This window comes from Phascolarctos cinereus, unplaced genomic scaffold (genome assembly GCF_003287225.1).
Source record: "Phascolarctos cinereus isolate Bilbo 61053 unplaced genomic scaffold, phaCin_HiC Scaffold_5;HRSCAF=322, whole genome shotgun sequence".
Taxonomy (NCBI): Eukaryota; Metazoa; Chordata; class Mammalia; order Diprotodontia; family Phascolarctidae; genus Phascolarctos; species Phascolarctos cinereus.
The window spans coordinates 20,395,654-20,508,924 of NW_027555958.1; the positions used below are offsets into that span (position 1 = coordinate 20,395,654).

At 47.9% G+C, this 113,271-nt stretch overlaps 5 protein-coding genes and 1 non-coding gene across 10 annotated transcripts in view; 3 read left to right on the top strand and 3 right to left on the bottom strand.

Annotated features, from left to right (window-relative positions):
- Positions 1 to 1,725, bottom strand: part of TBL2 (transducin beta like 2) — a 5,896-nt gene extending 4,171 nt beyond the window's left edge. The window contains exon 1 of one of the 3 annotated variants that reach the window (XM_021005679.2): positions 1,399 to 1,725. In XM_021005679.2, coding sequence (XP_020861338.2) covers positions 1,399 to 1,519 — 121 coding nt within the window. In that variant the 5' untranslated portion in view covers positions 1,520 to 1,725. Of the gene's footprint in view, positions 1 to 384; positions 1,199 to 1,398 lie in introns of those variants that run through there. The other 2 variants (XM_078154711.1, XM_078154712.1) reach the window with 2 other exon arrangements.
- Positions 1,726 to 17,127: 15,402 nt separating this feature from the next.
- Positions 17,128 to 77,721, bottom strand: MLXIPL (MLX interacting protein like). 3 transcript variants are annotated; one of them, XM_078154714.1, is made up of 17 exons: positions 77,618 to 77,721; positions 38,945 to 39,051; positions 34,543 to 34,625; positions 34,168 to 34,257; positions 33,746 to 33,790; positions 33,193 to 33,394; positions 31,699 to 31,779; positions 25,919 to 26,079; positions 22,690 to 23,185; positions 22,218 to 22,285; positions 21,965 to 22,112; positions 21,398 to 21,513; positions 21,185 to 21,304; positions 20,143 to 20,270; positions 19,881 to 20,004; positions 18,949 to 19,078; positions 17,128 to 18,594 (listed from the first exon to the last, which is right to left on the bottom strand). In XM_078154714.1, exons 4-17 carry the CDS (start codon positions 34,207 to 34,209, stop codon positions 18,476 to 18,478), a joined length of 1,980 nt encoding a protein of 659 aa, XP_078010840.1. In that variant the 5' UTR covers positions 34,210 to 34,257; positions 34,543 to 34,625; positions 38,945 to 39,051; positions 77,618 to 77,721; the 3' UTR covers positions 17,128 to 18,475. The 3 variants fall into 3 exon arrangements, with proteins under 3 accessions (XP_078010840.1, XP_020861328.1, XP_020861329.1); XM_021005669.2 differs by lacking the exon at positions 77,618 to 77,721 and adding an exon at positions 49,107 to 49,457; XM_021005670.2 differs by lacking the exons at positions 31,699 to 31,779; positions 77,618 to 77,721 and adding an exon at positions 49,107 to 49,457.
- A 5,617-nt stretch (positions 77,722 to 83,338) lies between these two features.
- Positions 83,339 to 92,408, top strand: VPS37D (VPS37D subunit of ESCRT-I). The gene is given in 6 exon segments (XM_021005867.2): positions 83,339 to 83,536; positions 87,389 to 87,560; positions 88,843 to 88,925; positions 90,113 to 90,250; positions 90,253 to 90,426; positions 90,428 to 92,408. Coding segments are annotated over 6 exon segments (801 nt in total). The 5' UTR covers positions 83,339 to 83,395; the 3' UTR covers positions 90,521 to 92,408.
- Positions 92,409 to 94,373: 1,965 nt separating this feature from the next.
- LOC110221216 (dnaJ homolog subfamily C member 30, mitochondrial) lies at positions 94,374 to 100,045 on the bottom strand. Its single transcript, XM_078154715.1, is given in 4 exon segments — positions 94,374 to 95,005; positions 95,938 to 99,805; positions 99,807 to 99,893; positions 99,896 to 100,045. Coding segments are annotated over 3 exon segments (921 nt in total). The 3' UTR covers positions 94,374 to 95,005; positions 95,938 to 99,121.
- Positions 99,803 to 108,301, top strand: BUD23 (BUD23 rRNA methyltransferase and ribosome maturation factor). Its single transcript, XM_021005626.2, has 12 exons — positions 99,803 to 100,091; positions 100,179 to 100,216; positions 101,570 to 101,665; positions 101,756 to 101,838; positions 101,937 to 102,033; positions 103,029 to 103,125; positions 103,255 to 103,305; positions 104,402 to 104,487; positions 104,717 to 104,762; positions 105,182 to 105,243; positions 107,244 to 107,333; positions 107,777 to 108,301. The coding sequence occupies exons 1-12, from the start codon at positions 100,044 to 100,046 to the stop codon at positions 108,048 to 108,050; spliced, it is 1,068 nt and encodes a 355-aa protein (XP_020861285.1). The 5' UTR covers positions 99,803 to 100,043; the 3' UTR covers positions 108,051 to 108,301.
- On the top strand, positions 105,802 to 105,933 carry LOC144458128 (small Cajal body-specific RNA 20). The gene has a single exon (XR_013487680.1).
- Positions 108,302 to 113,271: the final 4,970 nt, after the last annotated feature.

A 113,271-nucleotide genomic window follows, 5' to 3' on the forward strand; every position in this document is an offset into this window, starting at 1 on the left:
AGCACTGGGCTTGGAGTCAAGAAGACTGAGTTCAAATCCAGCCTCAGACACCTACTAGCTGTAGGATCCTGGGCAAGTCACTTCACCCAATGTGCCTCAGTTTCCCCATCTGTAAAATGAGCTGGAAAAAGAAATGGCAAACCACTCCAGCGTCTTTGCCAATAAAAGCCCAAACGGGATCACCAAGAGTTGACCACCACTAAAAATAATCAGTCACCAGCAAGCAAGCTCAGCTCCCGTGCAGGACACTCGTATCCCCCCACCTCTCAGAATCCCTAGTACCCTTCAAAATCCCACTCCAGCGGCCCGGCGGCGGGATGCTTCTTTTCCCTCAATTGCCCCAGAGCGCTTGTGCTCAGTTGGGAAGCGCATGAGAAGACTTACAAGAACTGATGCGACGGGAAGCAAGCAGACACAGGAAAACAACACACACGGCGACGACAAAGGGAAAAACAGCAAGGAAGCGGCTGGAGCTAAACGCTGCCAAATGACTCGGCCGGAGCACCGGCGTGAGGCCCCTCCCCGCTTCTGGAGGCAGGGGGCAGCGGGTGTGGGGGGCTCACACACACAGGGTCGGCCTCTGTCGGTCTGTGGATCTTTTCTGCTTCCTCTTTAAAAACTCCTTATTAAAAGAAGACTCTTTGGGACGTGGGGGGAGGAACGCTGTAGGAAGTTTATGTGACGTAAAAACAAAACATCGCCAACGGTGTTATTTTAAAACACACCACCACGTGTGCCGGCCACTGCCCACCACACGCTCTCCGTCTTGGCCTGCCTCTAGGAGTCTCTATTTTCTCCCGAGGGCCCCCTGCAGCAGCAGGCTTACCCCGGCCTACCAGGCCTCTGAGTAAAGCACCAGAAACACGTTGGAATGTAAGCTCCCTGAGGGCAGGGGGCGCTTTGGCCCCAGGGCAGAGCACTGAGCGTTTCCAAATAACTTTTTCATGCACTGGTTGATCGATCTCGTCCACAGGGGCTGGTCAGACGTTAACCTTATCTTACAGCTAGGGAAACTGAGGCCCGGCAAGTTAGAGGCAGAGTTGGGTTCCTTTGAGAGGAACTAAGTTTCCTCGAGGGGGAGGGGAAAGCCCTGTCGGCCCCGCTCCCCCTCCCCCCCACAGCCGGGTGCCACGTGTCTTTCCAGGCTCCTTCCCGTCTCGGCGGTCTTCGGCGTCGCCCCACCCGCACAGAGAATTCCTGTCCCTTCCCGGCACCCGTAGCTTCTTCCGGTCTCCGCTTTCTCCCCTCCCCCCACTTCCGGCACTCGTAGCTTCGCCCAACCAACACCCCCCTCGCCCCTCACGGCACCCGTAGCCTCCGCGCACAGCTCGTGAGATCCTCGACAGCGACACTTAGGCCGCGCCGTCGGTTAAACCTCCTCGGAATTCCGGCGCTTACCGTCCAGGGGGTCGCCGCACTTCTGGTTCCAGCGTCTCCGGCCCTGCGCTGCGAGCACCACTATCAGCAGGGCCAACAAAGCGAACAGCAGCAACACCACCAGCAGCTCCGTCGCCTCCATCTTCCCGTTGCTGCTGCCACCTCGATGGGGGGGAGGGGGAGGGTCGTGGCGGCGCGGCCGGGGCGGGGCCGGGCGCGGGCACGAGCACGCCCGCCGCGGGGCCGCGCTCGTCGGTTGCAGCAGGGCGCAGGCGCGGGACCATATCAGGGGCTGAGCGGACTGGACGTCAGCCTGTGGGGGCGGGGAAGGGCGCCGTGTGCGGGGAAACTGAGGCTTGGAAGAGGACCTGACCATTGTCTAAACTCAAGTCCCCTGAGTGCTCGGGCGTTTCCCTTTAGGGCGGTGTGACCTTGAGCCAGTCACTGTCCTACTTTAAGTCGGGCGTTACATGCTTAATCGCCCGCTGGGTGCCAGTCGCTGTGCTAAGCGCTGGGGACACAAAAGAAGGCCAAAAGACACCTCTCCCCCCCCCCCCGTGACCCTGTGACCTTGGATAAGACCCTCCACCTTCTCTCAAACAAAGGTGGCCCGGAAGATCAGCAGTCTTTCCCCTCTTCCCCCCCCAGCTTTTCAGTCAAGGCCCGGGGCCACAAATGGGGAGCTGTACATGGTAGGCGCTTAATCAGTGCTTACTGAGTGAGAGTCCAGCTCTCCGTGACCCTATGTGGGCTTGGCAGAGATACTGAAGAGGCTTGCCATTTCCTTCTCCAGCTCATTTTACATATAAGGAAACTGAGGCCAGCAGGGTGAAGTGACCTACCTAGGGTTACACAGCTAGTGTCTGAGGTAGAATTTGAACTCGGGTCTTCCTGACTCCCCACCCGAAGCCCTGTGCACTATGGCGCCCCCTAGCAGCCCCTGTCCGTGCTTGTCAGTCAGGAAAAATTTAATGGGTTAAGAATTGTTGTCCAGATTGGGAGTAGGGCCGAGGGCCTGGGATTAGGCATGCCCCCATAGGCTGAAGTAGACAGTGACGTGGTAAAGACTAATTGCAGGCTAACATTGAACTGGCACAGCCGACTGGTCCAGTTTGTCTGTGGGAAATTGAAGTTTTTTTTAAAAAAAATTACTATTTCTGTAACAAAGAACTGTCTTTTTGTCTTATTATTTGCATTTAGGCAGCAAAACAACGGATGATAAACCGAGCCTTGCAGTAAATCTAATATATTCCACATCCTTGGGCTCCCACCTCTCTGGAGAAGGGAAGGCAGTTATTTTCTTAATTCTGATGGGCTGAGTTTGATGATCACAGTTAGGAAATGTTCAGTTTCGTTTTTCTGGAGGGGGAGGGAGAGTGTCTTCCAGTTTTCAGTGCTGTAGTGATTGTTTATATTGTTTTCCTTTTTATGCTTATTTCTCTCAGTTCACAGATGTTTTCCCAGGCTTCTCAGAATTCTTATATGTTTTTTCTAATAATAATAATACTCTATTACATTTCTGTATCACAGTTTATTCAGCCATTTTTCCATCCACGAGGCCTGTCTTCCCAAACATATTTTGGGGACATGATTGCTAATCATGGAACCAGACAGTTGCTAAAGTAGTGATGTTGGGGATCATTCAAAGGGCAATGGAGAGGGGTGTGGTGGGCATGAATAGGCTGCAACACATTGGAATTCAGTAATTACATGGGAGAAACGGTGGAAAGGATATCATCCCATAAATGTACGATCAAAAAAGGCGGACTGGTTGTATGGCAAGGCAATTACATGCTCCACTGGCATCTTGGCAAGTTGGGTGTGCCACACCTTCCTGGAAAGCAGGAAGCGTGAGTGGCAAGGAGGGCTTCGAGTCTGCATTGTTGCAAGGAATGCGCAAATGGAGGTGGCTAAAGATCCGTTGGAGCGTGGATATGGAGGGAGAAGTACTCATCCCAGCAATGATACCTTAAGAAAACATTGGAGCCTTTGCATGGAGTCTAGAGGAAGAATCTGCCTTTTTTTAAATCTCGCACTGTCCAAGGGAAAGGGGGCTCTAGTGAACAATAGCATTTTCCCGCTAAGTGGAGAATTGTGATTGACCAGGATGCTCCAGCCAAGGAGGAAATATCTTTTAAGCCCGGGTAGTTGTTTAGTCGTTTCAGTTGTGTCCGACTCTGTGACACCATTTGAGATTATCTTGGCAGAGATACTGGAGTGGTTTGCCATTTTGTTCTCTAGTTTATTTTACAGATGAGGAAACTGAGCCAAACAGGGTTAAGTGATTTGCTGAGGGTCACACGGCTAGTAAGTACTTGAGGTTATATTTGAACTCAGGTCTTCCTGACTCCAGGCTTTGTGTTCTATCCACTGTGCCAACTAGCTGCCCCATACAACTCTCCTACATGGTAGTGTGGAAAAAGCTTTGGCCTTGGGATTAGAAAGACCTGGGTTCAAGTCTTACCTTTGACACTTTTGCTTGTAACACTGTAGACTATACATTTCACCTCCTGAGCTTCAGTTTCCTCATTTGCAAGGTGGAGAAATTATGTCTGCAGTAATCCGTCTCCTGTGCAGTTAGGTGGTGCAGTGGATAGAGCACCCAGCCCAGAGTCAGGAAGATCTGAGTTCAGATGTGGCCTCAAACTAACTGTGTGATCCTGGGCAAGTCATTTAACCTTGTTTACCTCAGTTTCCTCATCTGTAAAATGAGCTTGGAGAAGGAAATAGCAAACCACTCCAGCATCACTGCCAAGAAAACCCCAAATGGGGTCACAGAGAGTTGGACACAACTGAACAACATATTATGTCATGATTTGCTGGGACAGTGAGATAATATGTAAAGCTTGTTAAACATACACACACACACACACACACACACACACAAATTTTCAAGTGCTGTATCAATATTAGCCTTTCTATGTTAGCAAAGAAAATTTGGGGTCTGTAATACCAAAAGTGATCATTATACCTCATCTGTATATGGGACTTTGAGGTTTACAAAGTGCTTTCCTCACAACAGACCTGTGAGGTAGGTAATGTATTGTCCCCATTTTAGAAGTAAGCAGAGACTTGGAGAGTTTATGTGGCTTGCACTTTGTCCTACAAGTTGTACTGGTGTCCTTAGAGACCCACCCACTGGAGCCATTGGATTTAAAGTTGGTTGGGCCTTTAGGGGCCGTTCAAAAATCCAGTCTTTTCATTTTATAGCTAAAGAAAGGCCCAAGGGACAGCTAGGTAGCATAGTGGACAGAGTACTGGCCTTGGAGTCAAGAGGACCTGAGTTCAAATCCAGCCTCAGACACAATGCTTACTAGCTGTGTGACCCTGGGCAAGTCACTTAACCCCATTGCCTAGTGAAAAAATAAAAGGTCCAGAAGCTAAATACCTTGGCCAAGATTATGTAGTAAGTGGAAGAGCCATAATTGGGGAAGTCAAAGGACCCAGATTCAAATCCTGCTTCTGTTGATGACTGTGACTTTGAACAAATCACCATCTCCCTGGGCCTCTGTTTCCTGTTCTGTAAAATGAGGTTGGATTAGATGGCTTCTGAGATCTCTCTCCCATCGCTGGATCAGTGATTCTATATGCATATGGAAGGATTTATGGTCATTCTAGCTGGATCTATGATACTAATGTCCTATCTGAGCTTTCTCCCATTATAAATAAATTGGCCATCTGGTTCATTATGCTGTCGTGGGTATAATTAGCATGAGAGAATTGCTTATTGTAGAGTTACCCCTCTACAACGGATGAAACTAGTTTTCTGAAGCTTCAGTATTGAGAACCAGATCCAAAGGGGCCCTGTACATGTCTGTTAGGTCCAGTCTGAGTTGCCAATTTCTTTTAGGCTCCACCTTTGGCTGTCTGTGATGTGTCTCCTCCATAAGAAACCCATCAATAATAGTATAATCGGGGAGGCCGTTGTTTCATTGGCTGATCCAGGGGAAGAAGGGCACCCCCACCACCTTCACTGATCTTCTGAAGCTTCAAGAGCCCTGCTTAAACCTCATGGCATGCAGAAAACAAAAATGGCAAGTTTCTGCATTAAGGCTTGGAAACCAATCCAAAGGGCTTTTATTTGACGTGTAGTGAACAATATGGAAACATTCTGAAGTTAAGAGTGGAGTCTGTCTGTTCCAAGATATCGTGACCTTTCAGAACCAGGCTGATCAAATACTGCCGTGAGTCACCTACACGTGCTTCCAAGGATGGACCCTCTTTTTCCACTTCCTCATCGTATTCACTTTAATATGGTAGTTCCAATGTTCCCCCTGCTTGTCTGTGTCTCTTTCTGAACTTTCTTCTGTGTGTTTTTAAATTGTTCATTCTATTTTTTTCCATCACTATTACTACCCCTCCCATTTTCTCCTTAATTCTCCCTTGCCTCCCTGCATCTGCCCTCAGAAGGCCTGCCTTGTACCCTTGTAGCAGAAGTACAGTCAAACAAGACAAATTTATGTTGCAATGATTGTGTTTGAAAATGCATGCTTCATTCTGCATCTGTCTAACCGCTCTCCAAGAGGTGAGAAGCATGCTTCATCATCAGTCTTGAGAAGCAAAAAGGAATAAGGCTGATGATTTCTGTGGGTTTATTTTATATCTTGCTACTTTCCTGAAATTGTCAGTTGTAATACTTTTTTTGGTATATGGTATGAGATGTTGATCTAAGTCTAATTTTTCCCAGATTGCTTTCCAATTTTCCCAGCAGCTTTTGTCAAATAGAGAGTTCTTATGAGCCTAGTGGTTTGTGTTCCTGGGTTTATTGAACACTAACTATGCTATTGTATTCAATTACTTCTGGGTCTTGTGTACCTAATCTGTTCCACTGGCCAACTTTTCTAATTTTAACCAGGACCATTTTGATCATTTGATCTTTTGTAGTGTGCTTTGAGATTTGGTTCTGCTATGCCCCCTTCCTTCCCACTTTTTTCATTATTCCTTTGAGATTCTTTACCTTTTGTTTCTCAAAATGAATTTTGTTATAGTTTTGTCTAGTTCTATAAAGGAATCTTTTTGTAATTTGGTATAACAATGAATCTATAAATTAATTTGAGTAGTATTGTCATTTTAATTGTATTAGTATGGCCCGACCACGAGCAATTAATTCTCCAATTAAGTCTTCCTTTATTTCTGCAGTGGTTTTTTTTTTTTTTAGTTAGGCAGTGGGGTTAAGTGACTTGACCAGTGTCCCACAGCTAGTAAGTGTTATGTGTCTGAGGCCGGATTTGAATTCAGGTCCTCCTGAATCCAAGGCTGGTGCTCTATCCACTGCGTCACCTAGCTGCCCCACAGTATTTTTAAAAAATCCTATAATTCTTGTTTCTTTCTGCTGTTTAAAAAATTTTTAATTTAATTCTTCAATTAACATACTTTTTTTTCTTCCTACTACTTGCTTTGAAAAGTAACAAATATGCATAGTCAAGCAGAGTTTATCATGGGTCCTCGGGAATCATGGTTGGTCATTCCATTGATCCGAATTCTTAAGTCTTTCAAAATTGTCTTTATAATGTTGTTGCTAATAGCAGTTAGCATTTATATACTGCTTTAAGGTTTACAAAGCACTTCATAAATATTATTTCATTTCATCCTCACAACCCTGTAAGGTAGGTACTCTTGTTATCCCTATTTTGCAGATGAGGAAATTGAGGCTGAGAGGATAAGTGACTTGTTCAAGGCCAGCTAGTAGGGTCTAAGGTGAGATTTTTCTTTCTGATTTCAATTCTAGCCTTCTATCCATGCATCGCTGAGCTGCCCCTAAAAAATTATATAAATTGTTCTCTTGGTTCTGCCTACTTAACTCTGCATCAGTTCATATAGGTCTCCCCAGGTTTCTCTGAAACTGCCCCTTTTGTCATTTCTTAGAATATGTTAGTATTCTATCACATTGCATACCACGATTTGTTCAGCCATTACCAATTGATGGGCTTTTCTTTAGGTTTTATTTATTTTTTTTCTGCTGGGTTTCTTGGTAATGTACAGAAAGGCTAATGACTTTTTTGTGAGTTTATTTTTATACCGTGCTACTTTACTAACGTTAAGTGTTTCTGTTTCCTAGAAATTGAAGCATTATTTTTCTAAGAAAATCATTATATCCTCTGCAAAAGCTACAGTTTTGTTTATTCTTTGCCTATGCTTTTCTCCTCAGTTTTTTTTCTTGTCTTATTGCTATAGCTGGCATTTCTAGAAACCTGTATAGAATAATAATGTGATAATAGATTATCTCACTTTGCCCAGATCTCACTGGAGTGGTCTCTGGTGTTTCTTCATTATAAATGATGGTTGCTCTTGGTTTGAGACAGACACTATTCACCCTGTTAAGAGAAGGTCAGGTGGTTGTACTTTTTAGTGTTGGTCACATAAAAGAAGAAAATATTCTCTCAAAATATTTTTCAGCATCTATTGATATAATCACTGATTAAAATAAAATATTTTTTAAAATTTAAATTATTTATGTGATCTATTATGTTTATGGTTTTCCATAACCATATGGTTTAACATTGAAGCAACCCTGCATTTCTGGTATTAGCCCAATCTGGTCATAATGTAACCTTTTTAATATGTTATCGTAACTTCTTTGCTAAAATTGTATTCAGTATTTTTGCATTGATATTGATCTATTGTTTTCTTTCCCTGACTTATGTCCTCCTGGTTTAGGAATCAGGACCATATTTGTCTCAAAGAAAGAATTCAATAAGATACCATATTTGCCTATTTTTGCAAACAATTTGTGTAAAATTGAAAAAGTTAATTATTCTTTCACTGATAGATTCACTCATCAATCAATCTTGTCTTTTTTTTTTCTCCTTTGGGAATTCATTTATGGGAGTTTAATTTCTTTTTCTAAAACTATTGTTTAAAAATCAGATCTATTCATTTTTTTTATATATTCATTCATTTCACTTAAGTTATTTTTGTTGGCATATAATTGGACAAACAGTTCTAATAACTTTCTTTTTCGTTCATTTTTCACATTGGCAATGTGGTTTTCTACTTTTAAAAAATCAAAGGAGTTAATCATGTATCTGTTTTACAAGTTTTTTTAAAACTCCTAGTTGCATTTATTTCAGTAGGGTTTTTGTTTTACTATTTTATTTCTCTTTTGATTTTCAGAATTTTTTTGTGTGTTTAGATAGTTTTTTTGATTGTTACTTTTCTAGTAATTTATTTGCATATCCAATTCACTGATTTGTTTGTTCTTTCATTATTGAAAGTATGTAGAAAGACATAATTTTACCTAAGCACTACTTTGACTAAATCCCATAAATCTTGGTATGAAATCTTGCTGTTATCATTTTATGAAATTATGTATTGTTTCTGTGATTTTTTTTCTTTGATTCATCAATTTCTTAAGATTAAATTATTTGGTCTTTAAATTTTGATACTTTCTTATGAGGCCTTTTATAGATTATAATTTTTATTTGATTATGGTTAGTAAAGGATAGATTCAATATTATTGCTTTGGGCATTTATTATATGCCTAACAAAGGGTCAGGTTTGTTTGTTCTCGTAAAGGTTTCACGCACAGCTGATACACATACATATATGTACCTATAGTCTGTTCTGTTCCTCTTTACTGATCACTGGAAGTTTATCATATCCAACTTCTATAATGCTATTCTGGCCCTTAACTTATTTCTTATTTATATTTTTGTTAGATTTGTCTAGATCTAAAAGGGGTACATAACTTTTATAATGGAGCAACTAACTGGCTCAGTGGATAGAGTCTATCCGGACTGGATTATAGTGCATAGACTCATCTTCCTGGGTTCAGATCTGGCTTCAGACACTTACTAGCTTTGTGACCCTGGGCAAGTCACTTAACCCTGTTTTCCTCAGTTTCCTCATCTGTAAAATGAACTGGAGAAGGAAATGGCAAACCACTCTAATATTTCTGCCAAGAAAACCCAAATGGAGTCACACATGCCTGAACAACAAAAACTTTTATAATATTGCTGTCTTTCTCCTTGTAATTCTATTAACTTTTTCTTCAAGTAATAATAACAACAGTAGCTGACATTTATATAGTGCTTACTATGTGCTAGGAGCTTTACATTTATTATACCTTTTGATCCTTGTAAACAACCTTAGGAAGTAGGTGGTATAATTATTCCCATTTTACAGATGAGGAAACTGAGGGAGGCAGAGGCTAAGTGACTTTCCCAGGGCCATCCAGCTAGTGTCTGAGGCCAGATTTGAATCTGTCTTCTGACTCCAGGCCCTGTGCTCTGTGCACCGTGGCTCCTCCTAGCTGCCTCACATACTTAGGTGCTATGCCGTTTGGTACAGATATATTATGTATTGATATTTCATTATCTAATGACAGTGAACATAATGTGATGTCCTTGCTTATCTCTTTTAGACGTATCTGTTTTTTACTGTTGCTTTGTCTGAGATCATGATTGCTGCCCCTGCTTTCTTTTTGGAGTTTTCCTGAAACACAATAAAATCTACTCTAGTCCTTCACTTCAGCTCTGTCACTGTGTTTCTTTCTGACCCATTCTGTCACCTTCCTGTGTTTCTTCAGGGAGTGTGGCCGAGTGCTGCTGCCTCTGCCTGTTCACATGGGGTGAGAAGTGGCATAGACCTTGGCCTCTGTCTCCATCCCTGCCTTCCTTTTCAGTCTTCCCACGGTCTGATCTCTAGTGGGTTCTGGTCTTCACTGATGTTCTCTTTTACTTTGTGTGACCTTTAAATGGGAGTTGGTTCTATCCTCTGCTGAGATGTTGGACAACAGATTGGTCCTGGGCCTCCTACACAGCCCTCCCAGAACTTAGCCGTCGCACAACATGGCTGTTACTGTGTACAACGTTCTCTTGGTTCTGCTCACTTCACTCGGCATCAGTCCATACAAGTCTTTCCAGGTTGTTCTGAAGTCAGCCTGTTCATCATTTCTTAGAGCACAATAGTATTCCATTACATTCATATACCACAACTTGCTCAGCCACTCCCCAATCGATGGGCATCCTCTCAATTTCCAGTTCTTTGCCACCACAAAAAGAGCCGCTATGAATATTTTTGTACATGTGGGTCCTTTTCCCATTTGTTTGATCTCTTTGGGATACAGCCCTAGAAGTGCTGTTGCTGGGCCAAAGGGTATGCACATTTATATAGCTCTTTGGGCATCGTTCCCAATTGCTCTCCAAAATGGTTGGATCATTTCACAACTCCACCAACAATGTATTAGCGTTCCAATTTTCCCACATCTTCTCCAACATTTATCATTTTCTTGTTTGTCATCTTGGCCAATCTGATTGGTGTGATGTGGTACCTCAGAGTTGTTTTGATTTAAAGCCTTAGCGTTTAACAAGATAGAACTCCCCAAAGTAATAAACACGTTTACAAAATGCTTTTCTTCTGTATCTGCTTCAAGGTCCGTCTGAATTCTGCTACTTCTCAATTCAGTTTTATCACCAATATTGAATTTTGTTATTTTTGCTATCTTAGTGGGTGTTAAATGGGATCTTAAGGTTATCTGGATTTGCATTTATGTAATTATTAAGGATTTTCATAATTTTTTTATCTGATTGTTCCCACTTTGTATTTGCTCTTTCATAAATCATCTATTCATGGCCTTTGCCCTTTGCTCCATTTAGGAATGTATATTATAGTCATTATAGATAGGCATCACTTCCTTATAGGTTCTGAATGTCAGATCTTTGACTGATGCATGTAATGCAAGCATTTCTCCCTAAACCTTTCTTTTATTTCAGAAATATTGCTTCTTGTGCAAAAAACCTTTCATTTTTTACTTTTTCAAGTTAAAAAAATTTAAAACTTTTTATCTTTGTGTAGCCTGTGGACCTGGATGCCTCAGATTCTGAGTTTTCAAGGATCAAGGCAGCTGAGTGATACAGTGGATAGAGTGCTGTTCCTAGAGTCAAGAAGTCCTGAGTTCAAATTCACCCTCAGACATTAGCTTTTTGACCTTGGGAAAGTCACTTAACCTCTGCTTTAGTTTCCTCAACTGAAAAATAGAGATAATATTAGCATATACCTTCCAGGGTTGCTGTGAGGATCAAATGAGATAATATTTGTGAAGCATTTAGCAGAGTGCCTGGCACATAGTATGTGCTGTATAAATGCTAGCTATGATGGTGATGATGATGATATCAGTGTCTGATCTCGGAGATCTCTCCTCAGAAGTTGGTATCTTTGGTTTGACTAGTTATTTCCTCACAGAGTTTTCTGTGAAGTCTTCTCATTGTATAGCTTATGTCTAGGTTTCCACAAATGTGGGTAACAGAGACCCCACTGCCTATATAGAGTATTTGAGGTAACAAATGCATATCTGATGGAGGGCTGCCTTTATTTACCCCAGAGAAAATGCAGACAGTTCAAAGGACTCACAGGAGTGCACAAACAAATACAGAAGATACATGAAGCTCTCATAGTAGCTCTACTTGGAGGAGAACTGAAGTTGGGGTTGCCAATGGGCCAATAACCTGATATTCTAGTAAAGTCCTTCTTTTTCATTGGAACCTTTATACTCCCTGTCAGATTTCTTGTAATGCTCCCCTGAGGTTTAGACTCCCTCTTGGAAGGTAAATATACTTTGGAGCTGCTGGACAGGAACCATTAAACCTGCAGCGTCCAAATCATCCATGATAATAGTGGGAGGCAAAGTAAAGGTCTTCTGATTCTCCACGCAGTGGCTTTCAGGACCTTACTGCTCCTCTACCTTTGGGGCAACATGGGCCATCTTCTCTCTCCAAGAGGAATATTGCTTAGAAACTCTCTACTCTTTCCCTTGATGACTGGTTTTCTGAACCCTTGAACTTCCAGCAACCCAAGGCTGGTACTGCTAAGAAATACTTCTCTGCCAGAAGGCTACATTCTGGGATTTTGTTCCCTAGGAAATGTAAAGTATACACGGGAGTCTTGGGTTCAGGAACATTTTCCATGACCATGTGGATGAAGACAGGTGGCTTTCAGGTGCTTTTCCAGGATATTTCACCACTGTCCTGGGTCCTGTCATCTCTTAGGCTGGGATGTCCACTCTCTGGGACCCTCCTTGGGAACTGAATGGATGAGAAAGCTGTGGGCAAGTACATGTAACTTCCATTGGCTTCTGGCTCAAGACAACCATTCACAGTCCCTGGGGGGATAAGGAAGAAACCTCTGTGTCCCCACTCCCCAAACCCACCATGCTGAACTATGGTCTGTGCCAACAGGGAGTACCAGCTCCTTGGTTCTGTTCTCCGTAGGGTCCTGGCTAATGAAGTCATCTTTAGGGTAGCCACAGTTGCTAAAATCAGTGCTCTAAGAAGTGCCAAGAGACTCATCCAAGCCAACCAACTAATGTCAAGGCAGCCCCATTTCCTGAGACTTGATAAAGTGTCTTTGTCCTTTAAACAAATTGTCAGCAGAGATGGCTAAAGATGATTTACAAATTCCCAGACAAAAGCTCAAGTCTTGTAAGATCATGGAGTTGGAGTTGACTGGGATAGTCCCCCCCCCCTTACATTTTAAAAACAATTGGAAAAGAACCTGATGTTGGGAAAGAGGGAAGGCGAAAGGAAAATGGGCAGCAGAGGGTGAGATGGATAGATGTCATGGAAACAATGGACATGAACTTGGACAGACTGCAGGAGATAGTGGAGGACGGAAGAGCCTGGTGTGCTATTGTCTACGGGATCATGAAAAGGCAGACACAACTGAAATCTTTCTTTTTTGTGTCACCTATATTTCCTAATATATCCCTCTTCTCTTCCTTCCCAGAAAGCCATCTCTTGTGTAACTCCTATACACAGGCTGTTGTTCTCATTATACTTACAACAAAGAATAAAAGGGGAACCCCCCCCAAAACAGAGTTCAGCCAAAATGAACCAGTGCATCACCGAAGCCTGTCATTTTATGCAGTGTCCTACAGTTATTGTCTCTTACCTCAAATGAGATGTTTGTAAAACAAAACGCTTGGCATAGTGCCCGGCACACAGTATTCTCTTCTTGCTCCTTTCCCTCTCTCCCCTTCCTGTCACCTGTACAAAGAAGGGCAGAGGTGAATTCTCTTTGCTCTACCTTGGGGCCGAGCTTGGCCATTAGAGTTTCAGTTTCAGTGATTTTGTTGTTTTAGTCTGTATTACTGTAGTTATTGTGCATGGTGTTTTCCTGGTTCGGCCACCCACTCTGCATCATTCTTAGGAGATAAAAGTTACCTTAGAAGCAGTCTTGTGTCACCCCCTCATTTTACAAATGAGAAAGTTGAGGCCTAGAGAGGTTAAATGAGTTGCCCAAGGTCATGCTGGTATCAAGTGGCAGAGCTGGGATTCGAACCTCGATCCTTAGGTATCAAATGCAGCCTCCATCCCATCGTACTGCCCTGCTTAGCATGCTCCATCTTTCTTTTCTTTTTCAGCACTCAGTAGTTGTGGGTTGAATGTAGGCTCTTTGAGAGTAGGGATTGTTTCATTCTTTGTATCCCTAGGGCACACAGTAGGAATTTCATGAATATGTGCTTGTTGGTTGACTGGATGCTGTAGATAATGGGAATAATAACCTTGTAAGGGTTGTTGGGATGCTAGTATAGTGTCAGCCTTAAAAAACTATTGAAATATGAGCTCTCAGTTGGCTTATCAGTGGGTAACAGGCTTGGCTGGGAGGAAGAACATCCCTTTGGCTAGCCTGGTTACAAAGACTTTCATTCTCTGTTGCCAATTCCCAGAGCCGGCATTGATCCTATATCTCCTCTAGTAGAGATGCGGGGGCAGAAGCTGAACTGGGAACTTTCATGGTCCTAGCAGTCAGCAGACCAGGCACTGGGAATAGGGTCAGGGTTCCCAGATAGAATCATGTCCATCCTTTGTCTTCTTCCTTCTGTACTCAGGCTTTACCAAGTGGAGCCACCCCTTTCCTTCAGAAGGGCTCCCTCCAAGGACAGACAGCAAGTTCTGAGGGAGGAACCCTGAAAGCAAGCAGGGCGACTTTCACTTCCTTCTACTCTGCCCTTCTAGGGAAGCTGGCATTTCCCTCACCCACAGGCAACTTGACTGGGGCAGTAGACAGTTGTTGATTGGTTTTGGGCAGAGGAGCAGTGATTATAAAACTGGTGCTTCGCCAAAATTATTCTGGCAGGGGTGCACAGGTGGAATGGAAAGGGAGGTACTAAAGGTGGGAAGATTGCTTAGGAAGCTGCTGCAGTGGCCCAGGTATGATGTGATAGGAGTCCGTACGACGCTGGTGGCCATGGAAATGAGGGCACCCCCAAACAGACATGTTGAGGACAGAACAATGTCTGATTGGATGTTGAAAAGGTAACTGAAAGCCAAGTTAAGGGAGAGGATAAAAAAGGAATCCAGTAAATTCAAATAACTTGACCCAGAACACTATCTCAGGGTGCCAAAAAAAAAAACACCCTTGGAAATGTGATTGCTGAACCGATGTCTGATCATTGGACATTGTGGCATAGTGGATGGGGAACTGGATTTAGAATCAGAAAAACTTGAGTTTAAATCTCATCCTAATCACTTAGTCGCTGAGAAAGTCACAGCCTCTCAGCCTCAGTTTTCTCATCTATAAAATGGGGAAGATAACATCTAACTGCAGGGTTATTTTGAATATCAATGAGATATGACATGCAAACCTGCATTTTGTTTTTGTTCAGTTGTGTCCAACTCTTCATGACCTCATTTGGGGTTTTCTTGGCAAAGATGCTGGATTGGTTTGCCATTTCCTTCTGCAGCTCATTTTATAGATGAGGAAACTGAGGCCAACAGGGTGAAGTGACTTGCCCAGGGTCACACAGCTAGTAAGTTTCTGAGGCTGGATTTGAACATAGGAAGATGAGTCTTCCTTCCTCCAGGCCTGGCACTCTATCCACTGTTCCACCCAGTTGCCCTACATACACATCAGGTATTTTGATCTATGAAAAATTGTGGGAAAGAGGGTAGGTGCTACAGAACTGGACATAGATGAATGTTGTCCTGATTTTTAAAAAAGAGAAGTGGATTCTTCAGACTCCAGGCCAGTAAGACTGACTTTGTTCTCTGGCAAAATTCTAGAATTTATTATTAAGGAGTTAGGTGGTGAGTACAAAGGAAGAAAAAGAGGCAATTATGACAACTTATTTGTTGAGAATAAGTAACGTCAGCAAAACTTTATCTGATGATTTTTTGGGGACAGTATGATCACACAAATATAGGGGGAGGATGTCATAAATGCCGTATACCAGATTTCAGTAAGGCATTTGGCAGTTTCCAAGAAATTCACGTGGACAAGAGATTGGGATTTACTGACCCAGAGTAGCAAGGAATGGATCCCTAGCAAACTTATGGGACCTGACCACGGTCCTGTTCTGTTCAACATTTTTACCGACCACTTGGATGCAGGTATAAATGATATGGTTATCAAATTTGCAGATGACAAAATCTGCAGATCTGATGCTTGTGTGTGTGTGTGTATGACTAATATAAAGTATAGAAGAACAGGCTTAGTAATAGGAAGCCACTGTAGGTATGTGATAACAGGAGAAGTGTGATGAAAACTGCCCAGTGGCAAGTGTAATCTTGTAGTGAGCAGAATACACCCCCTTCTGCTCTCCCCATCTCAGGATTCCCAGACTTACTTGACATTTCAGAAACCATTCTTTATCTTAGCCTTTCCAGTTTGATAGAACCTTTCCTACCATTATAACTTTGACTTTCCCAGAAATCCACCTCCTCCTTCCCTGCTACATTGTCACCATGGGAAACTTTTGCCCTGGGACTCTCTTCTCCTTACTTATTTCACCCTGAGATCACCGTTTAACACAGGACCTCCTCTTGCCCCTACCCCTGCCCCCATAGCCCATCCATTCCCAGCACTGCTATATGTGTCTTTTCCCATTAGAATGTAAGGTCCTTGAAGGCAGGGACTATCTTGTTTACACGTATTTGTATCCCTAGCGCTTAGTATACTGCCTGGCACATAGCATGTCCTTAAAAATGTGCTACCTATCTATCCATCTTTGTATCTCTTCATCTATCTGTCCATCTACCTACCTAGGCATCCATCCATCTATGCCAGATCTTGTTTCAGTTTGCTGACATGGTACACAGAGAAAGTTAGGGTAAAATGATTCTGTAAAGTTCTGAAGAATCAGAAAACTGGTAAACATCCCAGAGGACAGATAATGAAACATGCCTACTCCTTCAGAGTGATGTGCTGGGTTATTCCTGGGACAGGCTATTACATAAGTTGTCAGACGTGGTTACTGTATCAATGTTTTTGCTTGTGTTTTTTTTTTCCTTGTCAAGAGATAAGATCATCACCCAAGAGCCGGAAGAGATCTTAGAGGGCATTTAGTCCAACTCTCTGACTTTACAGATGAGGAAACTGAGGCCTAGTGAGATTAGGTGACTTGCTCAAAGTACTTGTTGACTGTCCAGCTAGTGCCTAAGGCAGGATTTGCACCCATTTCTTCCTGACTCTAGGTCCAGTGCTTGCTTGATCTGCCTACTAGGTCATACCAACTTCCCTAAAAAGAAAAACCGGCAGCTGCTAGAGTATCCAGGCAGTCTTACAAGGCCAGACCTGACCCTGCTTTACTTCAGAGAGCAGACGAGGGTGGGGTTCAGTCTAGGGAAAAGGCTGAAATAACTAGGATGTAAAGACAAAAGGCACGCACCATGAGGGTGTATTTAAATTAAAATAAAAAAATAGATTTTGTGGGAAGACAAAAGGTTCCTGAAAGCTGGGGTGCAGCCAGCCTCAACCTTGGGGAATCAGAGCCTTCACTTGACCCACTATTGAACAGGAGGAGGCTGAGCGAGGTCTTGGCAGATTCTCTCTCTTTTTTTATTTGACAAGAATTCTCAGAAAATCCACACACACCAGAAAGATGCCTGCTGCTCTTCTGGTGACCAGCAGCCTCGTCTGGGCCACGCTATCCTGGTTTTGTCTCCCCAGCCCAATCCTCCTGGCATGACGCTCCTGGCCTTTGGCCGCAGGGAGCAGTGAGTCCATTGATGATGACTGCCTGGTAGGCAGCGGGGGAGGCCCCTGTGACCTTAGCTGGGGAGGTGTCTCTCCTGGACACGAAGAGATGGTCTCACTTTAGATTTAGAGAACCAGAGGGGAGGGCACAAGGAAAGAAGGAAGTCCTTGTCCATCCGGGGATTGGAGGCCTGACTGGAGTAGGAGGGGAGTGAAGGGAAGAGCGTGTGTGAGTTTTAGATGACCCTCTATACCTAGTCCTCACTCCTCCTTTTGGAGCCCTGGGGACCCTCCCCAAGTCCATGCCCTTCTTCCTGTTTTTTGCTTCTCCCAAACTCCCTCAGCTCCCAACTTAGATAACTGCACCTAGGATATCATCTAATCCAGCATCCTCATTTTACAGCAGAAGAAACTGAGGCCAGCGAATTCAGAGCAGAACTGTGATGGAACCCACGGTGTCTGACTTGAAGTCCTGTGTTTTTCCCCTGGCATAGGACTGTGCTTCAGAGGTAAAATGAGGGAGTAACCTTTGCCTTCCCATCATTCACCTTTCCATTGGCCCTACTTGGAGTAGAGATGGGGAGAGGGAGATGGTAGTTTGCGGTGGCCAGGGCTCCCTCCAGCTTTCTAGCCTGGGGAGGCAGGGACCATTCAGCTGCTTGGTGGCAACTAAAGGCTCGTGATGCCAGATTCCCCACCTCCCTACCCCCCAATACAAATAAATCTTCACCTCTCTTCCTGGGATGATTCCCATTTAGGGGCTGAAATGAGGTATGGGGGTGGTGAGGGGTGGGAAAAAGGGGGAGAGTGAGGGGAGAACAGTGAGACATACTAAAGACACCTTGGCGGGATGCCCACTTGTAATTTTTGCATGGCTGGTGGCCATTGTATCATGGATACAATACCTACCATAGTGGGATGGGGAACATGAGGCCAGACAAGGGGTCTGGTTATCTCGGTGCTTCCTGTCCCCCAAAACCCTCTTTCTCCCTGGGGTCTGCTTCCCCCTGTCAAGGCTGGAGCAGCTATTATGTTATGATCCTGGGTATACCTGCCCCACCCTCTGACAGAAGGATTCTGGATCCCACACCCAGATGAGAAGCACTGGGGTGGGGTGGGGGGAAATCCCAAGCTGTTGAGGGTGGAGGTGTACAGCGTAGGTCATGCCGGGCTAGTTGCTAGGCCCCTAGGAGGGGTTACTGAGGCTGCCCTCTGTGACAGCTCGAGCAGCCTGCTCAGGGACACTGGCGGGGTCGGTCAGGATGCAAGTAGAGGTGCTCAGCTGGCGGAGGGAGCTCAGGATCGCTGGTAAGAGAGGGAGACAGCCACCCATGAGATCATTTGTACCCATCCTGCCTGTGGGGGTGGGAGGAGGAGTAGGGCTGGGTGTGGGGAGTAGAAAGGGGGGGGGATTCTGGGCCATTGGTTTGTGTCAGAAATAGGTAGGCATTGGATTTCTTAAGACCAAGGGTCTTGAGTCCTGAAATCTTGCCCTCCACCGTGCCCCCTTTACCCCACTGATGGAGTAAAGAGCTATGACAAATGGAGGGTTGTGAGCTATGCAGGGGAGTGTGGTAGGTGGGATGAAGGGAGTGGAAGCAGGGAGGAGGGAAGCCTGGCTGGCTGTCTGGCTGGCAGTGGTAGAGGAGGATGACATACTAGGGCGCAGGGCAGGCAGAGAACAGTACTGGTCCAGCCAGGCCAGGGAAGTCTGGCGTAAGCTGTGTAGGCTTGCTGTGGACACCATCCCGTTGAAGGACTCAAATAAAGGCCGGATAAGGATGCTGAACTGGCAGCCCAGTGGGTCAAGGAAGATGCAGCCTGGACAGGATTCCCTCTCTGTCTGTTTTCCCTCTAGCCTACTGTAAGCTAACAGACCCGGAATCTTGGACCTTCCTGTTCCTAGGCCTCTTAACCAGCTCTCTCCCCCTTTTGCTGAGAGTTGACCTGTGATCCTTTCCCATTATTAGGACCCACAGTCAAGGGTCCCCCAAGGACTGTCCCTGAAGAGAAATAGACAGGAAAGGGGGCCTCCCTCCCGCTTCAATTTCCTCATCTGTAAAATGGGGATGATGGTAGCATCTACCTCCCAGGGTTTTGTGAGGGCTAAATAAGATAACATAGAGGGTGACCCAAAAGTCTTAGAATAGTTTCAGGCTAACCTGCATTAAGACTTTTGGCTCACCCTGAAGGTTAAATGCTTAAGAAACCTTAAGGCATTATATAAGTGCTAGCTATTTTTGTTAGTCCCAGTACCTGGTGCATAGTAATTATTTGAGTCAACAAGTCAACATACACCTAGTAAACACCTAATATGTGCCAGGTACCATCCTAAGCAATGGAATAATTAATAAATAACTTAATAGATTAGGGGCAGAGTTAGGCTTCAAGTGACGCTGAAGGGTCAACGCCACCAAGAATGCCTGAGCCCCATGCCCCTCCGCATGCTTCTCCATGGGCCTTTGGATGAAGTCATCAGTTTGGACCAGTAATGACCAAGCATTCCTCCCCTCCATGTCCTGGAGGCTGGCTCTGGGCCATTTCCCTAGAGCCCTCTGGACAATGTGTTCTTTCTGCTTGGAGAAGGATACAACCCAGAATTTCCAGTTGTGCAGGGTACGAGCCCGGACGTAGTCATCAAACATGTCCCTCATCTGGTCAAAGCGCTGGTGAGTGATGGGCACGCCTGTGGCGGGCAGCTGCTGTTGGCAGAGGCTGCGGACCCCAAGGGAAGAGACAGGGTTAGGTCAGCACCCCAGGGCATCTGGCTGGGCATGGGGGCATCTTCATGACCTACCCCACCCTTCCCAGCTTCCCTCTCCGTCCCTGCCAATGAGCTGCCAGTCTCCCTACTTGATGGCAGTATTGAGCTCTTCGATCTGGTCCCGTAGGTGCTGGGCCTCCTCCTGCATGGCCACCCGCTCCTGCTGCAGCATCACAATGTATTCTGCTGTCTTCTGCAGAGTTGTGGCCTTGCTCACCTGGGGGATGGGGCCGGAGGAAAAGGCAATTGGGGTAACTCCTAGGATCATGGGGAATCCCTGGGGAGGAGGTTCACCTCTCCTCGGTGCAATAAGATAAACATTTATTAAGCACATGTTGTGTGCAAGGTACTCTGCTGGCATTGGGCATACAAAAATTCAAGATGCCCATCTCTGCCTTCATGGAATTTTTCATTGGTTGGCATGGGGGAAGTGATATGTATACAACTATGATTCCAATTAGAAATTCAACAGGTGCACAGCAAAGATTAAAGATGCCTGTAGTTTGAAGGAAGGAAGGATGGATGGAAGAAAGGAAGGATGGAAGGAAGGAAGAATGGATGGATGGAAGGAAGGACAGATGGACGGATGGAAGGATGGATGGACAGATGGAAGGAAGGAAAGATGGATGGATGGATGGAAGGAAGGATGGATGGATGGAAGGATGGATAGAAGGAAGGATGGAAGGAAGGAAGGATGGATGGATGGAAGGAAGGGTGGATGGATGTATGGAAGGAAGGATGGATGGATGGAAGGAAGGAAGGATGGATGGATGGATGGATGGATGGGAGATGGGAGGCACAGAGGCAGGGACAACAGCTAGGAGGCTATTACAGTAGGCCAGCTTAGAGATAATAAAGATTTCCACTAGGATCACAGCAACACCAGTGCTAAGTGTGGGAGAGGTATGAGCAGCATTTGGGAAGGAGAAACAATCAGGCATGGCAGCAGATTAGAAGCAGAATGGTAAGATGGAAAGAAATCTGGTTCTGGCATTAGAGGATCTGGGTTCTAGTCTCACCACCTCTGACACTTACTCCCTGTGTGACCCTGAATAGATCATTTCCCTAGGCCACCATTTCCTCCTTGGGGTGTCCAGGTTGGGCACTACCCGCTGTGGGGGCCTCACTCACCTTAAGGCTGGGCTGGGCACTGAGTGTGCTCACCAGCCCATGCAGAGTGTCAAATCCCAGTTTGATGTTGAAACGTCGCTTCTGCTCCGCTGAGATATGAGTGATGCGCCGGTTCTCCATCTGTAGGAGATGAGCCAGGGCTGATGGGAGAGTGTCTGGAGGGAGGAGGCCTGGGGAGGGGAGGGGGCAGGCAGAAGAGGGAGGAAGGCCCACCTTGTTGTTGTCTGGGCGTCCTCTGACCAAAGTGGGCTGTGGGGGAGAGATCCGTGTCCCCAGCCCCGCTGGGCCAGGCATGGGGGGCAGCTCCCCAGACAGATGCCGCTCATTCCCTACCATGGAGACAGAAGACAGCCATGCTCAGAGTGTTCTTACAAGTCTCAGCATCTGGATGTAGACCCTTGTCTTGCCGCCCTTACAGCCCTCACTCTGTTGCTTCTTTCCATCCCCCTCTCCTTCATCCTTTCCTCACTACATCTGTGATTTCCCTGGCCCTCCCTGGCCACCACTTCCCTATATGCGCTGTTTCCCTCTTGTAATGTGAGCTCCTTGAGGGGAGGCCTGCCTTGCTTTTTCTATCTGGATCCCCAGCACTTAGTACACATAAATGCTTACTAAATGCTTTTTCTTTCATTCATTCATTCATTCATTCATTCATTCATTCATTCATTCATTCATTCATTCATTCATTCATTCATTCGTCCATTCAGTGATTCATTTATTCAGTAACCATACTTTTTCCTTCCCTTGGCACCAACCTCATCCCTTCCTACCCATCCTCACCAGATGCTGGAGGTGAAAGCCGCTCTGCTTTGGGTACCAGTAAGGGTCCGGGAGGAGCCAGTGTTACGGGGGTCAGGGTGGGCTGAGGCTGGGGCTGAGCCACAGTGGAGGAGTAGAAGGCACAGGGGAAGTCAGGAGGTCCTGGCTTCTGGAGGACAGATGAGGAGGAGGGAAGAGGCCCACTCCATGTGCTTGCATGGACTCTCCCCCTCTGTCTGGCTGGGCAGCCGGGCCCCCCAGTGGCCACTCTTACCGAGGATCCAGAAGGCCTGAGAGTGGTGCTCGAGGGGAGTGGTGCTTCCAGCATTTGTTCTGGTTTGGCTGAAGAGGAGGATGAGCAGCAAGGTGTGAGAGAGATCCAGGCCAGCCCCTGTCCAGGGCCTCCTCACTGCCCCCTGCCTCACCTGCCTTCACTCTCAGCAGGGTCCACTGGGCTTGACTCAGGGCAGCTTTCTCCACCCCAAGCAGCCAGAACTAACTCTTGGGGCCGCTCATCTCCCTCTTCCTTCTGCCCCTGATTGTCCCTCCCTCCCTGTAGCTCCTACTCCAGCTGAATCCTCCAGCCTCTTCCCTCTGCATCCCTTCAACAGCTCACTCAGGGCTCCCAAGTGGGGGTCCCTGCCCCTTCTAGCTCCTCCACTTTTCCAACTCCCTTTCCATCAACTTTACTTCTTACCCCCATCCCCTCCACTTCCTCCCTCTGATCTCTCCAGACCCCCCCTTACCAGCAGTAAGCAGCTGTGTGAGACAGGGGTTGGACCCCCCAGCTAAAGCTGGGGGGCTGGGCCTTCGAACCCGAGGGACTGGTGTTGGAGGCTTGCTTTTGAGCCGTGGGCGGGGCACGGCAAATTGGGGCCCACTGCAGGGCTCTGGGTATCCTGAAGGAAGGAGCTCCAGGGGGAAAGGGGAGGGGGAGGGGCCAGTGTTGGGGTGGGTGGGTGGGAAGTTTGTGGGGGTGGGGAGTGGGGAGACTGCTGAAGGGGGTGCTGTGTTAGGGAAAGGAAACCTGGGTGGGTATAGGGAATCCTCTTGCATCAGGAGAGGGGAAGGGGCCAGAGGGGAGAAGGGAGTAGAGGGACAGGGCTCCAGGCCCGGCACCTTGGTGGGAGTAGGGAAATGGAGTAGGGACTGGGGGGGTTTGGCCTTGGGGTCTTCTTGCAGGAGGAAGTCGGGGCTCAGGAAAGCAGGTGAGTCCAGGGGTCCAGAGCAGCTGCTCCGGGCCTGAAAGATGGACAGAAAGCTTAGTAGCTGACTGAGCCCTCTTCCACACAATCTCCTTCCACTCATGAGCAACTTTCCTGGAGAGCTCCATGCTGGGCACGATGAGGGGAAAGAAGAAGGAGGCACAATCCTGCCCTTTGGAAACCCCCAAGCTAATGACCTTCTGAGGGATGTCACTAATGGGGAGGACAACTGCAGTCTCTGGGAAGGGAAGGATGGATCCTATGGGACGAAGGAATGGTTAAAGTGCAAAGTGGGAAGGAGGTGGTGTCACTGGTCCTGAACACAGGCCAGAGAGGAAGGGATATGAAAGCACCAGGGTCAGGAGTGAACAAGAGCTCTACAGATGAGTAAACTGAGGCTAGAGTGAGCCAGGATCACAGGAGCACGGATGTAGAGATGGAATGGACCCCAGAGGCGGTCCTGTCCGACCCCTTCACACAGATGTGTAAACTGAGGCTAGAGTGACCCGGGATCACAGGAGCACAGATGTAGAGATGGAATGGACCCCAGAGGCCGTCCGGTCCGACCCCTTCACACAGATGTGTAAACTGAGGCTAGAGTGACCCGGGATCACAGGAGCACAGATGCAGGATGGAATGGACCCCAGAGGCCGTCTGGTCCGACCCCTTCACACAGATGGGTAAACTGAGGCTAGAGTGACCCGGGATCACAGGAGTATGGATGTAGAGATAGAATGGACCCCAGAGGCTGTCCGGTCCGACCCCTTCACACAGATGGGTAAACTGAGGCTAGAGTGACCCGGGATCACAGGAGTAGATGCAGATAGAATGGACCCCAGAGGCTGTCCGGTCCGACCCCTTCACACAGATGGGTAAACTGAGGCTAGAGTGACCCGGGATCACAGGAGCACAGATGCAGGATGGAATGGACCCCAGAGGCCGTCCGGTCTGACCCCTTCATTTTACAGAGGAGAAAAACAAGGCCCAGAGAGATGACATGATTTAGCCAGGATGGCCCAGTTAAGTGTCTGAGATGGGATTTGAACCTAGGCCTTGCTGACGGTAAGGCCAGCACCGTGTGACTCTCCAGTACACTTTGCTGCCCTGAGTTGACAGAATGTAGTTCTCTGAGAACGTTTCATTTTTGTCTTCATCCCCCCAGGACCTCACACCACGCCTGGCACATAGCAGGTGATTAATAAATGCTTGCTGACTGACTGACTGAGTCCCCTCCTTCGCATTACCACTGCCCTCACCCTTGCTGAGACCCTCATAACCCGCTGCCTGTCACGTAACCACTCCGAAACTTGTTTCTTATCCAGTCTCTTGTGTCCGAGGGAAGGGGCAAGAGGAACGTGCATTTATTAAGTGCTAAGTGTTAGACGTGAAAAAAAAAAGCACAAACAGTGGCTGCCCTCAAGAAGCTGACATTCCCAAGGGGGAGATGACATGTACACCTCTAAGTCTAGGGCAGATACGTACAGAGGAGCTGGAGGCAGAACCTTCAGTAGAAGGTGGGACTTGAGCCCAGTTTTTTTTTTTTGCCTAGGCAATGGGGTTAAGTGCTCAGGGTCAAGTGTCTGAGGCTGGATTTGAACTCAGGTCCTCCTGACTTGAGGGCCAATGCTCTATCCACTGTGCCATGTAGCTGCCCCTTGAGCTCAGTCTTGAAGGAAGCTGAGGATTCGGAGAGGGAGGGCGTTATAGGCGTAGGGGACAGCCACTGCAAAGCCATGGCGATGGGAGATAGAGCACGGTGTGTGAAGAACAGAGGGTCAGGTGGTGGCCCACATTCCTGCAGTGCTCCAAGCTTCAGTAGTCTGACATTCTAAGCCCTCTGCAGCCCACGTTTTCCTCCCTGTCAAGATTTGGCTCTGATTTCCTAGCTCTATGACCCTGGGCAAATCATTGATCCCCTCAGACCTCAGTATCCTCATCTGTAATATGGGAACAATGATCCCAGAACCACTGACCTAATAGGGTTGTGGTGAGAAAAGATGCTTTGTAAACAGCTGAGCACTCCACAATGGAGTGTGACTTCTGTTCCCCAGACATGCCTTGCTAATTCCAGCCTCCATAACCTTGCTCATACTTTCCCCACCTCCTGGAAGACCCTCCCTTCTTTAAATCTCTCCCTATCCATATCATGCCACCCTTTAAGGCTCAGTTCAAGTTCCACCACCACCAGGAAGCCTTCTGGGATTGCCCCAGCTTGCGAGGATGGTATTTGGCTTCCTCCAGCACTGTCTGGACCACACAGGTGACCTAGGGCCTGTCCTTGTAATACTGTATCTTATTTAATTGTTTCATATGATTGAGAATGTGGGGAAGTCTTTTCTTCTCAATCAGACTGTGAGCTCCTCAGGGCTGGAGCGTGTGTCTCCTCCTGGCTCCCCCATGGCCTAGCCAAGGATGGGGTTTGTAGGCTACATGAATAATAATCGATTAGAAGAGCAAACATTTCTATAGTGCTTCCTATGTGCCAGGCACTGTGCTAAGTGCTTTACAATTATGATCTCATCTGATCTTTACAACCACTCTGGGAGGGAGTCCTCACTTTACAGGTGGCTAAACTGAGGCAGACGGCAGTGAAGTGACTTGCCCAGGATCACATAGTTAGGAAGCGCCTGAGGCCAGATTTGAACTCAGATCTTACCTGACCCCACTGGGCCACTTAACTGAACGAACAAGTCTTGAGTAATAAGACATTAAAGACTGAGATGTTGTGGGGGGGGGCGTTGCTGGAGAGGAGGTGGGAACAAACACTCACCTGTAGGCGGCTACCCACGAGGAGGGGCACCCCTGGCAAGGTGGCTGGGGATTCTGGTGTCAGGAACCCGCCACTAAACAGAGGGTCAGCCATGGGGCTAAAGCTGGGGGGCTCTGGGAAGCTCACAGGTGTTGACGGGGGCCGGTGGTTGGTGAAGAAATCTGTAAATCAAAGGCAGGCCAGGCTGGTCAGTTCCCTCACAACTGAGGCCCGCTGTGGCCCTTCTCTTTCCCTGGCAACTTTCTCTGACACACTCCAAGCTAGCAGGCCTTAGAGAGGGAGAAGGGGTCTTGTTGCCCTCAATAAGCCAGTCAGGGTGAAGGTTTCTGGTGTGAGGGTGGGTGGCTGCATTTTTACAGTTGATTGTGAAACTGGGAGAGTTTCTGTCTCACTCATGGGGGAAGCAACCTTGGGGTGGGGTGGGCTGGGGTGGCCCAGGAGAAGGAGAGGGCTGAGATCCCAGGAAATGGCCCTCCCATGGGGTGCCCTGTTGCCCAGTCCATGACCCCCATTCCTGGGCAGGGTTCACCCATTCTGGTTAGGAGAGGGAAGGGAAGTGAGAGGTCGGAGAGAGGGGAGGCCATGAACTGGGCAGTGAGAATAAAGAAGAACAGGGAGGGGCAGGTCCTTGCTGGGTGGAGGGAGAGAAGGGGAGGAATGAGCCCAGGAAGGGGGCAGGGACAGCCCCAGCTTTAGATATGGGGGTTGTTTGTGTAAGCTGAAGGCTATTCTGGTTTTGGGAAGCAGCTGCCTGGGGCTTAACCACATCCCGAGGGCTTTCCGAAGCGCCTGCCGCCAACCGCCTGCCTGCCCTCTTCCCGGCACCTTTCTCCAGCCCTGACCCTGCTACTGGTACCCTGGCCCAATCCTGCAGTACTCTGTGGGTTGGGAGGCTGGGACCCTGGAGAAGGATCGAGGGAGAGAGAGAGAGGGAATGAGCCTCACGCTCCCTCTCCTCCCTGGAGGACAATGTGGGGGTGGGCTAGGCCCCTTCTCTTTGTATAAGGAGCCCCTCACCCCCAGGGAGGCACAGACAAGGAAGGAGTGACTGGGAATTTAGGGGTCATCAGGTCTACTGCTGTGTGTCTGAGCACATCTCCATAACTAGGGGTAGCCATATGTGTTTATGTCTATTGATTCCTTGTAGACAATGGGATGAAATTGGACCCCTGCCCTCCTCACCCAGAGCTGACTAAGCCCCCAAGGTGGGGAAGCAGAGACAAATGGCACCTGAATCCCACCCTTCCAAGCTTCCAGGAACCATGGTCCTAACTTTGCTCCTGAGGCTGTGACCTGAACTTCTGGTCAGCCTTGTTCTTTCTCTTCTATTCTCTCTTTTGACCCTGCCCCTCCTTAGAAGTGTTTGCCTCTGACTACCCCCTCCCCCAATCTGCCCTTCTCTCTATCATCTCCCTGCTCTCTTGTCCCCTTTCCTCCTATTTTCCTGTAGGGTAACATAGATTTCCCTACCCAATTGAGTGTGTATGTTATCCCCTCCTTAAGCCAAATCGGATGAGAATAAGATTCACTCATTCTCTTGTCCCTTCTCTTCTATACTCTTCTGCAAGGAGCTGTGGTATCCCAGGGTCAGACCAACCTCCACCTCTCATTCCAGGCCAGGATTAGGTAAAAGGATCTCAAAGCCTGAACAGGCCTGGATACATGAGCCTTCCAGGACTTTTCCCGGACACTCAGCAGTCCATCCTGCTCCAAGCCCCCATTTCTGCTGTTGAGGCTAAACTGAGAGAACTCCCATTCCCGACACTAAGCCCATCTCACTGCTGATCCCCAGCACCGAGTTGCCAATCCTTGGGCTGCACCTCTATCTCCATCCCAGTACAAAGCCCATCCCTAAAATGGAATCCTTACCCCTAACTTTGGAATGCCTCTTCCAAGCACTGATTCTCTTCTCCCTGACCCAATGAATCCCCAAGTCCCTGTCTCTGAGACCTCATCAGTGAGTGCCCTGATCGTAAGCCCCCATCTCTGTCCCCACCATAAGCCCCCATCCCTGACAGTCAAATCTCCATCTCCAGCAGCGGAGCATCATATATGACACTGAGCCCTCGTCCCAGGCAGTTTCTCCCCAGCACACACAGCACAGAGGCACCATCTAACTGTGCAGCATTAACTGCTGCAATCATTTCTCATCTGTCTCCCTGCCTCAAGCCTCTTCCCTCTAATCCAGCCTCCACACAACTGCCCAAGATGTTCCTAAAGCACAGATCAGACCACATGCCTTCCTCCTCAGGAAGCCCCCAGTAAAGGACGGATCCCCTCTGCCAGGCGTGCTGTCCCCAGCTTCAATTTCTGGCTTAGTTTCCCACATTCCTGATCCTCACCTCTAGGTTCTCGTCAAATCGGTGGACTTGCCGTCCCCGTGCGGAGGTCCTGGCCCTTTGCATTGGCTGGTCCCCCTTTCTTCCCTGCTGCCCCTTAGGACCCCTGGTTCCATTAGAGCCTCAGCTCAGAGCCTTCCCTCTCCCTGCATGAGGCTTGTTCTGATCTCCCCAGCTGTTAGTGCCTCCCCTGCCCTCCTTGACAAAATAACTTGGGGTTTACTTAGCTATCTACCCAGGAGAATAAAGCTCCTTGAGGGCAGGGAATCTTTCCTTTTTGTCTTGGCTCCCCAGTGCCTAGTATAGGGTTTGGTACACAGTAATAAATGCCTGTAGAATTTAATGAAATCCTTGACACCAGAGCCTCCTTTTCTGGCACTGAGCCCCCACCCTGACACTAAGCCTCAATCCTCAAGCCTGAGCTCCCTACTTCCAGCACTGAACCTCCAATATCCCCAGACACTGAACCATCCTCCCTGTCAGTGAGCCCTCATCTCCTCTGAGCCCCATCCCTGGACACTGAGCCCTTTTCCCCGTTAGTGAACACTCATCTCCTTCCCTGGATACCGAGCCTTCATCCCCTCCTCTGAGCCCCATCCCTGGACACTGAGCCCTTTTCCCCGTTAGTGAACACTCATCTCCTTCCCTGGATACCGAGCCCTCATCCCCTCCTCTGAGCCCCATCCCTGGACACTGAGCCCTTTTCCCCATTAGTGAACACTCATCTCCTTCCCTGGATACCGAGCCTTCATCCCCTCCTCTGAGCCCCATCCCTGGACACCAAGCCCTTTTCCCTGTTAGTGAACACTCATCTCCTTCCCTGGATACCGAGCCTTCATCCCCTCCTCTGAGCCCCATCCCTAGACACTGAGCCCTTTTCCCTGTTAGTGAACACTCATCTCCTTCCCTAGACACCGAGCCCTTTTCCCCGTTAGTGAACACTCACCTCCTTCCCTGGATACCGAGCCTTCATCCCCTCCTCTGAGCCCCATCCCTGGACACTGAGCCCTTTTCCCCGTTAGTGAACACTCATCTCCTTCCCTGGATACTGAGCCTTCATCCCTTCCTCTGAGCCCCATCCCTGGACACTGAGCCCTTTTCCCTGTTAGTGAACACTCATCTCCTTCCCTGGATACCGAGCCTTCATCCCCTCCTCTGAGCCCCATCCCTGGACACTGAGCCCTTTTCCCTGTTAGTGAATGCTCATCTCCTTCCCTGGACACTGAGCTATCCTCCCTGTCCCTAAGCCTTCATCTCTCTCATTAAGTCCCTTCTCCAACAATGAACCCACCTACCCAGATTAAGCCCCAAATGACTGTCATTTTGTTTACCATTCCAAAGGCAGAAACTGAAAACTGCTTTGAATTCAGGTAATGTGCAGGTCACCAAAGTCCCCAACACCATCCCTAGCCCAGTACCACCAGCGCCTTCAGCTTTGGGTACTTAACCAAGTCCAAGCCCCTATGGAGGCTGCCCCTAGCGTGACTTCACATGTCCTCAGTTCAGGCTCTTTTTGTCTGGCCTCCTCTCTCTAGTGGCCACCCAGGATTGAATGATCTCCCCTTCTTTCTCCTTACCTAGCATGACCAAAAGTCTGGACTACCACTATTTACAGGCTGTCTTTTCCTACCTGATGTTCGGGTGTCCATCCCCAGCCAGGGTTGTCCCCAAGCAGGGCCAGCCTGCTCCCCAAGCCCAGCCATGTCCACTTCTGCCTGAGGCAGCCACCTCCCCTCTCTCCATGGCTGGGCCAGGCAGGCATGGAGGCATGGGGTGGTTCCTCATTCCCAGGTCCCCATTGGCCTCTGTCTCTTGATTGGCAGACCTAAGAAACCTGTGGGGGAGCAGTGGGGGCACCAACCCCTATCTCAGCTCTCAAACCAGCCCCCTTCCCCTGTGCTGTGGACTCCAAGGAGCTGTAGCTCTGACTTGAGAGAGAGAGAGGGTTTTTCCATCTTAGATTTTAGACTAATTCCTCTCGTGTCCAAACTGTGCTCTCCTGTCTGAGCTCTACTGCCTTGCAACGGGCCCCAGTCTTGAGCACTAAGTCCCCGTCCAGGGCCCCTATCCCCACACTGAGCCCCCATTCCCAACTCTAAACCTTTATTTCTGACATTGAGTGTTTATCCCTGGCACTGAACCCCTCTCCCTAACACTGAGTGTCTATCCCTGGTACTGAAGCTTTATCTCTAGCACTGAACCATTCATGACATTGAGCTCTCACCCTCAGCACTACACTGCCCTGTCTGAAACTGGCTCCCTATCACTTGCAGTGAGCTGTATCTCCAGCCTTGGGCTCCCAGCCTTAACACAGAGCACCCCCATCCTCAGCCCTGAGTCCTCATCCTTGGCCCTGGGCCCTCAAGCTCATCCCTAGCACCAAACCCTCATCCTCAGCCCTGAGCCTTCATCCCTAGCACTGGGCCCCCATCCTCAGCCCTGAGCTGCCATCCTCAGCCCTAGTGCCAAACCCCCATCCTCAGCCCTGAGCCTTCATCCCTAGCACTGGGCCCCCATCCTCAGCCCTGAGCTGCTATCCTCAGCCCTAGTGCCAAACCCATCCTCAGCCCCAAGCCCTCATCCCTAGCACTGAGCCACCATCCTTGGCCCTGAGCTGCCATCTTCAGCCCTAGTGCCAAACCCCCATGCTCATCCCTAGCACCAAACCCTCATCCTCAGCCCTGAGCCTTCATCCCTAGTACTGGGCCCCTATCCTCAGCCCTGAGCTGCCATCCTCAGCCCTAGTGCCAAACCCCCATCCTCAGCCCTAGTACCAAACCCCATCCTCAGCCCTGAGCCTTCATCCCTAGCACTGGGCCCCCTCCTCAGCCCTGAGCTGCCATCCTCAGCCCTAGTGCCAAACCCCCATCCTCAGCCCTGAGCCTTCATCCCTAGCACTGGGCCCCATCCTCAGCCCTGAGCTGCCATCCTCAGCCCTAGTGCCAAACCCCCATCCTCAGCCCTGAGCCTTCATCCCTAGCACTGGGCCCCCATCCTCAGCCCTGAGCTGCCATCCTCAGCCCTAGTGCCAAACCCCTATCCTCAGCCCCGAGCCCTTATCCCTAGCACTGAGCCACCATCCTCGGCCCTGGCACTGGGCCCAACCCCAATACTCAGACCCCATACCTAACAATGAAGTCCTAGCCCATCCCTGACTCTAATTCCCTCCTTGACACTGAATTGTCCCTAGTACTGAACCTTCATCCCTTCCATTCCTTGCAGTGAGCCACACTGACTTGTCACACCTTCACTTGACAGGTCTGAAGCTTCTCTTTCACGAAGCCATTGGAGGCTCAGGAGAGATATATGCAGACACCTTTAGGGCCCCAACGAGGGCTCTTTGCTGCAGCCACAGTCATTCTTCAGGACATCCCCCTCCCCCATGGTGGCTCTGTGGTTCCCGGCCTCGGGCCTGGCTCCAGCTCTCCTGGCCCCCCTCACCTGAAATATCCATGAAGTCGTCCAGGCTGGGCTGCAGGGGGGTCAGGTCTGGTTGGATCATGTCAGCATTGCCAATGTAGGCTGGGGGGGGAGGGCGGAGGCAGTGTCAGGAGAGGCTGGAGGATGAATGGACTGCTAGGCCGTCCATGCCCACCTTCATACTCTCATGGCCTCGTGGAGGAGGGCTCCCCTAATCCCCTCCCAGGGTCCTTACAGAATCACAGAAGCCCAGGGCAAGAAGGGGCCTCAGAGGCCACCTAGTGTAAGCTACTGCTGACCAAGAATTCTCTCTCTAATGTCGTTCACCAGGGGTCGTCTGGTCTGCATGAAGACCACCAGGGAGGGAGGTCATGGGTTCCTCCTCATTAGCATCCTTCAGACATAGGAGTCTTGGTCAGGTATGAGTCAGACTAGGTGGCCTTTGAGACCCCTCCCACCACTGAGTGTGATCCCATGAGGCACCACCACCCTTGGAGGGGGGGCCCATTCACTCCCTTTTGGGCAGCTGGACAACAAGCTTACATCAGGCTCTTCTCTCCTGGTTCTGCCCTTTGGAGCTCAGCAGGACGAGCCCAGTTCTACCACCCTATCTTTCAAGACAGCTGGCATGTCATCCTCTCTTCCGGCCCCTGCTATGTCTTCACTATGCTAAACATCTTTCAGTTCTCCTTCAGTAACATCTCATCCCTTTCTGCAGTGGAGAGATTTTCCAATCTACTTCAGTGCCAGTCACTCCTAAATCCTCTGACCAGGGTCCCCTAGTCCTTCCAACTCCTCTCTGCCAAGGTCGCGTCTAGGGGACGGTTCCAGATTTTTTCCAATGAGGCTCTTCTTTCTCCTTCCTCCCAATGTCATTTTAGAGGTCATCTAATTCAACCCCCTCATTACAGATGAGGAAACTGAGGTATAGATACCCCAGTGTGGGATGACATCCAGCTGAGAGGCAGTCTACAGCAGAAAGAGCACTAGATTTGGAGTCTGGTGAGCTGGGTTCAAATCCTGGCTCTGCCACTCATTACTTGTGTGACTCTGGGCAGGTCACTGCAATGTCCTGGGCCTCAGTTTCCTCATCTGTAAAATGGGGGGGAGATTGGACTCAATGATCCCTTCCAGCTCTAGAGCTATGATCCTATAATCCAGAAGTGAAGTCACTTCCTTGCACTTCTGTCTTTATCTATAAAATGAGGGGATTGGACTGGGTGATTTCTGAGTTCTCTTCTAGCCCTACACCTGTGACCCTGTGCTGCTGAAGTCATACCTCTCTGTGCCTCAGTTTCCCCATCTGTAATATGAAGGGGTTGCATTATATGACCTCCAAAGTCTCTTCTAGCTCTACATCTGACATCCTATGATCTTGAAGTCACAACCTCTCTGTGCCTCAGTTTCCTCCTTAAAACGAGGCACTCCAATGGCCCTTTCAGATCTCCATGAGCCATCCCTCCCACTGGAGTCTTCCCCCTAATATTAGAAGCCGCTAGAGTATGGGCTTCTTACCATCATCAGGAGGCAGCTGGAGTGGGGCAGGACCGGGCTGGGTCATGGTGAAGAGAGTGTCGGAGATGTCGGACAGGAAGCAGTCGAGGTCGACGAGCTGCCGGCCCCCCGGCTCTTCTTCGGGCCCCCCCAGCAGCACCGGTACCACACTGGAGAAGAGCTGCTCGCACCATCGCTCTGGTGGCCTCCACCCCCCCTCCGCCTGGGGAGATGGGCACCGACCAGCAATCCAGCAGGACAGGGGATCACCCTGCGGTCTGCTCCCCCCATCACCCAACTCCTGCTTATAGGGGCAGCTCCTACCAGTGATCCTGCAGAGGTTGGTGGGGGAAGCTCCAGTGCATATACTTCTCCCCCCTCCAGCTGGGGAGATGGTGCCACCCAGCCAACTGGTGGGCCAAGGATCCCCCCACTTCCTACCCCTATGAGCCTTTTCTCTTCCCCTGCTTCTATCCCCTTGTGACACTGATTTTTTTTTTTAAATCACATTCCCTTCTCCCACATATAGTTTTTCATCTTCCTCCCTCTTCCCCAGCTCTTCCTTTGCACCTACCTGTCTAGGGGCGAAGAGGTCCCCTTCCCTGCTGGATTTTCGGAGCTACAGGGACACACAGAAGTTGGATTCCAGCACACAGCACCAAAACATCCCCTCCACCTTCCCACTGTCAGGAGCCCCTCTCCCCCAGGTCCCTGGCTCCCAGATGAGGACATGAGGGTACCACATAGCCACTAGGTGGTGCTGCAAGGCTGGCTGGAGAGAAAGGGATTTCCATCCCAGGAAGGGAAGGGTGGGGGCCCAAGAAGGGCTGGCAGGTCACTAGAGATATGGGGACAGTCTGGGGCTTCCGGCCCCATCCCTGACTCCTGGGAGTGTCTCATCCTGGAAAGGCTATTCTCTGAACACAGCTCTGGACCTGAGCTGGCTTCTGTGGGGAGCCTGGCCCTGGGGGTATGAACCCCGCCTTACACACTTACCCGCTTCTTGTAGTAAATTCGCCACTTGTGGTACTCTCGCATGACAACCTCAATCCTCCGCTTCCAATAATTTCCCTCCAGCACCACAGCCTGGGGAAGGGGAGCACAGGGCCCATGGGAAGGTCATGAAGGCACGAGGCAGGGAGATTCTAGGAGCACCTTCCCAGTTCTTCTCCCTTCCTCACCCTGAACCCTCCCAACTCTGTCCCTGACAACCCAGGGCCTTCTGCCCCAGTTAAGGCAGTCTACAGTCAGAGTGGCAGCAGAGGGAGGAAGACAGGGAGCTGGCCCCCCCAGTGAAAGTCCAGGGGCAGGTTATATCAATCACCCTTCAGAGGAGAGGTGGCTGATCTGGTGGGGGCGGATCTCGAATACCTCTGGTTTCCGGTGCTCATCAGCCTCAGACCCCTGCAGAGGGGTCACGAAACCACACACGGGGCTCTTCCTCCGCTGGACATCTAGGAAGAGGGTGGGCCAAGTCAGGCCACAGGGGACTCCTGCTCTCCCAGGCCTCAATGTCCCAGCTCCCTCCCTCCCCTTGACACTAGGGAGAGAGATTATGCTCCCCTGCCAGCACCCTGCTCATGATGACAGATGGATGCCATTAAGAACTACAGGATATACTCTTACCAATTGGTCCCAGGTCCAGCCCCAAGCTCACCTCCTCCAGGAAGGCACCCAGACTATACCCTCTATCTTTTCTTTCACAGCAAGGACTGCCTGTCCCCTTCATTTTGTAGAAAGCCCTGGATTCAAGTCCTGCCTCCAACACAGACTAGCTATGTAACACTGGGTAATCTTTTAGTATCCCCTGGTAACTGTAAGACTGTAAATTGCAAAGCCGATGCCAACATGTGCTGGTCAAAGGGCCTTCCTCTCTGGTAATTCCCTATAATACTAACTGAATCACAGATTCAATCAGAAACAAATTGTTCCACCTCGCTTATGAGCTATTTTTATGTTCATGTGTATGTGGGGGGGGGCGTGTTTCCAGCTGGAGGGGAAGCCACTCAAGGGCAGGGTCCGAGCCTCATGCTTCCTAGAGCTCCCTTAGCTGGGCCAGGGCCGTGCCCCAAAGGAGACTCAGCAGACACTCAGTTCTAGAAGCAGAAAGGACCTCGCTCTGAGGCTGTCTAGTCTGGGCTCTTCATTTTCTAGATTGGGGGACCGGAGCCCTTTGCCTGTGATTGCCCTAGATGACTCCCCAAGACAGAGCCTGTCAACCTGTGGTACGCATAGCCCCAGGACGTCTGAGGACCTTGCCAAGAAGGTAAAGGGAACACATGGGCACTAGACTGGCTGTAGATCAGTAGTGGGAAGTGCCCTGACTTGGCACTCAGAAGGTTCAAATTCCCCTTCTCATGCCCTGCAACTTGGGGCAGGTGCCTTACCCAGCCTGGGGTTCAGTTTCCTTGGATGTGAAATGAGGCGCTTGAATTAGCTGGTATCTGAGGTCCCCTCCAACTTTCCATGCCTAATCCTAGGTGTTGAGCCTGCAAGACAGGACCTTAGAGGCTAGACCCCCGACTCTAAGGCCAGCAACCAAGGTTTCACTGGAGGAGGGAGACAAGCCTTTGAGGATGCTGAGCCTGACCTCAGTTGGGCGAGGCCTCACCCACTGAGCTCCCAGGTATCAAGCTTGGAGGGAGGCCCAGGAGACAAACCACCCATCATTATCTGGGCTCCAGGGAAGGAATTAGCAAGAGAGCTGCACCCTCCTTCCTCCTCACACCTGGAAGACTTTGGGCAGTCCTTTCATCCTCATCCCCATCCTGGGAAAGACTCTCAGGGAACTGAAGAGGGTCCAGAGAGAGGGAGTTCAGAGGATGTGCAGGGGCAGGGAGACAATGGGGAAGGCTAGTCTAGAAGGACAAGAAGCCTTTCCCATGGCTCGGTCTCATGGGGCTAGTCTTATCTCCCAGGCTCCATTAAGGGCCTGTGTTTCCTACTTCTCCTCCTGCATCTCTATTGTCTGCCTCAGTTTTCTCATCTGTAAAATGGAGATAATACCATCTACCTCTCAGGGTTAAGGTGAGGAGAGAATGAATGAACACCTTAAAAGCCTGAAGGCATGACGCAAAGCTATTATTGGTGGAATGGAGCACAGGGAGGGGTCTTCACTAAAAACACTTGTTATTTTTGGAAAGAACATCAGATTCAGAGAGTTCAGACCTGGTTTCAGGGTCCTGACTCTGCCACTTACAGCTGTACCTCAGTTTCCTCAGCTGCAAAATGGCAATTGAATAGTACTCACTTTGGAAATTCTAATTCTTTAAAGACTAGTGGAGGCAGGCCCTCCACTAGTATAGATTGCAACCCTTCTATAACTTAGTTGACAGTGTTTAAGAATTGCCAAAGCAGAAAAATTCAGCACCTTTTGGCCTTTCTGGTGATGTGCGTCTCAACTGAGTTGGCTGATCCTGAGATGAGAGACAGAGCCTATCCTGAGGCCTCCCACACTGGCAGGTTCATAGATCTCTAGAGCTGTAAGGGACCTCAGAGTGCATCTAATCCAAGCTCTTCGTTTTATAGATGACGTAAGTGAGGACCACGAGAAAAAGTGATTTGCCCAAGGTCACACAGCCAGTAACCATCAGAGGCAGGGTGTGGACCTGGGTCCTCTGGCCCCAGAAGCCATGCTTTTCCTCTTGCACCACAGCCAAGTCTATGCTTGTCCTCCTCTGGCAGCACTTCTGGAAGCTGAGGTCCTTCTGCACCACCAACGAGGCAGCAGGGGTATGACCTAGCCAGCCAGAGAAGATTGTGAGCCCTTATGAAGGAGAGGTGGACTGGAATATGATCAAAGACCTCTGGTGTTTCCCCACGCGTAGAATGAGTGGATGGGACTAAATCAGAGGAGCCTACGTTCACCCCCTGATGTCATCTCGGGTTGAAGAGAGACCCCACCCACTTCCCACTTCCTTTAGCTAACTAAGGTGGTTGCAGCACTCTCAACGCTTGGACTCCTGTGGCGGCAGTCTGGGGAAGCTGAGGGACCCCTTCTCAGAGTCATGCTTTTACATGGACAAAATAAAATGCATAACAACTATATTGAAATACAGGGACCCGGATTTTTTTTTCTTTTTTTAGGCAATTGGGGTTATGTGACTCACCCAGGGTCACACAGCTAGTAAGTGTCAAGTGTTTGGCCTGAGGTTGGATATGAACTCAGGTCCTCTTGACTTCAGGGCTGCTCTGTCCACTGTGCCGCCTAACTACCCCTCAGATTTTTTTTTTAAGAACAAGTTCACATAGCCCTGTGTTAAGAACTCTTGCATTAGTTGACCTTTAACCTCCCTCTCAGCTCTATCATTCCAGGGCTCTTGGTCTATTGTATCACAAAGGGGTAGGAGCTCATAAGAATGCGGATCTGAAGCTAGAAGGGTCCTTAGAGATCATCAGGTCCAAACCTTCCATATTATAGATGAGGAGACTGAGGCCAAGACACGTGAAGTCACTGGCCCAGGGTCACACAGCTAGTAAGTATCTGAGCTGGGATTTGAATCCAAGTGTCCCTGACTTCAAGCCCAGTGTTCTAGCCTCTGAAGAGAAAGATGTGGCTTTGCTTCAAGTTTTATTTGGGGTTGTCTCATTTTAATCTTTGTAACCCCCCATAAAAATTTATCAAATGAAATATTTATAAAAAGTGGTAAGCACAGTGCTTGGTATACTTTTTTTCTTCCCAAAGCCTGGGATACAGTAGGTGCTAACGAAATGCTTGTTGATTGAAATCTTGCAGCTACAGCCGTGGCTGAAAGGAAGAAGACTTTCAGATGGTCCCGGGGACAGATGTGGGACCAGACTTGGGATTTCACTGATGCAGGGGACTCCAGGATGAGGAAGGTCCATTCACTAAGGCAGACCAGCATTTTCTCTGCTATCTGTTGCCTGGGGCACAGAGAATCGCTCCAGGTCACTGAGGCAATAAGTTCAAGGTGGAACTTGAAGCCAGGCCTTCTTGACTCTGAGGTCTTGGAGTGAGGCGGGGCGAAAATCAGGGGCTCATCCACCCCGAGAGAGGATAGGCTGAGTATATGAACATGTTCCAGCCACGAATGGACAAGCCTTGAATGACACATCCACCTTAGCTAGCTAAGGGCAGTTGGAAGTGGGCGAGGCCTTTCTTTAACCAGAAATGACACAAGGGAGTGACCTTGGGTTCCGTCAGACTGACTGACAAAACCTCGAGTTCAATGGACCGTGGATCTGACCCCAGGGATGCAGCTGGTGTTCTGAGCCAAGCACCCTTGCCATGCGGTAGGCAAGGCATCATATCCGGAGCGTCGGAGGGAGCAAGGTTTGAATCCTGGCTGCTGCTGCCCATCTGGGGGACCCTGGATGAGTTACCTCATCTCTTAGGTCCTCAGTCTCCTCTTGTATCAAAGAGGAGGCTGGACCGTCTCCTAGGATCAGAGCTGCCGCAGCACCAGCTCAACACCCTCAAGTTACAGATGAGGCAACTGAGGCCCAGTGAAGCCTGGTGTCACCCAGCTGAGTCCTAGCTGCCAGAATTCTAACATAACACGTCAGGGGTGGGATTTGACATCAAAGTCCCTCCTTCCTCCGAATCTCTGATCCTATGATCACCCAACTCCCCATCGACGGCCCAGCTCGGGGGAAGTCTCCCAGACTCCGGATGGAGAGATGTGTGTTGAACCTGAGAAGGCCATGACTGGGGGAGAAGCACAAAGCCTGGCATGGCTGAGGCGGGGAGCACGGCAAAGCGGAGGCCCCAGCCCAGCTCCCCGTAGCCCGCCGGCTGCCCATCCCCACTCACACTGGATGTACCAGGCCCTCCAGATTGCGTTGTTGAGGCGAATCTTGTCTCTGCAGAGCAGCTTCAGGCCTTTGAAGTTCTTCCACTTGGGAGACACCAGTTTCCCACTGTGAGGGGCAGAGCAGTCTGGGTCAGGGAGGCCTGAGGGACGTAAGCGAGGAAAGACAGCCCCTTCCCCCAGCACTGGTCACCACCTCCAGGGGTATTTCACATGGCCACCTCCAATCCTCATACAACAGCGGCAGGCAGTCACCTGGTATCTGGCAGGGGCCCCAAGTCCCCTGTGGCCACCTCCCCCACCTTCCCCATGTGCCTGTTGCCTTCTCTGAAATTCCCCTTTCACTTCTTTGAGTAAAGGCATAAAAAAATAAAAAAGTCCTCATTAAAGTACAAATTTCAGCTATGTTATGTGTGGGTTGATGGAAAGACCCCTGTAGTAGGAGTCGGGACCCTGGGATCCTGTCCTGGATTTACCAGTGATTCCCTGTGTGATCTTAGGGAAGTCACTTCCCCTGCTACTGCAATAGCCTGCTAACAGGGGGCTCTGCCTCAGGCCTCCTCTCACTCCAGTCTATCCTCCACCCAGCTGCTAAAGGGATTTTCCCTAAAGTATAATTTGGATCATGTCACTCCCCTGCTCAATAAACTCCAGGCCCCCTACTGCCATATATAAATGCCTTTCTTTGATATGCAACACTCTTCCCAGTTTGGCTTCCATCTACCTTCCCAGTCTCCTCACATTTGACTTTCTTGCCTTCCTTCTACAGTCCAGCCATGCTGGCCTATTTGTTATTTCTCCTACAGAATGCTCTGTCTCTCACCTCCCTGCCTTTGCTCTCGTCTGTTCTGCATTCCTGCCTCACACCTGCCTCACAGAATCCCCGGCTTTCCTTCTAGCCTCTGTTCAAGTACATTAAGACTTTCCTTCCTCCCACCAGCTACTCGTGTATCCCATTTCCCCAAACTACACTGTATTCATTTTGCATATTTTCTGTATCCCCAAAGATGTGTATGGGTTGTTTCCTCCACTAGAATGTAAGCTCCTTGAAGGCAGGGTCTGTTTGCCCTTTGTTTTAGTATCTCCAGTGCTTAGCATAGTACCTTGTACACAGTAAGGGCTTAATAAATGTTAATTGCTCTATTTCCCTCTCTGGACCTCAGTTTCCCTCTTCCATTTCTAACATTCACAGCTCTATAATTATACTATCTGAGAAACATGGTAACATCCATTAACACCCTAGCTGAAATTACTCTATAAGTCCCAACAGAGGCATGCAATGAGAAATGAGACATGTTGGGTTTGGCTGTGATGGGGGGAGTAAAGGACAGGGAAATAGAGGACAGGCACAGGGCAGGGAGAGGAGCCTTCTCCCATCCCTTCTCAGCAGCCTCTTTTCCCTCCCAGCATTCCTTAATCCTGGTTCCCTCCTGGTTTCCCCAGTTCCCCATACATCCCCTGTCCTGTGTACTGCTCCCACAGGCCTCACAACCTCTGCTGAGGAGATAGGCGCCTACACCCTGCCTTATCTGCACGGTTGCAGGGGGACTTTTGGAAGGACAAAAAGCCACCACAAGTGGAAAGCCAAAGTCACTGCCTATGGGGAGCTCTTGGCCTGCCATGGCTCTGTCTGCTCTCCCAGCTGGGTCTGGCTAGGCCCAATCCAGGTCCCTGAGTGGTGTCCAGCGGCTCAGGTCCCAGCTTTTCCTTGTGGAGTATCGTGAAATGAGGTACGGGGAGGGGAGTCACTGCTCGGGGGAAGAGTGCCCCCTCCTGTGATGATAACACCCTGAGATCAAACTTCATTTGCCCTATGCTAGTTACAGCCTGTTCCAGGAATATGCCCTGGGACAAGTTCAGGCCAGCCTGGCATCTGGGAGAATGGATACTGTCAATGATTATTTCTACTGCACAGGCCCCAAAGACCTCAGACTCACAGAAGGATCTCAGAGGTCCTTTTACAGGAGGGGAAACTGAGGCACGGGGCTATGAAGTGGCTTGCCTAGCTCACACAGCTGGGATGAGCTCAGGTCCTTTGACTCCTTCTGTCTCCTTCTGTCCTTCAGGGAGTCTGGTTGAACTCAGGCCTATTCCTTGCCTGGCTCAGCCTTGGGGCTTGGGAAGAAATTCAAAGATTTAGGTTGGTTTATCAGAAGGCTCTAGGACCAAAGCGTGCTCCCCCGCCCCTGCGTTTGTGTGAGGACTCGTGCTTCTCCGTGCTCCGTGGCTCTGTCCCTAGCTCTCCTGCAGTCCCTCTCCACCCCCATCTGTGCCTCCCCGTCTCCAGGTTGTGTATTTGCTCAGTAGCAGCTGGAGGGGGCTGGTCGGAGGCCCCGGGAGCGAGAGGCCTCATTGCTTTAACACAGTGTACATAATGCCAGGCACACGAACATCCTTCCTCTCCTGTCCCAGAAAAAAAACACCATCTGGAAAGGAAGAAGAAATGGAGGGGAGGGAGGGTGGGGCTTATATAGCCCCTTCAGCCCCCACACAAACTGAGCTGCTCTCCCCATCTGGAGCCTCAGGCCTGGAAGGGACCACGCCCCTCAGTTTTACCGACAAGGAAACTAGACCCAGAGTGGTTAAGTGACGTGCCCAGGATCACAGAGCAGAGGCAGGATTTGAACCCGGGTCTTCTGAGCTCCAAGTCTAGCACTCTAGACCCTGTGCCAGCTATCTCTGGCAGGCCAAGGAATGGGGCAAGGAGAAATGGACTGAGTCTGGAGGGGTTAGGCTAAAAGTTTTGAAAGGAATGGGAGCAGACTGCTAAGCCTTCAATGGCAAACACTTTAAAAGCCTAAGCAGGTGACGTGGATTGGGATGTGGAGCAGAGACTGGAGGCCCAGACAGGGCAGGGGCTTGATCAGTTACCTCAAAGCCACTCAATAAACCTACAGGCAAGAGCGAAGCCCTGCCCCCAAGCACTGACCGCCTTCCATTTTAAGATTCCTTGGATTCTGGAAAAACCATAGAGAAGTAGCAGCTGAAGGGGACTTTATAAAAGCAGCGGCTCTGGAGGCAGCTAGGTGGCGCTGTGGATAGAGCTCTGGCCTTGGAGTCAGGAGGACCTGAGTTCAAATCCAGCCTCAGACGCTTGACACTTACTAGCTCTGTGACCCTGGGCAAGTCACTTAACCCTTGCAAAACCAAAACAAAACTTCATAAAATAAATGCAACGGTGGGGTCTGCCAGCATATGGAGCACATCTGAAAGACTGGAGCCATCACACACTTGTGTTCTGTACAAGCTTATCGGTACCCCGACCTGGGGCAACTGATCACAGGAGATCTTTGTTTGAAATGATGAGTGGGGGCCTGTTTGCTTTCTCTCCTTCATTCTATTTTGTATCAATAATTGCAGATCCCTCATATCTTTTCCAGGCAGCTAAGTGGTACAATGGATAGAGCACTGGCCCAGAAGTCAGGAGGACTCGAGTCCAAATCTGGCCTCAGACACGGTAGCTATGTGACCCTGGGCAAGTCACTTTACCCTGTTTGCCTCAGTTTCCTCATCTGTCAAATGAACTGGAGAAGCAAATGGCAAATCACTGAAGTATCTCTGCCAAGAAAACCCCTGATGGGGGCATGGAGAGTCAGACATGGCTGACAACTCAAAACCAACATATCCTGGCATGCGCAGCTTGCTCCGTAATTAGTTCCTTTGTTCGGATATTTTATGCTCAGATATCCTGAGTATCGTTTGCTTTGATCATTCAGTTTTGACTTTTTATCTACATATGTCCTATTATCCAGTCTGAGTACAACCCACGGATTCATGGATGTGCCCGCCAGGCTGTGCAGAACAAGGTTTGGGGGTGGCTGGGAAGAAGCCCGCCCCTGGTATGGCCTAGGGATCACTGGGCATGGGGACACAGATCTGATATGGGGCTAACATGGGGACACACAGCTTAGCTGGTGGGGTGGCCATCCTTGGAGACAGCCAACATTTACTGAAACAAGTGATTTGGATGACTGATGTATATTTCCTCCTCTATTGACACTAATTGAGGCAGATGATAAAGGGGGAAGAAGGACCCACTCAGGGTCAATTTCAGGCTTGAAAAGTACAGCTTGGTTGAACCTGCCATCCAGTCCACTGTCAAACATCCTGGGGCCCAGCCCTACATGGCTGATGGGATAACACTTGAGGATCCGTCTGTCCTTTCTTCACTATCTCATTCAATGATTCAGCTCTTTAGGGGAGTGTGTCGAACAGTTACTTTTCCTAAACATGTGAAGAATTTGGTTACTTGGACCAATACAAGGTATGGAGGAAGAGGGGTAAGGAGCTAGAGCCTGAGATTGGGAGGCAGAATGCCTGGGTTTGCCCAGCTCTGTCAGCTTCTGTGTGGTCTGGAGAAAACCATGGAATTATAGAATCTTAGAGGTAGAAGGCGTTCAGTGTTCGTAATGCAGGCTCTCATCACCTCTAACCTGGATCATTGCAGAAGCCTCCTAACTGGCCTTCCTCCCTCCAGCCTCTTCCCTCTCCAATCCATTCTCCATGAGGCTTCCCTAAAGCACAGATCTAGGTAACATTCTTGCTCAGTAAACCCCACTGGCTCCCTATGGTCCCTAGGGTCAAACACACACTCCTCTGTGGGTCATTTAAAGTCCTTCATGACCTGGCTCCGGCCTACCTTTCCAGCCTCATTCTATATAACCCTTCATTCACTCTGCGGAGCAAAGCAGCCACATACGAGACATTCCATCGACCATCTTCACGCATTTGCCGAGGCCGTCCCCTCTGATTACAATGTTCTACCTCCTCATCCCCTCGGTTTACTTCAAAGATCAGGGTCACCTCTAACAGTAAGCCTTCTCTGATCTCTTCAAGGGCTAGTGCCTTACCCCCCCCCCCATTACCTGGTGCTTATCTGGTAAATTGTTCTTAATTAGAACACTATGAGAACATTAGAGCCTGTACTTGGATTTGCTCAGAGCTGACCTCATACACTTATTAGTTGTGTGATCCTGGGAAAGTCACTTAAATCTCTGAGTCTCAGTTTCCTCAGCTGTAATTTGAGGGGGTTGGATTTGACGGCTTCTAAATGACATTTTTGTATTTGTATTTGTTGCTATTCCACTTGTCTTTATTTTGTATACACCTATACTGGCATGTCATCTTTCCCTGTAGAATGTAAGCTCTCCAAGGGCAGGGATTATTTCATTTGTCTTTGTCTTCCCGATCCCTGGCACAGTGCCAGGCACATAGTAGATACTTAAAAAATGCTTGTTGACTGATTGGTGGATTCTCCCAGCCAGGGCGGGAGTCTTTTTTAAGGCATCCCTGCCAGACGGACATCCAACGTCTGCCTGAACACTTCTAGTGACCAGAGAGCTCACAGTATCAAAGATGCCCCGTCTGCCCAGTTCTGGGATAGTTCTGATTGTCAGAAAGCTCTTCCTCACAGTGAGGTTAAATCTTCCTCCCTGTAGCTTCTACTCTTGGTCCTAATTCTGCCCCCAGGCACAGAAGAGACTGACTCTAGCTCTTAGCCAGTTGCCCAGTCTCCATGCCCATGCCATGTCTCCATGATGCATCAGCTGAGCTGACCTCTTCTGTCTCCCAGCATGCCCTTCCCTCCTGCCACTCTCTATTTCTGCAATGCCCTTCTAATCCTGTTCAATTCCTTCCCAGCCTTTCCAACCTAACTCCAAAGCTACCTTCTCCATGTTGCCTCCCTGATATCTCTGGTCCATAATGACCTTCCCCTTCGATTGCACCTGGAAGTTGATTTTGCACAGCTCCGATGGGCATATGTACCATTGCAGTTTAGAATTCTTTTTGACTGTGTCTTCTCTACCTACTAGATGTTAAGCTCCATGAGGGCACAGACCAAGTCTTTGTCTTTTCTAAACTCTGTAGGTTCCTACAGAAGATTATCTGAACACACCAAGCACTTATAACCCTTCCCACAGAAAATACTCCGAACATGGCACACATTTAATAAACATTTCCTGAATGAATGACTGCCTTCTCCATTTGATAGCTCTTCTCAAACATCGCCCCTGGTCTACTCTTTCCTAGGCTAAACACTCTCAGTTCCAGCCCCCCTCATCATCCTGCCCATCTTCCTCTGGGTAGAGCAGCATCTTTGCTATTTTCTTCCCCAGAGGGCAGTCTCTCCAGGGGCAGTTAGGGTATTGCCAAGCACAGCTTAATATAATCCTGGACTTGGAGTCTGGAAGAGGTACTCCCTTCACTTTACCAGTTGTGTGACCACGTGCAATTAACAATTATACTCTCTGAGCCTGTTTTCTCATCCATAAAATGGGGTAATACTTGACACTGTAATAACTGTGTAACCTTAGGCAATTCATAACCACCCCCCCCAGCCTGTTTGTTATCTATAAAATGGAGATAACACCTGTAAAGAGGCAGCAGTGGTGAATGGATGAAGAAGTGGGCTTGAGGGGCAGCTAGGTGGCTCAGGAGATAGAGCTCCAGCCTTGGAGTAAGGGGGACCTGAGTTCAAATCCGGGCTCTGAGACACATGACACTTACTAGCTGTGTGACCCTGGGCAAGTCACTTAACCTCAATTGCCTCACCAAAAAGCAAAAAACAAACAAAAATGCCCCAAAAGAAGTGGGCTTGAGAAGACCTGGGTTCAAGCCTTGCCTCTGACACATAATGGCCACATAAGGACCCTAGCAAGTCAATCAACCTGCAGGCAACTTTCTCAGACTACAAGTTGCAGAGGAGGTGCTGGCAGACATTGGTAGGGGAAGCTTCCTCACCTGGGAGTTCTCTATAGCAATGAAATCACAGGGCCAGTCCCTATCCTGCAGTCTCTCCATCCCAGGCTCGGATGAAACCATATGGAAGGCCCCTCTGAAAACTCTGCAGCACCATTCAAATGCTTCTGCTTCTCTGGGTTTCAAATTCTTCCTCCAGGAAACTGCCATTATCCAGCCTGTGCTGATTCCTGAGCCTCTCCAGCATAGCGCTCACTGGATCTATTCCCCGTTCTCAACCCCCAGTACTACGCTGGCATTTTTGGCACTTATCACTTCCAGCTTCCTAGCACCTCCCTCCCCATCTTAGGCTAGGGAGAAGGAATACCAATAGATAATATTATTTATATAAAACTTCCAAGTTTGCAAAACACTTAAAATATGACCTTATTTGATACTTACAACAACTTTGTGAAAGCTGTAATTATCCCCATTTTATAGATGTGGAAACTGAGGCCAAGATCAGTCAAGGGACTTGCCCTGGGTCACACAGCTAGTAAATTCAGTCCTGACTCCAAACCCAGCACTGAACTTCCTATGCCAGGTATTCCTCCAACTAAGTCACTCAGTGCCATTTTCAATGTTCTCACACCTAGAATTAGCCAATTCTTCCTTCTAGCCCTCACACACTCCAATACACGAACACATATGTTTGGTTATGGATTACGCTCCCAACTGCTGACAGAGGGTGGGCCCAGGTTTAAGAGGTCCATCCCATGCCTTGCTCCTAGGCTTGCCAGCCTACCAGGTTGGGGGGACCCCCCCAGAGCTCATATCCCCCCCGGGAACAGTGATTATCTGGGGTCTGGAATCTGCGCACTTCCACCCTTGCAGGAGGCCAGCTCAACATTAGAAGACAGGACTCCTGGGTTCTTGTGACACTGCCTCTCTGGGCAGCTTGGACTATTTTTAGAGCACATGTGTTACCACGGGGGAGGGGAAGGAGAGGGGCTGAAGCCATTTGAGGGAGCTGGCTCGTAAAGGGGAAATCTCTTTGGGGGAAGGACAGGGCTCTTAGTGGTCAGTCCCAGAGTGAGACCCATCCCCCAGGCTTGGCCCACTGTCCACCTGTCCTCAAATCTGAAGGCAGGACAGGACATCAGGGGAGGAAAGGAAGGAGGAACAGCTCTGAGGCCACCTGAAGGACTCAAAGAAACTCATCCCCCACAGCCTCTGGACAACAACTTTGGCCCTGAATCATAGGGACTGAGGGGAACCTGGCTGAGTGTTTGTGGAATGCACCCTGCCCTCAGGATTTTCTCTTGGGAGGACCCAGGAGCAGTGGCCCCAGTGTCTGAAAGCCTCTCCTTATGATCTAACCTCTTGGAGACAGGACTGGCATTCCTCCCACAAGCCTGAGCCCTTTTTGGGGGGTGATGGTTAAGGGACAAGAAGGACCCTTACACCTTTTAGGGTGAGGCTACACTCAGGACCTGAGATGCCCTAGATTAAGTCCTGTGATCTGGGAGGAGGAGACCTGAGGTGGGAATTTGAACTTTCCACATTGGTCCTGGCCACCCAGCCGATCGGGTTGCAACATGACCTGGGCATCATGCCAACTCATGTGGGCCAAGGTTACCCACTGCTTGCCTGGCCAATAGAGTCCCAGCTTCTGGAACAAGGGCTCCAATCCCCCGGCTCATCAAGAAAGAGCCACCCCACCGCCCCCTTGCCATGTTCCCTCCTGCAACCAAAGGGAGGTAACTGTCCTCCCCCTGCCAGGACCCCTGGGAGTTTGAGGGCAGGGGGAAGGGCAGGCAGTGGACGCCAGCATTTCTCAGAAGGGGGGGAGGGAGGCAAAGAGATATTTGCATGGAGAGAGGATCAAGGTCAGCCTATCCCCCTTTCTCCTCTCCTATTCCCAGTTGATAATTTATCCCAATCCCTGCGTCGTTCTGTTCTTTGCTCTGGGAACTTTGCTCTGGAACATCCAGGGCACTTGGCCAGGAGGGGGCCAGGGAAAGGGGTTCCTATTCACCCCATGGAGTACATCTTGGAGCTTCCACATTTTGCATGTTCTCATCCTTTTTCAGTCAGCCCCCCCCAAAAAGCTCTCTTTGAGGCCCTAGATTGGAACCCCTCTGCTCCAAGCTCAGAAGCAGTGGAGAGACGATATGTCCAGGGACACCAAGCCTCCCTACTGGCCAGCTAAGCCCTCCCTCCAGACCTTGGCCTGGCCCAGACTGAGAAACCCAAGCGGGCTGCAGCGCCCCCCTGCTGGGACAGACGTACTGGGGGTAGCGCTGGCAGGAAGAAGAAATGGGGCCTCGAAGCCCTACCACCAGCTCCATCTAGGCCAAAGGAACCCCTACTCCCCCAGTTCCCAGGAGGTGAAATCGTGAATCGGGGGAGGTCTTCTGTGGAGTGAGGATCTTAGGGCATTCTGGGAGCAGAGGAAGTCCCTTCCACATACTAGGATGGGGGTGAGGGGTTTTCGGGTGAGGATGAGCCTGGAGGAACCAAGGTTGGTGCCACTTTACAGTGAGAGTGGAGGGGGAGGGGGAAGATTAAGGACTCGGGTTCCCGAGGGGAGAGGATGGTGGTTGTGGGGACCACATGAGGCCCTTAAAATCTCCGGGAGAGCAATGAGGGGTCCAGAGAGGAGATGGGGCAGGAGGCTGGGAATTCTGAGGAGGGGACTCAGGTGGGTCTGTCTAGGAGCCGGGGGTGAGGGGGTTGGGGGGGTTAGACAACCCCTGGGAGCCCCTTTCATAGTGGACATACCCTGTCCCGGGGCAGGGGGATGGTGAGGATTAGGGGGGAAATTTAGGGGACTTAGGGAAACGCAAGTTCTAGCGGGTTTTCCCCGAGGTGTTCAGGGACAGAGATCCCCGAAATGCGAGTCTGTAGGAAAGGTCCCGTGGCTATGTTCAGGGTATAGGGCAAGAGGGGAAAGGCCTGGGGAGGTGGGGTTCCATCGGGTCTGTCCCGATTCGTCGGGTCAGGAGGCAGCGCCCCCAGGATAGCAGGGGGAGAGGGACACTTGAAGCGGAAGGAGAGGGGCGCATCTCGAGGTGGGGTTAGGGTAGTGGCAGGGGAACCACAGTGCGTGTGTGGGGTATGGGGATGGCTGGGGGAAGGGGTGCTGGGTTTGGGGCGGGGCATGGAGGAGGCGCTCTGGCGTGTTTCTCCCCGAGGTGCCAGCGGAAGGCACCGAGGTGTCCGAGTGTGGGGGGGTCCTGGCTCACGCGAGGTTATGGGGGTAGCTCAGCGAAAGGGAGATGGGCTCTGGGGGAGTCTGCCGAGGTGCCCTGCATGGGGAGGGGTGGCCGCGGGTCCGAGAGGGAGGGGGGAACCTTAGGACAGGCGGGACAACCCAGCGAGGGTGCAGCGGGCTCTGGATGGGGGGGGGGTAGTGCCTCATTGCTCGGGCTAGGGGGCTTGCCACCTCGCGCCTGTCTGGGGTCCCTGCTCGTTTCAGCTCACCTGTAGGCCAGGCTCATGCACTCGAAGAGGCGAGTGAGCGTGGGGTCAATGCTGCGCGGCCCGAAGTCCTCGGGCCCCACGGGCCCCTCCTGGGTGCCACGCCGGGGCACCGCGTCTCTGTGTGGCGACGACACCATGAAGTGGCCGCTGTGGATAACCTGCGGCGAGCGGAGCAGCGAGGCGGCCCCCCGCCGAGGGCCCGGCCCCTCTGAGTCCGTGTCCGAGTCCGAGTCCGGCGCCGGCTCCGCACGGGGCCCGGGGAAACCCCCGGCCAACCCCGCTAGCGCCCCAGCCATCGCAGCTGTAGCTGCGGCCAGTCCGCCCCGCCCGCCACCGCCCGCTGCCTCCGGCGTCCGGCCCGCGCAGAGGGGCGCTCCTAATTAGCATGCCCCGCACCGCCCCAGCCAGGCCCCGCCCCCGGCCCCTGCCAAACTGCTGGGCCGGTGGGGGTGGGGCGAGGAGCTCATTAACATAATATATGCTCCAGGTGTGCTCCGAGCTTCTGGGCCCTCCCGGGGAGCTGGAGAGAAAGCGGGTCTAAGGAGCCTTGAGGGAGAGGGGAAAGCAGCAGAGAGGGAAGTCTCCCAAAAGTCCCCAAAGCTGAGCAACTCATGTTGGTATAGACTTACAACTCGTCCAGCTCCTTCATTTTACAGAGGAAGAAACTGAGGCCTCGAGAGGAGACATGACTTCTCCAAGGTCACTTGGGTCGACTCTTAGAGGGTGGTTGTGGATTTCAAATGTCAAGCGCTATATAAATAGGTGCTATTATAGCTGTCTTTCTGCCAAGACGCGCCATCTCTCGCCTCCAAGCCTTTGCACTGACCATCCCCGTGACTGGAATGAACTCTCTCTGTCTCTTAGAATCCTTGGTTTCTTTCAGGGCTCGGATCAAACCAAGCTTATACATGAAATCTTTCCCGTTCCCTTCAGCTCCGAGCTGTCTCCTTCTCAAAGATGTCTCTGTATCTATTTCGTATCCAATCATCTACTTAGGTTCATTTTGTTTCCCTAATAGAATTAGGGAGCTCCTGGGGAGGGAGCTTACAAGGGACTGTAGTGGTTTTTGTCTTTGTCCGCGTAGTTCCAGAAACACTGCAGGGACTGGGCTGGATCCCTCGATCTACGGCGATGGGTCTGGAACTTTTTGGTCTCCGGACTCCTTGACAACTCTTACAAAATCGAGGCCCCAAAGAGCTTTTGTTTCTGTAGGTTCTATTTATGGATATTTACATATCTTGGTACCATTGTGAAAATACCTTTCACTTCCAGTACCCCCTGAAAGGGTCCTGGGGACCTCTGGAGCATACTTTGAGAATCACAGGAATTCCTAGGTGGGGAAACTCCCTCTACCATTGCAATTGGCCATCCTCTCTACAATGTACAGTTTCAGAGTTGGAGTTCTTAAGCTGGGGTGTGTGAACTTTTAGAAATTATTTTGATAACTGTACTTCAATATAATTGGTTTCTTTTATGATCCTTTGTATTTTATTTTATCCATTTAAAAATGTGTTTCTTCTTAGAAGTACATAGGCTTCACCAGACTGTCGAAGGGGTGGAGCCTGCTCAGACAAGCTTGTGAGAGCAGATTGTCAAATTTTCTGAGTGACATTATGAAAAATGCTAGCCACATCCAGAGAAAGAACTACGGAGTCTGAATGCAGATGGAAGCAGACTATTTTCTCTTTTTTTTTTTCTTTCTTGCGGTTTTTCCCTTTTGTTCTGATTCTTCTTCCACAACGTGACTAATGTGGAAATGTGTTTAAATATGATTGTATGTGTACAGTCTATATCAGATTGCTTACCATCTTGGGAAGGAGGAAGGGGCAGGAGGGAGGGAGAAAAAATATTTGGAACTAAAAATCTTATAATAGTGAATGTTGAAATATGTATATACATATGTCATATATATATATACTATTTTTTTTTCCTGAGTGAGCATTACAGCTTGGAAATCAACAAACCCTACAAATTAGGGTTTGCTTTATTATTTTGTTGATTGTTGACTTAAGAAAGTGATGGAGAAAATATTAACTTGAAAATGTATTGTTTGGAGAGTTGGTTGTTAAACATTCACTGGCACAGCCTGGGGGCCATGGCACACAAAAAAGTCTAAGAAATCCTGTTGTAAAGAGTTGCCTGAAGCAATAAGAGATTTAGTGACTGGCCGGGGTTCACAGTACAGGTCCATGTCAGTGGCACACAGTAGGTGTTTAACAAATACTTGCCGATTGTGATTATTATTATGGAAGCAGCCCAGGCAGAATTCAAACCCAGGTCTCTAGACTCCAGCTCCAGTGTCCTTGCCACTACCCCTTCCCTGCCTGTAAGTCTGCTTTCCTAGAAGTCCCCCATTCTTGGGCAGGGGTAGGATGGGGGTGGGGGGAGGGAACGACTGAGGTTGCCAGTGATGGCTTTCAATGGAAAATAAAAGTGAAAAGACAAGCCTTAGGAACCTGCATGGCTAGAGGAGCCAGCCAGAGAGCTGCAGTGTTCTTCCACCCTCCCCGCCAAGATAATAAAAAGAAACAGAGGGAGGCCTCTGGTTTGTTGGGTGGACTCTGGAGAGAATTGAATGTATGGGATTAGCTTACATTTTAAATTAGAATAACGTCAGCTAGCATTTAGACAGTATGTTAAAGTTTTGTGAATGTTATCTCATTTGACCCTCACAACAGCCCAGTAGAGTAGGAACTATCATTATCCCCATTTTGTGGATGAAGAAATAGAGGTGCAGAAAAGTTAAGTAAAGTAGATGTTATTATTCCCATTTTACAGTTGAGGAAACTGAGGAAGACAGCAGTTGTGACTTGCTCAGGACATAAGTAAAAGCCAGTAAAAGGCAGGATTTGAATTCAGGTCTTCCTGTCTTCAACTCCCACATTCTATCCAGTGCCTCACCTGGCTGCATGCTTCCAAAGCATACATAGCTTTCCTCAATACAGTCCTAGGACATAGATAATGGATTGTTTTCTTCTCACAGATTCCACCAAGGCACTCAGAATTCAATTACAAAGCTATCGCGTGTACTGATATCTTGAGCTTTTAGAGGCTGTTTTCATATCTCAAGGGAAAGGACCTCACAAACTATGCAGGCCAGCCCCCTACATGCACATATAAGGAAATTTTATGTAAATAGCCATCATACCAGGCAGCACCAAGCAAAGCCATGGGGCAGGTGGTCCTCCTTCCCCGGACTATTATTCACTGTTCTGCTTTTAGCTGATTGACAGACCCTCACAGCTTCAGGGAGCTCCTCAGAGGGTTCTACCAGATTTTTGCCTGTGCTGTGCTGAGGGTGTGGTTACAGCCAAAGACTATAAGGGGAGGGAATGGGAGTGTAGCAATCCTAGGTTCCTACAGTTAGAATTGTAAGGGACCTTAGAGAGATCTGGTCTAATCCCCTTACTTTACAGATAACAAAAAAGCCCAGAAAGAATTGTCTTGAATTTGGAAGAATTCAGAAAAACTTTGGAAGACTTATATGAACTCCTGCCCTGCAAGGAAAAGCAGAACCAGATGAACTATATGATAAAGGAAAATAACATACAAAAATCATCTAGTTCTAACCCAAGGTCGCATAGAGGGTAGATAGAACAGCTGGGATTCTAACTCAGATCTTGTGTCTGTCAGAGCCCATTCACTCCAAGGGACAGAAAAGGGGCAGTTAATGAGAGAGAGAAGACAAAGGGCTGGAGGCATTTGAAGAGGGGTAGAAACTTCTTCTCCTTCTCCTTCTTCTTCTTCTTCTTCTCCTTCTTCTTCTTCTTTTCCTTCTTCTCCTTCTCCTTCTTCTTCTTCTTCTTCTTCTTCTTCTTCTTCTTCTCCTTCTTCTTCTCCTTCTTCTTCTTCTTCTTCTTCTCCTTCTCCTTCTCCTTCTTCTCCTTCTTCTTCTTCTCCTACTTCTTCTTCTTCTCCTTCTTCTTCTTCTTCTTCTTCTTCTTCTTCTTCTTCTTCTTCTCCTTCTTCTTCTTCTTCTTCTCCTTCTTCTTCTTCTTCTTCTTCTTCTTCTTCTTCTTCTTCTTTCTTCTGAGTTGGGGGACAATGGACTTGGATCACATGTCAGTTTGCCAAATTTTTTCCCCTCTTTTTTTATTCTTTATTAAGAAGAATGGTTCTTTAGGAGGAGGAGAGTGGAGGAATATATTGGGAAATAAAGGTGCTCTAAAACTGAAAGATATCAATAAAATTTCTAAGAAAAGGATTATAAAGATTTCCCTTGAAAGCAGTATAGAATTATATGACAAGAAATAAAAACTGTTTGTACCTTTAATCGCTTTGAAGGCAAAGACTTTTCTATCTTTGTACTCTGGCTCTTAGCACCTAGTAGACCTCAAACTACATTATAAAGCAGTAAGCATTCAAACCAGTTGGCACTGATAAAAAAAAATAGAAAAGTAGATCTATGGAGCAGCCTAGATGAAAGAGAATCAGAAAAAAATGAAACTCAATAACCCTGTGTTCAATAAACCTGAAAACACAAATTACTTAGGAAAAATAATTTCCTACTTACTATGAACTGCAGGGAAAATTAGAAAACAGTTTGGTAGAAATTAGGCTTAGACCAAGATCTGATACTATATTCCACAATAAATCCAGGACAGATAGATGATCTGAATATGAAAGAACAGCTCACGAAAAAATTAGAGGAGAAATAGATCCTATTTCATTCACAGGTCTGGGTAGGAGATGAATTCGCAACCAAACAAAAAATAGAGGCAATAATTACAAAGGTAAAGTAGATAATTTTGCTTATATGAAATTGAAAAACTTTTACACAAACAAAATTAATGCAACTAATATAGGAAGGGAAATGATTGACTGGAAAGAAATATTTGTATCAAATTTCTTAAATAGGGATAATTTTATATCTAAGATATATAGACACTAATAGAAATATAATACCAAAAGCTATTCTTCAATAGATAAAGAGTCAAAAGATTAAGGAAAAAAACCAATGCTGAGGTTTTACCAGTAAACTGGCAAAAATGGTAAAAGATAGGAGTAGTCAATGTTAGAGGAGTTGTGGAAAGACTGGGACCCTAGCTATGAGCTAATGGAACCCTTTTGGAAGGCACATAGTAAGCACTTCATAAATGCTTTTTCATTTAGTTTCATTATTCAGTCCTTCCTCCAACCTCCATTATAATGATTTCATTTCATTTGTGAGAGACAGCACATTGATAGAACAATGGACTGGAGTTTGACTCTTGCCTCAGATACATCCTAGCTGTTCAACCCTAGGTAAGGTATGTAACCTCTCTTGGTCTCAGTTTTCTCATCTGTAAAATGGGGGAAATGATTGTATCTACCACACAGGGTTGTTGTGAGACTAAATGAGATAATGAAGATCGTACACTCTGAGCAGGTGGGATTCATAACAGGAATGCAGGGATGGTTCAATATTAGCAAAAGTATCAGCATAATTGACAACATCAATAAGAAAATCAACTAAAATCAATAGATGCAGAAAAAGCTTTTGATAAAATATAATACTCATTCCTATTAAAAACTCTAGAAATTATAGGAATAAATGGCACTTTCCTTAAAATGATAAGTAGTATTTATCTAAAACCAACAACAACTATTATCTGTAATGGGAATAATTAAGAAGCCTTCCCAATAAGATCAAGGGTAAAATAAAGATGTCCGTTATTACCACTATCATTCAGTATTTTAATAGAAATGCTAGGTATAACAATAAGAGAAGAAAAAGAAATTAAAGGAATTAGAATAGGCAATGAGGAAACAAAACTATCACTCTTTGCAGATGACATGATGGTATAATTAGAGAATCCCAGAGAATCAACTGAAAATAGTTGAAATAATTAACAACTTTAGCGAAGTTGTAGGATATAAAATAAACCTGCATAAATCCCAGCATTTCTACACATTGCCAACAAAGTCCAGCAGGAAAATATTTACAGAGAAATTCCATTTAAAATAACTGCAGGGAATATAAAATACTTGGGAATGTACCTGCCAAGACAAACCCAGGAACTACGTGAACATAATTACAAAATACTTTTCACACAAATGAAGTGAAATCTAAACCACTGGAAAAATATTAATTGCTCATGGGTAGGCCAAGCCAGTATAATAAAAATGACAATTCTACCTAAATTAATCTGCTTATTCAGTGCCATAGCAATCAGATTACTAAAAAATTATTTCATAGAGTTAGAAGAAGTGATAACAAAATTCATCTGGAAAAACAAAAGGCCAAGAATATCAAGGGAATTAATGAAAATAAAAAAGGGAAGGATATTAGCTGTGCCAGATCTCAAACTGTATCATAAAGCAGTAATCATCAAAACAATCTGGTGTTGTTGAATTGTTTCAGACTCTTTGTGACTCCACTTAGGGTTTTCTTGGCAAAGATACTGGAGGGGTTTGCTATTTCCTTCTCCAGCTCATTTTACAGATGAGGAAACCGAGGCAAACAGGGTAAAGTGACTTGTCCATGGTCACATAGCTAAGTATGTGAGGCCAGATTTGAACTTACAAGGATGAGTCTTCCTCACTCCAGGCCCAACACTCTATCCACTATGCCACCTAGCTGCCAAAACAATTCCATTAAGAAACAGAGTGGTGGATCAGTGGAATAGACTAGGTACATAAGACATCATAGGAAATGATCACATGGACTTGTATTTGATAAACACAAAGATCCAAACTTTTGGGGCAAGAACTCACTATTTGACAAAAATTTCTGGGAAAACAGGAAAGCAATTTGGCAGAAACTAGGTATAAGCTAACACCTCTTGCTGTAAACCAAGGTAAGGTCAATAAAGGGTGTTACCACCAGCAAATTAGGGGAGTGTGGAATAGTTTAACTCTCGTATCTGTGAAGAACGGAATAATTTATGACCAAACAAGAGATAGAGAGCATTAAGGGATATAAAATGGATAATTTTAATTACATTCAATTAGAAAGGTTTTGTAGGATACTTTCAGAAAAACCTGGAAAGACATACATGAACTGATGCAAAGTGAGGTGAACAGAAGAACAGTGCGTACAGTAACAGCAACATTGTGCAATGACCAGCTGTGAATGACTTAGCAATTTCCAGCAATACAAAAATTCAAGACAATTCTGAAGGACCTCGGATGAAAAATGCTATCACCTTCACAGAAAGAACTGATGGGATTTGAATACCAATCAAATCATGCTGTGATTTTACTTTCTTTATTTTTTTTTGTTTTTGTTTTTTGGTCTGTTTTCCTTCACAACATGAATAATATGGAAATATGTTTTGCAAGACTATACATGTACAACTTATATAAAATTGCTTTCCTTCTCAATGATGGGGGAGGGAAGGTGAGAGAGAATTTGGAGCTCAAAGTTGTAAAAAATGAGGGTTAAAATTATTTATATATGTATTGTGAAAAATATTAAACTTTAAAAAATGAGATAATATATGGAAAGCCTTTTGCAAAATTTAAATTGCCGTATGAATGTTAACCATTCTTAGCTATTATCTGACCCTACTTCTGAATATGTAAACAAGAAGGTAAGAGAAAAGGGAAAAAAAAGATTTTATGCATTTCAAAATATTCATAATAGAACTTTTGGTGATAATAATGATCATACTAATAATTTTTTATAACTATGCTTTAAGACTTTCAAATTCTTTTACAAATATCTCAGAGGGGCAATGAGGTAGTGCAGTGAATAGAACACTGGCCCTGGAGTCAGGAGGACCTGCATTCAAATCCTACCTCAGATACTTGACACTAGCTGTGTGACCTTGGGCCAGTCACTTAACCCTGATTACCTTACCAAAAATTTTTTTTAAATTGCAAATATTATCTCCACTGATACTCACAACAACCTTGGTGCTATTATGATTCCATTTCACAGATGAGGAAACTGAGAAAAGACTTGCTCAGAGTCACAAAGCTATTAAGTACCTGAGTCAGGATTTGAACTCAGGTCTTCCTTATTTTGAATCTAACACTCCATCCACTGTGTCACCTACTTGACTCTGATAGCACCACACTGGAAAGAAAGTGGTTGCTCACTGGTGGGGAGATGACTGAATATATTGTGACCCAGGGCTGCGAAAAATTATGAATAGGAAGAATTCAGAGAAGCCTGGGAAGTCTTCTTGTTGATCAGTCACGTCTGACTCTTTGTGACCCCGTGGACTTGTCCACAGAGTTTTCTTGGCAAAGATGCTGGAGTGGTTTGCCATTTCCTTTTCCCTTGTACCCATTTTACAGATGAGATACTAAGGCAAATAAGGGTGAAGTGATTTGCCCAGAATCACATAGTTAATAAATGTCTGGGTTCACATTTGAACTCAGATCTTCCTTATTTCAGGTCCTGTGCAGCATCTACCGCACCATATAACTGTTCTTAGGAGGACAAGGATGATTTAATACAGAGCAAAGCAAGCTGAACCAGAGGAACAAGATAGACATAGATTGTAATAATGGAAATGAAAAAAAAATGCTCAAAAGTCAGCTGACCAAGGATATGAACAGGCAGTTTTCAGCAAAGAAATCAAAACTATTTATAGTCATGTTAAAATGCTCTAAATCACTATTGACTAGAGAAATGTAAAGTAAAACAACTCTGAGATACCACCTTACACCTATCAGATTAGTTAATATGACAAAAAAGGAAAATGACAAATGTTGGAGGAAAAACTGGACACTAATACCCTGTTGGTGGAGTTGTGAACTGATCCAGCCATTCCAGAGAGCAATTTGGAACTATGGCCAAAGGGCCATAAAAATGTGCATACCCTTTGACCCAGCAATAGTGCTTCTAGGGCTATATCCCAAAGAGAGCATACAAATGGGGAAAGGACCCACATGTACAAAAATACTGATAGCAGCTCTTTTTGTGGTGGCAAACAATTGGAAATGGAGGGGATGCTCACCAACTGGGGAATGGCTGAACAAGTATATGGTTGTGATGAAATACTACTATGCTATAAGAAATGACAAGCAGATGATTTTAGGAAAACCTGGAAAGACTTACATGAACCAATCCAGAACGAAGTGAGCAGAACCAGGAGAACATTGTACACAGAAAGAGCAATATTGTGTGATGAACCACTGTGAGTGACTTATCCTCAGCAATATGATTCTTTCTTCTTTCTCTCTTTCTTTCTCTCTTTCTTTCTCTCTTTCTCTCTTCCTTCCTTCCTTCCTTCCTTCCTTCCTTCCTTCCTTCCTTCCTTCCTTCCTTCCTTCCTTCCTTCCTTTCTCTTTCTTTCTTTCTTTCTTTCTTTCTTTCTTCTTTCTTTCTTTCTTTCTTTCTTTCTTTCTTTCTTCCTTTCTTTCTTTTCTTTCTTTTTCTTTCTTTCTTTCTTTCTTTCTTTCTTTCTTTCTTTCTTTCTTTCTTTTTTCTTCTTCTTCTTTCTTTCTTTTTTTTTTCTTTCTTTTTCTTTTTTCTTTCTTTCTTTCTTTCTTTCTTCTTTCTTTTTCTTTCTTTTTTTTCTTCCTCCCTCCCTCCCTCCCTCCCTCCCTCCCTCCCTCTCTCTCTCTCTCTCTCTCTCTCTCTCTCTCTCAGTTTTCATCCACAAAATTACTAACTATGGAAATGTTTTACTTTATTGCATGTGTATAACCTATCTCAGATTGCTTATTGTCTCAAAGAGGGGTTGGGGAGGAAGGGATAGAATTTGGAACTCAAAACTTTAAAGAATGAATATTTAAAACTGTTTTTACATGTAATTGGGTAAAAATAAAATATTATTTGATAAAAATTAAAAAAAACCCAAAAATAGACTGAAAAAAAAAAGGCAGCTGACCTCAGATTTAATGCACCAACCAATCTCCAGGGTACAATGAAACATATCAGAGGGGGGGGTTCAGGGTACAGAATGTCATATTCATTGTCATTCATAGTGCTTGTCTTGGCTGGGTTTTGCTTAAACATTTTTCTTTGTTATGAGGGAGCTTGGTGGTGGGAGAGTTAGTATATAAGGAAATGTTTGTGACATAAAAAACAAAAGGCATCAATAAAAGAATTTCACAACTATAGTTCCTAGCAGCAATCACGTGTCTAGAGCAGTGGTATCAAACTCAAAGAGAAATGGGGCCACTAAACTGTACATAAAGATCCCTGTGGACGAGGCTGCCTATTGACCTAGAAACCATATACTAACATTATCTATATTCTATTGTATTTTTATTTATTTTGTTAGATATTTTCCAATTGCATTTTAATCTGGTTTCTGCATCAGGAATGTTGTGGTCAGTATTTGTTTGACACCTGGTCTAAAGCTAAAAGGGAACTATCTGATCCAACCCCCTAACTTTACAGATAAGGAAACTGAGGCCAAGGGAGGTTAAGTGACTTGTCCAAGGTCACACAGCTAGTCAGCATTAGAGGTGGGATCATACTTTCATTTTGGAAAATGAACCAGTCGCCTTGGAAGTTTGTGGTGTCCCATGTTGTCTTTTTGCTGTTGTTCTCATTTGGGTGTTTAGATATTTTTTAATTTGTTGAGGAGTGTTTATAATGTAAGAGGAATGTCCCCCCTGAACTCTCCCTGTGTCACCACGTTTGGCCAGGTAGCTAGGGAAGAGGGAGGGATATGCCCCCAGACGACAATAATGTTGGAGGCTGCCCCCAAGCCCACAGCCCAAGAAAGCCTGAAATTTTTTTTCTTATCACTTTCTCCTTTTATATTTATGGAATGTCAGGATTAGATGGAGTTTCAGAGGCCTTCTAATCCTACACATTTGTTTTACAGATGAGAAAACTGAGTGAAATGATTCTGCCCCAGGTCAGACAAAGAATACCAAGGCAGGACCAGGATTGAGACTCTGGTCTTTTCACTCCAAAGTCAGTGTTCTTTCCTTTATACCCCATTTCTCAGGCTGCTGACTGGGATTTCAGGAGGAAACAATAAGAGAGATGCATGACTGGAGAAAGAAATGGACCCTCAAGTAAACAATGAGGGAGAGGAGAGCCTAGGATTCCACCCCTGGGGCAGAGACTTCAAGATTACACTCCCCCCACCCCCCGCCCAAGTGTGAGATCCAGAGACTTTAGGACACTATGAGACTGAGACTGGGAAGGCTGCTTCCCAGGAAGGAGTAGAATAGGACCAGCTGGAGGAGGAATTCATCTGCTTTGATGCCATGGGGCAACAGTACCTTGTTTGGTAGCATCCTAATTTAGTTATACTTGCTAACTAGTTTCTACATTGATGAAAACTTGAGAGAACTGTTAGAATGTGTATGTAACACATTTTACGATTACATAGCTTGCAAAATCGTTATTTTAAGTATTTGCACCCTTTAAATGTCATTGCCCTAGGTCAGAACCTCAGTTGCCCTGCTACAGTTACAGCTCTTGTAGGAAGGGAAAACTAGTCTAGTCACTTTCTCAGAAAAACAAACAAATAAAAAAAGGCATTACCTGCTAAAAAGATCCTCCTTCTCTCCCACCCTGGAGGCTTTTGGGGGCATTCCAGTTCTTCCTCCCAGGTTATAGTGACCCTTTTCTCTTGACTTCAGGTCTGATATTCTCCCTACTATACCATGCTGCCTCTCTATAGGTATCAGGAAGAAAGCAAAATCTACTATATAATTTGACTAAATTAAGCAAACACTTAAGCAGCAGCTAGGTGATGCAGTGAATAGGGCTCCACCCCTGAAGTCAGGAGAACCTGAGTTCAAATCCAGCCTCAAACACTTGACATTTACTAGCTACGTGACCTTAGGCAAGTCACTTAACCCCTATTGCCTGGTCCCCAAAACAAAACAAAAAAACACTCATTAAGCACCTACTATAATTAAGACACTGTGGAGGGCTCCAGAAATGTTGAGACAAAAAAGAAACATTCCTTGCAATCACGAAGCTTAAATTATACGATGACATTCATTCATTCAGCGACTATTGATTAAACACCAAGGTGCAGTGTGCTGACCTCAATGTCAGTTAAGTCTTACTCCAGATACTTACAGGCGATGTGTCTGTCTAACCCATCTGTGTCTCAGGAAACAGCTCACCAGGGCTATAAATTGCAATCATGCAATTTATATATATAATAGAGATCTATTTATATATAATATAGATCTACATTGGTAGAGGGAACTTTGTTGCTGGGAGTTTCCTGTCCTAATAAAGTCATAGTCTTGTTAAAAAACAAAAATATGCAGAGCATTGTATGAGATGATTAAAATACAAACAGAAGACTTCTGGGTCACATGAGCAACAAGATCGTGACTTAGACGTCTTCCCCAATCTCTATGACTTCTCAGACCTCTCCAAAACAGAAATTATGTGCCAAAGATAAAGCAACTTCAGCTGTCACTATGGCCTAGCACACCTGCAATCCAAAGGAAGATAAACAAAAACAATGCAATGGTAAAATACAAATATGAGTGAAATGGTCATGCAGCTTATTGGCTTGGACAGTAGTGAGCTTGAAAGTGGGGGTGTGGACTTGGCCCCAAAGCATGTATGACCAACCAATCAGGGTAGAAAGGTGGTTTTTATCTCACCCTGCCTAGACAGTCAATCACGGAGTGTGTCTCCAATAGAATCACACCTACCCTTAGCCCCCAACATATTCCATTCTTCTGTGGAAGGGCCTAAGTGCCACCCTTCTGCCCCATAGACCCCTTAGAGCAGTTATGATCTCATCAGAACCCAGCTAAGTGGAAGCGGTACAGATGCTATGAGGAAAATCACTCCCACCCTTCCTCCCACAGTGCAGGCATTCCCAGTCTCTCTTCCCAGACTACCTGTGGCTACAGCAGGCATCTTTGGCATGGTATGCTCTGAGCCCCAGGTGCCCCCAGGTGCCAGCAGCAGGTACCCTTGGCATGACGGGCTTCACAGGTCAGAGCTGGGCTCCTCCCCCCCCCCCTTGATGTTTGGTGAGATAGTGAGCCCTCCAGGAACAGGCAGACACCAGGAGTTGCATCTGCATTGTAGATCTATCACATTCTCCTTCCTCCTCCCCAACCCCAAACTAACCAATCTTACAAACTTTCCCATTGCTGTCTAGGGCACCACCACTGTCCCAGCTTGTGACTGTGGGGTCATCCTCAGATGTCATTCTCCTTTACCTCACATATTAAATCACTTGACAAGTCTGGCTTTTACCCACACAACACCTCTCCCATCTGTCCCTTCTTTATGAAGACACCCTTGTTCAGGCCCCCATTACCTGTCCCCTGGACTGTTACAACAGCCTCCTCATTTGTCTCTCTGCTTCAAGCTCATGACTGTTCCAGTCATCTTCCACACATCCCTAAGTGCAGGTCTGACTGTGTTACACCTCCCTCCTCAATAAACTCTGATGGCTTCCTATTGTTTCTAAGATGAAATATCATTTCATCTGGAGCTCATCCATTTCTAATTTCTCTCTGTGATGTTTGATGATGCCTATAACCACATGTAGGGGCAACTAGGAGGTACAATGGGTTAAGTGCCTGGCCTGGGATCAAGAAGACTCATTTTCTGGTGTTCAAATCTGGCCTTAAATATTTACTAGCTGCGTGATCCTGGGCAAGTCTTCTGACCCTGTTTGCCTCAGTTTCTTCATCTATAAAATGAGTTGGAGAAGGAAATGGCAAACCACTCCAGTATCTTTGCCAAGTAAACCCTAAATGGAGTCATGAAGAGTTGGACACTACTGAACTGAATCTGAACTGACTGAAACAATTATATGTAACTTATAAATAAGTATCTTTACTTATATTTTATATAAGCATTTACATTTCTATTTACTTACAAATAAGTAAATTTTGGGGTGCTCAGACATTTTTTACTGATAGAGGTAAGTGATCAAAAAACTTGGTAATCGTTGTTGGTGCATGAAGATAATGGAATGTTAGGAGGGTAAGAAACAATGACTATGGGGCAGCTAGGTGGTGCAGTGGATAGAGCACTGGCCCTGAAGTCAGGAGGATCTGAGTTCAAATCCAGCCTCAGACCAAACACTTGACACTTACTACCTGTGTGACCCTGGGCAAGTCACTTAACCCCAATTACTTAAAAAAAGAAAAGAAAAGAAAAAGAAACAATGACTATGAAGAATTCACAGAAGCCCTGGAAGACTTCTATCAACTGATACCAACTGAAATAAGCAGAATCAGGAAAACAGTATATACACAGTGACTATAACAATGTAAATGAAAAGAACAATACAATGAGCTTAAAACAATAAATAAACAATTAAAATAATAAATAAAATGAAAATAGTAAACATTCAGTGTAATGGCCATGACCAATTCAGACCTTGGAGAAGAGAGGAAAAAATGAACTTCCTTCTTTTCATTGGAGAGCTAGAGAACTGTGGGTGTGGAATGGGGAATATTTAGTTAGATTCAGTTGGTGGGTTATTTGGTTTTGCTGAATTGTTTGTTTATTTTTAAATGTCTCTTACAAGGAGAGGCTGGCTGGGTAGGAAAAGGGGATGCAAGAACAATAAATGTGTCTCCATATCTCTGTTCTGTCTTTGGACCCCAAGACTGAGCTGCACAAAGCAGGGAGGGTGAGGTCACCAGGTTGGGAACAGGGACATCTGGATTCCATTTGTGACTCTTATCATTGACTCATCTCATGGCCTTGGCCTTGAGACTGTGCAGTTTCTCCATTCTACTCTCTAGGACCATGCTTCCTGTTCCTCAGTGCCATGCTGAAGAAGGCTCTGGGATCATAGGATCACAGGTTTAGATCTGAGAGGGACTTTAGAGGTGATCTAGTTCAACCTACTCATTTGACAGATGAGGAAACTGAAGCCTGGAGAGGGGAATGAGTTGCCCAAGGTCACACAGAGCTGAGATTGAAACCCAGATCCTTTAAGCCCAAAGTCAACACTCTTCTCACTGTACCATGGAGTCATCTCATCTCTGGGGCACAAGCAGATCTATTCGAAGCTCTGCATTCCACTAAGGGAGAGGAGTGGGCAGGCAGTTTGAAGTGTTCTCAGCCATTCTAGGAGGATGAAAAGGCTCTGGCTCCCCTGATGAGGACCAGGAGGAGAGTCCAAAGTCTTGCAATTGACAGGCATCAGATGACAAAGTCAACTGTGGGTTTAAGCCTCTGATGTGGACAAGGCAGATCCTGCTTCATGTCACTGGTTGTCTCTTGATGTGGGTGTACGTGTAAACCCTGATGCTCCCTTATGCCTCTTTGTACTCCCTTTACTACAGGTCAACTGGATGACTTTTTACTCATACTTCCCTGTCATTGTAAAAAGGAAAGAGATACAGATTGGGAATTAGGAGACTTGGGTTCTAGACTTGGTTTTGCCACAAACTAGCGGGGTGGCCTTGGACAAGCCCCCTTTGTGGGCTACTCAGTTCCTCCTGTGTAAAGTGGGGGGGGGGATGCTAAATTTAATGACATTAAAAGTCCCTTTGAATGCCAGCATCTTATGGTTCTATTTTGTTTTCCACAAGGCAAGTAGCACAGATGGGTGTTTAAAGAATTCTTGATTGCTGTGAGAGGTGGGATGAAAGTCTCCCTCAGAAAAAGGGAAGTTGGAATGGTGGGGGCCTCAGCACTGTGGGAGTGGGAGGTCAAGTCACAAATAAGGGGGAAGGGAGAATAGGAAATCGTGCAGGAGGAAAGATGGCAGAATCACAGAATTCAGACCTGAAAGGTCAAGTATGGAAGGGAGCTCTAATCTTACCCCATCTTTACAACCTCCCTGATAAGGGATCTTCCTGCCTGCAGTTGAATACTTCTAGTGATAGGGAACCCAACAATTACCAAGATAGCCCATAGCTCAAATATGTTAGGAAGTTTAAGGTCCAAACAGGGGAAGTGACTCACACAAGGTTACTTGTCTAGTTAGCTAGCAAGAACTAAGAGCACATATCCCATATAAAGGGGCCCAAAAACCTCCAGAGACATTCTACCTAGAGCCAGAAATCTGTCAGAAACTTGTACCCGCTGCCCTCAGCTCTGCCTGTTTGTCCCTAGTAAAACAGGTTGAATCTCTCTTTCTCATGGCAGTCCTTCAAATCATTGAGGACACTCTTTGATGTCCTCAAATTCTTCTTCTTGAAGCTAAACATCCCCAGGTCCTTCAGGTGAAGCTCATAAGGTGTAATCTACAACCCCCTTGCCATCTTGGTCATTCTTCCCTGGACACTCTGGACTTTTCTGCCTCCTAAGATGTGGCTCCCAGAACCCCATAAATGCTTCAATGTGTTCTGACCAGAGCTGCAGACAGCAGAACCATGAATTCTCCAGTCATGTCCCTCTCTTAATGTAGCCCAAGATTACATTAGCTTTCTAGGCTGCCAGAAAACACTGTTTAATTCAAAAGATTCAATTCAACATATATTTACTGGTTGGATAAAATGACCTGTAAGGTCCCATCCATTTCCAGCATTCAATGATTCTATTCTGTCTCCCATGCAATCAACTAATTTTGAGCTTGTAATCCAATAAAACCCTCAGGTCTTTTTAACATGAGCAAGTCATGTTTCTCCCCATTTTGAAGTTGTGAAATTGATTTTTTGAACCCAAGGGTAGAATTTTCCATTGATCCTTATTCAGTACCACCTTTTTAAAAAAGTAAGTTAAAATTTTTTAATGAACAGAAATTTAATTTTCTCTTCCTCCTATGTCCTATTCCCAATTAAAAAAAAAAAGCTCTTGCAATAAATATATAGAGTTGGGGGAAGCTAGGTGGCGCAGTGGATGGAGCACCAGCCCTGGAGTTAAGAGGACCTGAGTTCAAAGCCAGCCTCAGACATGTAACACTTACTAGCTGTGTGATTCTGGGCAAGTCACTTAACCCCAATTGCCTCACCTAAATAGATATATAGTCAAGCAAAACAAAAGCTTGAACTGGCCATGTCTTCAAAATGAACATTTTATTCTGGGCCATCATTCCTTTGTCAGGAAGTGGGATAGCATGCTTTGTGATTAGTCCTTGGGAATCTTATTGAATTTTCAAGTCTTTCAAAGTTTTCCTATTCAGTACCATCTGATTAGATATGTCTCATAATTTTAATCTGTGGCAATCTCTTTGGACCCAGATTCTACTCATCAGCATGCTAGTAGTCTCTCCAAGTTTTGTGTCATCTGCAAATTTGACAACATAGGAGGTGGGACCTCCCAAGAGAGAAGTGATCTAAAGGTGCAGGGTGAAACATACTGTTTAGATGTGGCCTGTGCAGTAATACATGTTGTTAGACTATGCATATTTATTGCAGAGGTTTTGGTTTCTTTCTTTCTTTCTTTTTTCGGTAAGGAAGGAGATGAGAGATAAAATAAATTTTTGCCAATTTCAAATAATAAAATTAAGTTTTAAAAATTGGAGGCAGGATGGAGAGAGGAAGAAGAGTTGAAAAGGGAGAGATATGGAAAGAGAAGAATAGGAGAAGAAATAGAGAAATAGTGGGCAAGGAGGCAAAAAAGTGTTTGAAATATGTGAGCAAGAGAGATGAAGTTCGAAACGGGAGACAGTGCCCGGAAGGGATTGGAAGACCCAGTGGAAGCCTGAATGAGGGGCAGGTATGTGGAGAAGGTTGAAGACATTTGCCACATCTTGACTGGGAGGTGATGGATTGTAGATTCAGACATTTTCAGATAAGACCAATGTGGGGGTTTGCTTTGCTGAACTAAACTTATTAAGGAAGGGCTTTTATTTTCATTAGAGGGGTTGGGGTGATGGGAGGGACCCTAGTAATAGAGACGCCCCCTCAAAAGAAAAGAACATCGATGAGGAAAAAATGCAGAATCAGGCAAAAGGAAAATCAGAAGGGCAAATAGGGTAGTGTAGGTACTACCATGTTAAAGTTAATATATATCTTCTTCAAAACCCAAGTTGTAAGTAATAGAGGCTCACAGTTTCCTATGCAACCTTCATTTTCTGTTCTTTGTATATAGAAGTGTTTGTGTCTATCAAATTCATAACAGAAAAAAGAAGGTTGGTGAGAGAAAGCCATATGGATGAACTGAATGACTGACGTGGGCACTTGAGCTTATCATATAACTTGGCACCAAACCCTTTCGGGAAGACCTTAGGCTCTGCCCTTTTGCTCTTTTCCAAATCCCAGCTATGTGGGCCAATCAATCAATGAAAAGGTATTTCCAGAGAGCTGTTGTGCGTGCTCAGCCCTATGAGGATGTGAGAGAAGACCATTTTACAGTCTTGTGTTTGGGGACCAGACCTACACTTCAACCAAGAGAAGCAACAGTAGTCCATGTCTCAGAGAGCCCTGAACTGGGAGCCAGGAGACCTGAGTTCTGCTCCAAACTCAGCCATTAACCAGGTGAGAAGGGACCTGGGCGCGTCCCTTCTCTCTGGGCCCCAATCTCTTCCTCTATAAAATGAGAGGTGGAATCAAATTGGCAAGAATGAGAAGTAGAGGCAATTTGATTCTCAGCTGTAGGGGTGGTGGGAAGAGAGTTAGATGCCGTTGGTAAAGATGTGGTCCAACTCTTCTGGAAAACAGTTTGGAATTATGCAAAAAAGGTTACTAAACATCTCATATCCTTTGACGCAGAGATCCCAGTATTGGGTACATACCCCAGCAAGATTCAAAACAGAAGGAAGGTTTCTCATCCAGACATAGGCTCACAAGAAGAGGTAAAATTTTCATAGATGGGAAAAGGCAAGAGTCAACTACCGTAAGCAAGCTACTAAGGAGATGGAGTAGTGGATGAGAACATGAGAAAACCCATATAGCAATGAAGCCAATTTGAAAGAGGAGATGTCCAAAAAATTACAATTTTTATAATGATTATTATCACATATCACATAATATATAACGTAATTGTTGTTCAGTCATGTCCAACTTTTCTTTTCTTTTTTTTTTTTTAGAATGTCCAACTTTTCATGAGCCCTTGAACCATAGCATGCCAATGCTGTCCATGGCAAAGATACTGGAATGGTTTGCCATTCCCTTCTCCAAGTGGATTAAGGCAGGTAAAAGTTAAGTGACTTGCCCAGGGTCACACAGCTAGCAGGCATCTGAGGCTGAATTTGAACTGAGGTCTTCCTGACTCCAGACCCAGCATTTTATCCACTGAGCCACCTAGCTGCTTCCATATGATACAATGTATTATATAATAGAATTACTATTTTATAACAATATGATTATGATTGTGGTATAATTGATATGTAATAATGAGATAATAAAATATAAATAATTATAATAAAAAATAGAGTTTTCACCATTTAGCCAGTGATAGCAGAATAGGACCTAGGAAAGCTATGGGTCTCCAATATAGAATCAGCATTTAGATCTAGAAAGGCCCTTAGCAATCATTTACTATTAACATTTAAATTAAATTGAGTTCAGAATATGGTCATATTATAAACATGCTGATTCTACCTGTAGCTCCTAGATGCTACAGTGAGAATTATTGCTGTTCAAGTGGCCAGCACTCTAGCCTGGGAGTCAATCAATCTATCAGTAAGTGTTTGAGAAGTGCCTCCCTTCATCTTCCCTTTAGCTCCTGGCTACTTTCTGTACAGTTGCTGTTGCTATATCCTACAAACCAGACCATCAGAGGACCTGGCCCCATCCATTCCACCCTTTGCTTTAGAACCATAATCGATCAATAGAACCATTGTCTCTGGAAAAGATGAGACATTTGGACTACTTGAAGGCTCCATTCATCATCCCTAGCACTTTCCAGATCAAAATACCCTTCCCTGACCACTCCCTACTCCTCTTAGATATGTCATCTCCATTAGACTGCAAGTTCCTGAAGAATGGTGAGTTTCATTTTATATTTTTATCTCTAGCTTTTAACACATAACAATTAGTGAATGCTTTTTCTTTCATTCATTCGTTGATTCACTGACCTCCTATAATGATTTTGCACAGCTCTACCTCACTTAAATCCAATTCACTTGCAGGTCAAGACATTACCCTCCTGATATCATTGGTCTTCTTTGAGAAGGAAGGATGAACAACTAGGTGCCAAGCTGGGGACACAAGACAAGTGCCTTTAAAGTCTTCCATTCTATCAGATGGGAATCCTGGTTCTCCATCCTAGTTCCTTCACTGATATGCTTTATGCATAATCTTGTTTGGGTTATTTCTACCATGGGGCCTCAGTTTTCCTACCTTTCAGATGGGAAGGAAAGTGTCTGTTTCATAGTAATGTGGTGAGCATGGGACAATGTCAGTACATTCTGAGAGTGAAAGTGGGATCCTAAGGTCATAGAATTAGAAATGGGGGGTGGCCATTAGGTCCAACCCCTTCCTTTTAGAGAAGAAGAAATTGAAACACATAGGGGTTAAAGTGACTTGCTCAGGGTCACATAGTAAGGGTCTGAACTGGGATTTGAATGTAGGACTTCCTGAGGGCTCTTCTGTGTCTGGGTTTTTGACCTACATTTCAAAATGCCTTCACGGGCACTTGAATGTAAACTTTCTCCACATTTAGAAAACCATGGTCACCCTTTCTCTTTTCCTGTAGGCAGCTAGGTGGCCCAGTACATCTAGCACCGACCCTGGGAATCAAGAAGATGCGGATTCTACACTTACTAGCTGTGTGACCCTGGGCAAGTCACTTAACCCTGATTGCCTCACTAAAAAGCAAAAACAAAAAAAAAGTGCATTCAAATCCAGCCTCAGACCCTTCCTAGCTGTGTGACTCTGGGCAAATCAATTAAACCTCTCTGTGCCTCAGTTTCCTTCTCTGTAAAATACAGAGAATGACAGACAGTGCCTCCTTTGTGGGGTTGTGAAGATCAATGAGGTATTTGTAAAGTCTAGCTGTAGCAGCCCTGAAACATAGAAATGGATGGAGGAGCTGGACCACCTTCACCCACAACTTCAAGGGCAATGGATAGGATCATAGGACCACCAGTTTAAGCCCAGAAGGAACCTTAGAATTTCATTCCCACCTTCCAGCAGCACTAGATCACATTTCAACTGTAACTATAATTCCTTCCAGCTAAAAAAGGTCTAGAATAATTTCATTATCTCATCTTATCCTCGCAACAACCCTGTGCAAGTGATAAGATGGAGGTTATTTCTTCCATTTTACATACGGGGAAAACTGAGACCTAGAAAGGTGAAATGGCTTCCACCATTAGTGCTTTAATTCTTGACAACTGTCCTGCTTACAGGCTGTGTGATCTTGGGCAAGTCATTTCCCTTCCTTGGAGTTTCCATTTCATTGTCTGTAAAATGACACTTGGGTTAGCTAGCCAGTCTCTGAGGCCCCTTCCAGTTCTCGAGCTATGATCTTGGGACAGCTTCTGGATCTTTCTACCTCTTGTCGCAATGCAAATACCTCTTGAACTTTTGTGAGGATGATGACAGACACCACAGTCGAGATAGGGCAATGCAGTGGACAGTAAGTCAGCCTTAGAGGCAGAAAGACCTGGGTTCAGGTTCTGTCTCTTGAACACACTGGCTGTATGACCCTAACCAAGTTACTGACCTCAGTATTCCCTGCAGTTGTCTAAGACTCTTAAGCTCCAGAATAATGACCTGCACTAGTAGATGGAATTTTCCCACCCAGAGTTCCCTCAACCAAGGAAATCACAGGTTCAGTTTAAAAGCAAAAATGTCAACAAAAGGAGGGCAGATTGGGGGAAGGGATATTCAGAATGCATGCCTTCTTGGGGTGGGGGAGGAAGAGATGAGGAGAAAATTTGGAGCTCATAATCTTGTGGAAGTGAATGTTGAAAACTAAAATAAATAAATTAATTGAAAGGAGGGAAAATGACGACAGTGAAAGTCAGACGAGGGCTTTAGGGGGTGTAAATGTAGAAAGGGCACCAGCAGAGGAAGAGGGGTGGAAGGCAGGTGTGAGAAGAAACCAAAGATCAAGGACCAGCCCCTGGGGTCACCCACTGCCTTAGGCCCCAGGATCTGAGTGAGCAGAACTTGGTTATCAGCCACTGACAGTTTCTCTTGTAGATAAAACCCTTCTAGGATTCAAATGCTTGTCGGAGCTGGAAGGGTCCTCAGAATCCATCAATCTAGGCCAACCTCTTCATTTTAGGGAGGAGGAAACAGAAGCCCAGAGTAGGTAAGTGATTTTCCCCAAGGTCACATTGAGAGTAAGTGGCAGACCTGGGATTTGAACTCAGGTCCTCAGACTCCAAATCCTATGATCTTTTGCCTGTCCCACATCTTTGCTGTTGAGGGCAGCTAGGTGGCATAGTAGGTAGAGTGTCAGGCCTGGAGTCAGGAAGATTCATCTTTGTGGGCTCAAATCTGGCCTCACATACTTACTAGCTGTGTGACCCTGGGAAAGTCACTTAACCCTGTTTGCATCAGTTTCCTTATCCCATCAAACGAGCTGGAGAAGGAAATGGCAAACCACTCTAGCACTTCTGTCAAGAAAACCCAAAATGAGGTCACAAAGAGTTGGACAGGACTGAAACAATCCCAATCCTATAGTTTTTTGCCTGTCACACGTTGTCTTATTTCATTACCATTCCTTTTCCCCACAGGAGTGCCCAGGGCCCTCCCCTCCCCCATACTTTTTGATTAGAAAACACATATGTTTGCACATAGGCTTTAGTAACTCTATTGATATCATGGAAAAAATGGGAATGAGGAGATCCGGGTTCTGGTCTTAACACTAACACTGGTTTAGTTTGTCTGAGGCTTGTCAGGCAGCATGGAAAGAGCCCTGGGCTAGACTTAGAGGAGCTGGTTCTTATCTAGCCTCTGTTGTTAACTTGCTGAATGACCTTAGGCAAGTGACTTAATGTTTCTGGGCCTCAGGTTCCCCAAGTGTCAAATGAAGACAATGCTGCCTGCCCAGCTGTTCTAAAAGGAAGTGTATTGAAAGTCTACCAGGACAACAGATGGGAAATCTTGTGATATAGATGATCAGGGTCCTTACTTTGAGAGGCTGGGCCATGCTGAGCTGACTGGGCTGTTTGGTGTGAGGCAGGCAGATTCTTCATCTGGGTATGGTATGTACTCACTTACCTTTGAGGTCAGCTCAGGGAAATGTGTCACCTACCTACTCTGCTCTTATCAGTGGTACCTATTTAGGAAATGTTCTCTTCTGGATCCAGGGCCCCTACTCCAAAGTCAAGTGGGGATCCCTGGGGAAAAAGGGAGGACTGAGGAATGGTCAAAAGCTGGGCTGAAGTTCTGTCTCTAAAGCATGCTGGCTGTGTGATCCTGGGCGACTCACTGACCTTCTCAGCACTCCTAGAAACTGTGTAAGACTCTGGCTAATGACAGTTGTTGAACTTGTGGCTGTCAGCGTCTCATGATGTCCCTCTCTGTCACTTCCTCACTGTGTGACAGGTTCCTCCTTCCTTGACATTGGCAGAGTACTTAATACCCTCATTGGATCCTAGGTCCAGAAGGGGAAAGGACACCCCTTCATTTTAGAGATCAGGAACTGGAGACCCAGAGAGGTTAAGTCATTTGCCCAAGGTCACACAGGCAGTAAATGAGAGAGTTAGGATTTGAACTCATGTCCAGTGACTACAAGTTTGGCACTATTTCCAATGAGTCACAAGCAATAGTCCTTCCCTGTCATGCCTCCAGCTTAGGGATGCTATGATAATCACAGGTAAAATTGGAGGAGAAAGTGATTTGGAAAAATATAAAATGCTGTTTAGGTGTGTTAATGATGATAATGATTAACCTTGAATCATGGGTAGGCTACGCATGCCTCTGGGTTGAGGATGCAGGAATGAGAAGCCATAGCTTATTGAACTGTACATAGGCCAACTTATGACCCTCAATATCACCCTCCTCCTACTATCCTGAGGTCTGGGTCACCTCCAGATTGCTTGAGCCAGACACAGTTTCTAGTTCTTCCTTTCATTCCCATTGTCAGCTTGGGGAGGTCTGCAAGGCAGCAGCTGAGGGATGCCAACCTCTTTCTCATTCTGGCTTCAGATAGCACACAGAAGATGGGAGAAGTTGATCTCTTGGCCGGTTTTATAGGCTGGCTCAGGACAGAGTTGAGTTAGGATAGAGGCAGTTGACTGGTCTAGATGCGTGAGGTTCTGGTGTTCCTAGATGGGTTTTCCTGCATGTCTCTGGGTTCTGCAATGTTGTGCATGTTCCAGGAGAAGTCCTATTTTCCAGATCATGCTGGGAACTAGCTGCCCAAAGTTTGAGTACAAAGACACTTGAAAGGTTTGTTTGTGATGAATCTGGGTCATAAGATAAGCAGTAATTTCATCCTTGACACAACACCTTCTATGTCCTGCTCTGTTCTCTTGGGTGTGCCTCTGTGAGAGGTCATGGGACCCTGGCAGTCAGAGATCATTGGATCCTGGCAGTCAGAGGTCATGGGACCTTGGCAGTCAGGGGTCATACTACCCTTGTGGTCAAAGAGTTAAAGGATCACAGCCTGTAAGCTCTAAGAGACATTAGAGGCCATCTAGCCCAAACTGCACATTTTATAGATGAAGAAAATGAAGTCCAGAGTGGTCAAGTGACTTACCTAATGTCCCACAGGCAGTAAAGGGCAGTAGGGGTATATGTTGCCTCACCCTCATGCTTGCACATGCGTGTGATGAAGGCATTGGACTGCAAACACACACACACACACACACACACACACACACACACACACACACACACACACACCCACCCCTCTTCACCCTGGCTTTGAATTTCAGGCTTCTGAATAAATCTGTAAGAGCAAATGACATCACACTCCATAGAGTCCTGCCCTGGCTCTAAAGCTGGAAGGAACCTGATAGGTCATTGAGGCCAACCCCTTCATCTTTCAAATGCAGAAACAGCCCCGGAGAGGTTAGGTGACTGTGGGATCATAGGACTCATCCCTAGCCCTGGACACAGATTCAGCTTTATCCAATGACTGATTGTTGCCCATGGCTATTGACTGAGCCATTCTTCCTGATACAGACCAATCTCTATTGCTGGCCACAGAGTGACCCTGACTTCAGTCTAGTTGTTAATTCTGACCACTACTGAGTCTTCCATTCACTTGAATTTGTAAGCATTTATTAAACCCATACCATAGGGAGCTAGGTGGCAGAGTAACTGGAACCCCAAACTATCTTTAGATACTTTCTAGCCATGTGACCTTAACTGCTGTTTGCCTCAGTTTCCCTAACTGTAAAAGGGTGATAATAGCACTGTAGCTATTGTAATAATAGCACCTACCTCCTAGGGTTGTGGCAAGGATCAAATATGGTATTTATAAAGCACAGTGTCTGGCACACAGCAGGCACTATATAAATGTTGGCTATTTTAAAAATTAAAAAAAGTTTTTTTAGTTTTCAACATTCATTTTTATAAAATTTTGAGTTCCAAATTTTACTCTCCCTTTCTCCCCCCCCTACTCCTCCCCCTCCCCAAGATGGCATGCAATCTGATATAGGCTATACATGTACAATCATATTAAACCTATTCCCACATTAGTCATTTTGTGAAAGAAGAATCAGCACAAAAGGGAAAAACCATGAGAAAGAACCCCCCCCAAAAAAGGAATAAAGAAAAATAAAATAGTATGCTTTGATCTGCACCCAGACTCCATAGTTCTTTCTCTGGGTGTAGATAACATTTTCCTGCATGAGTCTTTCGGAATTGTCTTAGATCTAAATGCTAGCTATTATTATTAACTACTGTGTGCCAGGCACCGAGCGCAGTGCTGGGGATAAGGAAGGCAAAAATGAAATTATCCTTGCCTCAAGAAGCCTCTATTTTACATGGAATTAACAACAACAACAGTGTAATGATAAGAACTAGCATGTATATAATTTTTTAAGTTTTGCAAGGTGCTTTACAAATGTCTCATTTCATCCTCACTACAACCCTGGGAGGTAGGTGCTCTTATCATCCCCATTTTACAAATGAGGAAACTGAGGTTGACAGAGATTAAGTGATTTGCTCTGGATCATACAGCTAGTAAGTATCTGAGGGTAGATTTGAACTCAGGTCTTCCTCTCTCCAAGTCTAGTGCTCTATCCACTGTGCCTCCTTGCTCCCTCATATGTACATGTATTGGGGTCCACATAAAGTTATGGAGGCTGGAAATGGAATGCTATGGACAGGAAACAAGTGGGACAGCTTACCTAAACCTAAGTGGGGTTTTAACTAGTCTTGACCCCAGACCCAGACAAGTCCCTGATACTGACCATGACCCTAACTCTAGTCACAGACTAACCTCTATCACTGGTGACTTACTGATTCTTTTTTTTTAAATTTTTATTTTTAAATGATTTATTTATTTTTGGTTCTCAACATTCACTTCCATAAGGTTTTGAGTTTTAAATTTTTTCCCCCTTCCCTTCCTCTTCCCTCCACAAGACGGTGTATAATCTGATATAGGTGGCTTACTGATTCTTAATACTGGCTGTAGACCATACCTAACTCTGGCCACAGACAGTATTTGAGAGTATAAATGGTTTTATGCACCCCATCCCCACTAAGGAAAAACCTGCTCCAAGCCCACTCATGGCTACCTAGGGGGCAGGAGTGTCCTCTTTCTACCCAAGGGAAATCCAAGTGGCTCCTACCTGGCAATGTCAGGATATCTCAGCTGGATGGATAAAGGCATCAAAACTACAGGACAATAGGGAAATGATCCCCCAAAACAGAGTTTCACTGAGCAGTCTTCTGCATCTACCCTGTACAGGATCCTGCTCTGAGCATCATTCCTCTGCACATATGGAAGCAGAAAGGGCTTTTGAAGGTCAGCAGGCTGGGGTGAGGAAGGAAGGGGAAACAAAGGAAGGGTTTCAGAGCAGCCAAGGAAGAGCTTGAGTCACCTAGCCCCACCCAGTCCCATCCACACGTGGTACTACTGACATAAGAAACTCCTATTTCTTCCTTTTGTGGTCAAGCTGATGCTGGCCATACCCTCTGTCTCTGTTCTGTGGGACTCAGACTCAGGAATGGGCCATGTTACAGAGCTAGAGTGGAAAGAAGCTTGGAACCCAGTCGAATCCCCTTATTTTATTTATTTTTAAATTTTAATTTTTTAAAAATTCTGAACTTAAACACCAAAGAGAGAGAGAGCGAGAGAGCATTTCCGTATATACAACAGAACACAAAAAGAGGATTCTATAGGAAACCAGGAATCTCCATTTCATAACACTTGCTTTAAGAAAAAACTTTCAAAACTATCCTTCATGTCTAGACTTCCTTCTGAACTTCTTCTGTACATTTAAAAAAAAAGTTTCACTAGCTCCTTTTTTTTTGCATCACTATTGCCAATCCCCCTTCCCTCCTCTGATACCCCTCCCCACAATTAACAGACAGCAAGGAAAAAAAGCCAAACCAAACCCTTGTAACAATAAACATAGTCAATATGTCAAATGCTCACAGTGGCTGTGTCCAGAAAAGTATGCCTCTGCATCTTGTGTCTATCAGGCGGGTGACATGCCTCACCATAGGTTCTCCAGAAATGTCAACTGCCTCACTTTACAAATGAGCAAACTGGGGTCCAGAGGAAAGGGGAGGTGACTTAAGGTCACTTAAACAAATCACCCACTCAGTTGAGAATACCAGGACTCCCAGGGCTCCTAAATCTTAACCCAGACCCAGCCAGGGAGTTCTCTACTGAAAAGTAAGACGAGGTAAGACAATCCTTTTTAGGGGTGGTGGAGGTGGTAAGGAAAACTCACATTCAACTTTCCAGGCAACAAGAGTGACCAGGGCTGGTCTATTGACCAACAAGGAATCCTTTACCTTCACTTACCCCAGGTGAAAAGGGCTGGATTTCTTGAGGTCCACTTTCCTCCCCCTTCATTCTCCTTTCCCCCACCAATTTGGCTAGACACCTGGGTGTCAGGCTGCTTAGGCACACCATCCCTAAAACTCTCTCCCCCTAGAACAAGGAATCTTGTGCCCCCCAGCTCAGCTGTGCAGGAGCTGGGGAACTCTATTCTCCATTGTCAGAGCTCATACCTAGCATTAGTCACTTGGAGGCTGAGATTTCTCATGGAGAGGGAAACCTTAAGGGTGGGGGCCTCTCCTGGGTTCCTAGACCAGCCACCCCTAACCCAGGAGTCCTTTAACCCCATAAGCCCTTTCTGTGGTCCTAATTCTTAGACTTCTGTCTGAGCTTGGCTCATGAGAATTCAGTTAGCAAATGTAATAATAGACAAATGTAGATGTCTCTCACCCTCACCACCTCTGACTAACACACACACACACACACACACACACACACACACAGAGCACACATAATACATACATGCACATATATATATATACACGCATACATTCACAGATACACACACATACATACATACATATAAAAGTACATATGTATATATGGTGGACTCAGATTCTTGGGTTCTTACTTCTGTGCTTTCTTCCAAAAGCCTGAACTAGTCTGTACTAGGGGAGCTGAGGCTGAGTGTGGCCCATTGGCACTACAGGGACCAGGATTTTCTGTCCCTTGGCTCCCACTGGGGCTGGAGGACCACTCCCCCATGCCTATGTAACAGATGGCATGCCCCACAGGGGCAGTTCCTTGTGCCTGACAGCTCCTGGGCTCAGGTATAGACCAGACACAACAACACCAACGAGCCCAGAGTGGAAGTCACCTGGTGCTAGGCCCACTCCCCCTTCCTTCGTTGGCTACCTCCCCTTCCCTGCCACCTTTTCTTCACTTTCCTAACCCGAAGGCCTCTCACCTGGTTTGCTTGGGAATTGTGGGTGGTATGAGTGGCTGCTCCTCCACTTCCCCCTCCTGGGTGGGTGGCTCAGGATGCTCTGTCCCTCCTCTCTGTCCCGGCTGCCCAGGCCCACACTCTCCTCTGCTCAGGCACCAGAGGGCTCTATGTGTTGTTCTGCCTGAAGCTCAGAGCTTCAGTAGTTCCCAACGATCTGTCCCCTGGCTGCCTGTTGCCGGCCTCTTGAAGGTGTCCTTTGACCCTCTCTCTGGTGCCTCCTTCTCTCCTTAGCACGTGGGAGGCAGCGGATCAGTGGTGCAGCAGCCTGTGGGGCAGCCATGCCCAGGAGCAGGAGCTGGGCGCTGCTGCCAATCGCAGTCCGGGGTGCTTCTCGTGCCTCCTTATCTTTCACCTCACCCCCATCACCTGAGTTTCCAGGTGCCCGGCCCCTAAGCTTTGGGGCCCAGGAGGAGGGAAAAAGGAAGGAAACATTTGGGGTGTCCTACCAAATGAGTAGGGAAAGAGGGACATTGGGGCTTCTAGCCTCTCTCTCAGGTTGGTTACAGCCTGGGGAATTCTTGAGGCTCTAGCCTCTATCCCAGACACAGAGCCATTCTCTTCCACCCTGAGCCCATGTCCCTGGAAGTAAGCCCCAATACTGAAGTGCTATAACCACACTGAGCCTGTATTCCTAATTTTGAGTTCCCATCCTTGACAATGAGCATCCATCCATCCATCTGTCCATCCATCCATCCATTGAGACTTCTGTTCCCAGCAGGGAGCCCTTCTCCCATCTATAACTTAACTCCCCCCCACCCCCACCATTCTAAACACTGAGCCCAAATCCTTGACACTGAACCCTTATCCCTGATATAGGGCATCTATCCCTGAACCGAGCTTCTGTCCCCAGAACTGATCCATTCTCATCAACCAACAAATCAACCAGTACTTATTAAGAGCCCGCTTTGTGCCAACACTAAGCCACCATTCTTTTAAATACGTTTTCATTTATGTTTTGTTTTTCTGTCACATTCATTTCCCAGTATATCCCTCCCCTCCTCCACCCACAGGGCCATCCCTTATGCCAAAGAATAAAAAATAAAGAGGATTTAAAATTTATTTAAAAATAACCACTCAGCCAAACCAACCAGGACATCACCATTGCTGACAGAATGTGGGATCATGGGAACACAGCTTCAGAGCCCAAAGGGCCTTAGAGACCAGTTAGTCCAAACTTTTCACTTTACATAGGTGGGAACTGAAGCCTACCTAGAGAGGTTAACTCACTGGCCCAAGGCGTGTAGTGTTCCATACCCACAGTGTTTCACTTCTGCAAAGAAGGCAGGGAAGTTAAGCCCCTAAGCTGTAGGGTTTCACTGAGCATTGATTCCTGTTACTGAGCCCCTATCCCTGACGCAGAACACTCATCCCCGAACTGAACCTTCTGCCTCCAGCACTGACCCTTCCTCATCAGTTCTTTTCTCTCCAGCACTGACCCCTCATCCCCATCTGACACTAAACTCATTTACTCAACAGTAAGCCCTTGTTTCCAACATGCTCTCCACCCCCATCCCTGATACTGAGCTTCCATTATCCTTCTTACTAATGCTGACCCTTCATCCTACACATTGAAGGTGTTCTGCTGCCTAACATATGGCGACTTCTCACCTTTCTGGAGAACTATGGAGAGCTCAGGAGAAATGTTACAATCTTACAAATTACTGGCCCCAGTTTCTCCTGTCTTTTCTTGTACTCAGCTCTTAGCTGTGGCCACATTGGCCCAAGCCCCAACTCAGCTTTGTCCCTTTTTCTCTTTCCTAGGGCTGATGGCCAGTTAATACAGGGGTTTGGGTTGGTCTACTCTGCAGGAGGTTTCAGGGGTTCCATCTAGTCAGGGAGCTTTCTAGGTTGACTGAAGAGAGGAGACTGGGGCATGTTCTGCTGGGCTTTCCAAGAGTCCACTCATAGACCATGAGCTGAAAGGGCCTGCCGAGGCCTGCCAGTCCAATGGATCATTTTAGAGTCGAGGAAACAAGCCCAGAGAGAAGTGACTTCCTCTTGGTCACACAAACAGTAAACATCACAGTCAGGTTTTGAATCCATATCTTCTAACTCCAGAGCCCTACCTTTCTGTCATACTATGCTATCTCCCTCCTATACCATGGCTCATTTATTTTGCATTAAGAAACATTTTTAAAAGCATGTACTGTGAGCAGAACACATCCTAGACTTGGTACATCTATAAAGTTTTGATTAGACATAGTGCCTGCCCTAACTGGAGTTTAAGGTGTAAGGGAGAACAAGACACACACACACACAGACACACACACACACTTTGTAACACACATTAATTCCAGCTGTGTGACCCTGGTAAGTCACCTAACCCCAATTGCCTCAAACACACACACACACACACACACACTAATTACATACTAGGGATACTAGAAAGGCCCAAGGCAAGAGCTAGGTGTAAAGTCTGAGGAGTAGAGCCTTTCTATGAGCTCTCTTCTGACCTGGAGAGAGAATTGAGTTACCCTGAAGGGGCACGGGCTTGCAGTTGGGTAAGGGGGCTTTCTCCTGAAGAGGGTTAGGGTCTCCAATGTGAAAGGGCATCTAGTTCAGGGGTGGGGAACCTGTGGCCTCAGGGCCACATGTGGCCCTCTAGGTCCTTGGGTGCAGCCTTTTGACTGAGTCCAAGTTTTACAGAACAAATCCTTTTATTAAAGGGAATTGGTTCTATGAAGTTTGGATTCAGTCAAAGGGCAGCACTTAAGGACCTAGAGGGCTACATGTGGCCTGGAGGCTGCAGGTTCCCCATTCCTGCCTTAGGCTGTCTCAGGAGCTTCCTGAAGCACTTTCTGGAAATGATTCTGTTTAATTCAATCAACAAGCACCTATGTACCATTTACTATACTCAAAGCATTGTGTTGGGCTTATAAGCTAAATGGGTGTGTAGGGGGTATAGCTGTTCATCCTGTGTTTCAAAGACAGCCAATGACATCACAGGATGATGTCTTGACTTGCTTGTGAGTTGGATTTAAGTGAGACAAAGTTGGACTAAGTCATCAGCTTCTCTCTCCCAGAATCATTGAAGTCCAGTGGCAAGACAAAAGACAGGATGGCTGGTGATGGCAGCGGATGACCTTGGCATCTTCCATGTCTGATCAAGCTCTAAGTGCTCCACAGTGCCTGCTTCAGCTGCCTTTATGGCCATTGGAACAAATTGTTCCCATCCACTCATTTCACTGGGGAAAGTTTTCACATGCTTGGGGTAGATATCATGGGGACCATTACATAGGAAGTGATAGATGAAGGAAAAGATAGATGGGAGACTGGCAAAGCAGAGATGTAGACCAAATCTCAAGGAAGGAAGGAAGGAGAAAACAATTTTAGCCTAGGGGAATCTCATCCTTCCTCTAGACCAGGGTCAGTCAAGCAAGGACAGGGTTTGGGAGAGAAAAAAGAACATGGAAGAAGGGATGGAGACATGGAGAGGGAGGAAGAGACAAAGACATGGAAGAAGGATTTAAGAAGCTTCACTGGCTCTCTTTTGTCCTTAAAATAAAATAGTAATTCTTCTGTTTGGCTCTTAGAGCCCTTCACCATGGGGCTCTAGACTCTCCTTCCAAGCCAATCACCAGTATCATTCTCCTCAATGTCCTTATGCTCTCAACAACCTAGCCAACTGTTCTCCACCCACAACAACTTATCATGCCTGCAGTGCCTCCCCCCTCATTCTGCCTCCTAGAAATCCCAGCTTCCTTCAAGGTTCAGCTCAACGCCATCTCCTTCAAGATGTCCTTCCTGATTCTCCCAGTTGTTAACAACCACCTCTCTCTCCATTTACTGATTTTGTATTTATTCTGTATGTATCTGACTGTGAGTTGTGTTTCCCCAGCAGAAAATAAGCTCCTTAAGGCAGGGATACTTTGTATCCCCATTGCCTAATCCAGGGTCTGACACACAGTAATTGCTTAATCAAAGCTTTGTTGACTGATTGACCTAGAGACGAAAGGAGAGAGAGCAACAGGGACATGAGGGGGGAAACAGGGAAGGGGACAGAGACATAGAGAGATGGACAAGGACATGGAGGGTGGGGGATATGGATGATGGGGCCAGAGACATGGAAGAAGGAGCCAAAAGACATGGAGAGAGAGGAACAAGGGCGAGGACGTGGAGGGAAGAAAAGAGACAGAGGGGGAGGGGCAGGATCGTGGGGACAGAATCACATCCACACAAACCATGGAAAATCCATACCGATGACTGACCACTGTTTCCTGCCTAACCAGGGATTTCCTTATGTCGCCTCCTCCTTTTCCTCCTCTATCACCCTCATCTGAGCCACAATTGGTTGTGTTCTGTGCTGGATACTCACCACAGAAAATCACCCCCGTGCCTTTGACAGACACATGCAGAGACTGTCCATACACAGCAATGAACAATAGCTGAAGTACAGCCCTTTGGGGACAGGGAGTATTTCCATTACTTCCAAATTTAGGGGTGAGAGCAGCATTAATGTGGGAGCACACAGGTGCAGAGGGTGCCTTCTACTAAGCAGTCCTCTCCAGACTGGCTTTCTGAAGGGGGTGGTTACCTCCGGTTTTTGGGGGGTGTCCTTGTCTGGCTGGCTTCACTTCTTTTGATTTGTCTTTTGGGCAGCTAGGCGGCCCAGTGGATAAAGCGCTCAGGGAGACCTGAGTTCAAATCACCTACTAGGCACCTACTCTAGCAGAGTGACCCTGGGCAAGTCACTTAATCTCTTTGTTTCAGTTTCCTCAACCGTAAAATGAGGATAATAATAGGACCTACCTGCCAGGGTACTCCCAGTAAGATGACATTTGTAAGTGCCTGGTACATAATAGGTGCTTAATAAATACTTCCTTCCTTCTTTCCTTGTCTCTCACTTGATCTTTTGGGGTTCCTGTTTCTTTAAGGACATTTCCATACCTAGGCTGAAAAGTCTGCTGTATCCACCCATCAGACTGTGGGCTTCCAAGGGACCAGAGCTCGCTCTCTCCCTCTCTCTCTCTCTCTCTCTCTCTCTCTCTCTCTCTCTCTCTCTCTCTCTCTCTCTCTCTCTCTCTCTCCCCCACTCTCTCTGAGATCATAGTCCCCAGAGCAGAGCGCTTAGCACATAGTAGGTGCTTGATAAATACTAACTGGGACTCTGTCTTAACCCCGATTCAAAGTCTTCTAGAAAGGCCGACAGTCTCCCGCATCAGACCAGGACCAAGGGCTCCCCAGGGAAAGGCGCTCTGTTGTGTCTCTCTTCATTATCTTCTCCCCCCCTCCCCCCGGCCTCAGACTAGAGTTCTCAGGGCAGAAGGGACTGTCCCGGCGCTCAGAACATCCTAGGGCGTAGGGGCTCCCTGAGTGCAGGGACGGGTCTCAACCACTAGAGCAGAGGTTTCCTCAGCCAGGTCTGTGTCTCCTCTAACAGACCAGAGCTGCGTCTGTCCCAGCTGACCAGGCACCTTTCCTCAGTTTCCCTTTCAGTCTCCAGGCCAGGGGGTTGGTTCACTGAGACAGGAGGTTGTGAGCCTGGGTCGGGTCTGGATGCCGCTAGCCGGGCAGAGGCGACGTTGCCGAGGGACGGCTGGGCCTCGGCAGTTTGAGGCTGGGGCTGGGGGTTTTTGGGCCCCTGGGGTCGGGGCGGCCGGGGCGGCGGCTCCTTTAAGAGCGGCGGCAGCGCCCTCTGGCGGCCAGCCTGGGCTGCGGCCGATTCCCGCGGCCGATCCCGGAGCCGGAGCCGGAGCCGGGGCCGGGCCTGGGGGCGGCGGCGGCGGTGGCGGCGGCGGCATGTACCGGGCCCGGGCGGTGCGCGCGGGGCCGGACCCTGGGAGCCCGGGGAGCCGCTTTGGGATCCTCAGTACGGGCCAGCTCCGGGACCTGCTGCAGGACGAGCCCAAGCTGGACCGGATCGTGAGGCTCAGCAGGAAGGTGGGTAGGAGCGGTGTAGACGGGGCGGGCCGTGTAGACGCGGCCAGCCCCGCCCCGCCCCGCCCTGCTCCGCCTCTGGGCCCGGGGCGGGGAGGGAGGCGCCCTGGGACATGCCCCTGCCGGGGGTCCCCCCGGGGCTTGGAGCTTGGGGCTGGGGGGCCGGGGCCTGGCCGGAGCTCGGGGCTGGGGGAGGGGTCGCCGAGGAAGGAGGCACCGTGGTCTGGGGGGACCCACGGGGGCCGGCGGGCGGTGTGGCCGCGCCTAGTCGGGGCTCCCAGGCCGTGGGGGAGAGGACAGGTGTGCATCCATCCTTCCCTGGCCCGGGGGAGGGGCGGCTGGGCACTCGGCGGGGGGCCGGAGGGGGCCGAACGGGAAGGCCCCAGGAGTCTGTGGGGACAGGACGGGAGGGGCGGGGGGGCATTCTGTAGGTGACCGAAGGGGAGGGGCCGGGGTGCTCTATACGGCAACGCACGGAGGGGTGGGCATGCCCTATAGAGGACGGAAGGGAAGGGGCGTGTGTGTGTGTGTGTGTGTGTGTGTGTGTGTGTGTGTGTGTGCGCTGTAGGGAGCCAAAGGAGGAGGCGGTGTGTACATTAATGGGGGACAAAAGGGGAGGGGTGGATGGGTGGGTGTGCATTCTGAAGGGGACAGAAGGGGAGAACATTTCTTATGGAGGACAGAATGGAAGGTGTGTGTTCTATAGGAGGCTAAAGGAGGAGGGGATGCAATCTATAAGGAGCAGGAGAGGGGGTGGGTGTGCATTCTGCAGGGGGCAGAGGGAGGACATATTCTATAGCGGACTGGAGGAAAAGTGTATATGAGGGGGCTAGAAGAGAAAGAGGTGTGTGCATTCTGTGGGGGACCTAAAGTATGTGCATTTCGTAGAGTTCAGAGGGGATCTATTCCATAGGGGCCAGAAGGGATGGGTATGTGCCAGGAGAAAGAAAGGAGGATGTGTAGGATATAGGGAATGGCTAGAAGGCAGAAGGGAAGGGCTGTGTGCATTGCATAGAGGGTAAAGGGCAGGATTGTTTTGCATTCTATAGAAGGTATAAGTTGTCTATAGGAGTTAGAAGGAGAAGGTGTGCATTCTATGGGGATAGAAGGAAGGGTATATATAGCCTAAGAAAAACAGAATGGATTGGGGGTCTATATTCTATAGGAGTCAGACAGGCTTATGTTTTAGTGGGAAAGCTGGAGAAAGGTGTGTACATACATTCCAAAGAGGACAGCAGAAGAGGCTTGTATGGTCTGTGCGGGACAGAAGGAATATATACATACATATGGGTGTTCTTTAGTGTGATGCTGAAAAGGAGTGATGTATTCTACAGGGGGCAGAAGGGAAGGGGGTGTGTGCATTCTATGGGGAGTAAAAGGGAAGGGTATTGTAGTTTATAGGAGGCACAAAGTTAAAGCATTGTATCCTAACAGGCATGGAAAGGCATGGAGGAATAGAAGGGGAGGGGTGTGTATATCATAGGAGAATGAGTGCAGAGGAGATACATTTTTATCAAGGTTTGACACTAACTAACAATGTGGTGCTGGGCAAGTCACTTAAACTTCCAATTTCTTCACCTCTACCAGAGAGATAATACTACAGGGCTGCTGAGAGAAAATACTTTACAAAGCTTAGAGAAGCAAGTGGTTGTTATTAGGGTTTGAGAGAAGACAGGCATATGTCTAAGCCATGAAAGGACCTTAGAGTCCAACCCCCTCATTGAACAGATGAAGAAACTGAGGCAAAGGAAAGGGGAAAAGTTCAATATCACACAGGAAGTGAGCATCAGGGGTGGGATTTGAAACAGGTCTTCTGACTTCAGAACCTCTTTCTATATCATGCTCTTATGTATGGGGACAGAAAAAGGAAGGTCAGTGTGGGGACTGAGTGGATATACAGACACTTCAGCTATGAGTGAAAGAAATATAGAAGGTAGAGAGGACTGTCCTGTAGCATAAATAAAGTCTAGCAGATATCTCCATACCTTCCTGATGCAAAAGATCTCTCACTGTCAGTGATGGGAGGCATCCCCTCCTGCTGTGGGATTTGGAATCAAAGGATTTATTTTCAAATCCAGTCTCTTGGACAAGTTAACTTTACCTCTCTGGGGCTAATTTTCCTCATCTGCAAAATGAAGGGACTTGGTTAGATGAACTTTGAGAGCCCTTGCAATTCTAATGACACGATTCTTTTATTGCAGAGACAGGGGGTGGGAGGTGGTGGAATGGGGGGGTTGTCTCTGGGTGTGAAATATGGCACATCTGGTCATTTCTGTCTCTGGTGGTTTTGCTTTATTTCTTTGTTACAAGGGAAGGCTCATCTTGGGAGGTGGAGGTGGGAAGGGTATGTCTGGAAATGACTCCAGTATAAATACAAAGGGCATCAGTACAACAAACACAAAATCCCAAACAAACAATTCTGTGGTAAAAGTTTTAGTCCAGAGGCCCACCTAATTGGGCTCATCATCCCTAGCAAACCATAAAATCTCTGAGAGCTGCCGAGTTGTCCCATGGAAAGAGCAGAGGGAAGTGTGTAACAGAGGTCCCTAATGCGAAGTTGGGCATTGCTCCCTCTGACCTTTGACTTCAGCCTGGGCATTTTCCCAGCACTCAGTCTGGACACCTTTATGTTTGTTTTGTTGTTTAACTTCTCATTGCTTCAGGATTGTACCTTCCAGAACAGGTACTTTGAAAAGCCTCAGAAAACACAACATCCTGCCTGTAGTGCTTAATGACTCTAACTCTGCTACTGAGTACCTAGCTATGTGACCTTGGGGAAGTCCCCTTTTCTAGTCTTCAACTATGAGTGGAGGATGCTGGGTTCTGTCCCTGAGCTCTGAGGTCCTTTCAGCTTTAACGTTCATTGATGTTGATTGCCATCCTGCCCCTGACCCAAGGACAGGACTCTTACTGGAGGCAGAGAGTGTAGGAAGACCTGCCTGTTGTGGGCTGGGGCCCTAAAGGGCCTTCCCCACCCTCTGCCCACCCCCCATCTGAGCCATCTGTTGGAGCCCAGCACTTCCAGAAAGGGTGCCCCTTTCTCCCAACTATAGTGGGTGTGCATGTGAAACTGGATGAACTCTGGGGGTGTGGTGTTTGCTAAATCCTGACCTCAGAGGCCATCTAATTCAGTCCCTTCCTTTTATAGAGGAGAAAGCTGGGACCTGGAGAGGTAGAGTGACTTGTGTGAAGTCTCACAGGAAATGAAAATGATAGCTTATATTTATGTAATGCTTTGAGGTTTACAAAGCCCTTTTACACACATTATCCACACCTCAGCCCTGTGCAGTTCTCCCCATTTTGGGGGCAGGTCCCCACATTTTTAATGCAATTCTCCCCATTTTTTTTTATGAAAGAGAAGTTAAGTAATTTGCTCAGGGTCATACAATAGGTAAGTGAGGTGGGATTTGGGTCTTCCTGACCAAGTCAGGTGCTTTGTCCATTATGTCGTATCCAAAGCTATGTCTTAGGATCATAGATTTCTAGGAGGAAGAGATTTCAGAAATCCTCCAGCTCCAAACCTAGTGGTCTTCCACCTGTACCACATTTGGGGTCTCTGGTGCCTAGTGTCCGGTACATAGTGAACACCTAAGAAATGCTTTTTGACTAAGATTACATAGTGGCCAAAGCCAAATGAGAATATCATTTGTCTACTGACACCCAGAAGTGCACTATACATATGGCTGGGTTTGTCTCTTTCCATAGAATGAAAGCCTCTTGAGGGCAGGAACTATGGCTTCTCCTACCTTCTCTGAAGTATGTTGGAGAAGAGGGCTGAGCACACAGGAAAGGGCTACTTAATAAAAAAGGGGATAGATGGATGGATGGATGAATGGATCACTTCTGTCTCCCTAGTTCCAGGGCCTGCAGCTGGAGCGGGAGGCATGTCTGGCCTCCAATTACACCTTAGCCAAGGAGAACCTGGCCCTGCGACCTCGGCTGGAGATGGGCAAAGCTGCTTTGGCCATTAAGTACCAAGAGCTCCGGGAGCTGGTGGAGAGCTGCTGGGACAAACAGCAGAGGCTGGGTAAGTGTTGGCCATCAGTGTCCAAGGAACAGCCCCTAGCCTGTCTCTCACCAAAGATCCTCACTGCTGGCTGTCAGAGGCATCCCTTCCTGCCCCATTAAAGTCACTGATGGATTGGACAGTGAAGGTGGAGGCTTGGTCTGGTAACACACTGGCCCCTGTGAGCACATGAGGGATTAGCTTGGTGTCATTTTGGAAAGGTTGGAGCAAGGCCCCGAGAGGTTGGGCAGAATATTGGAGTGAGGTTGGGAAATGTCAAAGGGAGGCAGATGGAGGTAAAGGTCCAGAGCCTCAAGCCCCAAAGGCAAGGGCAGGGCTTCATGGGGACCCTGCATGTCCTGGGTGAAGTGAGAAAGGCTCTAATAGGGGAAGGGGAAGGATCCATCTTGGCCTTGGGTTGGCCTTGGGCCACTGGCTCTTCCTTTTCTTGTCTTCTTCCTGGCCTAAGGCCAAAGAGGAAGTCAGAGGGATGAGGGAGCACATCCCCAAAATGAAGGCTTTGGAAATGAAGTCACTCAGACTTCTAGCCCTGGCTTTTCAACACCCTCAAAATCCCCAAGTCAAGTCACAAAGCAGCAGCCCTCCTCCCATTCTTTAACTTACAAGAGGTAGGGTGGTATTGTATAGGCCTTGCAGCCAGGAAGATCCACATTCAAACCCTACCTCTGACCTGTGCTGGCTGCATGACCCTGGGCAAGTCACTTCACCTGTTGGTGTCCTAGGAAGTTCTCTGAGGTACAAAGAAGGTGCTAGCCTGCACTGGTAGCGGGAGGTTCATTTTTTGGGGGTTCCTATCCCAATTAAATCACAGCTCTAGTCCCCATCACTTAGAAACTAGATATTTGCCTCCTGACACTTATTAGAAGGGTTTGCAAAGTCGAAGAAATAACAATGACAATGATAATAATAATAATAATGACTAACATTTATATAGCATTTACAATATGCCAGGCACTGTGCTAAACAATCATTTGATTTTTTTTTTACCACAACTCTGAGAGATAGGTGCTTTTATTATCCCCATCTTACAGATGAGGAAACTGAGGCAAACATGATGAAGTGACTTGCCCAGGGTCACACAGCTGGTAAGTGTCTGAGGAAGGATTTGAACTCAGATCTTCCCAACTTTAAGCCCAGAGCTCTGTGCACTCTGGGGCTCTTTAGCTGCCCACTAGGCAAGGTGATGTGACTCCAGCAAGATGAGTTCTTGGGCTTAGGGCACCTTGGTTCCCCCTACAAGAAGGAAGGGAGGCTAGTTTGATTGTGTCCCTGTGGTCCCCAGAGGTGAATGTGCAACGCTGGAACCCACAGTGTGCCCTGAATGGGCTTCGGGCAGAGCTGGAGGAAGCTGAGCAGGAGGCTGAGGTGAGGAGGGGAGAAGGATTGCTTTTCCTTTTTCTTGCTATTATTTTAAAAATTTATCCTGTTTTACTGCTGTCTTTCACTTTTACATCACATCCATTTCCAAATATCTCCCTCCTCCTCCCCTGCTAGCTGAACTATCCCTTGTAGCAAAGATTAAAACATAATGGGGGGGAAAGTTTATCAAAACTGAAACCAACGGCTGTGTCTGACAGTGTATTCAGTATTCCATGCTCATAGTCCACCTACTTCTGCAAGGAAGGGAGGGTGGCGCATTTTTCTAAACTCTTCTTCTGGCCCAAGCTTGTTCCTCACAATTACACTGTGTTCCGTCATGTTTGGTTTTTGTGGACTTTTGGCTTGGGTTGTTATAGCCATTGTGTGTATTGTTTTTCAGATTCCACTGACTTCACTCTATCACTTCTGATAAATCTTCCTATGCTTCTCTGAAATATACCAGTCGTTATTTCTTATGATGCCACTCTTGATTTTGTTCATGTATCAGAATTGTTTAGCCCTCTAGGGAGTTGCTTTAGTGGGACCTGTGACAGAGGAGAAGGGGAGTGAGACCTTGATTCAGTGCTCCAATTATTCCAGGGTTCTCTCACTGTCCCCCTAGACATACTACTCATTCTCCCAACAACCATATTGTTAGTCTTCTAACATCTTCCCTGCTGCCATCTTCCCTCCTCTTTTCTCCTTATCCCAATTCTTCCAATCCTTCAAAGCCCTAGTCATGGCTTACCTCTTCTATGGAGCCTTCCTTGACTACTTCAGTCATCTCTCCACTCCCTTAGTGGCTACAACATTTACAGTTAGTGTTTGTGAGCCAACATTTAGCTGCCCTCCTATATGGGAGTCTCATCATGGAATCCCCAAAACCACCTAGTCCAAGCCCCTCCTTTTACACAACAGCCGCAGAGGTTAAGTGACTTGGTCCCTCAGGGGGGCAGTGGCAGAAGCTGGGACTGGTACCATCGTGTCATGACTGCCTACTACCCCCATGGTCTCCCCCGAAGGTATCAAGACTCTTCTGAATGCAGAAGGGACACAGTAATGGAGGGTATGAGGTGGGCCCTGTGCTGGGGGGCCAAGGTTGCCGATCTTTGCCCTCCCTTGATATTGCTTCTCAATTCTTCATCCTCCTTCCTCCTTCCCACAAAGCTCTCTCTTCTTCTCTTGTGCCCCAGGAGCAGATGGAGCAGCTGCTACTCGGGGAGCAGAGTCTAGAGGCCTTCCTGCCAGCCTTCCAGCGGGGCCGAGCCCTGGCCCATCTGCGTCGGACCCAGGCCGAGAAGCTTCAGGAGCTACTGCTAAAGCAGGAGCGGCCTCAGCCCCCACCCCACCCCCTCCACCCTCGCCCCCTCCTGCTGCAGCACCCACCAAACTTTTCCAGCTGCGCTACGCCTTGGCCCCTGCCACAGCAGCTCTGCTGCCCTCAGGGGTTGCCAGGGGCCTGCCTGCAGCACCCCGAAACCTCCCACCTCTGGACTCCCGCCCTGTCCTCCCCCCCAGTCCAGGGCTCCCCCCTGCGCCTGCTCGGCCAGGCCTCCTTGCTGAGCCCCCGGCCCCCGCAGTCAGAACCCCCCCATCGGTAGGGCTTAGAACGTGGCCCCCCTCTAGGAGGGCCCCCAGACAGACTTGATACCAGGCTCCTACCACCACCATCCTTGAGGAGTGAGGTGTTGGAGGGGCGGGCTCCCCTTCCCCCAGGACTCCAGCAAGGTCCCTGCCCCTGGAGGCAGAGCCCAGGAAAAGGGGCTCCAGGAAGATGAGACAGTGGGTAGGGCTGGGGGGGGCAGGGGACTTTGCCCCCCAGCTTTGAGGGAACTCTGCTATTTCTCTCTCCCTGGCTGGGGTGGGGGGAGGGTTTCAGGGCTGGCCAGAGCTTGCTTTTTCCCATGCCCCAAGAAGGGAGCATTCCCACATCTAGGCTTGCAGGGTGGGGGTGGGGGCATTTTCCACGATCCACCAGTAACCTGGGAAGGGGCCTTTCACTAGGCATGACGCCAGGGCAGCTGGAGATATCCTCAGATTTCTCCCTGGCCTCTTCCTTTCCTCCATCCCCTGGTTCTATTGGTGTAGCTGCCAGGAGGGCCTTCACCTAGGATGGCCAGGTAGCCCTTGGGACCACACGCTGTCCCCCTCCCCCCATAAACACATACATACACTCCAGGCCCTGGGCACCCCAGGCATGAAGGGGTGAGGGCATCGTGGCATTGGGGGGGAGGGGGCGCTTCTGTCCAGCAGCCAGAATGCCCGGCAATGAGAACGCTCTGTCCTTTTCTGTCTTGTCTCTTAGAATGGGACCCCCAAGAGGGCAGGGTCCTTGTCTTTGTGTGTTCTGTCTAGTGCCCTGCCCACCAGGCCCCTCAATAAATGTGATGGTGAAGATGACGATGAGGCCAGCCTACTGAACACTGCATGCTCAGTTCATTCCCACCTTCTCTGCTTGCACTGTCCTTCCCCTTCCTCTGTGCCTCACCAACTCTTACCTGCCCACCCTCCAGAGTCCTACCTCTGCCGTGAAGCCCACCAGGCAATAAAGTCTTTTTTTGTGTGCACCGCTTGCCCAGTTGGAAACAGAATGGAGAAGGTGTGTGTGCCAGCCTGGTCTTGGCCAAAATTTGCCAGCCGGGCTCGGGAGTGGAGCCCTCCCTTCCTTTGGCACCAGCCTGAGGGCTCCGTGGATGTCAGCACCTTGTTCCCTTGGGGCTGGCTTCCCTGGATCTGTTCCAGGCTGACCAGCTCTACCCATAATGACTATCTGCTGCTGAGAGTGTGGAGGTTGGCCCCCGGATTGGACCTTTGCTCTGGTCTTTGGCCATGTGGGGAGACAGGCCATAGCATTCGGAGCGTTAGAGCCGGAAGAGACCATTTAGACCAACCTCCTTATTTTACAGATGAGGAAACTGAGGCTGACAAATGAAGTGGCTTTCCAGGGTCACACAGTGGGAGATGGCAGAGCCCAGGCCCCCTGACTCCCCAATCCAGGACTCTTTTCACTGCATTCCTACTGCCTCTTTTTGGTATGTAGGTCGGACTCTTCCCAACATCAGCATCAAAGCCTGAGGCACGCCTAGAGGAGGACACTGAAGAAGTAGGGTGCTTGGACCAGGCCTCTGGCCAGTGCAGTGTTACAACTGAAAGGAATCAGGGATCACCTGATCTAGTGGTTTTTAACCTGGGTCTATGAGCTTGGGGTCTTCTTTTGGGACAGGGTCGCCCAGGCTGGGAGTGCAGGGACCACTCACGGGCAGGCCCAGCTCTCATCAGCACCACAGCCCTGCCCTGGGCCTTCCTCAGACCACCCAAGGTCTAGGGGCCAAACTCAGAGCAGACACCGACTTGACCCAGTTCACTGCAGCTCAGCACCTCTGAGCTCAACCCACCGACTGCCAGTCTTTGCCTCTCTAGTAGCAGGGATCATAAGCATGCCTCACCATGCCCAGCTGTGAACGTTAAAAACATTTTGTGATAACTTTATCTTGATGTCATTGGTTTCCTTTATAATCCTATGGATTTCATGCATTTAAAGCCATTCTGGGAAGGGGTCTGCAGGCTTCACCAGACTGCCAAGGGGGCCTATGACATAGAAGGAGTTCTAGTTCAGAGGGATGCGAGATTGAGAGAGAAGTGAATGACTTAAGGTCATCAGACAAAAAGAGGCAGAGTTGTGATTTGAACCCAGGTCTTCTGACTCTTTTGGGGTTAAGAGGCATGGGCAGGCCATGCATCCTACAGGACCCAGAGCATTGGCTGGAGGCAGGTAATTGAGATTGTAGGGTTCTGCATCAGCCTCTCCCCGAGGACCTCAAAGGACCATCTGGTGGGCTGGAAGCAGGTCGGGGGAGGAGGCCGTGATGTTCTCACCATGGGGACGGGCCCTTGGGAGGGGCCAATGGGCCTGCTAGGGAGAAATGTTGCCATGGCAACTGGAGGGCCCTTGAAAAGCTTCATCATAGAAGGGATTGTGTGCATGTGTGTGTGTGGGGTGACACTCGGTAGGTCACTCAGTGACCCTCTTGTACCAAATGGGCTGTGGCTTGCAGTTTCCTCTGGTGCTGGTGGAAGAGGCAAGGCTCACCACCCCAGCGGGCTCCCTCTGGGTAAGGAGGGAGAGAACCTTAGAGTAGGCTGGTTAATGAGAAACTTCATTAACTGAAGGCCCAGGATGTGACCCTGACTGGGTAGTAGAAGGGGGAGGGGAAGCAGGTGACTGGCAGGCAGCAGGCAAGCTGGGCTAGGAACAAAGGGAGTGTTGAGGATGTGATATCCAGGTCACACACACACACGCGTGCGCACACACGCACACAGGTACCTATGCACAATGAGGGATAATAAGGAAGTGCTTCATTGTTGCAGACCAAACCCCTTCCACCGGAGCAAACCCTTTCTGAATCAAGCTGCTAGCACTCGGAGGACTTGTAAGGTGGTCCACTCCAGCTAAGTCAGATCGTTCATAAATAAACCATGTCGCGGCATAGTGATCAAACTGCTTTGGCTCCTTGCTCAGACCTGGCTGGAGAAGAGATCTGTCCCTGTTCCACGAGGCAACCAGGACCACTTAATAGGCTTTTTCTTGCTTTAAGAAAATCTGAAAACTCTTTCCAGACGCAAAGGTATCAGTTAACTGATTCTTTGCTTTAACATGAGATCTAAGCAATGTATTCTTTTAATGGCCACTCTCTTCCCCAGTGCTGTTCTTTTAAAATGATACTAACATCAACCTTTCTGGAGTCCTTTTCTTGCATAAAATGAGGCATACTCGTGGCATTGAAAGAGACCACAGATCTGTTCCTCGCTTCCTCAAGAGGCTAATTTTTAACTATTCCACAACCTTGAAATGGGAACTGTGAGCAGAGACTGGAAGGGGGTGTGGCTCCCCTCCCAGTTTGTGATGGAGATGATGACATGGCAGCTTCAACCAAGTGACTTGGAGAGACTGTACCTGTCGACTTCCTGGACGAGGTCCCATCACAGAAAGCCTCAGATGGCACTGTCCTCATATGGTCTGGGATGCTGGGGCATCGTTAGGTATTGGGCTTGGCATGCTCTTGCACACAGGTAGGGCAAAATGAAAGCAGTGTGTGACTGAATCAAGATGACGATGGATGCAACATGGTGAGTCTAGATGTGGCTGCTTCTGTACAGTTTCCACTTTCTTGGACCCCAGAAGGAATTGTGGAGCCCCTGAATGTTCCCATTCTCCTAGATCAGAAGGAATTCCTTAGGCCAAGGCCTTGGAAAAACCTCTCTTGTGGTTAGGGGTGAGGCAGCTGAAGCTGCCTGATTTTTTTTTCAGGTCTAAGCTCTACCCTATTCAGTGGTACCCACCCAAATAGGGCCAGGAGGATGGGGCAGGGGAGACAAGAATGAGTTTGGTTAAAAAAAAAAAGCTGGGTAGCCCTCCTCCTCCCAAACTTAATCAATTCAGCTGTACTCTTTCAATCAATTAACAAGTATTTATTAAGTGCCTTAGTGCCAGGAAGTGTGCAACACACTATGGACACAAATACAGAAATGAGACAGAAACGAGAGTCAAGAAATACACAGCCTGAAAGACGGGGAGGGAGAAGAGAATCCTTGAACCCACATCTTCTAGGGCTTTAAACTTCATCAATCATTCCCTCTCCCTTCCATCTTTCAATATTAGTGTATCACTCCTTCCAATAATAACAGGTCACATTTATATAACACATTATGGTTTAGAATTTTTTTTCATCACCCCCTTGAGAAGTAGCATTGGCAATATTATCCCCATTGGACAGGATCAAAAGAAGACCCAGCAAGGTTGCAAGGTTGGCTGAACTGCTCAAAGGCACACAGCACTGTAGCTGGGGCTCAAAACCAGGGCTTGGGATGCTTGGTCTCGAGGTGCTGTGGCTGAAGAATTTGGCATCTTTTGGCTTACATGAATAACCTCTCTGAACGTGGCTAGGCTGGTCCTGGGACAGGATACAGGCCTATACTTGAAGCCTTTCTGTCTTGGCAGGCAGAAGTCGCCAGAGTTGTTTATGGTCTGCTGGCATCTCCTCCATGCCAGGCTGAGACACTGGAGGACAGCATTAGTGGAGAAGGGTCTGGAACATAAACATTTAATTGAATTAAAATGTATTACTGGTCAGTGACATGGAAGTGAGAGCAAGCAGCTGGAATCTTATCTGCAGTGAAGAAAGGGGGTGCCTGGTTAGGGTGATGAACCACCAATCTACACCTTCTTGGAAAGAATATGGGGAATGAGCTCGGCCTGGCTGATTTTGAAGCACAGAGGGAGGATTCAGCCAAAGACCTCCGGTGAATCGGTAGTGGGGCCTCTGAAGGAAACGAAGCATCTCGCTCCTTTGTGCCTCGGCTAGCTCTGAATCCCCTGGCCTTGACTGGGGGGACAAGGAGGAGACGAGCTCCCCAAGGACACTCGTACCTTCCTTTAGAGCATGGCACCATACTCTAAAGGTTACTGCTCCCCAACGTCCCTGGCCTGTCCTTTTCTCTCTGTTGTCATCCTATAACCACTTCACACAGGTCATCCCCTTCCTCTTGCCTGGACCACGGCAGTGGCCTCCTGGATGGTCTCTCTGGACTCAGTCTCTCCTCACCCCCTGCTCTCCAATCTGCAGAGATGCCAAACTGACATCCCTAATTAGTGCACATCTGACACTTCTTCACTCAAGAAACATCTGTGGCTTCCCACTGTTCTTAGTATAAAACATACACTCCTCTGTCTGGCATTGAAAGCCCTTTACCATCAGGCTTGGGCAGATCTTGCCAAGCTGGTCACACCTTCTACTTCCAGCTAAACGAATCCGACTTGCCGGTCTCAAACAGTCTGCCTCCCCCCTTGCTACTTCTGCCCAAGCAATGCCTCATACCTAGTGCGCTCTCCCTCCCAAGTCCCTTTCCTGATCTGTTCAAACATCATGTCTCTCAAGAGGCCTTTCCTGGTTCTCCTAGTTGTCTTACCCCTCCCCAGCGCTGCATTTCTTTTGCAGATAGCCCATATTTACTTTCTTACCCACATATCACACTCTGTAGAAGTTCTGAGGTCAGAGAATATCTACCACTTCTGTCTTTGAATCTCCAGTAGCTGGGCCAGGGTAACCTGGCTAGATTTGCTGTTGAAAGCAATCTCAATTCTGATGCAACAGCACAAAGATCACCACCTGGGGTCAGAGGGCTCCTCTCCAGATCCCTCTTCCCAAATCCAGCTTCAAGGGCTGGGGAGCTCAGGACACTGTGAGGGAAACCAGTTTTAGCTTGCGGCCTTCTTCCCAAGCCACTCGTTCCCTCCTGTTGGGGTAGAAGAATTTGCATGGCTAAAGGTGGCAGAGGCATCCGGCTCAACTTCTAGGGAAAGTCTAGTCTCCCATGGCTGCTTATAGGGCTCCCAGGGAAAGGAAGCACCACCTAGAAACAATCCACCAATGGTGACGTTGGGAGCTGAGGTGGCTCCTGGCAATACAAAGGCCTTTAGGGTTCACAGGGAGAACAGAAAGGCAGGTGAGGCAGCAGAAGTGCCTTGGCTCCCAGGAACACTGTGCTCCCATTCTCAGGGGTTACTTAGGTTCTAGGACTTATCTGACATCCTAGCAGTCCCGATGTGTGTTAGAAAGGACACTGGAAAATCTTTGGGTCACAAGACCTGGCTCTGAGCTCTAATTGTGACCCTCCCTGCTTGGGTGACCTTCCTTAGCTAACTCTTCACCTTCTGACCCTGTTTCTTCAGCTGTGAAATAGAGCAGCTGCTGCTTGCACTGCTCACTAAAACGGGTTGTTGTGAAGAAAGTGCTTTATAAACCTTAAGGAGTTCTACGAGTGTCAAGTACTGCTGTTAGAATTGACACTGAGCATTTGACAGGAGCCTGTTATAGAGATTTCAGGCTGGGAATCCAGCGTGAGTGAAAGCTGAGGTAAGGGGTAGCAGGGGGAAAGGGCAAGGAAGTTCCTCTCCTTAGGCCCTGGGGTCTTGCTCCTCCATGATAAAATTACATTCCTGTCACCCCAGCAGCAGGGGACAGGGAAAACACACAAGGTCAAGATGGATCTTACCTTTCAAGTGTAAAGAGAAATTCTGTAGAAATGTTTAAAGCAGCAAGACAATTCAGTCCTTCTGGGCTTAGAAATGCCTTCCAGGGGTCCCACCTTATTCCTATCAGCTGAGTGACCCTGGCTGCTGAATTTGACCCCACTGTTGGCTTCCTAGGCCAAGTTTTAACCTCTGCTGCTCCAAATCTTGAGCTGTTTTAAGCGGCTGTCATGCCATCATTGATCCCCATAGCTCCCCAGGATGAAACGGACAATGCTTATTGCCTGGCTGGCCCTCTGGCTGGGGGACAGGCACACAACACAGGAAGGACTTATCTAAAGACACCCAGGAAACTGGATGCCAAAAGCTCAGAAGAAAATGATGCATCTTGCTTTGAGATAACTGGGATATTTAAAGGGCCAGAGCAGTCTGCTGCAAGAGAAAGAGCCCAAGGAAGCAGGTTTGTTCAGGGAATTTAAATGGGAAGCTCTGACCAGGCACAAAGGGAAAAGACAACTTAGGCACGGACAGTGTTAATCTCCTGGCCCAGCGAAACAGCTCTTTCGGATGAAGCCCTGCTGATTCTGCACAGACTACATCTCTTTGCAACAATAACAGATGCTCAAACCTCATTTAACTGTATTTTGAGATATATCCCTCACTCTAAACCAGGCCTGGAATGGGTTGGCTTAAACCTTCCCTCAGCTGCTTCTATTGGGACAGCAAATACTTGCCTCCAAATATTCTTTCTTCCCTAGGCTTTTGAGACACCACACTCTGACCCTTCCATAGCTTCTTCCCTGGCTCCTCATTCCTCTTCCAACCTCTTATGGAGGTAGCTGACCAAGAAAGGGTCTGACCTGGGCCAAATCTTAGTGATTTCACTCTCTCCGGGGCTTCAGTCATCACCTCTAAACAGAAGACACCCAAATCTTTCTCTAGTCTTGACTTTTCTCCCAAGTCCCAAACCCATTAGTTCAGCTCCCTCCATCCCCAAGTGAATGCCCTACTAGTATCTCAAACTCAACAGTTAAGTCTAAAACTGAGCCACCTATTCATCTTTTCCCTTAAACTTGCTCCTCGTGACCCCACAATCTGTCAGAGGCATCAATCGCCATTCAGTCCTCCATGTTTAAAACCATGCCTTATCTCTAAGTTCCTCCTGATTTTACTCTCATGTCCAGTGAATGACCAAACTGTCTCCACCACCGCTACTGAACAGACTCTCATCACCTGCTTGGACCAATGCAGTAACTTCCTTCCATTTTCTGTGTTCTAGTTAAACCCAAACATCAAATCTCACAATGTTAGGGGCCCCTTTGCGTGGAACTGTTAAAATTTTATCGGCCATTTATCAAAGAGGCGGTTTTTTGTGCCTAACACATAGTATATCTTATGCTTGTCCCAACGATACTGACTTTCCTCCCAAATCCCTCCACCTTTTAGTGGGACATGAGTTTTCCTGCCATTTCTCCAGCTGTGGGGACAGAATGCACAGCATCAACTGTGAATAGTACAGTCTGTGCTCTGGAATACTTTTTATTGTGGTAAACTGATTGGGAGAAAAAGCAAACCTGGCCGCATTGGCACCATCCACTTCAATAAAAGATGGGCCCAGAATCACACAGATCTTAGAAACAGAAAGGACCTTGGAAGATCATTTGATTTGGCCATCTGCTTTACACAGGCACTGTACAGATGAGATCTATGTTCAAGTAATTTGTGCAAGGCCACATAGAAAACAGACCCCTCATTTTCCAGAGGTTTAAGGGACCTGCCCAGGGTCCCAAAGCTAAGGAACTGTCTGAGGCTGGATTTGGGTTTCCTGCAGCCAAGTCCAAGCTTTACCCAACACTTGACCATCTTCCCATCAGCTGCCTTCTCAGTAAAATCAGCCCAGTGTTCCTGGATGACTGGTAACAAAGACAAAACCCGGTGCGGATTCATTCAGATGAGGTTCATTTGGCTTTTCACTCGGGGTGACAGGAAGGCCCCCAGCACCGGGACAAGGCTGGCAAACTGCACGATCCTAGGGCGCCCCGCTCTTAACGGCCCCCAGCACCGGGCGCACCCCTGCCTCCCGCCAGGAACCAAGGGTCCCTTCACCCCGGGCCAGGGAAGGGTCGGGTCCTTCGGGGTTCCGCGGGCCCCGGAAGTCACGGCCAAGGCCGGGCTACTTGATGTGCGAGAAGCCCAGGAAGCCCAGGAAGAGCAGCACGACCAGGAGCAGGCCGTCGTCCCAGCGCGGCCCGGAGCGGGCGCGCGCCTCACGGTCCTTGCGCATGGCCTCGCGCCAGGCCCGCAGCCGCTGCTCCCGCTCCAGCTGTTCGCCGTAGTGCGCGCGGTAGAAGGCGTCGAAGTCGAACATGTGCCGGCCCCCCGGCGCGGGGCGCGCACGCTGGGGGCCCGAGGCAGCGTGCGCGCGCGTGGGCCTCGGAGGCGAGGGGGACGGGGGCGCGCGCGCTGCCCCCAGCGCGTGCCCGGCGCCCAGCAGGCCGCGGTCGTACTGGCGGCGCAGGGAGGGGCTGCTCAGCACCATGTAGGCCTGGCCGATGCGCATGAAGCGCTCCGCCGCCTCCGCGCTGCCCGAATTGCGGTCCGGGTGGTAGAGGAAGCTCTGCCGGTAGTAGGCCGCCTTGATCTGCGCCTGAGTGGCCGTGACTGGGACGTCCAGCAAGTCGTACAGCGCCGTGCGGGAGTATCGGGAGGAGCCGCCGCTTGCCTGATCCTTTCTAGCCCAGGAGCCGCCGCCGCGGGCGGTGGAGCTGGCCCAGGCTTCCTTCCGCCCGGCGGACCGCAACAGCGGAGACCACCGCCGGCCGCCCGGGGCCGTCATCTTGTGCGGGGCGGGGCTGGCGAAGGAAGGGCCGGCCCGTGAGACGGGGCGGGGTACCTGACGAGCCCTCCTCGGGGCCAATCGCGGCGAGGAGGAAGACAGGACAGAGGAAGGGGCGGAGCGAGGGCGTGCTTCCTGTGCGCCTGCGCACGCACGGGGCGTTGACGTGAGCAAGGCGCCGTGGAGGCTGTTGGGCGCGAGGGGCAGCGCCTGAAAGATGACGTGGACGCCGCGCTGAGGAGACTTCCGGAGTGCGGCCATGGCGTGCAGTGGCCGAAGGCCGGAGCACCGCGGGCCTCCCGAGCTGGTGAGGCCCCAACCCCCTTCCCCGCAACCCCCGTCCCCGCCGCCCCTGTCCCCCCTCACCGCCACCCTCTCTCTCTCTCCCCCACAGTTTTACAACGAGGACGAGGCCCGGAAGTACACTCACAAGTAAGAGCCGGGCCGGGGAGCGGGCTTTTAGGGGTCTGGGGGAAGGTTGGGGAGCCGGAGGAGTGGGAGGGGGCTGCGACCACTCTCTGGGGCGAGCGCAGGGCTTGGCGTCAGGAAGAGCGGGGTTCAGATGCGCGGCCAGCCACTACATCGCGGCCTGCCTCGGTTTCCTCAGTTGTAAAACGGGAATAACCACGGCCCCGACCTCCTGGGGTTCTTGTGAGGACCAAAGGAGATAATGTCCGTGAAGTGCCGGGCGGATGTTGCCGTTATTGTTGCCGTTAATGCAGCTGACGTCTTAGGAGAAGGGGTCTGTCGGCATCAGTGAATGCCGCGGGTCTGGGGCACGAGGAGGGGCATGAGGTGCCCCAGTGCCCCTTGGGTGACTTTGGGGGGGGAATGGGTTGTGAGTGACCCCGAGCCTCCCAGGGCCCCTGGGCAACAGTGGGGACACCCAGTTTAACGTTTGTCTGGAGAATGAATGGACGCGTGTTGGAGAGAACGGCCTGGGGTCGTTCTTAGGTCCTAGGGCGTCATAGCTCGTGGCTCCCCATCGGAGAACCTGTGACATGCACAAGGCTATTTGCACCTTTGAGATCTGGGCCTGGAGTCAGGGGTGGGAGACACCGATGAAAAGAGTATGCTACTTTTTCTGCATCCCTAGTGTTTGCTTTCATTTGCTAGTTTGACATTCTCTTACTGAGAAAGACGCACACCTTTGGGAAGGAAAGCAAGTGCCTGAGTGCCGAGGTCACAGAGAGCTGTAGTAGGGTTGGTATTTGAAGCAGGTCTTCTGATTCCAGATGCAGTGTTGTTTTCTAACTGCTCGGTGCCAAATAAAAAGCATGGACCAAGAGTGGATGGAGAGGCTGAGATGGGAACATTGCTCACCGGGGATGATGATTTTGCAGGGGAATTGGGACTTGAGATGGGTGCTGAAGGATGGGCAGAGCACAAGTCCTTGCCCTTGGGTGGCAAACATAGGACAAGAATAGAAGAGGAAGGGGCCTAGAAGAAGGCAAAGAAAAACAAGGTATAAAGAGAGCTCCGAAGGTGCTGTTCGTGCCATAGATTCCACGTTGGTCATCCCAGACTGCTCTGGTGTGGGGCTGCTTATATGATAGAGAGAGTAGAATGATCTGTCAGTACATGGATGGTAACTGTAAAGTGCAGTTTCTCATTTGAACTTAGTTTGTTACCCCAGATGAAAAGGTCAGTTAAGAGAGAATCATCTTGATCTGGCTGCATTTTTTCCTTTGCTTTTTCTTGATTTTGCCTGGAGACTGTGCAAAAACAGTCATTGGCTAGGAGAGGTGTTCACTTATGCCCTATCCCTCGTTTCTCTGCTTCCAGCTCACGGATGATTGAAATCCAGACACAGATGTCAGAACGGGCCGTGGAGCTCCTCAGTCTACCCAAGGACCAGCCCTGCTTCCTGTTGGACGTTGGGTAAGATGTCTGAGCTTTTTTTTGAATGTCAAGTTGTGCGATCGTCATTGACCCTCAGTCCCTGACCTTTCGTCTGCTTTTGCCTTCCAGGTGTGGTTCTGGGCTCAGTGGTGACTTCATCTCGGAGCAGGGGCACTACTGGGTGGGCATTGACATTAGCTCTGCCATGCTGGGTGAGTGAGGCCTTTCAGGTGTTTCGTGTACTAGTTTAGTATAAGCAGCTGGATATGCTAGCCTGTCTTCTCTAATATGGTCATCTTTGAATAAATAGATGTGGCTGTGGATCGAGAAGTGGAAGGAGACCTGCTTCAGGGGGACATGGGTCAGGGCATCCCCTTCAGGCCAGGGTCATTTGATGGTTGTATTAGGTAAGATGTGTCACTGACATATGCTGGGGGGAGTGGCCATGTGGAAGAGCATTGTCGCTGTTAATGTGAGTGCTCATTGTGACAGGCAGCTTAGCACCTTGGACAGAGCTCTGGGCTTGCAGGCCAGAAGACCCAGGCTCTTGTCTCAGACACTCAGTAGCTTCCTGACCTCACGTTGGAGACACCGTGATCCTCAAGTGGCTTAGAGATCCCACACCTACCTGTATTCTGGTGTGATATGTACAGCGTCACTGGGGCTGTGTTAGCAGAACCTCCAGAGGGCAATTCCTTTTAGAGCTTTTTTTCTAAAAAGGACAGATGAATAAATGCCATGTGTCTCATTTAATATTTGGGTGGTGTGATTTTTGGGAGATCTATGTAGTTGTGGAGAGTGGCAAAAATCATTACAGGTAGAGGAGCATGAGCTGAGTGGGTAACCTCATTCATCCACCCTGGGTTGGAGAAATTTGAGGGGGCTGTTCAGAGGTGGGTCATGGCTAGGGTGTTGAATCACTCTTCCCCATTAGGGAAGACTTCTTGGAGAGAGAAAGATTAGAAGAGAATGCTGAGAAGAGAGGCCATTGGAAGGACATTTCAAGGAGGAAGGGGTACTTATTTAAAAGCTCAAGTGCATCCTTGTCTAATCATGAATTTTTGACTTTACTTAAAAAGCAATTCAGGCAAAAGCAGGCCAGTATAGGGTCTCAAAGGAAAAGTAGCTTGAGCAACTTTGAATCAGTTTACTGCAGAAGTGAGCAGAAAGGTTGGATAGAATAGAGGCTGAGAAAATATCTTGGTGTTCCTGTAAGAAGTTACCGATGACCTTGTTGGACATTCTTGGGTTAAATGGTAGAAGTAGAATGAGTCCAAACTGAGAGGAAGCAGGAGCACTGAGATAATAGTCTTGGAACATGGGGAGGCATTGGAGTTGGGCGTCAGGCAGGCACGCCAGGCTTGGCTGAGCTCCTGAAGAGGCCTTTGGGCTCTCTCTTCAGCATTTCTGCTGTGCAGTGGCTCTGCAATGCTGACCAGAAATTGCACAACCCTGCCAAGCGCCTGCACCGGTTTTTCTCATCCCTCTATTCTGCTCTGGTGAGTATGAGATCTCCAAGGCTTTTTGTAGTGGCCTTTGGACCCTCCGCTGTATCAGGTCGCTGTCTCTGTTGCTTCACATGGTAGCTGGGGCCTGGCCAGAGACCCACAGTGTCCATTCTTCTGCAGGCCCGAGGAGCTCGAGCGGTCCTGCAGCTGTATCCCGAGAATGCTGAGCAGGTCAGTCTGCTGGATGGGGATGAGCTATTGAGTCAGGGTCCAAACCAATGGCATTTAAGAGTTGGAAGAGGGACAGAGGCCATCTCTTCCAACCCGTACCTGAAAAGGAATACCCTGTATATCATACCATCTTTATTTGGGGTAATTCTATGTATTTTATTTTATTTACTTTAAAAGACTGCACTGTTCTAAGAAGGGGTCCATAGGCTTCATTGGGTCCCCAACACAAAGGTTAAGAACCTTTTCTCTAAGGGTTAGGAAATTTTCCCTTGACATTCCCTTTACCACCGTCCTGGGCAGCTGTGGATCTCTCCCTTCTCTGTGTCTGATGGGAAGACATCGGTCCCTTCTCCAGAATCCAGATTGGGGCTTGAGACAATCAAGAACATCAGTTTCCACAGTAATTTACAAGAACATCCTTCCCTAGAGGGGAAGTGGGCCCCAAAGGTCTTTCAGAGGAGGGGGTGACTTCAGGTGAATTCAGGTCTGTTTCATCATGATGGGCTGTGGACTTAATTTCTTCTTGTAGGATGGGGAGGTTTGATTTCGCCATAAGGTGCGGTGTCTAAGCCACAGGCCTCAAACCCTCGGCAGCTCTTCTGGAGCTCAGCTGGAGCTCTTGGAGTAGTTGAGGTTGTTTTTTGGTCTAGACTTAGGACTTCCCTGGCTAGGGGCTTCCTGCTGAGGAAATGCCTGCCAGTGCAAGTTGGAAACCATTCTTATAACCCCCAATAGGCTTAATGAGTTGTCCAGTCATTTTCAGGTTATGGAACTTGTTTGTGACCACATAGTCAGTTTCAAAATTAAGCAAACAAATATTTATTAAGTGTTTTCTTTGCACCAGACACTGTACTATGTGCAGAGAAGAAAGGCAAAGAATGAAACTGCCCCTCTTTCTAAAACTGTAATTCTTATTCTATGACTCCTTTAGGGCTCTGAGCTGGGAGTGCAGCTTGGGAAAGAGGTCTTTGCTCTCTCCTCTTTGTTCCAGAGGCATCTCTGATGGCCCACTGGCTTCAAGAGAGACTGAGAGGGGGCCAGTTGTACCCACCCCCCTTCTTAAGCCTAACCCCAGTGTTTCTTTCTCTGGGCTCAGTTGGAGCTGATCACCGCGCAGGCAATGAAGGCCGGTTTCACTGGAGGTATGGTGGTGGACTTCCCCAACAGTGCTAAAGCTAAGAAGTGAGTCTGGGGTCGTCATCCTATCCCTGATGTGAGAAACGCCAGACAGAAGGGCACTGGTAGTGTTTGGCACATCTGGACACTGCCAAGGTGGGAGGGGGAGGTCTGATGCTGGGGTTGGGCTATGGCAGGGGCCCTCAGTTTTGGTGCAGTGTCCCTTTCTTTGCCCCCGATCGCAAATAAAGTTCTCAACTTAAGGGAAGATGATGGCATGTGCTTTTTCTTTCAGGTTCTTCCTCTGTCTGTTTGCTGGCACATCAGGTGTGTTGCCCAAGGTAAGGATGTATGTCCTGGTTGAGAGTGCATGGAGGATTGGCCCATTTACTCTCTAAGGGAAGGGGATAGGATTGCGGCTTGTAAGTCAGGGGAGGACACTTGCTCAGTGCCCATGATGTCTATCACAGGCTGATAGACATCCTTTAAAGTTTGGTTCTTTTCAAGGGGTGGCCTTGTACTTGTTGTATCAGACTCATCTCTAGTTACCTCTGAAGGAGTCATAACCTCGGTTGGTTTTTCCCTGTGGCTGAAGTCATATGTGTGTGCATGCATGCGTTCATGTGTGCGTGTGTGTTGCTGAGCCAGTCCTAGAATCAGGTGGTGGGTGACCATGTTTTGGTGGGTGTATGTGTTCCCAGGCTGGTGCCCTTCCTACCATGGTGCATTCACTGCCTTTTGACCCTGACTCTTCTTGCAGGGCCTGGGCACTGAGTGTGGAGATGGGCAAGAGGTGAAAGAGTCCAAGTTCTCCAATGAAAGGTAAAGAAACTTCTGTCCTGGCCTCATTCCTGAACAATTTGGTAAAAGACGAGGGAGAAAGAGTGGGGCTCAATTTGGAGAGCTCTGACTATACAGTCAGAAGCCCCAGGCAGGGTGGAGGAAGGCCCCTGCTTTGGAGGGATGGTGGATTTCCCCGTCCTCCCTATGTTTTACTCTAAACAGAGAGGTAGGTAGTGTTGTTAGAAGTCAGTGAGGCACTGTGCCGACTTGCCATTTTAACTGCTCTCCGTTCCTGCCCCTTGAAACCAAGGCTAGCTGATGCTCTCTGGTAGAGCCAGACACTCATGTGTTTCTATTTACATGTGTACATTGCAGCTTGGTTAAGGAGCCTTTTTAGGTCTTTTCCGGTGAGACACTAAGAGTGGAATTCATAATTGCTAAACTAAGGAAAGAAAAAATGAGAGAACAGGCTTGGAACAAGTGAGGGGAATGAGGGATTTTCTGGAATGAAGTTGGATTGTGTGGCTCACGGGCCAAACAGTTCTGATCCAGGTTTGGTGGGTGGTGGCACTGACCCAGGCTGCCCGTCTTCTTGGGTGTCTCTCAGCCACGGGGCTGCTCGGATGTTTTCCCTCTGCAGCCAGGGCAAGGGACCAAGAGCATCATGGGAGGACTGTCGTCGGGGCTGCCCATAGCTGAGGTTGCCGCGTTTTCCTGCCTCAGACACTTGTGTGCCTATGAGCTGGTGACTAAGTGCTGACTGGGAAAGTGAGTGAGGGGCGAGGGTGCTGCCCTGGCCAGCCTGCGAGTTTTGGGGCTATGCCGGGCCTGGGTTAAGCAAAGGCGCTCCACTAGCCCTCCAAATTGTCAGTGGAGTCGGAGGGATCTCAGAGGTCATGCAACACTAAACTCTGTCATATTACAGATGGTGAAACTGAGGCCCAGGGAGGGCAAGGCATACTCAAGTGACAGTTTGGTAGCAGTCTGGACTAAGCCAGGACTATGGGCTCCCAGTCAAGTGTTACTTTCTCTTTGTCTTTCTCTTTTTTTCTTTTTTCTTTTTTTTTTCTTTTTGGTGAGGCAGTTGGGTTAAGTGACTTGCCCAGGGTCACACACCTAGTAAGTGTCAAGTGTCTGAAGCTGCATTTGAATCCAGGTCCTCCTGACTCCAAAGCTAGAGCTCTATCCACTGTGCTACCTAGCTGCCCCTGTTGTTAACTTTCTCTTGCTCCCAATTTTTAATGACTTTTCCAGAGTCTGGGGGACTTTTCTAAATTTAAGAAGCAGAACTTTCTAGATTACATATTATTTTATGTCATTATATAATTTAATATAATTATATCATGTTAATAATAATGTTTTTCTTTTTTTAACATTACTGCCAGTTGGGCTAGCCCAGTGACTTGCAGGTCCCAGAAGCGAGTCACTGGCCAAGTGCTGTTCTTCAGCACAGCCAGCTCTGCTATGGCTTACCTGGACTGAGCCACCCTGGCAGTTGGCCCCTTTTTGCCCCGATGGGAACAAGTGGTTGTCTGCTAGCCACAAGTGCCTGTGGGTCCAGAGTGGCTGGAATGCAGAGCGGAAGCAGTACTAGATAATGAATGGGAGTGTGTCTGAGGAGACAGTAAGACAGGGTGCCCACTCTCAGAGGACTTGGGATTTTTCCATGGAGATAAGGCACGGGCAGAACTCTGAGGTACAGAGCACTAGACTCAGATGAGGAAGGATGAGAGCAGCTTCATGGAAGAGGGGCTTTGGAGCTGGGTCGCTGCTGGTCAGCAGGAGGAGGTTCAGGGCTTGAGGAGGGGGCAGCTGTGGTGTGACCTGGCCCCATCCCAGGAGGGGTTACTTCTGGGGCTGGAGCTTCTTCTGGACAGCTGCCCCCGATGCCAGCATTGTGTGAAGTCTGCTATTAGCACCTGGAGGAGAGAATCGAAATGAGAGAGAAGGAGTGATCGTTAATAAGGTGGTAGAGGGGGCAAGCTCAGGGGAACCCAGCGTGCTCTTTATACAAGCTCACAATTCCTCCTCCCTCCAAGGATCCGGTATAAGACAGCAAAGGGGAAGTCTGTGAAGAAGAGCCGAGACTGGATCCTGGAGAAGAAGGAGCGGCGGCGGCGGCAGGGCAAGTGAGTGCATGGACGTCCGTGTTGCACTCCAGGCTCTGGAGCTAAGAAATGGAGGTGGAAAAAACCCCATCTCAGAGCAAAGCCCTTTGAGTGAACGTGGATTAGCTATTTTCAAGTCCCAGGAATGAATCTTAAAATACGCCTAGGCTAGGTGGGGTGTTGAGGGACACTGCCTGCTTCCTCCCCCAGCATTTGCTAGTACTCCCTGTCGCTGATCCTAATTACAGAGCCCCATTGGTAGCAGAATGTGGGCTAAAATGAGAGGGAATATATTCTTGTCTGGGTTGGTAGATGGCTTGTCCCAGCCTGGACCTTGGCTCTGCAACCTGGGTCTGAATGTATTCTCTGCCTTGTGGTGTAAACCGTGGCCTCTGAGGAGCTGCTTTTAATACACCTTCTTCTTCATTTCCCTTTCTGACTGCCTCATTCCCACTTTCTCGTAGGGAGGTTCGAGCTGATACACGTTACACTGGCCGCAAGCGGAGGCCCTCACTTTTGAGCAGCTCCTCATATCCTTTGGAGCCAATTCAGAACTCACACCCTTTGCTGTTGGGCAGCTCCAGCTTGTGTCCTGTTTGTCTGCCACAATCCAGCCTTGGCTGTAGGTTGACCTGCTGCTGCTGTCCGCCTTCCAAGAGAGCAAGGCAGAAGCATCTGTTGGTTCCAGGGCCACGGGGCTGGGCCCCTGCGATTTTCAACTCTCCATTTGTGCCTTAACTTTGCTGACTCAAGGGATCATTACAAACCATAGATTCTTCAGAAGGGGCAGATTTGGCCAGGGGCCTCGGGGTGCAGAAATGTAGGGGTGAGGCCTGTGCCTGGCCCACTCCTGTTCTCTGGTCTTTCTGTTTGGAAGAGCCTGCCCAACAGTGAAATGACATCACAGGCATTGGGAAGGGCCCTCCAAAAAAAGACTTACAGTTATTTCATCTTATTTTTGAATAAAGTAAAACTTGGCAAAAGTGAAATAGTCTTGAAAGTTGATATTGTACTTAATGTACATGATGTGACCACTTTGCATTTTACTGACTTGACTTCAGCTGGGCCCAGAATCCCAGGCTTAGAGATGGGGAGTTGTAAGGGCCTTTAGAGCCCATGTTGTCCAGTCCTCTCATGTGCAGATGAGAAAACTGAAGTCCTGAGATGGGATGTGATTTGGTCAAACTGACTCCCATGCAGAGCTCATTCCGCTCTGCCATCCTGCTTGGTGAGCCATGAGAGCGGAGGGTACTGAAGAGAAAAGGGACGAGCGCGTAGTGAGAGGTGGGCCAAAAGGGGTAGTCGAAATCCCGGCTAAACTGCCAAGAGCAGTCACTGCAGCCTGTCCCTTCCCAGCTGGTCCTCAGCAGAGGACCCTTTGTAGGGGGTGGGATACTGGGAGCCCTACCTCCTTCACCTGTGAGGCTGTTCCTGTTGGCTTGAGATCTAGTGACAGCCCCGGGAAGCCCTGGATTGGTTTGTAGGGAGGGACCAGGGTCAGATTGTGCCACGTATCGGGCACTGTGCGATAAGAAAGAAAAATGAGGAAAGGTGACTTGCCCTTCATTCTACTGGGTGCGTTTTGGGGGGAAAGATGGGGTTTTTTTGTGTGTGTTGTTTCTGTTTTTTAGGTTTTATATATATATATATACGTTCCTATTAAACATATTTTCACATTAGTGATGTTGTAAGGAAGATTTAGAACCAATAGGAGGAACCACCAGAAAGAGGAAACAAAACACAACACAAGAAAAAAAATAGCGAATAGTATGCTTTGATCTGCATTCAAACTCCACAGTTCTTTCTTTGGATGTGGATAGCATTTTCCATCATGAGGCCTTTGGAGACATCTTAGATCCTTGCATTGCTGAGAAGGGCTTTTATATCAACATTAGTATGTAGTTTCCTTCCTTATCTCTTTTGATAAGATCTAGTTTTGCTTTTGCTTTGAGATCAGGATTGCTACCCCTGCTTTTTTTTTTTACTTCAGCTGAAGCATAATATATTCTAATCCAGCCTTTTACCTTTACACTGTGTGTGTCCCTCTTTCAAATGTTTCCTGTAAACAACATATTGTAGGATTATGGTTTTTAATCCATTCTGCCATCCGTTTGCTTTTTGTGGGAGAGTTCATCCCATTCACATTCACAGTTATGATTACTCTCTGTGTCTTTCTGTCTGTCCTTCCCCCCCCCCCGTTTATGTTTTTCTTTCTTTCTCCTTTTCCCTCCTTACTAGTGTTTTACTTCTGACCACCTCAGTCCTGTTTCCCTTCTATTAGCCCCCTCCCTTTTCTTCCCCTTTATCCTTACTACTTCTTCCCTCCTTCTGTCCTCCTTCCTTTTTCTTTCCCCTTTTCCCTCCTACTGCCTGTAGGGCAAGTTAGATTTTTATACCTAACTGATTATGTTATTCCCTTCTTAAGCCAAATCTGATGAGGGTAAGGTTCAAACAATGCTCATCTCCCTCCCTTCTTTCCCTCTGCTGTAATAGGTTTTTGTGCCTTTTCCTGTAATGTAATTTACCCTTGTCTGTCTCCTCTTTTCTTTTTCTCAGTATATTTTCTTAGATCAGATTAACCTACTTACTTGGATCCGTTTAACCTATTTGATTAGATTTTTTTTTTTATCATTACATCAAAGTCAACTTATATCCACCCCCTTTATGTATACCCGTTTAATATGGTGTAATAACAATACAGTTCTGAAGGGTTACAAGTGTCATCTTCCCTTACAGGGATGTAAAACAGTTTGCCCTTATTAATAACATGTTGCTTCTTTCTGTCCCCTTTACCTTTTTATGTCTCAAATTTTTTGTTGAGCTCTGGTCTTTTTATCAGGAAGGTTTTGTTGAATATTTGCCTCCTCCCTGAAAGATCATGCACATTTTTGCTGGGTAGTTGATCCTTGGTTGTAATCCAAGCTGCTTTGCCTTATGGAATACCATATTCCAGGCCCTATGGTCTTTTCATGTAGAAGCTGTAAGGTCCTATGTAATCCTGACTGTGGTTCCATGATATTTAAATTGTTTTGGCTGCTTGCAGTATTTTCTCTTTGACCTGGTAATTTTAGAATTTGGTTACCATATTCCTTGGCGTTTTCAATTTGGGATCTCTTTCAGGAGAATCTTTCAGGTGGATTCTTTCAATGGCTTTTTTACCTTCTGGTTCTAGGATCTCAGGGCAGTTTTCCTTCATGATTTTCTGAAAGATATTGTTCAGGCTCTTTTTTTCAGTGTGATTTTCAGGTAGACCAATAATTTTTAAATTGTCTTTGCTGGATCGATTTTCTAGGTCAGTTGTTTTGCCAATGAGGTATTTTACATTTTCATCTATTTTTTCATTCTTTTGTTTCTGTTTTACTGATTCTTGCTCTCTCGTAGAGTCATTAGCTTCCATTTGCTCAATTCTAATTTTTAACAAATTATTTTCTTCTATTAGATCTTGTACCTCCTCCCTCATTTGGCCAATTATATTTTTTAGAGACTTGTTTTCTTCAGTGTACTTTTTTTCCAGTTGGCCAATTGTAATTTTTGTTTTTGTTTTTTTGTTTTTTGGCTAGGCAATGGGGTTAAGTGACTTGCCCAGGGTCACACAGCTAGTAAGTGTTATGTGTCTGAGGCCGGATTTGAACTCAGGTCCTCCTAACTTCAGGGCTGGTGCTCTATCCACTGTGCTACCTAGCTGCCCCCGGCCAATTGTATTTTTTAAGGACTTGTTTTCTTCAGTTAATTTTTGTCCTTCCTTTTCCAAGCTATTGATCCTCTCTTGCATACCTCTCATTTCTTTTCCCATTTTTTCTTCTACCTCTCTCATTTGACTTTTAAAATTCTTCTTGAGCTCTTCTAAGAAGGCTTTTTGGGCTTCAGACCAGTTCATATTCCCTTTTGAGGTTCCAGATGTGTTTGTTGACAATGTTGTCTTCTTCAGAATTTCTGCCTTGATCTTTACTCTTCCCATGATAAGAATCTATCGTACATTTCTTTTTGCTCATGGTGTTTGCTTATTTCTTGACCTTTAAAGAGATTGAGCTCTCCTACTGGGGAGCAGAAGGCATTTGACCCAAGCTTCTTGTATTGGGAGCCTAGGGCCTGGTCACTGGCTTTGTGTGCTGGGATCTCTGATGTTGGCTGTTGGAGGCTGTAGGGTTCTGGCAGCTTACCTGGTGTTGGGCTGGAATCAGCAACACTGGAACTCCAGGGGTAGGTAGGTAGGGGTAGTGTGGCTCCTGGAGATTTCCTGTTCACCTGGGCCTTTCCTTTCTTTCGCTTTCTTCAGCTCCTTTCAGATGGATGTTGTAGAGTGTTTATCCACCTGGGACCCCTTGGAGTGCTGTTTCTCTTAGTTTTGCTGAGGCATGAGAGATCCGGTTGCTGTAGAATGCCGAGGCACCTGGTAGTTTTCCAAGCTGGTTTCCACTGGTTTTCTGCCGTCACTGAGGCAGTCGGGGGTCCAGGTGTGGGTGTTTGCCTGTTCTACCACCTGGGTTTCAGGATCTCCTCCTGGTATGGTGAGGTGGGGCTTTCCGCTAGCTTGCTGGGATACCTCCTGTTCTGTACTGCTCCCCTTCCCCCCCGTTAATCCCTCAAGCTACCTGGGCTACCATGGGGCTGCTCCCCATCTTTCTTCTGGTTCAGTTGTTCCAGGGTTTTTCCTGCTGTGATATTTTCTGGGCTTTCAGAGGTTACTAAGGGAGGGTAAGAGGAAAGACATGTTAAAAGAGAGGTTCTCCCTTTAGCTTTGGAATGAGGGCTCTGAGTTGGAGGAGCTCCATTCAGTTTCTCTTGCCTGTTTTCATTCCTCTAGCTTGGCAGAGGTCCCGTATCCGACATGTTATCGGTGCTCTCCTTTTCAAGGGTCCCAGGGTTCTGGGGTTAGTGAGCAGGCTGTAATCTGCTACCTTCATGCTAGGTCTCTCTGAGTGCAGTAACTGATAGGGGTGAAAGTATGAAAGAGGGATGCGGAGGGCTTTTGTGGTCCCATTTGCTGTAGTCACAGTCTAGTCTCAGACGGGACTCTTACCTGATTTTAGGGGTGAGAGCACAAATCAAGGGAAAGTTAATATGGGATAAATGTCAATTAATTGGCAAGTGTCAGGAGATTGGCCTTGGGTTATCTCCAAAGTGAGGAGCCACAGAGGTGTTTGTAGGCTGTTGCCCCTTTCTCTCCCTCTCTCCTGCCTTGGCATGCTTCATGTGAAATTCTAATTCACATTCCACAGGGGAGGCGGAATGAACTTCCAAAACAGAGATCTACCAGTCGGGTGGTGGTCTTACTTGGCTATATATAAATGTGTGTGCGCAAGGATGTGTTTTATGAGAGCTGGAATCACTTCTGTGTTGGTTCATCTACACTCCTTGGTGAGGAGGGACATCACTTGCAGTTACAAGATCCGAAAAAGCAAAACCATACCTTTACGTACGTAATCAATGAGAAGAGGATGGAGCTCTAGGGACCAGATGTTAGTTTTGTTAGCTCTGCTGCACAAATACAGAATGATTGCTTGGAGGAATGGGGAAAAGGAAAAGCCGTTTGTGGCCATTAGCCCTGCAGGAAGCCGGGGATTATGCTTGGTGGGGCTATGAGGAAGAGTAGCCTCCCAGGTGTGGGAGATTGCATGGGCCAAAGCTCGAAACCAGGAGCAGGTCAGTCTTGCTGAAATGTGGACTTTGGAACGAGGCAGACTCAACCAGAGAGAGGCTAGAGCCAGAGTGTGGAGGACTAGAGGCCGTAGGGAGCTGTCAGAGCTTCTTGAGCAGGGGAATGACCAAATACGCTCCAGGAATATCAGGTTAGCGGCTGTGTGTGAGGGGGGTTGGAGTGGGGAGGACATGGAGAAGGGGGCAATTAGGAACGTATTGCAATAGCCACATGAGAGCTGATGAGGGCCTGAGCTACCCTGGCGTTGGTGCCTGTGTGAGTGGAGAGAAGGGAACAGGTAGGAAACACTGTGGAGACAGA

Bases quoted from the DNA above. Each gene is read 5' to 3' on its own strand.
- MLXIPL (XM_021005669.2), bottom strand. From the start codon at position 49,402: ATGGCTGGGGCGCTAGCGGGGTTGGCCGGGGGTTTCCCCGGGCCCCGT. The intron at 39,052-49,106 runs GTGAGCTGAAAC...TGCCCCTCACAG, and splicing joins TGCATGAGCCTGGCCTACAG to TGGGAAACTGGTGTCTCCCA. The intron at 19,079-19,880 runs GTATCCTTCTCC...CTGGGCTGCCAG, and splicing joins ACAACTGGAAATTCTGGGTT to TTCAGCATCCTTATCCGGCC.
- BUD23 (XM_021005626.2), top strand. From the start codon at position 100,044: ATGGCGTGCAGTGGCCGAAGGCCGGAGCACCGCGGGCCTCCCGAGCTG. The intron at 100,217-101,569 runs GTAAGAGCCGGG...CTCTGCTTCCAG, and splicing joins GCCCGGAAGTACACTCACAA to CTCACGGATGATTGAAATCC. The intron at 101,666-101,755 runs GTAAGATGTCTG...TTTGCCTTCCAG, and splicing joins TGCTTCCTGTTGGACGTTGG to GTGTGGTTCTGGGCTCAGTG.